The sequence below is a fragment of the Heteronotia binoei genome, chromosome 2 (genome assembly GCF_032191835.1).
Source record: "Heteronotia binoei isolate CCM8104 ecotype False Entrance Well chromosome 2, APGP_CSIRO_Hbin_v1, whole genome shotgun sequence".
Classification (NCBI taxonomy): domain Eukaryota; kingdom Metazoa; phylum Chordata; class Lepidosauria; order Squamata; family Gekkonidae; genus Heteronotia; species Heteronotia binoei.
In genome coordinates, this window is record NC_083224.1 from 200,748,491 (window position 1) to 200,891,161 (window position 142,671).

General features: G+C 49.5%; 2 protein-coding genes and 1 pseudogene across 2 annotated transcripts; all 3 read right to left on the reverse strand.

The window, feature by feature from the left end:
• Positions 1–14,392: 14,392 nt before the first annotated feature.
• On the reverse strand, positions 14,393–14,517 carry LOC132567842 (U2 spliceosomal RNA; annotated as a pseudogene).
• Positions 14,518–20,621: 6,104 nt separating this feature from the next.
• Positions 20,622–113,339, reverse strand: PIP5K1C (phosphatidylinositol-4-phosphate 5-kinase type 1 gamma). The gene is made up of 19 exons (XM_060232845.1): positions 113,198–113,339; positions 86,045–86,076; positions 78,656–78,748; positions 70,800–70,930; positions 69,129–69,246; positions 68,085–68,237; positions 64,793–65,092; positions 59,076–59,281; positions 55,032–55,115; positions 52,567–52,615; positions 51,105–51,189; positions 49,196–49,357; positions 41,402–41,540; positions 39,502–39,534; positions 36,992–37,120; positions 33,758–33,890; positions 26,826–26,900; positions 22,093–22,176; positions 20,622–20,634 (listed from the first exon to the last, which is right to left on the reverse strand). Exons 1-19 carry the CDS (start codon positions 113,301–113,303, stop codon positions 20,632–20,634), a joined length of 2,115 nt encoding a protein of 704 aa, XP_060088828.1. The 5' UTR covers positions 113,304–113,339; the 3' UTR covers positions 20,622–20,631.
• A 15,240-nt stretch (positions 113,340–128,579) lies between these two features.
• Positions 128,580–135,075, reverse strand: C2H19orf25 (chromosome 2 C19orf25 homolog). The gene is made up of 3 exons (XM_060232839.1): positions 134,998–135,075; positions 131,302–131,463; positions 128,580–130,159 (listed from the first exon to the last, which is right to left on the reverse strand). The coding sequence occupies exons 2-3, from the start codon at positions 131,435–131,437 to the stop codon at positions 129,963–129,965; spliced, it is 333 nt and encodes a 110-aa protein (XP_060088822.1). The 5' UTR covers positions 131,438–131,463; positions 134,998–135,075; the 3' UTR covers positions 128,580–129,962.
• Positions 135,076–142,671: the final 7,596 nt, after the last annotated feature.

Sequence of the window (142,671 nt, forward strand, 5' to 3'; positions counted from 1 at the left end):
CTATATCTTCTCCCCCCACAATAGATACCATGTGAGGTGGGTGGGGCTGAGAGGGCTCTCACAGCAGCTGCCCTATCAAGGACAACTCTGCCAGAGCTATGGCTGACCCAAGGCCATTCCAGAAGGTGCAAGTGGAAGAATGGGTAATCAAACCAGGTTCAAACCAATCAAACCAAATAAGAGTCCACACACTTAACCACTACACCAAAGTGGTTCTCTAATTGCTATACCTATTACATGTAATTCTATTAGTACGTCTGTGACCATCAGTGTTTGTTCTGTATTACAATATTACAAAGTAGCACAAATCGTTCCAATTGGTTTAAACAACACAGCATTGTCGTTAATTCTCTACCTGGGCTGTGTCAATTCCCTTGTGTTGATCTTCCTGGAGGCTGGCAATCCTAACTCCCCCCCCCCCCCCCGCCATATAAGCCCTGTCTTCCCCAACTCACTTTGAGCATACGGATGTCGTTTTTCACGGTTACGGAATCAAAGTACGGATGACCAATCGACTCCCGGATGCCCAAGATCTGTTGTGAAGCCTCGTGAGTCGCGAGAGAGTGGGCACCAAGAACAACACGAGCAGAAGCGGATCGCCTGCATGGCAGAGAGAAAGGGTCAAAAACAGATAGTCTTTTTTCTGCCTTGGCAATACGTGGCAAGAGAAGAGAAATGTTTGGGGCTCTTGAGCTTGGAGAAACGTTGACTGAGGGGTGACATGATCGAGGTTTACAAGATTATGCATGGGATAGAGAAGGTAGAGAAAGAAGCACTTTTCTCCTTTTCTCACAATATGAGAACTCGTGGACACTTCATGAAATTGCTGAGCAGTCAGGTTAGAATGGATAAAAGGAAGTCCTTCACCCAAAGGGTGATTAACACGTGGAATTCACTGCCACAGGAAGTGGTGGCGTGACCGGCTACCAGGACCACACAGGAAATGTTGCACAACGAAAAACCTCTCTCCGTGCAAAAATTACAAAGCAACTAGACCAGTATATGTCAACACTCTGCATTCAGTATCAAATTCAAAATGCAATATAAATAACACGTTTATACAAATCATGAGAAACCATACAAAAATTCACCATCCACAAAACAGTAGGAACAAGAGTGTTTTGTGGATGGTGAATTTTTGTATGGTTTCTCATGATCTGTATAGGCATATTATCTATATTGAATTTTGAATTTGATACTGAATACAGGGTGTTGACATAGACTGGTCTAGTTGCTTTGTAATTTTTGCACAGAGAGAGGTTTTTTGTTGTGACAGGAGGTGGTGGCAGCTGCAAGCGTAGACATCTTCAAGAGGGGATTGGATAAACATCTGGAGCAGAAGTCCATCTGTGGCTATTAGCCACAGTGTATTGTTGGAACTCTGTTTGGAGCAAGTGATGCTCTGCATTCTTGGTGCTTGGGGTGGGGCACAGTGGGAGGGCCTCTAGTGTCCTGGCCTCACTGATGGACCTCCTGATGGTGCCTGCGTCTCTCCCAAGTGATCCAGGGAACTGGGTGAAGGAAGTTCTGGCTCTTTCCTTCATTCCCAGGGGACCAGGAGGGGGCGGCAGCCTTAACCCATAGAAGGAAGAGCAGCTTGGCTCAGTAGCTCTGCTGTGTGATTGAGAGAGCCTGGCAAAGCAAGCTCTGCCTTCCCCCTTCCTTCACAAGGGAGGAGCCTCAGCCAACAGAGAAAAGAGAGGTTTTGCTCTGTAGCTGCTGTGCGGCTGAGCAAGCCTTGAAAAGCAAGCTGTGATGCAGAAGGAAGCAAAAGAGTGGGAGAAGGAAGTAGACGACAGCCAGTTGCTTGGGGGCCTGATTCGGCCCCTGGGCCACATATTTGACACCCCTGATCTAATCCAACCCCCTGCACAATGCAGGAAATTCACAAATACCTCCCCCTACGTTCACAGGATCTGCATTGCTGCCAGATGGCCATCTAGTGTTTGTAAAAAAACCTCCAAGGAAGGAGAGCCCACCACCTCCTGAGGAAGCCTGCCTTCACGCAGAACCCGCTAATGGTAGCCAATGGTGAACAATTTTTCTTGGTGGTGTTATAGAAAAAGACAAATATCTAGTCTGGGAATGCAAGAATATCACTCTGTACATTCCCAGGGACTGAGGACACTTCCTTGCTTCCTGAGAGCCAGTTTGGTGTAGTGGTTAAGTGCACGAACTCTTATCTGGGAGAACCGGGTTTGATTCCCCCCTCCTCCACTTGCACCTGCTGGAATGGCCTTGGGTCAGCCATAGCTCTCACAGAGCTCTCTCAGCCTCACCTGCCTCACAGGGTGTCTGTGGGGGGAGGGAGGAAGAGAAAAATTGTAGGCCGCTCTGAGCCTCTGTCCTTGAAAGGGCAACTTCTGGGAGAGCTCTCTCAGCCCCACCAGCCTCATAGGGTGTCTGTTGTGGGGGAGGAAGGGAAAGGAGATGGTAGGCCACTCTGAGACTCTGTCCTTGAAAAGGCAGCTGATGTGAGAGCTCTCTCAGTCCCACCCACCTCACAGGGTGTCTGTTGTGGGGGGAGAAGATAAATAGGTTGCTTACCTGTAACTGATGATCTTTGAGTGGTCACCTGTCCAGTCCCACACTTGGGTTCGATGTCTTGCACGAATCCGACCTCGGTGATTTTTCAAAGCAGCATCAGCGTCTCTTTTCTTTGGCGGCCCTCCCTTCTGGGTCCGGCCAGAAGTGGTCACTGCGCATGACCGGATCCGGAGGGAGGACCATCCTCCCACTCAGTTTCTTCTAGCCACCACTGGCCAGTGCATCTGGATTAATTTGACAAGTGTGCAAGCAGTGGGGAAGGCTGGGTGGGTCATGTGTGACTGCACAGGTGACCACTCGAAGATCATTTACAGGTAAGTAACCTGTTTATCTTCTTCGTGGTCCCTGTGCAGTCCCACACTTGGGTGAATAGCGAGCTATAGTATCGGATGGCGGGTGCCGGCCATAGCGACAGAGGGCTGTAAGAGATAGATGTTAGCACGGGGCCTTATTTCGGATGTGCTCACCTGGTGTCCCAGTCACGGTATCATTGCAGGATGGACTGGAGGATGGAGCGGCCGAAGGATGCATCCTTCCGTGCCCGGATGTCCAGGGAGTAGTGTCTCATGAACGTCAACTGGGATAACCATGTGGCAGCCGCGCAGACATCTTCCATTGGAGTCCCGTGGAGGAACGCTGAGGAGGTGGCGACTGCCCTCGTGGAGTGCACCCGCAGCGCATCAGGTAAGGGTTGCTTACCTGTCCGCCGACGGGAGTTTTGTCCGGCACTTCGAGCACCTTTTAAAGAAGGTGGTGGTCCCTTTCCTGTCTGCCAGGATTGGAGGGTGGGGAAGGGGGGAAACACTCATGAGAAAAAAGGTTGAAACTTCGTTTGTTTTAGGATGACGAAGAAGGAAGAACGATGAAGATGGAGACAAAGAAGAACGACGAGAGGAGGAGGAGAAGGAAGAATCGAAACTTGAAATGCTGAACTAGGTAAATGAGGTCCGTACAGGGCGACGGCAAAAAAAGAAACTGAGTGGGAGGGCGGTCCTCCCCTCTGGATCCGGTCATGTGCAGTGAACACTGCTGGCTGGACCCAGATGGAAGAGGGCCGCCAAAGAAAAGAGGTGCCGGCGCTGCTGTGAAAAATCACCAAGGTCGGATTTGTGCAGGGCATCGAACCCAAGTGTGGGACTGCACAGGGACCACAAAGAACATATAGGAGATTGTAAGCCGCTCTGAGACTCTGTCCTTGAAAGGGCAGCTTCTGGGAGAGCTCTCTCAGACCCACCCACCTCACAGGGTGTCTGTTGTGGGGGAGGAAGGGAAAGGAGATTGTAGGCCTCTCTGAGACTCTCTCCTTGAAAGGGCAGCTTCTGGGAGAGCTCTCTCAGCCCCACCTGCCTCACAGGGTGTCTGTTGTGGGGCAGGAAGGGAAAGGAGATTGTAGGCCGCTCTGAGACTCTGTCCTTGAAAGGGCAGCTTCTGGGAGAGCTCTCTCAGCCCCACCTCCCTCACAGGGTGTCTGTTGTGGGGGAGGAAGGGAAAGGAGATTGTAGGCCGCTCTGAGACTCTGTCCTTGAAAGAGCAACTTCTGGGAGAGCTCTCTCAGCCCCACCCACCTCACAGGGTGTCTGTTGCGGGGCAGGAAGGGAAAGGAGATTGTAGGCCTCTCTCAGACTCTGTCCTTGAAAGGGCAGCTTCTGGGAGAGCTCTCTCAGCCCCACCCGCCTCACAGGGTGTCTGTTGTGGGGGAGGAAGGGAAAGGAGATTGTAGGCCGCTCTGAGACTCTGTCCTTGAAAGAGCAACTTCTGGGAGAGCTCTCTCAGCCCCACCCACCTCACAGGGTGTCTGTTGCGGGGCAGGAAGGGAAAGGAGATTGTAGGCCTCTCTGAGACTCTGTCCTTGAAAGGGCAGCTTCTGGGAGAGCTCTCTCAGCCCCACCTGCCTCACAGGGTGTCTGTTGTGGGGGAGGAAGAGAAAGGAGATTGTGAGCCGCTCTGAGACTCTGACATTCAGAGTGGAGGGCGGAATAGAAATCCAATGTCGTCATCTTCCTTCCTTCCTTCCTCCCTCCCTCCTTCCTGGAGCTCAGGCATGCAGTTCTCCCCTCCCATTTCATGCTCTCAGCCACTCCCCTACCAAGGCTGCTCACTGAAAAGAGAGCGATGGGCCCACTGAGGCAGCATCCTGGCTTTAGAGAGTGTTGAACCTGGGTCTCGCCCAGCCTCCTTTCAACCATGACACCTTTTCTGCTTTCGTTTCCCCTTCCATCCAAGCAGCTCGGGGCTGCGTGCGAGTGTGAGGCAGGCACAGATCTTACATTCACCTGGGGATAAGGCAGTGGGCTGCTGTCATCACCCACTGGCGTCGTACGAGGAACCCGCCGCAGAGATGCTCCCCGTTCAGCTGGATGGAAGCCATGAAGGGCGAAGAATGGGGCTTGGCTTCTTTGCCGCCAATGACCCAGCTCCTGAAACCACCAGCACCAAACCAAAGACCTGCAGGAGGGGCAAAAAGGAGTGAGCCGCCTGGGGCAGAAGTTAGGATGACCAGAGAAGCAACAGTGGAACTGGCAGCAAGTTTCTTTTGGCCTTTCAAATATGGTACAGAATCCTCTCAGGGCTTGTTTTGCAGCAGGACCTCCGTTGCATATTAGGCCACACCCCCTTGATGTAGCCAATCCTCCTGGTTGGCCCTGGAAGCTCTTGGAGGACTGGCTACAAAAGATGGGTGTGGCCTAATATGCAAATGAGTTCCTGGTACAAAAAAAACCCCAAAAAGCCCTACTCCTCTTCACTGGCTATTCTTCTAAGTTGGTCAAGATGATCTATCTCCAGTTGGACAAAAGATCAAGCTCCTTTCTCCCCCCTGGCAGAAAAACCCACAACAGACTTGCAAAGACTAGCAAGATAAATTGGCCCTGTACAGACCTTCTGTTTCTCCCTCTTCGCTCCTTCCCCCTCCTGCCAGCCTCCCTTCCCTCCATTTCCCAGATTTTTTTCTTCTGTCCAGGCCCTGAATTCAGCAGCTCACAGGAACGCATCTCCTGAACCTTTCTGAGGGTTCCCCCTCCCTCCTTCTCCCCACCTGCCTTGTCCATTGAATAGGAGGTGCAGCTGCATAACAATCCCTGGATTAGGAGAGTGGGCAGCCAGCCAACCACCAGGGCCTTTGCCACACCCCCAGAAGCCCTCATTAACCCCTGGAGAAGCCCATGCCACCCTTTCTCCACTTCTTATGTGATTTTGGGTGGTGGGTGGCTTGCTGGCCTTTTGACTGGGGGGGAGGCCAAGGAGAGCCCCAGGTGAGCGAGGCCTGCTTGGGCTGGCTGGATCTCAAGCAGGCCTTGCTCACCCGGGGCTCTCTTTTTTTGCATTGGGTCGATTTGGCTGGGGGGGGGGAGCATATGCTAATGAGATAAGCTAATGAACTCCACCTATTTTTCTACAAAATGACCCCTGCTTCTATCTAATATCCTTTCCTCCTTCTAAATTTGCTTTCCCCTTCTCCTGCCCGTTAGGTTTGACAGTCTGGAATTAGGGGACCTCTCTAGACTAGAGATCTGTTCTCATGAAGAAAATGGCTGCTTTGGAGGGTGGACTCTACGGCGGTCTTTTTGTTAAAAAAAAAAAAAAAAAAAGGTCCAAGAGCTCACTAGCACAACTCATTTGCATATGCCCTGACATCACTTGAAGGTGTACTAAATTATATCAGCTCCAGCATCTACCTTAAAATGCTTCTTGAATTAGAATTGTCGTAAGAAAACCTTACTTCCATCATACTTTTAAAATTTCTTTCCCCTTTGTAGCCGTGAAAACATCGTGATGCAACGTCACCTCAGAGTCAGAAACAACTGGTGCTTGCACAGGGGACAAGTGTTCCCTCTAGGCTGAATTAACGTGAGCTAGCTCACAGATTTTTAGCCTCCGGCTCACACATTTTTGCCTTAGCTCAGGAAGGATGAACCCAGAGTACACTAATTAATGCAGAAGCTCAAAAAGTAGAATTTTTGCTCCCAGGACATTGCAGCTTAGAGGGAACATTGTGGGGGACTACCTTTTATGTGGCCACAGTGGCATGATGAAGATTTCCATCTGTCTGCTTTATATGTTTTGGTTATTTTCTCTTTTTTTGTGTGGGGGGAAATATCAGAACATATATCTTAAGAGTTCAGCAAAATTCTCCCAGAGGGGTTTGAACAATGGAGCCGAGAAGCAAGTATTTTTTTTGGGGGGGGGGGGAGTAAGAAACAAAGAGCACAATAAAATTTAGACGTTCTGGAGCTCTGCTCCTGTGAGCTCCTGCCCAAAATGAGGCCCTATTTTATTTAGCCCCAGGTCCTTCTCTTTCCCAAAGCCCACCCTTCCTAGGGTACACCCCAAAATCTCCTGGAATTTCCAGGTACTGGCAAACTCCACTGTGGTCCCCTGCTTGGTCTTCCCTTCATCTGTTCTTTCCGCCCAACATTTTCCTCCCCCTCTCCATAGTCTCTCCCTCCTTTTCTGCGCCTTTCCACTCCTGCCCAGTGCGGCAAAGGAAGATTAGTGGGGAAGGTAAGCTATAGTCAGCTCTGACCTCCCCTCACACCTGCTTGAGACGATCTTGCTGCCATGTTGGTCTGTGTACCACCTAGGGTTGTTGTGGCAACCCAACACCCCATCCAAACTAATCTCTTTTCCCTACAATGTCCGCAGACACACAAATTGTGTTCAGTTTTGGGCACCACATTTTAAGAAGGATATAGACAAGCTGGAACGGGTCCAGAGGAGGGCGACGAAGGGGGTGAGGGGTCTGGAGACCAAGTTCTATGAAGAAAGGTTGAAGGAACTGGGCGTGTTTAGCCTGGAGAGGAGGCAGCTAAGAGGTGATCTGATCACCATCTTCAAGTACTTGAAGGGCTGCCGTATAGAGGATGGTGTGGAATTGTTTTCTGTGGCCCCGGAAGGTAGGACCAGAACCAATGGGTTGAAATTATATCAAGAGTTTCCAGCTCAACCGTTAGAGCAGTTCCTCAGTGGAACAGGCTTCCTCGGGAGGTGGTGAGCTCATATATGAACATATATGAAGCTGCCTTATACTGAATCAGACCCCTGGTCCATTGAAGTCAATATTGTCTACTCAGACTGGCAGCGGCTTTTCAGGGTCTCAAGCTGAGGTTTTTCATGCCTATTTGCCTGGACTCTTTTTAGTTGGAGCTGCTGGGGATTGAACCTGGGACCTTCTGCTTGCCAAGCAGATGCTCTACCACTGAGCTACTGTCCTGGATGGATTCTTTGAACCACATAGTGGGGCCGCCTGCAGCTGTTAGAGATATAATTTTAGGCAAGGGAGAAATTCTAGCAGGAGCTCCTTTGCATATTAGGCTGCACCCCCTGATGTAGCCAATCCTCCAAGAGCTTACAAAAAAGATCCTTGTAAGCTCTTGGAGGATTGGCTACATCAGGGGCGCGTGGCCTAATATGCAAAGGAGCTCCTGCTAGAATTCCACCCCTGATTTTAGGTAGCTTGGACTGCAAAAAATAAAATCACATTCAGAAACAAAAATCACGTAACGCCCCATCTCAGCCTTATGTGCTTCTTTGAGTCAAATGAACTGGCAGATTTTATATTCTCACATGGAGATTTCATCGAATATTTCGCTTCTGCAGCATCCAGTGCAACTGGCACCCACCTCAGTACTCTGCACCACCTAATTCCCGGCTGAGCTGGCCACACATTCCCTGTTCAAATGACACTTTCTGGTCTCTCCCGTTGCCTGAGATTTTTGAGAACCAGTTTGGTGTAATGGTTAAGTGTGCGGACTCTTATCTGGGAGAACCAGGTTTGATTCCCCACTCCTCCACTTGCACCTGCTGGCATGGCCTTGGCTCAGCCATAGCTCTCTTATCTGGGAGAACCGGGTTTGATTCCCCACTCCTCCACTTGCAGCTGCTGGAATGGCCTTGGGTCCGCCAGAGCTCTCTTATCTGGGAGAACCAGGTTTGATTCCCCACTCCTCCACTTGCGGCTGCTGGAATGGCCTTGGGTCAGCCAGAGCTCTCTTATCTGGGAGAACCAGGTTTGATTCCCCACTCCTCCACTTGCAGCTGCTGGAATGGCCTTGGGTCAGCCATAGCTCTTGCAGGAGTTGTTCTTGTAAGGGCAGCTGCTGTCAGAGCTCTCTCAGCCCCACCCGCCTCACAGGGGAAGAAGATAAAGGAGACTGTAAGCCGCTGAGACTCTGATTCAGAGAGAAAGGCGGGGTATAAATCTGCAGTCGTCTTCTTCCTCTTCCCCTTTCCCCACCACTAATTGTTTATACCTATACTAAAATCCATCTTGATGAATGCTGGTGCTATTGAAAGCTTGCCCTCCCAAATTTCTGATAGTTTTGTTGATCCCCAGTTCAAAATCTCATGAGACGTCTGGTGGAAATAAATACAAGAGAAGAAACATTCGCTTTACCTGAATGGAGGCAGGCCAGCAGCAGAAACAGCGAAGAGGCCATGGGGGCAGAGCCGAAGCTGAGTCAGAGGATGTGAGGAAGGAGAAGAGAGGCTTTACCCAGAGGCAGAATGGGAACGGAACTGGGGACTTCAGGATCCTTCCATCCAGCATAGAGACTTTGAGCAAGGCATTTCTTAAACAGGCCTCAGCCAATGTGGTTTTACTGGCTGGTGCTCATGTAATTTGTTCCTCAAACCGTCCTGGCCAAAGAGGAAGGACCAACGGCCTGCTAGTTTTGACCTGTCTGGGGAAGGGCGGAGGTGTAGGTGAGGGGGAACACAGCTATCATCGGTTTAAACCATTTCTATGCTTCCTATCAGGGCTTTTTTTGAGCAGGGATGCAGAGGAGCGCAGTTCCGGCTGGCTTGGTGTTAGGGGGTGTGGCCTAATATGCAAATGAGTCGGTGCTGGGATTTTTCGACAAAAAGCCCTGCTCCCTATCAAAAAGGTATCCGAAGGGGAAAACTAAAAAGTCAATAGCAGCATAAAATAGCTTCAGAAGGGAAGTTGTGTTATTCTGCAAGTTCCAGGGTTGCCAATCCCCAGGCGGCGGCAGGGGATTCCCCTGGTTTGGAGGCCCTCATCGGAAAGTGGGGGGGGGGGAATGTCTGCTGGGCACTCCATTATGCCCTATCTGCAGGTATCTGGGGCCCTGGGGGGGGCTGTTTTTTTTTAGATAGAAGCACCAGATTTTCAGCATAGCATCCAGTAACTCTCCCTGAAATACCCTCCAACTTTCAAAAGGATCGGACCGGGGGGTCCAATCCTTTGAGCCCCCAAAGAAAGTACCCCTATCCTTCATCATTTCCAATGGAGGGAAGGCATTTAAAAGGTGTGCGGTCCCTTTAAATGTGATGGCCAGAACTCCCTTTGGAGTTCATTTATGCTTGTCACACCCTTGCTCCTGGCTCCACCCCCAATGTCTCCTGGCTCCACCCCCAAAGTCCCCAGATAAAGGGCAGGAAGAGCCAGCAACAGAGAACCAAAGCCCCCTCCCTCCCTCCGACACAGCAGGGCAGAAGTGGAGATCTCAGCCCTTGTATCCCCACTAGAAGGCACCAGAGGGGTGAAGAATACTTGCCAAGGAAGCAAAATGTAACCAGCTTGATTAGAGCCAAGGGGAAATGCTTGGGAGGTGGGGGGGGGGGGAGGCAGTGGCAGAAAACTAGCATCTGTATCATGAAAAGAATCCCATGTCCCTATCCAGACAGGGCTTTTTTGAGCAGGAATGCACAGGAACACAGTTCCTGCCGGCTTGGTGTCAGGTAAAAGGCAAAGGTAGTCCCCTGTGCAAGCACCAGTCGTTTCCGACTCTGGGGTGATGTCGCATTGCAATGTTTTCACGGCAGACTTTTTACGGGGTGGTTTGCCATTGCCTTCCTTCCCCAGTCCTCTACATTTTTCCCTCAGCAAGCTGGGGACTCTTTACCAACCTTGGAAGGATGGAAGGTTGAGTCAACCTTGAGCCGGCTATCTGAACCCAGCTTCCACCGGGATTGAACTCAGGTCGTGAGCTGAGCTTAGGACTGCAGTGTTACCACTCTGCGCCATGGGGTCAGGTGTGGCCTAATATGCAAATGAGTTCTTGCTGGGCTCTTGCTACAAAAAATCCCTGAGCGAAAGAATGGTGCCACCAGGGGGTGTGGCCTAATATGCAAATAAGTTCCTGCTGGGTTTCCCCCCCCCCTTACAAGAAAAAAGCCCTGGGTGTGTGTTTATTGTTCTGAATTTGGGGATGAGCTCCAGTTGTGCAATCTCACACTGTAATTTCCCTTTGAAATTTCTTTGTTTGATCACTGCCACTCTTAGGTCAGCAATCGAATGTCCGGGAAGATAAATACGTTCTCCCGTTGTTGTTTTTTGTGTTGCGGTTTTTAATGCCAGATTTATGTCCACTTGTTCTTTTGTGTAGGGCCTGGCCTCGATGTAGAGAGCAAAAAGGCATTTCTGATATTTGACAGCATAAAATAGAAACAGCAAAAAATGGGGGCGGGGAGGGGGTGGAAAAGAGATCCAGACTTCAAGATGTGGTGAAAGTTCATCAAGGGCAATGAAGCAGAAGGAAAGTACGGCCTGCTGTCAATACTAGAAAAAAGACTGAATTTCATCTGCTTCTCAGTTTGATTAGACTGGCCCCCCTTTTATTTCTCCATTGTGAAAAATCAGCCAGTTGAGTCCTTACCTTGGCTTCCTTTTCTGTTATTTCATTCTTTTTAATCCTGATAGACATGGTGAAGACCGCGTTCTGCAGGTAAAACTGCCCTTGCGCCCCATCCTGAAGGCACAAGAAAGCTGGGTACCAAGCAATGTCCCCTCTAAGCTGGGGAGTCTTGTGAGTAGAAATCCTACTTGGTGAGGCTACCAGCATTAAAATTGTGAGCTGCTGCATAAATTAGTTTGCTCTGGGGCCATTTTTTGGCGAGCCAGAGGCTAAAAAACGGCAAGCTAGCTCACGCTAACTCAGCTTAGAGGGAACACTGGTCCCAAGATGGCTTGGGTTGATGTTGGAGAGGTTACACCACCTGGGCTTTGTCCACCTATTTTAAAAGCGAAGTGTGACACACACACACACCCCTTCCCCAGGGCTCAATGAGGTGGCTTAAAAGCAAAAATTGAAAATACACAATACAAATACGCGATAACCCTTCCATCCCAGGAAAAAAAAGCCTGCTACTCACACCCATAAAAGCTTTGGCAAATGAAAGAGCACACAATGTCTTCTTAAAACCCCCCTAGATATGGCGCCCACCTCACTTCCGAGAGACCATTCCATAGGGCAGGAGTGTCAAATTTGCGGCCTAGGGTTCCCGTGAGGCCCTCGAGCAACTGGCTGCCATCTGCTTCCTTCTCCCTCTCTCTTGCTTCCTTCTGCAATATCAGCTTTCAAGACTTGCACAGGAACTACAGAGCAAAGCCTATATGTTCTCCATTGGCTGAGACTCCTCTCTCGAGGAGGAAGGGGAGGGAGAGCTTGCTTTGCCAGGCTCTCTCAATTACACGGCAGAGCTACTGAGCCAAGCCTCTCTTCCCTCTATTGGCTGAGTTCCCTGGGGAAGAAAGGAAAGAGACAGAGATTCCTTCGCCCAGTTCCCTGGATCCCGTGGGAGAGTTACAAAGAAAGCACTGTTTAAAACCAATGAGTGATAATGTTTTAAGCATGTTTTAAGAGATTTTTTTTAAACCTTTAATTGTCTGGGTCTTTTATGAAGTTTACGACTCTGCTACCTAATCTTAAATAGGTACACACATGGCCCAGCCCAACACGGCCCGGCCGGACAAGGTCTCATTTATGTCAGATCCGGCCCTCATAACAAATGAGTTTGACACCCCAGCCATAGGGTGAGGGAGAAAGTGGAAAAAAGCATTAACTGATGCAGGAAGGGGGACGGCACCCTCAGCTTAGTGTGAGACAAGCCCTAAAAACCTCATTAGGCCTTGAAAGTGGTACCTGGGCTATCTGAGACCCGAGATTGACCATAGAATACCCCCATTCGTTTCCATTCCACATTAGGCCATCTTGTAAAACTTAACCCTTTTTGGACAAAGAAGACGGTTTTGGCCAGGCCTCCTATTGGTCATGGAAATTCAGAGCCAGAAAATATTCTTTTAGAAATTGGCTGGACAGAACAAGTAGCTAAAATCAAGCTGGCTACAATAACAACTTTGTGAGTAATTGCAAGAATAGAGATTGCTAAGTGGAAACATAAGAAAGGGCTTTCAATACACAATTGGTGTGACTCTATTTGGAACTGCTTTATGTTGGGGGAAATGGATTATTCGACAGACGTTCAAAATTTTGAAGTATATTGTAAAAATTTTCAAGCAACCTGGTTTCCTATTGTTAAGTTCTTGCAAGATAAGGAAAATGTTTCTTCTAATATACATTATCAAGAGCTATTGCATTTTTAGACTTAGGGAACTCTAGAAAAAGATATGTCCTGGACTTTTCTCTATGTGTTGTACTTGGTTATGGATATTCACACTGATTTCTGGCTTAGTTTTGTATTGTTTTGTTGTATAGGTATGATCAAATATTTAATAATTTTTAAAAAAAAAAACACCAAGGAAATTCAGAGACATGACTTGATGCTCGAGGGGTGGGACTATAACCTCTCCTTAAATTTCACTTAAGAAGGGTACTTCGTAGGGCCTGCAAGGAGCTATTCCACTGGGCTTACGGCTGAGGCAGCGGCTGTCCTATTCCAGCTATTATTCCATCAGCCGGCCTCCCTTGCGGTGACATTGTGTCTTACTACAGCGCTATCCTGCTATTACTACCATCATTTAATCTGGGCCTATAATTCCTTACCTTGTATGATATGCCCTTCCCGCCTATGGTACACTTTCATTTTTTTATTGTTTCTATTTTTAATTTTAATGTACTGTTTTAACTCTGAACTGTAGGTTTTTATTGTTGCTACTGTATGTTGCGATCCACCCTGAGCCTGTTTATGGGAAAGGGCAGAATATAAGCCTACTAAATAAATAATTAATTAATTTAAAAATACATACCGTAGTGGTCTGGAGCTTAGTTCTCTACAGTTTTCCAATATTAATGTTCCATTTCAGGTTTCCATAGATACCTGCATTTTTAAAAATGCAAAAGCAATTGTGTGCTTTGAGAGTATCCGAACTATGCCTACCTCTCCATTACCCATTTAGTGTTAAGAAAACTTTTCTTTTCTTCAAGACACTTGGAAATCACTTACGAAGGTAGTACTGAAGGGGAGGGGGGAAACTTTAGTATAAATCTTATATTACCAACATACAATTCCAGATATTAGAGGATTTATGAAGCATGCCAGCTTTGATTGTGAATAGGGATGTATTCACTAAGGAATAACCTAATCAAAAATAGCACTGGTAAGTTTGGAAGAGAAAGATATGATCATTTTCAGTTGGGATTAACAGCTTTCAAGATTTGTGCAAGTTTAAATCTTTTTTGTGGGGGGGAGACACACTGCTGCTCCACCATCTGAAAAAGTCTGAACCTGGATCGGAGCTGCACTGCATGAAGGGGACTGTAGTCTTGCTAGAGCATTGTAAATGATTTGTTACCAGGGGTCATTTTGCATATACCACATACCCCCTGATATCACCAGAAAAAGTACTGAATTATATCAGCTCAGCATCTACCTTAAAATGAATTATGATCATCCTAAGAAAACCTTACTCTCATCATACTTTTAAAATTGCTTTCTCTTGTGTGGCCATAGTGGCATGAGGAAGATTTCCGTCTGTCTGCTTGATATGCTTTGGTTATTTTCCCATTTTTTGTGAGGGGAAATATTAGAAAGTTTGTCAAATCTTAAGAATTCAGCAAAATTCTCAAAGGGGGGTTGAATGATGGAGCCCAGAAGCAAGTTTTTTTTTGGGGGGGGGGGGCACAATAAAAAGAGCACAATAAAATTTAGAGGCTCCTGTAAGCTCCTGCCCAAAATGAGGCCTCTTTGTTATGTATTTCATATACAAATCAAATATTAAACTGATCAGAACTGGTGCTACTCTTGATCTTTGCCAAAAGGCCCAGGATCCATGCCCTGCTTTCTCAAAGGCAGGAAGATGACCAAGGGGGTCTAAGGGACATCAGCCTCTTCTCAAAGTGCCCCCCCCTCCAGCAGGAGCAGAATCTCACCTAAGCAGAATGAGAGAAGCAAGTAAGCATGATACTGTGCGGGGGGGAGAGGGGGCATTTTGCATGCCTTGTTCTTTAATTGTGCAATTCAGTTTCCTTGAATTGTTTGTCCACCGAATCATAGAGTTGGAATTTTACTGGCTGTTTTGCTTTGCAATCCACTGAACTGGAACAAGATGATGTGCAGTAAGCCAGAAATTGCTGCATTTCACCAACACACACCTGGAGAACTCACTCCTGCCCAGGGAAAATGCAGAAACACAGTCCCTAGGTTTCTAAAAACTTACCCAACTAAGACTTGAGGAGGTCCAGGTTCAAATCCCCGTTCTTCTATGAAGTCCAGTGAGTATCCTTTGGGCCTGTCGCCTACCTCTCAGGGGTGTTGTAAGGATAAATGGAGGCGGGGACAACAACGTATGTGCTGTAGGTCAATGTCAGGTTGGGACAAAAGAATGAAACAATTTGGAAACACACTAGACTTCTGTGAAAATGTATCTCTGTACTGAGAAGCTGGTGCTGTACAAAGTTTAATCAATAAACCCATTAGCCAACTTGGGGTGGGGGTGGGGAAACAACCTAACAAGAGTTTGTAGAGTCTTTCGGGATCAAGTGCCGTGTTCTACTGGAGAAAGTTTTCCTTCCAGACGTTTCGTTCTCAGCTGCGGAGAACATCCTCAGTGGTGTTGCAGTCGGAGCAGGCGCTCAGACCTTCTTGGCTGCTGTGCATTGAGTGGGGCCAGGGCTGCTGGAGAGCTGCTATTTGTAGGCTGGAGGGGGTGTGATGAAAGGGCAATTGTTTTGTGGATGTGCCCATTGTTTGGTGGGGCATCCTGGAAGGGTAGTGATAAGGAAACTGGCTGTTGAATGTGACCATTGTTCTGTGTTAATTGCTGGGAAGGTTGGAAGGGGTTTGAAGATAAGGAAGATGGTTGTTGACTGTGCTGATTGTTCTGTGGACTTTGCTGGTTGTTCTGAGACTTTCTGCAATTTATAGTCTGTAGGGTGTTTTGCAGAGCTGGGTACCAAGATTGGTGGATGAAAATGCCTTCTTCCTTTCTGTTAAAATTGTGCTGGTGTTTGTAAATCTCAATAGCTGAGGATGTTCTCCGCAGCTGAGAACGAAACGTCTGGAAGGAAAACTTTCTCCAGTAGAACACGGCACTTGATCCCGAAAGATTCTACAAACCCTAATGATGTTACCAGCCGTGAAAACCTGAATTCTTTGATAATAAACCCATTAGCCAACTCGGGGTGGGGGGGGGCGGGAAACAACCTAACAAGAGCTTAACAGTGAACAAAGAAAGAACCCAGAACCAACAATGCTTTATCATCCTATTTTATTAGACATTTCCAAAAATAAAGAAGAGAACAGGATTCCAAAAAGGAAAGAGTTGCATACAAGAATGTTTTGCTTTGTCTGCAAGATTTGATACTGGAAGTAGGAAGCCACACAGCACTGGCTTCTAAGAGTCTCCGTTTCCATCTTTTGGGAAGGGGGGGACCCAAGGTCAGAGGTCACTTACTACCAGGCAAGAGGAGGGAAAAGGGGGAATTCTCTTAAATAAAGCGGGGGGGGGGGGAGAAGGCAGGAGAAGAGGAGCACACTCGAGGCAGTTCAGTCCCAAATGGATCAACAAGGATTTGAGTCGTCCATCTACCGGCGGCTCATTCGACGTAACAGAGGCAGGCTGGAGAACGACACAACGCGGCGAGTGGCGAAGCGAGAAAGCGGGCTTGCCAAGCGGGGTGGCTTCAAGATTCACAGAACAGGAACAAGAGATTCACAGGGAGGCGGGAGAAGAAACGCAATGGGGAGGAAAGGATCGGATGCAAGCTGAGAAAAGAGTCCTTGCTCCCCCCGGAGACTGGAGCATTCTTGGCAAGTCCTCTCTCGAAGAAGCGAATAGTTAAATAAATACAATAAAAATGAATGGTGTGTATGAAGACTGGGGCCTTTTCCTTTTCCAGGAGGCATTCAACAAGGCGGGGGGTGGGGTGGGGATACAAGTCGCCACACATTTCAAAAACGTATTTACAAGAAAGGGGGAAGAGGGGGAAAAGTGAGAAAAAATATTTATCTGGGTCCTTCCAATTAGGGCTTCTTTCCCAGGGTAAGGCAATTAAATTAACTAGGCTTTTTAAATATTTTATATTATATACACACACACACACACATATATACATACATACATATAAATAAGATATATACACACACACTTTAAATTGCTTCTGGTTTCACATCAAAGACTACGTTGTGCTCACACTGCTACATCATTAGCTGCAATTTACACTTTTCTAAGAGGTCGGGGGACCCAAACACAAAAGCATTTCTGACTAAACAAAATGAGGGGAAAGTATGGAAGCTACCAACATCGGAGGGGTTTTCCCCCCCACATTAGGACGGATTACGCCACCATCCCAAACGTCTATACATTCTTTGTACGAGAGCACGCAACATGGAGCATGGATGTTTAAAAAGTGACCTTTTTTTAAAAAAATCAGAAACTGTATCTAATGCAGGTTGGGTCAAACTGAGATGCACTTCTGTTGGCCTGAGTAGGAGAGATGGGGGAGGGGGGTGGGAAACGGCGGTATCCAACGGAAGGTTCTTGAAACGGAGGGGAAGAGATCAAACCCAGCTTAGCAAGGCCGCAGCAGAGACGCTCAGGAAAAACAGACCAAGCTCAGCCCCCTCAGAGAACCTGCCCGCCCGGCCTCCAAAGGGCAACGGACTGGTCTCCTGTCTGAGGTTCCAGTCTCACAGTGGGCATCCAAAAGGGGCAAAGGGGGGGGAGATGTAGCGGCATGACTAGCTGGCCACCGCAAAGGAAGGAGCAGAGGCCCCTGGGGTCATAGTGAAACACGGGCCGGCACCTCTGCAGACGCAGGAAGCGTCGCTCTTGCGACACGAGCCACGGCGGTGAGCAAAACGCGTTTTTTCCTTCTCTCACCACCGAAGCAGGTTCTGCTTTTGGGAGAGCAGCAGAGAACCGCATGATGCAAGGAAGACAACGGGCCTGTTTTCTGGAGTCGCCTCCACTTGGCAGTACCCCTGCGGGCCAGTGCGTGGCCTTAGAAAGCGCCTCATCCCGCAAAGGGAAGAAGTCTGGGTGTGCTGAGCCAACTGGTCTTCATCTCCCCTTTCCCTGTACCACCCTGTCCACCCCCACCCCCTGCCATGGCTTGGTGGACCGATCGGGATCTTCCCTACAGTTCAGGTAGGACAGTGCTTTGAGGAGAAGGAAAGTGAGTGCGCCTTTGAGGGCCTGTGCGGCTGACCGATGGGGGCAGGAGCAGGGAACTGTGACAACTCCGAGGATGAAGTGGCAACCTTCCTGCACCCAGTTCTAAGAGCCTGGCTTCTTTCAGGAGTGAATTCTTGTTTCTTGCACCTGGTGAATGAAAGAGGGGAAAGAGCAAAAGAGGACCTGCTGCTCCAATGTACACGCCGGGGGAGGGGGGGGGAGCTGAACCAGCTATGTGGGTCGATGCTCACTGCTGGCCTTCTGCCCACAAAGGACCACGATGCCCAGCCCCGACTGCTCTCCCCAATCTGTCTCCCCCTGCCAACTCTGAACTGTGCAGAAGGAAACCAGACAGTCCCCATAGCTCTAGCTGAATAAGACTGAGTCGGGGCGGGAGCAGAAGAAGGGGGTGCTGTGGAGACTAGCAGATGCCGAGGCGTTTGAATCTCTCCACTGCCCGCCTTCCCAGGCAAAGTCCGGTTTTCTGCAGGGCGGGGGGGGGGGGGGGCGGCAGCAGCCGTCCAAGCTGGACTATTGGAAAACAAGGTTGTAATGCTGGTTTGAGAAATCTGCAAAGTGGCATTCATGCAGTCCCTTTGCGTCTGATTCCGGAGAGGCCTCAGCTGGACTCGAAAGTCTCAACTCTGGCTCTTAAAGAGAAGCAGTTAAGATGCCGGCTCAGCTGGGGGGGGGGGGGCGGAAAGGGGCTCAAGAGAGGATGACTTCCGTGTTTCTCCTTCCGGAGTTTCAGGGAAGGAATGCTGTGGGGTGAATAGTCCCCCCCCCCGCCCCTGCCACACACACAAACACACACTCTCCTCCCTGGCTATCTCCTGCACCCTTTCTTAAAACACAAGGACAGCTACAAGCAGAAAGACCGGAAAGAAGTTAAGTCTGACCTCCGCTCTATCCGATAGATGGATGCTCGTAAACAGGGCACGACCAAAGGAATCAAGCAATGTCTTTTTTTTCCATGGGAAGTGTTCCCTCTAGGAGAGGCAAACGTTCCAAGAGAGGAGATTCTCCTCCTGCACCCCCCCCCCACATTCTGCAAGGAAGTCCACACGAGCCGGAATCTCAACACCCAAAGGAAGAGAGGGAGGAGGAGAGCCAGGATCCAGCTCACAGGCAACTTTATTTTTGGAGGGGTGGGGGGGACTTAACCATCCAGCCTCTGGCAAGATCAGGTCTAGCTGATGCAGACCTGATAAGGAGGCCTTTTGTTTCTATCCAGCTGTGCTTTGGAGAAGGGCTCCCACCCCCTGAAAGAACACCTGTTCAGGCAAAGACTGTGACTCTTGCTGAACACGTCTTGAACGAGAGGGAAAAGAATGAAGAGCTACAGCTGGGAAGTTACATCCTGGACTGTGACGGCGCCAGTGTTTCTGGGGGCAGGGAGAAGAGAGGAAAAGGGTGTAACTGCGGACCGTTCTGGCCTGCATTTTGCCTTGCTAGGACAGAAGTGGAAACCGATCTGAACCAGACCCTACCGACTTTCAGTGACTGGGACTAAAAACCCTTCCGTTTCCCCATCTGGACAGATCACCAGCCCCCAGGAACGGAAACAGCAGGCTGCTCAGAAAACGTTTTTTTTTAAAGCTGCCAAAGACTCAAAACTGGCCTCCCACTGTGTCTGGCGAAGAGACGCGAGGAGACCATCAGCTCTTTCTGCTGCCAGACGTCCTGTGATTTACAACCCCGAATGCAGGCTTTGTGGCCGAGGGGGAGCTGGCCCGTTGTCTTCCAGAAGAGGCAAATCCACAGCAGCTTCTAAGCCAGTCCGCCCTGCACCACTGCAGTGTGCTCAGAGAGCCCCAGAAAGCAAGACGGCCACAGCAGGCAACGTGGGTCTCAAAGCGGGCCAATGAGTTTTGTGGAAAGTGTTTTTGTGGTTCAGGAATTTGAAGCGGTGACGAAGCTGCGGTACTTTCAACGCCCTCTGCCAGCACGCATACCATCCAAGGCCAGTCCAAGAACAGACAGCTTTTCTTCCTTGCCACCTGATCGCTGAGCGGTCAAGCCAGACAGAATATCTGTGCTTCCCCCCCCCCGCAGAGAGCGCCGCACTTGATTCCTACCCGCCCTCCGGTCTGCTCTGAAGTCCAGTCAACACTCCCAAAGGTCTTAGCGGGGTTGAGCGACGTTGCCTGCTGTTTTCTCTCATGCAGGGAAACAGAGGCGTGGGGCAGCTTATCGATTTGCCCGAGGCGACGTGCCTTTCGACGGTGGGAGCCGCCCCGACAGATGGCCGCCGCTTGCTTCTCCTTCTCCAAGCAAAGGCTGACCCCCGCCCCCCGAGTCTCGTCTGCTTGACCGAGTATACCAACACAAGCCATCCTCCAAAATGTACAGAAACCTAAAGGGCTTCCCCCCCTCTCCTTAAAAACATAAGCATGCTGTGTTTGTCCAAAAATAAGCAAAATACATGACCGAGGGGGAGGGGGGTTCACAGTATCACATACAAATAAGGTAGCTACTGTAGTGCGCTTTGGAAAAGAAATTGGGGAGGGGGAGAATGATTGGTCACTACCCGGAATTCGAGGGCGCTCCCAGATTCGGATGTCCCCGCTGGTTGCGGGTCACTTCTTGGAAGGAGGCGAGAGAAAGGAAGTCTCTTTAAGCGTTTAGGAGACGGAGCTGCTGCCCTCGCTGACGCCACGAGCTCCTTCCCCCCTTTCCGGAACGGCAGCTGCAGGGTCGGCCAAGAGGAGTCCGTCCACCAGCATCAGTGGGAGCTCTCGTCGGGGGCGGGGTTTGGGATTGCATAGAAGTTACTGGAAAGAAAGAAAGAAAGGCTCCTGAGGGGGGCAACGAGGCAGCTCCTTGCCAGCCTTTACCCTCGCGAAAGGGTGCGAACCGGAGGCCGAAAGGATGTGCCAAGAGTCAGCCATGCCAGGAGGGTTCTCTCATGCCAGGACGTGCTCAACTGCAAAGGACCCAGGGGTGGGATTCTAGCGGGAGCTCCTTTGCATATTAGGCCACACACCCCCGATGGAGCCAATCCTCCAAGAGCTAACCAGGCTCTGTTTTGTAAGCTTCTTGGAGGATTGGCTACATCACAGGGGTGTGGCCTAATATGCAAAGGAGATCCTGCTAGAATTCCACCCCTGAAAAGACCTGCTCACCAACCCAGTCCTAGGAGAGTCATGGGGTAACAAATGCAAAGGATGGCATCGTCAGTTCCTAGAGAAAGCCATGCTGGGGCCAAGGTCTGGCAATGCCCCCCTTCCTGATCCCCGTAATTCCTGATGGGTGGGGACACTTGCTCAGAAGCATGTGACCAAGGGCGTGCTGACCGCACCTAAAGTGAAGCGTGGAACCCCCCAGGGGGATGTTAAAAAGCTGCCCAGTGGGGACACGCAGGGTTAGGAAAATCCAGGTTTGCGGGAAAAACACAAATTCTTTAAAACCACCCCAAACAATATAAGGGCTGTATACACAAGCACAGATATTTTGGGATGGGCAGGGGGAAGGGTCTGGGTGGCATACGAGATCAACATAGCGACCCCAGATGCTCTGAGAAAGGAGGATGTTGGCTTTGCCCTGCCGGGCTTTTCCTACTCCCAGCCTGTGCCATGCAGGAAGGCAGCTAGGAAGGGGATCCGGGAAGACCAGGAAGAGCTAGGGGGAAGCAGGCAGTACAGTGTGGAACCGGAGGAGAGGACCGAAGGGGGGGGGGGGGGCGGTGAGGAACAAAGAAAGAAAACTGAGCCGGGACAGACCAGGTGAGCTGGACTTGCATCAGGATGGGAGAAAGCCGGGCCAGTGGGGGAGCGGGACTCTCTTCCCCTACAAGTTTCCCCTCTGGGCTATCCTAGTTCAGGAGCTCCAAGGTACTGGAAAAGATCCCGCAGCCAAGCCTTGGCGCATGGCCAGCCCTGACTGTCACGGACAAGGATGCTTCTTGTAAACGGCAGCGTGTCCCCCACTCGTCCTGTCCGGAATCAAGACCCTCCATGGCAAATTGGCCTCTGCTCCACCCATCAGGAATCACTCGGCACGGAGCTATCCTGAACAGTCAGGATCAGGCCATCTCTGCACATGCTCGGAAGTCCTCCACATACCTTCAAGCTCAGCCCCATCCCCCAAAACATAAAACAAGGAACGCCTCCCATAATCCACTGGGGCTCGCATGCAACGTCACCTGCTGGCCAGGGGAGGAGGGACTGAATTCAACTCATGCTCCCCCCCTCCCGAGACAAACGAGCCATTCAAAAAAAAAAAAAACTTACTGTATCACTCTCCTCATCGGAGACTGAATGGACTTGAGGGCTATAATGGAGAGGAGAATATACCCAGCTCCTCTCATCTGTCGGCTGCAAAGCAGGAAGCGAGAGAAGCAGGGAGGAGAAAAAAAGAAAATGAGAGATGATAGCAGGACACCGATGAGAGGAGAGAGAGAGAAAAGGGGGAGAAGACGACAGGACAGGGTAGAGAAGCCCCCTTGCTCGCTCCTCGGTACATACCTGAGCCGTTCAGAAGGGCCCCAGGGTCGGAATCTGCTGGGCTAAGAGAAAGGCCGCTCCCCTGAGCGCTTTCCCAAAGGAAAGGAGGCCAAGTCGCATGGGTCACCTTTCTTCTGGTTAATGCAATGCCAAAGAAAACTGGGTTGGGCATGCACGGGGGGATTCTCTTTGCTTACTCGACAGGCTCTACGGCAACAACAATCATCTAAGGGGGGGGGGATCTAGCAGAAGCTGGGATTGATGGAGGGCAGAATGGTACATATCCTTCCCCCCCCCCCCCATGGACAGATGCCCTACTGCTAGTTTCATCTCCTGCCTACATAGAGCAGGAATGACCCTTCAAACCACAGAGAAGTCACCGACGTTCTGTGTTTTGCAGACAAGACTGCCTCAGCCACTCACTAACCCTAGGATCCAGCTGACAACATACAAGGCATGGGGCTTTTCCACGTTCTTGTTTTCTGCACTTGTGTGTTCCTCTTGGCTTTGTCCCCACCCACCCCCACTTTATACTGAATCAGACCCTCCATCAAAGTCAGTATTGTCTACTCAGACTGGCAGTGGCTCTCCAGGGTCTCATGCCTATTTGCCTGGGCCCTTTTTAGTTGGAGATGCCGGGGATTGAACCTGGAACCTTCTGCTTACCAAGCAGGTGCTCTACCACTGAGCCACCGTCCCTCCATCTCCATCACCTACTGTCTGGGCCCTTTAGAGTTGGGGATGCCAGGGGTGGAACCTGGGACTTTCTGCTTACCAAGCAGGTGCTCTACCACTGAGCCACCGTTCTCCATCTCCATCACCTACTGTCTGGGCCCTTTTGAGTTGGAGATGCCAGGGATTGAACCTGGAACATTCTGCTTCCCAAGCAGGTGCTCTACCACTGAGCCACCGTCCCTCCATCTCCATCACCTACTGTCTGGGCCCTTTTGAGTTGGAGATGCCACGGATTGAACCTGGAACCTTCTGCTTACCAAGCAGATGCTCTACCACTGAGCCACCGTTCTCCATCTCCATCACCTACTGTCTGGGCCCTTTTGAGTTGGAGATGCCAGGGACTGAACCTGGGACCTTCTGCTTACCAAGCAGGTGCTCTACCACTGAGCCACCGTCCCTCCATCTCCATCACCTACTGCCTGGGCCCTTTTTAGTTGGAGATGCCAGGGGTGGAACCTGGGACCTTCTGCTTCCCAAGCAGATGACCTACCACTGAGCCACCGTCCCTCCATATCCATCACCTACTGCCTGGACCATTTTGAGTTGGAGATGCCAGGGATTGAACCTGGGACCTTTTGCTTACCAAGCAGATGCTCTACCACTGAGCCACCATCCCTCCCCATTGACCCTCCTCCTTCCATGTGTCTGCTCCCTCTGGTGGTCAATCCGATGTTACATCGCTTTATGTCCGGCATAGAAATCTGCAGTTTAAATCTGCAGGGAGATATGCTGAAGGTTAAGCAATTTAATATTAAATCGACCACTAGAGGGAGCAAAACAGCTGTGGAAAGGCGGGGGGGGGGCGGAATGAAGCACCAGGAACAAGTGAGCGAGGAAAATGAGAATACAGAAAAGCCGTAAGTAGAACAGCATCCAGTAGACATGCAGAACCTTACAGGTTCAATCCCTCCAGCTCCAGGCAGGTGACAGGTAGCTGGGACAGGCCCTTCTCTGTTCAAGGCTCTGAAGAACCTCTGGTGCTTGAGAGATGGACAGACAAGTGGTCTTGATGTACAGCTGCTTCACACGTGTGGCATCAGAGTAAAGGCCAATGAAGTTTTATTCCAGGTATAAGCTTTCCAATGTCACCTTTAAGACCAAAAAGGTTTTGTTCCAGGTATAAGTATTTGTGTGGAAGCACACTTCTTAGACCTTGAATAAAACTCGGTTGGCCTTCAATGTGCCGCTGCGCACAACTTTGTTCTGCTGCTTCAGAATGTGGCGGCCCGCCTGGATAACTTCCAAAAAATGTTTTGCTCTTCCAGGCATGAAACAGTAAAAATGACCCGTCGCTCTCTGAGGGAGTTCTTGCCATGTCTGACCATGAGACAAGCTCAGAGCACAAATCACAGAGACGCAACAGGCAGCTTCCTCTAGAAGGCTGAAGCAAAGACAAAGGGAAACTTAGCGTAGTTAACTGCATAGAAGAGCAAGCCAAAAAAGGCACTCTAAGTAATTACCACCACAGAAAATATATCACTGTAAATGCTCTATTGCAGGGTTTCCCAAACTTCTCCCCTCCGTTGCCTGGTTCTCTCCAGGCAGAGGATGATCAGGGAGGGATACAGAGACTGCATGCTGACCAGAAGCTTTCCCCATTCTTTTCTGATGCTTCCGAACATCAGAGAGGGCTTCTGGCCAGCACGCAGTCTCAGTATCGCTCCCTGAGCATCCTCTGGGTGGAGGACGGTCAGAGAGGGATACAGAGACTGTGCGCTGGCCAGGAGCTTTCCCCGCCCTCTCTGATGTTTCCGAATGAGGGAAGGCTTCTGGCCAGCGTGCAGTGTCTGTAGCGCTCTCTGAGTGCTACATGCGGCGGCTTGGGAGGCAGGGGCTGCAGCGCAGCTTGGCATGCAGCGCTGAAGATAAATAGAGAGGAGGGGGGCCGGGGGCTGTCAGGCCGCCCCTGGCGACCCAGTATTGAGGTTTCCATGGTCCAGTACCGGGTCGCAACCCTGCAACTGGGAAACACTGCTCTATTGCAAAGCATACAATGCACTATGTTGGGAGTAGACAACAAAGATTTTTAAATTTATGAATTTATAATGCTCACAGGCACCCTGAAACTGTTTACAAATATGTGAACATATAAGGCAAGTTGAGTCTTGAGCAAAGTAACGCCGAAGTTCTAGTACAAGTCAGATAGTGTCTATCAAGTCACAAAATGCAGTTAAGCAGCAGTAAAACACCCATTCCAGATATTGTGGTGTTTCAATTTCTCTTCATCAGCTGCAAAAGTCATCTAGCAGGCTGCTTCAATGGAACCAGATCTCAGCATCTCAATACTCTGGACATAAAGTTCACAGCTCAACTTGCCTTGTATGTTCACATATTTGAAAACAGTTTCAGGGTGCCTGTGAGCACTATAAACTCATAAATTTAAAAACCTCTGTTGCATACTTTGCAATAGAGCATTTACAGTGATATATTTTCTGTGATGGTAATTACTTAAAAGTAAATGTAGTCCCCTGTGCAAGCACCAGTCGTTTCCGACTCTGGGGTGATGTTGCTTTCACAACATTTTCACGGCAGACTTTTTTACAGTGTGGATTGCCATTGACTTCCCCAGTCATCTGCACTTGCCCCCCAGCAAGCTGGGCACTCATTTTACTGATCTCGGAAGGATGGAAGGCTGAGTCAACCTCGAGCCGGCTACCTGAACCCAGCTTCTGCCAGGATCGAACTCAGGTCGTGAGCAAGGCTTGGGGACTGCAGTACTGCAGCTTTACCACTTTGTGCCATGGGGCTCCTCAGGTAATTACTTAGTGTGCCTTTTTTGGCTGGCTCTCCTCTATGCAAGAGTCCCATGGCGCAGTGTTAAAGCTGCAGTACTGCAGTCCTAAGCTCTGCTCACGACCTGAGTTCGATCCCCGGTGGAAGCTGGGTTCAGGTAGCCGGCTCCAGGTTGACTGCCTTCCATCCTTCCGAGGATGAGTCCCCAGCTTGCTGGGGGAAAAGCGTAGATGACTGGGGAAGGCAATGGCAAACCACCCCGTAAAAAGTCTGCCGTGAAAATGTGAAAGCAATGTCACCCCAGAGTCGGAAATGACTGGTGCTTGCACAGGGGACCTTTCCTTTCCTTTCCTCCTCTAGAAGGCTGTCAATTTTTGTTGCGTCTTGATATGGGCAGTGATGGAATCATCCAGTTCTACATCGCAGAGGGAATTGGCAGGTGACTTGATCTCTGGCAAAGAGGCAGGAGCAGAACAGAACATGCAGCCACCACGTACCACAAGGGCTTTTGTTCTGGCCTAACGGGACCTTAGAGGTATTTTATTATTTCCACAGCTATCTAGAAGTTACTGGTGATAACTGCAAATTATGGAAGCAGACTGTTAACCTATGTAGACATGAAAAGGCCGGCTGAGGAGCTAAAAACGGGAGATTTGCTAAAATTCACATGCACACATCTCCCTGCCTCTAGAAATCTAGCTAGCAGCTCTATGGTTATTTCTTACTTGCCACTTTGAAGCCTCTACAGGTGCTGCTAGGGAAACAACAGAACTCCGAACTGCTGGCGGGGGGTGGGGTGGGAGAATGTGTGTCTTCCAACTCCTCCTCCCACCACCAACATAAAAATTTTAACTCCCCAAACATGCAAACTATTCTATGCCAAAAAAACCCTACACAAAACTCACTCTGCCCCCCCTTGTGAGAAAAGATAAGAATCTCTACACTAAAGCAAGAGAAGAGATGGCTAAGTACAGCAGCTAAGAATCTCGAACAGGGAAGTTCTCTGCTTCAAATCTCGTCGGCTGGCCTTCTCTACTAGTAAGTGCACTTACGCTCCCAGAGGAAAAGGAGGCGGCTCGCAGCCTGCGCAGGCGGGGAGAGTAAATCCAGTACTTGCCATCTGTGAACTGGATGTCACACCAGAATGAGGGAGGGAGGGAGAAAAACAAAGATAAGAGAGGATGAATGGAAAACAAAACATGACGCTGATAAAGCTCTTGAAAAGGATGTCTGAGTACATATGGAAAAGGAAAAAGAAAAAAGGAAAGGAAAGGAAAGGAAAGGAAAGGAAAGGAAAGGAAAGGAAAGGAAAGGAAAGGAAAGGAAAGGAAAGGAAAGGAAAGGAAAGGAAAGGAAAGGAAAGGAAAGGAAAGGAAGAAAAAAGGGAAGGGAGGAGAGGAAAGAGAGGAAAGAGAGGAAAGAAGGGAGGGAGGGACGGAGAAAGAAAGAGAGGGAGAAGAGGGGTTGTGGGAAGAGGAGAACACCTCTACAGTTCAGTTGCACCATGCTTTGTCCCTTCCTTTCTGCAGGGAAGCTGGCACTATAACGCACTATCAAAACATTTTGTAAACTGCATGTGCTCAAGCAGCCACTGCAAAAGCAACCCTTGCAACCTGGAAAGTGTTTGCCAACCTCTGTGTTTACCTCAATGTCTGTGATTCAATTCCCAGTTTGAGTATAGCTGTGAACAGATCCAGAGTGGGGGAGACAAGGCTATCGATGTGTTTAGAATATTTATATATCCACCTTTCTCCTGAGCATCGCAAAACCCAGGACTTGTTGGTGCAACACAAGGAATCCATGATGCAAAGCACTGCCCTCCCCCACACACTCGCATGCATGCAAGCAGGAGCCTGGGAAGCGAATCCTCTTCCTTGCAACAGAAAACATCTGTCAGGTTTCTCTTTTCTGTCTCGGGAAAGCGAAAGGGGCTGGCCTCATCAGCAAAGGCAGCGCTTTTGGGGTAGAAAAAGCCCCACAGGAACTCATTTGCATATCAGGCCACACCCCCTGATGCCCAGCCAGCAGGAACTGTGTTCCTGCTCAAAAAAAGCCCTGGACAAAAGCAGTGGACAATCTTCAGTTCTACCGAAGGGCAGATTCTAGAACTGATGGCAGAAACTCAGCTCTTTCCAAATTACAACTTGCATTTTTTAGAAGAAAAGAAGTTATTAGATTTATATCCCATCCCTCAACTCTGAAACTCAGAGAGACGTACAATCTCTTTTCCCGTCCTCTCCAACAACAGAAAGCCTGTGAGGTGGGTGGGGCGGAGAGAGCTCTCCCAGAAGCTGTCCTTTCAAGGACAAAGGCTCAGGGCGTTTTCGCACTGACCTTAATCAGCAACGACGCCCCTCTTCACCGCGCAGGATCGGCGCGGATTTCGCACTAATTGCCGCGGAGCACCCGGAAGAGCTGGAAAGTCCCGCGGCTTTTGCGGTGCAAATGGAAACTGGTTTTTGGCGGTTTCCGTTTGCGCCGCAAAAGCCGCGGGACTTTCCGGCTCTTCCGGGTGCTCCGCGGCAATTAGTGCGAAATCCGCGCCGATCCTGCGCGGTGAAGAGGGGCGTCGCTGCTGATTAAGGTCAGTGCGAAAACGCCCTCAGAGTGGCCTACAATCTCCTTTCCCTTCCTCCCCCACAACAGACACCCTGTGAGATGGGTGGGGCTGAGAGAGCTCTCCCAGAAGCTGTCCTTTCAAGGACAGAGTCTCAGAGCAGCCTGCAATCTCCTTTCCCTTCCTTCCCCACAACACACACCCTATGACCTGCAGATCAATTCTCCATTATTTCCTATGGGAATCAGTCTCCATATGGAATAATGGAGCACCCAGCACACATCCCCCCGCCCCGCTTTCAGATGACCCTGAAGCGGGAGGAGGGCCTCCAAACCAGGGGATCCCCTGCCCCCACCTGGGGATTGGCAACCCTAATCTCAGAAGACAGAGGAGCTGGCCAAACAAGACTTCCTGTGGTTGCAGGTTACAGCTCCAGAGCCATATGGAGCCTATAGTCCTTTCCTGGGCTGAAGCAGAATGCCTTGTGCAAAGAGAGAATATGTCATTTTTTCCATCTGTTTTCATGTGCATGCTTTACCGATGTTCTAGACTGTGGGACTGCTTTTGTGTTCAAGTGCAGGGCATGCCCAAGTTTGGCTTACAGTCACTCAGACTAATAAACCTGGCTCTTTGAGAGTCAGTTTGGTGTTGAGAGCCAGTTTGGTGTAGTGGTTAAGTGTGGGGACTCTTATCAGGGAGAACCGGGTTTGATTCCCCACTCCTCCACTTGCACCTGCTGGAATGGCCTTGGGTCAGCCATAGCTCTTGCAGAGGTTGTCCTTGAAAGGGCAGCTGATGTGGGAGCTCTCTCAGCCCCACCCACCTCACAGGGTGTCTGTTGTGGGAGGAGAAGATATAAGAGATTGTAAGCCACTCTGAGACTCTGATTCAGAGAGAAGGACGGGGTATAAATCTGCAATTCTTCTTCTTTTTTTATTCCCTTTGCCTAAAGTACGCCCCAAGATCTGTCCAGCACCTAGGGAAAACTGAACTGTGTGCCTCTCACCTCACCCCCACCCCCCAGAAGCACCTGCATGCGTCCCAAGAAGGAAAGCAAAACACACGTCAAGGGGTGGCACTGTCAAAACACCGCAATCACCAACCCATTGCCAGCTGACCACCTGCGACAAGCATTAAAACGAAAGGCGCACGGCACAGCACCCATGCTTAAACACGTGGATTCGCAGCAGGTTTCCCTGAAGTGAGCGCCTGTTGAAAGGGGAACGAGTGTAACAGGGGAGACGGCCGTGAGGGATACTGGCTTTCTGCAAATGCCAGGTCTGTTTTTGCCCGGCCACAGAGGGCGTTCTCTTTGGCAAGGAGTCTTCCACTTCTTTCTGCAGTTCTTTAAGGCAGGTATAGGAAAAATTCCTATTTGGAAAGGCTATGCTCATGTTCTTTAAAGGAAGCGGAGTCACTGGAGCATATGTTTTTCAGTTGCGCATTTTATAACATGCCACAGTCAGAGATTATTACTCCCTTGTTGGACAAGATCCCTGGCCTCATGAGTAAAGCCAGGCTAGGCCACCTCCTATCTGACATAAACCCTAAAATCACCTATCAAGTTGCCAGGTTTTATGTGTTGATTATAGAATCCTAGAATTGGAAGGGGCCTCCGGGGCCATCTAGTCCAACCCCCTGCACAATGCAGGAAACTCACAAATACCTCCCCCCAAATTCACAGGATCTTCAGTGCTACCAGTTGGCCCTCTAGCCTCTGCTTAAAAACCTCCAAAGGAGAGCCCACCACTTCCCGAGGAAGCCTGTTCCACTGAGGAATCGCTCTAATGGTCAGGAAGTTCTTCTTCATAGAATCATAGAGTTGAAAGGGACCTCCAGGGTCATCGAGTCCAACCCCTGCACAATGCAGGAAACTCACAAACACCTCCCCCCAAATTCACAGGATCTTCATTGCTGCCAGATGGCCCTCTAGCCTCTGCTTAAAAACCTCCAAAGGAGAGGACACCACTTCCCGAGGAAGCCTGTTCCACTGAGGAATCACTCTAATGGTCAGGAAGTTCTTCCTCATAGAATCATAGAGTTGAAAGGGACCTCCAGGGTCATCGAGTCCAACCCCTGCACAATGCAGGAAACTCACAAACACCTCCCCCCAAATTCACAGGATCTTCATTGCTGCCAGATGGCCCTCTAGCCTCTGCTTAAAAACCTCCAAAGGAGAGGACACCACTTCCCGAGGAAGCCTGTTCCACTGAGGAATCACTCTAATGGTCAAGAAGTTCTTCCTCACAGAATCATAGAGTTGAAAGGGACCTCCAGGGTCATCGAGTCCAACCCCTGCACAATGCAGGAAACTCACAAACACCTCCCCCCAAATTCACAGGATCTTCATTGCTGCCAGATGGCCCTCTAGCCTCTGCTTAAAAACCTCCAAAGGAGAGGACACCACTTCCCGAGGAAGCCTGTTCCACTGAGGAATCGCTCTAATGGTCAGGAAGTTCTTCCTCATAGAATCATAGAGTTGGAAGGGACCTCCAGGGTCATCAAGTCCAACCCCCTGCACAATGCAGGAAACTCACAAACATCTCCCCCTAAATTCACAGGATTTTCATTGCTGTCAGATGGCCATCTAGCCTCTGTTGAAAAACCCACAAGGAAGGAGAGCCCACCACCTCCCAAGGAAGCCTGTTCCACTGAGGAATCGCTCTAAACGGTCAGGAAGTTCTTCCTGATGTTGAGCCAGAAACTCTTTTGAACCCTTCTAGGTCTAATTCTATGCTACAACTTTTCTGCAGGCCCAGACAGAATCATAGCGTTGGAAGGGACCTCTAGGGTCATCTAGTCCAACCCCCTGCACAATGCAGGAAACTCACAAACGCCTCCCCCTAAATTCACAGGATCTTCATTGCTGTCAGATGGCCTTACCAAACTAGGAGGGCAGGGAGAGGAGAGTCAGCTGGAGACTTGCTGAAATTTGGCATCCCTAGCGCACAGGGGGACTGTTCTACCACATCACAGAGATTTGTTGTGGTTCGCAGGGACTCACGAACCTCACAAAACAAGCCAGTTCAGTAAACAGAAAGGTTTGTGGTTCGTGAGACCCCTAGAACCACAATGAACCTCCATTTTCCTGGTTCGTATCCATCCCGAGAGGCCAATAGACTGCAATTCCACTACCAGAGCCAGTTTGGTGTAGTGGTGAAGTGTGCGGACTCTTATCTGGGAGAACCGGGTTTGATTCCCCACTCCTCCACTTGCACCTGCTGGTATGGCCTTGGGTCAGCCATAGCTCTGGCAGTTTGTCCTTGAAAGGGCAGCTGCTGTGAGAGTCCTCTTAGCCCCACCCGCTTCACAGGGAGGAAGGGGAGGGAGATTGTAGTCTGCTCAGAAACTCTGTCCTCGAAAGGGCAGCTTCTGGGAGAGCTCAGCCCCACCCACCTCACAGGGTGTCTGTTGTGGGGGAGGAAGGGAAAGGAGATTGTGAGCTGCTCCTGAGACTCTCCGGAGTGGAGGGCGGGATATAAATCCAATATCTTCATCTACCTCACAGGGTGTCTGTTGTGGGGGAGGAAGGTAAAGGAGATTGTGAGCCGCTCTGAGACTCTTCGGAGTGGAGGGCGGGATATAAATCCAATACCTTCTTCTACCGTGGTTCAAGTCTTGGGCAGCTAAAAAAGATGGGTTCCATTTCCAGGTGGCAGGCAGTTGGTGAGCTCCAAGCAGCCTGGTTTCCTACCTCTTAAGAGGCTGCACATCTGAAGGGGCTGCTTCTTCACTGTCCCCAACCAGAAGTGGTTGAAGACAATCACCATGCCCCTCTGCGGTTAACGGATTCGGCGCTTCTCCAAGGCCAAGAAAAACATGGTTAGGAGATCGAATGCCCATTTGGGGAGCAATGTGCCCTCTAAGCTGCAGTCTTATGAGCAAAAATTCAACTTTGTGAGCTATGGGCATTAAAGCTGGATCCAAGTGGGCAGCCGTGTTGGTCTGAAGCAATAGAACAAAGCCGTAGACAAATGGCACCTTTAAGACCAACTAAGTTTTATTTGGAATGTAAGCTTTCGTATGCTCTAAGCAGACTAAGTCCGAAAGCTTACATTCCAACTTAGTCTGTTTAGAAGAGAAACACTCTCTTGTTTAGAAGAGAAACACTGAGAAAACTCTCCCAGAAGCTGCCCTTTCAAGGACAGAGTCTCAAAGCAACCTACAATCTCCTTCCCCTTCCTCCCCCACAACAGACACCCTGTGAGGTGGGTGGGACTGAGAGAGCTCTCCCAGAAGCTGCCCTTTCAAGGACAGAGTCTCAGAATGGCCTACAATCTCCTTTCCCTTCCTCCTCCACAAGACACCCTGTGAGGCGGGTGGGGCTGAGAGAGCTCTCCCAGAAGCTGCCCTTTCAAGAACAGAGTCTCAGAGTGGCCTACAATCTCCTTTCCCTTCTTCCCCCACAACAGACACCCTGTGAGGTGGGTAGGGCTGAAAGGGCTCTCCCAGAAGCTGCCCTTTCAAGGACAAAGTCTTAGAGTGGCCTACAATCTCCTTTCCCTTTCTCCCCCACAACAGACACCCTGTGAGGTGGGTGAGACTGGAGAGGCGGGTGGGGCTGAAAGGGCTCTCCCAGAAGCTGCCCTTTCAAGGACAACTCTTACGAGAGCTATGCCTGACCCAAGGCCATTCCAGCAGCTGCAAGTGGAGGAGTGGAGAATCAAACCTGATTCTCCCAGAGAAGAGGCCACACAATTAACTGCTACACCAAACTGGAGAGGGGGGGGGGGGAGAGGGCAGAAATGGTTTTGGGGAAAACAAGAAGCGACGCCACATGTTCACCAAACTTGGGGGGGGGGGGGAGAGGAAATCTCGAAAAAAAGCTCAAAGAAGTTAAAAATCGGGCCAGGGAAGGTGAGGCAGGCCCTTCTCATGTGTTAGGGGGCAGATGAATCCCCTTTGCAAATCGGCCGGGAACTGGCAAATTGGAACTCGGCACATGCCCACTGCACACCAACTCTGGCTCACTTACGCCCCCTGCTCAGCCTCTCTAGGCTTCCTCCTCTGCACCCGTTTCTGCCTGCAGGGAAAGGAAAATACATCAGAGTTTTCTCCATGGAGACAGCAGAGTGACTGCCCCCTGCGTTGAGCGCCTATTTCAGAGGATCCAAGGGTTCTGACTGCCACATGATGGTCGTCGGGGGACCCTGGTTAGAGGACCCCTCCCACAGCCTACCCTGAGCAGAAAGGGAGAAAAAACTTGCAAAGTAACCAACCTGAAACGGGTTCAAGGGACGTCGACCACCTAGCCGGCATTCAGAAGGTTAAAGGCTTTTTGAAAAAAGGAAGGTGGGAGAGAGAAAGCATGAAAGACCACAGGGGCAAAGAGAGGCAGAGGAACGGAGAGAGAAAGAAGCAGAGCGAACCACAGCTAACCGAACACCTTCTCACCATCCCCAAAGAGGTTTTTAAAAACTGACTTACAAAATAGATATCTGGAACTGGGAGGTCCTCCTCATCTGAGGCTTGGCTGGCCGGCTCGGAGGCTTGGCTGGCCGTCTCGACCTCGACAGAAGCTGCCGTCAGCGCTGGGGCACACGCCAGCAGGGCTGCTTGCCTGCGGAGAACCAGAAGACAGAACTGACCAAGGGTCACGACTTCACAGCGGTAGCCCTGGCGGGCTTCCACGACCGCAGCCGCTGCACCCCGAGGGACGGTCTGTCAGCCAGGCACAATGAAAGCGGACTGCTCTCCTCTCTGGGAAGTTCCATGCACTGTCTCAAATGGGATGGATTTTCCCCAGATTTAAGAAGACGATGATACTGGATTTATACCCTGCCCTTCTCTCTGAATCAGAGTCTCAAAGCAGCTCACAATCTCCTTTATCTTCCTCCCCAACAGGCACCCTTTGGGGCAGGTGGGGCTGAGAGAGCTCTCTCAGAAGCTGCCCTTTCAAGGACAGAGTCTCAGAGTGGCCTACAATCTCCTTTCCCTTCCTCCTCCACAACAGACACCCTGTGAGGCGGGTGGGGCTGAGAGAGCTCTCTCAGGAGCTGCCCTTTCAAGGACAGAGGCTCAGAGCAGCTTACGATCTCCTTTCCCTTCCTCCCCCACAACAGACACCCTGTGAGGTGGGTGGGGCTGAGAGAGCTCTCCCAGCAGCGAGAGCTATGGCTGACCTAAAGCCATTCCAGCAGGTGGAAATGGAGGCGCAGTGAATCAAACCCGGTTCTCCCAGATAAGAGTCTGCACACTTCACCACTGCACCAAACTGGCTCTCTCTCTCTTAGACAGGGAGATTTATGCCTTCCCCATTCAGTACGGGGGTTTGGCCCCTGTGCCCAAGTCAATGGCTTTTACATGCTGGGTGACACCTCCACCCCTTGGGCTTGAGACCACTTCAGCTGATGGTGGGGGAGAACAGAGTTCACCTCAAGAAAGAGCATCGCTTCTGCCTGCCAGGCACAAAGGGGTTGGACTATGTGTCCTTTTAGCTCCCCGTTTCAGATCTGATTATGTGATTGCTTCTAGTCCTATTGCCGGGAGGAGGTGGGGGGATGCACTCTGTCCTGTTTAATTCTTTTCCTTTAAAAAAAAAAAAGTTTTTATTCTTAGCTCTTTTGAGCTACGGTCTAGAAAGGTGGCATATCCCGTTTCTAAAGATTTAAAAGTGGCGTTCACTGTGCTTGCCATGCCACAATGAGAACCGAGGGCTGGGTGGAGATGGGGGCATGCCAAAATTAGTTGGGTTTCTGTCACCAGGGCTTTTTTGGGAGCAGGAGCTCCTTTGCATATTAGGCCACACACCCCTGATGTAGCCAATCCTCCAGGAGCTTACAGGGCAGTTAGTACAAAACCAGGACTGGCTACATCAGGGGTGTGTGGCCTAATAGGCAAAGGAGTTCCTGTTACAAAAAAAAAAGCCCTGTCTGCCACTCTGTAGGGGCTGCATTGAAAGACTGGTGGGGGGGGGGGAACCCCGTAAAGCAGAGCCTGGCCTTTAGGTGTAGCCAAGAGCGAAAGTAGAACAGAATGTCTGGCTTCCCAGCGGCAGACGGGAGAGACCATTTTCAATGCCCCCCACAAGCTCCTTAAAAGGAAAACAAGAGAACGGCTCAATCCGAACCACTTCCAAGGGTGCAAATTTTGTACCTGGGACTCAGCCAGAAAGGTGGACTGCAAATGAAGCAAGCAAGCAAATACTTCCAAGTGAGGAGCTTGGTTGAGACTTCACAGGAAACTACGGTTTATTATAAATACGGTTAGCTTTTGAAACCAGGATTCGGCTCGCTAATAATCTCTTGAACCCTGCTTTGCTTTGAACGCCACGGTTCCAGGTGCTTGTTTGATGCATCTCTAATTAACCCGTAAAGTGGCCCAGGATCAGACAAAACTGCAGAAACCACACTTTTGTGATGTTTCAACTGAGCTCAGTTCTTTTTGCAAAATGAGCCCCAGAGAGCACTACAATCAAGTTTGCAAAATCTCTTGACGACCCCTGGGCCAAAGGATGTCCGGCCGTCCACCACCAGGGCGAGAGCCTTTTCGGTGGCAGCCCCTACCCTCTGGAATGCTCTCCCGGAATACATCAGGGCCCTGCGGGACATGCCACAATTCTGCAGGGCCTGCAAGACAGAACTGTTTAAACAGGCTTTTAACATCTAATGGAGGCGACCAGTACTTTACTATCCCACGGCACTGATATCCTATCCCAACCCAAAAATGTAATACGCTAAACAACATCTAATAACATCATAGTAAAGAGGGCTATTCAAGGACTGATAACAACGCCGTCTAGGGATTAGAGCTGTATACGTTTGAGATGTTTTAAGGATTTTATTGTGATTTTGTTGTGATGATTTAATTCTATGTTATTTCAATTACTGTTAGCCGCCCTTAAGCCCGTCGGAGAGGGTGGGATGTAAGTATAATAAAAATAAAAATAAATAAATGGGGTTTTTTTAAAGGCAGGGGTGTCTCCCATCCACAGTCTGAAGTGTCACGGCCCATTGTGGGTACTGAGGTCTTCCCAGTCTTCACTGTATGGCAACCCACTGCATGCTGGGAAGGCTGCCCCTGTCATGGGTGCTGGGGACCCTGCAGAGGAAGACGAGTCTGCCGAGGAAACTGTACCTCTGCCACCTGTACCAGTACCCCTGCCTCCTGCTGAAGAAGATCCCAGCCCCCCTGCCTCGCCCTCTCGGGTGGCTCGTGTGCGTGACCGCCTCCGTCAGGACCTCAGGGATCGGAGGAGGGCGGCACGCTCACAAGCAAGACGCTCCCTGAGTCCTGAGTTTTGAGAGGATTCTGGCCCTCCTAAGAGCAAGGATGCTTGAGTTGTAACAGGATCCTGGCTGCCTCCCAGAGCCAGCAATTAGCCCAAATGGGCAACAGCCAGCAGAGGGCTATATAGCTGTGGGCTTTGGGAGGAGGCTTTGTGGAAGCAACTAGTCATCTCCCTGACGCTCTAGCATCCACTCCGGCTTGACTTTGGTTGACTCCCTGACTTTGGCTTTTGACTTCTGGACTCCCTGACCTCGGCTTCTGGACCTCGGACCTGCGATACTTGCACAGCGATTTGGATTTGGCACCTTGGACACTCCCGCTTGCTGGCTACAGACCTCGGACTGCCTCTGGACTTTGCCTGACCCGGCCCCAGCCGTGACAGCCCCCGCCTCCAAAGGCCCCCGGGTGAGAGCAACCATCAGCAACAACTACCCTGCCGCAGCATCGGCCTCTGACCCCGCATCATCTGCATCAGGGACCACGATCTCGATGTCACACTTGGGCTTGAGTTCCACTGTGATCTGTTGGAGATCATCTTCAACCCGAACCTCTTCACGAGACCTGCGGGTTGGGGGGTGAGGGGAGAACAAGGCGCTTGCATTAGGGGTCATTTGTAGAAAAAGAGGTGCTGGAGCTCCTTAGCACGACCCAAACAGAAATGTAATCATAATAATAATTTTTAATTTATAATAATATAATAACAACTTTTAATTTATATCCCGCCCTCCGCGCCGAAGCAGGCTCAGGGCGGTGTAAGGTGCTTAATAACATTCAATAACATCACAGTAAACAGCGCTCGTTAAGAATTAATAATAACACTATCTAGGGATTAAAGCGGTATACGTTTGGGATGCTTTTATAACTTATTGAGATTTTATTGTAATAACTCAATTTTAGGTTGTTTGAATTGTTGTTAGCTGCCCTGAGCCTGCCAGGGAAGGGTGAGATACAAATATAATAAAAGAAAAAAACAAAATAAGAATAACATTTGTATGACTCATTTGCACACGCCACACACCCGACATCACCCCAGAAGGTGTACTAAATTCTATTAGCTCAGCATCTATCTTAAAATGCTTCTTGAATTAGAATTGTCATCATAAAACCTGACTCCTGTTAAATCACCACAGCAGCACGATGAAGATTTCCACCTGTCTGCTTCATGTTTCAGTTCTTTCCCAATTTTTTGGGAGGGGAAAAATATTAGAAAGTCTTAAAGAGTCCAGCAAATTCTCACAGCGGGTTTGAACAGTGGAGTCCAGAAGCAAGTATTTTTTTTGGAGGGGTGGAGGGTTAAGAAAGAAGCACAATACAACGTTGAGGTTTCAGAGCTCCGCTTCTGCGAGCTCCTACCCCAAAATGAGGCCTGCTGGTGCTCAGTTTTGCATCTGTTCCGTTCCCGTCTCTAGGGCGTTTTTATCCTACCATTCTCCTCTAAGTAGTTGAGGGCAACAAATCAGCACACAAGAATCCGGGACGAAGCTGCCTTCTATTGAATCATGGATCCTTCTAGGACCATCAAAGTCAGTCTTGTCTACTCAAACTGGCAGCGGCTCTCCAAGGGTCTCAAGCGGAGGTTTTTCATGCATACTTGCCTGGACCTTTTAGTTGGATTGAACCTGGGACCTTCTGCTTACCAAGCAGATGCTCTACCACTGAGCCACCATCCCTCCCCACATGGGATTAGCTAATACACACATGAAGCTGCCTTTTACTGAATCAGACCGAGAATCCATCAGGGTCAGTCTTGTCTACTCCGACCGGCAGTGGCTCTCCAGGGTCTCAGGCTGAGGCCTTTTGCTTGATCTTTTTAACGGGTGATGTTGGGGATTGAACCTGGGACCTTCTGCGTGTCAAATGGACACTCTGACATTGAGCCACCCCCTTCCCCATACAACCAGACTGCAGCAGAACACAGAAATGGAGATCATATGGTTTAGCCTTGGCAAAAAATGCAGTGCAAAAAGGAGTGTGGGGGTGGAGGGGGGTGAGGAAGGATGAAAACAGAAACCTAAGGATCATTATTGCAGATAAGTTATAGAGTTTGCAGTTTCTGCTTTACAAAAACCAGCCAAAAATTTGTTTGCAATAAAGATTTTGATGTACCTTTGCATTGTCAACTGTTTGTAAACTATTAAGAAAGGAATAATAGAATCATAGAGTTGGAAGGGACCTCTAGGGTCATCTAGTCCAAACACCTGCGCAATGCAGGAAACTCACAAATACCTCCCCCTAAATTCGCAGGATCTTCATTGCTGTCAGATGGCCATCTAGCCTCTGTTGAAAAACCCACAAGGAAGGAGAGCCCACCACCTCCCGAGGAAGCTTGTTGCACTGAGGAACCGCTCTAACAGTCAGGAAGTTCTTCCTCATGCTGAGCTGGAAACTCTTCTGATTTAATTTCAACCCGCTGGTTCTGGTCCTACCTTCTGGGGCCACAGAAAACAATTCCACCCCATCCTCTATTTGACAGCCCTTCAAGTACTTGAAGATGGTGATCCTATCAGCTCTCAGCCGCCTCCTCTCCAGGCTAAACATGCCCAGCTCCTTCAACCTTTCCTCACAGGACTTGGTCTCCAGACCCCTCACCATCTTCGTCGCCCTCCTCTGGACCCGTTCCAGCTTGTCTAGATCCTTCTTTATTTATTGATTGATTTGATTTATATCCCGCCCCACCCCGCCGAAGAGGGCTCAGGGCGGCTTAAAATGTGCCGCCCTGCCCTAAATCCCTCGCTCAGCTACATCTGCAAGACTGGCTTCCTGGCCCCAAGTCCTTCCTTTTTTTCCTGAATCCTCAGTCTTTGGGCAGCTTCAACCTGCTTTTTCAAAACGACAACAACAACACCCCAAAAGCCCACGCAAAACATTGTGGAGTTCTGCCCTGGGACCTTCCAACGCTAGGAGGGTTTAATGAGGTACATGTGACTTCGGACAAGGCTCACCTTCCATCTTGCCCCGAGGATTGGGTGCGCCGCCTGCGAAAGAAAGAACAGCAGAAGGGTGACTTCCGCACGAGGGCTCATTCACACACAGTCACTACAATTTGCTCAATGGCTGATGCTCCGATAACCATCAAAGCCACATCTGATTGCTTGGCGTTAATTGCTTGATCATGACCTTTAAAGCCCTCTACGGCCTGCGACCTGTCTACCTTCGGGACCGACTTTCCCCGTATGAGCCCCAAAGAGCACTGTATTCAAGTTCCCAAAATCTCTTTAGGATCCCTGGGCCAAAAGAAGCTCGGCCGTCTACCACTAGAACAAGAGCCTTTTCGGTGGCAGCCCCTGCCTTGTGGAACGCCCTCACGAACTCAGGTCGTGAGCAGAGGGCTCCGACTGCAGTACTGCAGCTTTACCACTCTGCGCCACGGGACTCTTCATAGAAGTGTAGAGCACTAAATAACTTCTAGCAATACCGATCTTGGAATTTTGTATGAAATGACTTTTATTGTATATCTGCTTTTAATTTTTATGTTGTTTTGTTAGCTGCCCTGAGCCCATTTGGGGAGGGTGATATAAATACGATAAAATAAATAAAATAAAACAAATCTGCTAATGAGCATTTGAGGCCTAAACCTTTTGGGCCGCGTTTCCAGAGCAAAGAGAGGCAGGCATCTTCAGTGACAAACGTGTTCCCCCCAGCAGGTACCAACCGCCCTGCAAACACGCAAAGTCAACATCCGCCCGCATGTGTGCTTCCTCCGCGGTGGCCCTCGCCTGATGGAGCAGCCTCTCTGATGAGGTTAGGAAGTCTCCTGCTTTCCACAAAGTAGGCAAAATGGAATTATTCCAGAGGGCTTTTTTTGCACAGGTAAACAGCACACTAAGAGCCTCGTGGCACAGAGTGGAAAAGCTGCAGTACTGCAGTCGGAGCCCTCTGCTCACGACCTGAGTTCTATCCCAGCGGAAGCTGGTTCAGGTAGCCAGCTCCAGGTTGACTCAGCCTTCCATCCTTCTGAGGTCGGTCAAATGAGCACCCAGCTTGCTCGGGGGGAAGCGTCGATGACTGGGGAAGGCAATGGCAAACCACCCTGTAAAAAGTCTGCCGTGAAAACGTTGCGAAAGCAACATCACCCCAGAGTCAGAAACGACTGGTGCTTGCACAGGGGACCTTTCCTTTACCTTTTTTTAAGCAGCACACGGCACTATAATGAAATGGCAGAAAGGAGCACTGGCCAAGGGATAGGGACTGTGGCCTGGACTACTGCATCGCTACCTGTCACAGTAAGGATGCTCCAGCCGGTGTTCCCTCTAAGCTGCGGAGTCTTGAGAGCCAAAATTCTATTTTGTGAGCTACTGGCATTAAAACCATGAGCGACGGCATCAATGAGTGCGCTCTGGGGTCATCCTTCCCGAGCTAAGACAAAAATGTGCGAGCTGCAGGCTAGAAATCTGTGAGCTGGCTCACGCTAATGCAGCTTAGAAGGAACACTGCTCCAGAAGAGGGAGTTTCTACACTGCTGAACGTATCATGTTTAGAAATGCAGGCCTTGCTTTGGCTCTGCTGGAGACGTCTGCCTGCTTTCAGATCTCTACAGCCCCCAAACCCCCTCCTGCTGTTTGTTTGATGTCCTGTGCAGCTGCCTGGACCTAACTTGTGAACCATCTCGGGTTTCGCTGAGAAAAGATGACTATAAATCGGGGTGGCCAACGGCAGCTCTCCAGATGTTTTTTGCCTACAACTCCCATCAGCCCCAGCCATTGGCCACGCTGACTGGGGCTGATGGGAGTTGTAGGCAAAAAAAAACATCTGGAGAGCTACCGTTGGCCACGCCTGCTATAAATGAGCAAATAAATAAAGAAAATGTTCTCTGACTTGAGAGACGCAATCCGGTCCTCTTACCTATACCTGGGTTGCTCCGAGGACTCGGAAGGGGACCGCTCGGGGACAGAAAGAGACGTCGACGAGAGCGTCGTGGCGATGGAGGCGGTGGTCGCTTCTTCGAAGGAGGGAGGGGTGCAAGGAAGCAGGTCTGGCCGGCCTGAGTAGCCCACGAGGGGAAAAAGAGAAACCACAGAAGGCTGAGGCTGCCCCGTTCACAGGAATGAGGCGGATAAGCAGCATCAGGGACTCCCTTTTAGGGCTGCTCAGCCGGGCTGGCTCATTTGCGCACTTTCCACGCAGGCGAAAATCACTGCTCTCTTCCATTCAAGGAAGATCGCATCTGCCAAGCCCCAAAGCCAGCCAGTGTGGGATCCCCTGGATTGCCGTGAAACTTGCCGGCTGACCTCGGATCAGCCATCCCCTTTCTGCCCAGCCCACCTCACAGGTCTGTCGTGAAGATAAACCGAAGAAAGAGAAACAAACAGACACCGTAATGAGAACCATCTCCAGGCCCGGCGCTAGACTTTCCTGCGCCCAAGGCCAAACCACACTCTGCCGCCCCTCTTCCACCCCGGTATCCTTTTTGCGTGCACCCCAATGATGTCACTGACACGCCCACCCCACTTCGCCCAGGCTTCCGGAGTTCTAAGAACTTCAAATCCGGACGGCTGCCAGGCCCCCTCACCAACTTCGCCCAGGCTTCCCGACCTTCAGGGAGTCTGGGCGAAATCAGGACCCGGGCGGGCATGCAGAGAGGGGGCGCCTTATGGTGCCCCTAGGCCAAGTGGCGCCCTAGGCTGCCACCTAGTTGGCCGACTCGTCTCACGCCAGCCCTGACCATCTCAACCCCCTCCCTCCTGGGTAGAAGGAGCGGCTCTCAGACCTGGGATATCACACAATGCCAAAAGTCCAAAATAACAAGACCTGAGCTTGCAAAGTCACAGCCACCAAAGGGGGGGAAGTGGAAAACTGACCAAGACAGAGGAGAGTGCATCACTTAAAATCTACTATCTATCCCCGGACCAAGGGAGGTCAGACTGTGTTCTATATGGGCTAGGGTTTTCTCAGTGGCAGCACCAGAAATGTGGAATGCCCTCCCGGAAGCCATAAGAAGATGATATTGGATTTATATCCCCCCCTCCACTCCGAAGAGTCTCAGAGCGGCACACCATCTCCTTTCCCTTCTTCCCCCACAACAGACACCCTGTGAGGTAGATGAAGATATTGGATTTATATCCCGCCCTCCACTCCGAAGAGTCTCAGAGTGGCTCACAATCTCCTTTCCCTTCCTCCCCCCCACAACAGACACCCTGTGAGGTGGGTGGGGCTGAGAGGGCTCTCACAGCAGCTGCCCTTTCAAGGACAACCTCTGCCAGAGCTCTGGCTGACCCAAGTCCATTCCAGCCGCTGCAAGTGGAGGAGTGGGGAATCAAACCCGGTTCTCCCAGATAAGAGTCTGTGCACTTAACCACTACACCAAACTGGCTCTCTGTTGATATATATGTGCTGTAGATTTCTTAATGCTGTTGATATATATGTGCCGTAGATTTCTTAACCTGCAATTCATGCTTCTATAATAGTTTTCAAATGTATATTTAAAAAGGAGAAGAAGAAGAAGAAGAAATTGGATTTATATTTTGCCCTCCAGAGTCTCAGAGCGGCTCACAATCTCCTTTACCTTCCTCCCCCACAACAGACACCCTGCAGGGTGGGTGGGGCTGAGAGGGCTCTCACAGCAGCCGTCCTTTCAAGGACAACTCTGCCAGAGCTCTGGCTGACCCAAGGCCACTCCAGCAGGTGCAAGTGGAGGAGTGGGGAATCAAACCCGGTTCTCCCAGATAAGAGTCTGCACACTTCACCACTACACCAAACTGGCTCTCCTGCGGGATCTTTCCCAATTCCGCAGGGCCTGCAAAACTGAATTATTTCAACAGGCCTTCAACACCTAAACCGGGAAAGGACTACCACCCCCACACTGCTGAGGAACTACGATCATTACAGGATCACTGTTAGTAGAAAGAAAGATCCCGCCTTTATCGAAGTTGCACAGCACCTAAAAATGTATTTTATCGTTTTAAACTCTAACTGTTTTGAACTGGCTGTTAGCCGCCCTGAGTCCACTTGCGGAGAGGGCGGGATAGAAGATAACAACAACAACAACTGGCCTTTGGCCCAAGAGCCCATTCAAACCCAATTCTAAGTTGTCCCAAGGGGCTGGACAGGATATGCTCCATCCACGAACAATGAATGAATGCTCACAGCCAAGTACCTACAAAACCGGGGGGGGGGGCACGGAACAAGCTAGAAAGACACAAACAGTAAACACACATACTGCGTTTGTATCTATTCTCAACAAGAGCAATCAATTACAAATCAATTCTTCTTATTGGGGAAAAAAACTAGTGTGTGTGTGTTTTCAAACTATCTAACAATAATACATCAAAACAATGTTGTAATCCATTTCATAATCGTTAGTGAGACAGAGATCACTGAAAGCAACAAATACAAGGCAAAACTTGACCAGCCGGACACATAAATCAAATGTAGTCGGGAACTTCGCAGCGTGAGGTTCTACTCGTGAGGGGCACCAATAATGTGCCTCGATGAAAAGCTTAGCTCCGTTCCCCGTGGCGCGGAATCTTCTTCGGAGCGTGTCCTCTTCAACAGCACAACCACACCTTAAACTGGGACCCACAATTACGCAACGATTTCTAAATCCCAACCAATTTTGAGCTTCGCTAAGAATAATTTCGATCTTCTGCCTTGATGGCGTCGGCTCAGCAGACACGCACAAAACGTTTTTACACAAAAATCTATTTGCAATTGACCGCTACCAGTTGACAACAGATGCAAACGCAAAAACAGTATATATTCACTAATTTTGCTCTTCGCAGCCAAGTACCGACATCCAGTGAAGGAGGATGCCCTGGGCCTTGACCCACAGTCCAGACCGGATGCTGAAAAACAGAGATTACAGAACTGGAGGGGTGGGTGGGGCAAACTGTGGCTCGGGAGCCACACATGGCTCTTTCACACATATCGTGTGGCTCTCAAAGTCCCCATCACCCCATCAGCCAACTTGGAGAAGGCATTTGTCTCTTTAAATCACTTAATGCATTTGAAGTTAAAGTTGCTTTCTTTCCACCTCTCCCTCCTCATCTACTTACCTAACCTTCCTTCCTTCCTCTCTCCCTTCCTGTCTTGTGGCTCTCAAACATCAGATGTTCATGTCTTGCAGTTCGCAGACATCTGACGTTTATTCTATGTGGCTCTTACATTAAGCAATTTTGGCCAACCCTGTTATAGAACAAAGCTTTTACCCAGAATTCGTTGGTCTTAAAGGTGCCACTGGTCTCAAAGTCTGTTCTATTGTTTCAGACCAACACAGCTACCCACCTGAGTCTATCAACAGAGATTAGATAAGCGTATTCATTTATTTATTATTTTAAAACATTTATATCCCACCTTTCCCCGTGGTTCAAGGTGGTTTACAATGATAGTTGAAAATATTTTCAGTTAAAACCCAATTATAAAACCCAATAAAAACAGCAAGCCCCAAATTTCTCCCCCCTTTAAAAGATGCCTGCCCCCCAAACCCAGGCCGACAGGCAGGTCTTGCAGCACCTCCTGAATATCTCCAAAGAGGGGGCCCTCTTGCTCTCTTCAGGGAGCCCCTCCCACAGAAATGGGGCCACGATGGAAAAGGCCCAGGCTGTGGCTGATGCCACACAGGCCACCTTACATGGTGGGCTAGCCAACAAATGGCACACAGGGACAGATGGAAGGAGGAGTCCTTTAACCTTCTGTGCAACCCCCCTTTCCCAGCCAAACCACACTGGCACCGTGCTGTCTGAACCCCCTTGGCTTGTTAGGTTTGGGATCCCGAGACTTACATGGAGATTTCGAGGAATGACAGGAGTTGTTCAAACCTTTCCACCTTGGAGCAGGAGAGTTCCTGACCGATTTCCCACTCACCTTGCTTCAGTCTCCTTGCTCCTTTTCCCTGCGGGGCCGCTGCTGGATTTCGCAGAAGCTGCCCTGAGCCGGCGAGTTGCCCCGCCCCTTTTCAAGTTCCCTCCGCGGCAGACAGAAACGGGTTTTCAGAGGGTCCTGCCTGCTGCGGAGGGAACTTGAAGAGAGGCGGGGTGAAATCCAGCAGCAGCCCCGCGGAGAAGAGGAGAGGGAGAGCGGCGTACGTTTAGTGGGAAATCGGTCCCTCTGTTTTGGAAGAGAGGGCAAGGCTTTTGCTTTCTCCTGGATCCAAAAACATGGCACGGTGTAAAAGAGAGACAGCCAGGGGTCGTTTTGTAGAATAGGTGGTGGAGCTCATCCAGGGATTGTTATGCAGCTGCACCTACTATTCAATGGACAAGGAGGTGGAACTCCCAGAAGGAGGCGGTGGAACACTCAGAAAGGTTCAAGAGGAGCTGTGCTCCTGTGAGCTCCCACTGAATCTGAGGCCTGCGTAGAAGCTAGGTTGCCTTCAGAGGTGCCATCTACAAGCCACTGCATTAAAGACAAAGACTGACTGTCTCGCCACACGACTGAGAAAATTGTTGCCCAAAGACACCCCTGCAGTTTTCACCCACTCCGTCAGCCCTAATCTCTGCCACAGCCAGCAAGGTGCGGGAAGAACAGGAGAAAAAAGATACACACACGCAAACACACGCACACAGACGGCACTGTACTAAAGTTAAGGCAGGGGTCCCCAACCCTTTTTGAGCCTGCGGGCACCTCTGGACATCTGGCACAATATGGTGGGCAGTGAGGGCACAACCCCAAAAGAGCTGCTGCAGGAGACAGAGCCAGACAGACAATGGCTGCTGCCGCTTACTTTCAGTCACGCGGTGAAGATTGTTGGCCAATCGGGAGCCTGGATTGAGAAAGCCCCGCCTGACCCCTCCCGGTTGTGGAAAACACTCAGCAGGCGCTAGGAAAGGTGCCGCAGGTGGGCACCGCCTCGGGGAGCCCCGAGCGAAGGCACCTGGCATTCTAAGGAGTAGAGCTGAGCCGTTTTGAGCGTGTTGCCTGCGATGTTCCCTCTAAGCTGCTGAGTCTTGCAAGCAAAAATCCTACTTTGTGAGCTGCTGCCATTAAAGTTGTGAGCTGCTGCATAAACGATTGTGCTCTGGGGTCATCCTTCCTGAGCTAAGACAAAAACATATGAGCTGGAGGCTAAAAATCTGTGAGCTAGCTCAAGCTAACTCAGCTTAGAAGGAACACTGGTTGCCTGTACAGAGAAATTTTGTGGAGACCTTGGGTCCTCAGTGAACTTTTACTGTCCTTTAGATTTATGATTAATCCCTTGCCTGAGGAAGGATTCTGGCAGGGCCAGCGCCTGGGAGCTGGAGAGGTAGGCAGCTGTTTTGGGTGCCACCTCGCTTACAGGGTGCCTTCAGGCACCCTCTTCCACTGCTCCGCTGCTCTCAGCTTCCCTGGTTGAAGATCCTGGAAGCTGAGACCTAGGGAACTGCACCCCAGTTTGTGCTCTCCTCCAAGCCCAGTTTCCTAGCCAAGCTCAGAGGAGAGCGGCGTCGCTCTGAAACTGCCTCCCCTGCAAAAGGAGACAGCCTCAGAGCAAGGCAGGCACTCCCACGGCCCTTTAACCCACCCGGCAGGCGGGTGGAAGAAGGAGGAGGTGCAGTGTTGCTCTGAAGCTGCCTTCCCTCAAGGGGAGACAGCCTCAGAGCAAGGCAGGCAGTCCCGCGGCCCTTTAACCCACCCGGCAGGCGGGTGGAAGAAGGAGTAGGTGCAGTGTTGCTCTGAAGCTGCCTTCCCTGCAAGGGGAGACAGCCTCAGAGCAAGGCAGGCAGTCCCACGGCCCTTTAACCCACCCGGCAGGCGGGTGGAAGAAGGAGGAGGCGCATTTCCGCTCTGAAGCTGCCTCCCCTGTAAAGGGAGACAGCCTCAGAGCAATGCAGGCAGCCCCACGGTCCTTTAATCCACCTGGCAGGCAGGTGGAAGGAGGAGGAGGTGCATTTCCGCTCTGAAGCTGCCTCCCCTGTAAAGGGAGACAGCCTCAGAGCAATGCAGGCAGCTCCACGGTCCTTTAATCCACCCAGCAGGCAGGTGGAAGGAGGAGGAGGCACAGTGTTGCTCTGAAGCTGCCTTCCTTGCAAGGGAAGACAGCCTCAGAATGAGGCAGGCAGTCCCACGGCCCTTTCCTCCATCCAGCAGCCAGGCATATGAAAGGAATTGCAGCCTCGCTCAGACCCCCCATGGGGTGGGTGCAGTCATGCAGGCAGCCTGCAGCAGCAAAAACTCCCACGCCGCCCCTGGATTCTGGAAACAGGAGAGAAGTCGGCATCCCTGTTGCAGGGTTATTTCCTGGGAATAAGGAATGAGGATCACGCATCCTTTCTGTGATTGAATTTGAACATTGGGATTGGAGGCTTCATGTAGGAGCCACATGAACACTGAGTTCTCCGATGTTTGTAGCACGATATCCACCTGTTGATTTGTCTGAATAGCGGAACTGCGTACTTGGAATTTTCTATGAATCGCTGCAATCGGCTTTATTATGGGTAAAGTTTGTTGTAATTCCTAATCTAGCTGTTTACAAATTATATGTGGTAATTGTGGTCACAAGGTTTGTCTATTTTATATTAACCTTTTTGCGATGGCTCTTGTATTACAGCAGGGGTGGCCAATGTGGCTCAGGAGTCCCGTGTGGCTCTTTCATACATGTTGTTTCACACCGCCCCATTAGCTGGCTTGAATAAGGCATTTCTCTCTTTAAACCACTTCTTCAAACCAAGCCAACTGGTGGCTTGGGAGAATGCATTTAAAGTTGCTTTTGTTCCACCACCCCATCTATTTGCCTGTCTGCCTTCCCTGTCTTGTGGCTCTCAAACACCCGATGTTTGTTCTACGCGGCTTTTATGTTAAGCAAGTTTGGCCACCCCTGTATTACAGCATCACTAGTCCGGATTACGGCAGACTGACCCCAGTGGTCTCAGGTCACTGCGGTGGTGATGGTGGGGGAGCCTTGCCAAGTGAGAATTCCACTCCAGCAAAGAATTCCACTCCACCTGTTGGACTTTCACCAGGACATCCTGGGCTGAAATTCCTGGTTCAGTTGAGAAGCTCACTGGGGGCGTTTTCGCACTGACCTTAATCGGCAGCGACGTCCCTCTTCACCGCGCAGGATCTGCGCGGATTTCGCACCAATTGCTGCGGAGCACCCGGAAGAGCCGCAAAGTCCCGCGGCTTTTGCGGCGCAAATGGAAACTGGTTTTTGGCGGTTTCCATTTGCGCCGCAAAAGCTGCGGGACTTTGCGGCTCTTCCGGGTGCTCCGCAGCAATTGGTGCAAAATCCGCACAGATCCTGCGCGGTGAAGAGGGACGTCGCTGCCGATTAAGGTCAGTACGAAAACGCCCTGGGTTAAATTTCACCAGAAAGGTGCTCTCGTCTTAACCAACCTCACAGGGCTGTCGTGTAAGATAAAACAGAGTCTGGGTATGCTGCACGGAGGCTCTTTGGAGGAAGGGGTACAAAGAAAGTAAGGGGTGTGGGGGGGTGAAAGCGAGACAGTTGTCACCTTGGGGTAAGGGGAAGCCCCCCCCGCCCCCTTCCAACACAACTGTCCCTTGGCTACTCGAGGGACAACTGGTGCTCTTACCTTCCCCCCTCTTGTGGTTAACTTTAGGACCTGCAAAAGCACAGTGAGAAATTCAAAAAGATTTGTAGGAAATGCCAGAATGTAGAGGCGGGGCAGTCTGCACTGAGGGACAAGGAGCAGCAACGAGAGGCCAAAGGAGCTAAGGGAGAGCCGGGGCCACGCCAGGGAAGCCAGGATCGTGCAGACAAACCTTCGTCCTCCAGCGTCGGGTAACTCCTGGCCCCACGGAGGTCGTACTGGGCCTCGTCCTTCTCCAAGGGGATCTGGCTGGCTGAGAACGCCGACAGAGGGCCAGGGGACTTGATGGCTAGCAAGGCGCCTCGTCCTTTCTTGGAGGGGGAGGATTTCAGAGCTGGAGGGGGGAGGAGAGAAGACACGGAGAGAGCTGCAGTGAACTTAAGTGGAGCCATGTTGGGTCAGGCCAATGGCCCGTCCAGTCCAACACTCTGTGACACACACTGGCCGAAGCCCTGGATGTTTGGAAAAGAGAAGGGGGACAACTTCCCCCTCCCAAGCTAAAAAAACCCAGATGCTTTATCCTGGCCTCACAGGGAAGGCACTTTAATCCCAATGTCATTTTGGTTGCCCTCTCCTGCTCTTTTTTCTCAACGAACGGCCATAGCAAAGGACCAGCCAAGCAGGCAGAACTCCCCAAGGTCTCAAGTGGAGGAACTTTCTACACCCTGAGATCTTTCCCACAAGGGCTGGAGCTGAGGTCCTTCTGTCTGGATGCCTCATTCGTCCTCAGACCAGCCTGTCACTCAGGAAACCTGTTCTATTTTTTTTTTTAAAGGCGAGAGCTTTAACAAGGAGAGGCCCATCTCTGCTAGAGCATCAGATTTCTTCTTCGAGGAAAAATTAATCCTGGGTTGTTTTCCTGCATCTTTCAGGAAAATGGAATTGTTGGCTCCCTTTTTCCATTTTGTTCAAAACTATGAGCTGACGTTCGGCCTTTGAGACGGGGAGAGGGGTGAATTCTAAGCTATCCTTTGCAATCTTTTTGCAGTCTTGACATTCACTCTGGGCAATGACCAAGGCTTCAAAACCAGGGTTTCCCGATCTGTGGGTCAGGCCCCAAAGGCGAGCGTCATCTCTCTCACAAGTGGATCATAACAGCAGGGGAGGGGAGAAGGAAAGGAGAGCGGAGCCCGAGAGGCTTCGTGACGCATCTGGGGCTGCTTCTACATCGTGGGCTGAATGTCCTCAAAATGCAGCCTGTGTGATGATCTACCAACAGGGAAACAATCGGATATTGATATCCTACTAGCAGCTGCAAAACTTACAATCGCTTCTCAATGGAAATCCCCTTCAGCTCCATCAGTTTCGGCTTGGCACTCCAGACTTTGGAAACAATACGTTTTAGCCAAACTTAACCTATTTTAGCCAAACTGGGCCTGCTTCGGCGGGATATAAATCTAATAAATCAAATCAAATCAAACTTTTAATCTTAATTCCTTGCCTTCACCAGCAACAGTTACCAAGAACCTGGTCTCCTATTTTAAATTATTTGGCAAGGAACAGGGAATTTCCAAAGGAACTTTATACCTGTTATCAGGGGTGAAATTCTAGCAAGAGCTCCTTTGCATATTAGGCCACACATGCCTGATGTAGCCAATCCTCCAAGAGCTTACAAGGCTCTTTTTGTACGCTCTTGGAGGACTGGCTACATCAGGTGTGGCCTAATATGCAAAGGAGACCTTGCTAGAATTTCACCCCTGCCTGTTATATTTAATTTAAGCTCCTTTGCTTTTTTATTGGCGTTCCCGCAACACTGTTTTAACTTTTGAGTAAATTTAATTAATTTTTTTTTTAATACAGTCTGTGTATAAACACTAAACGTAGAACACGCAATTAGTGTTAACTGATAATGAGATTCTTGTGTTTCGGGTTGGAGAGCCAGTCGCCAGGGAGAGGAGGCAATGACCCAAGAGAGGAAAGCTAGCCTATGCACCAAACCAATCAACGCTTGTTCCGAGAGATGGAAGTGAAATGTAAAATCTTGGGCGTAACAGAAGATGACTCTGTGTCCTTTTCCCTTCCCACCAGCTCATGCAAAGCTCTCTCCTTCCCACAGCCTCCCGTGGGGCAAGCGTACTCACAAGAACTCTTCCGAAACACCGTGTTCGTCATGAACTTGAAGAACCTCTCGGCGTAGAAACTGGGCCTGTGAACCGACACGGTGTCCTAGGAAACAGGCGGGGGGGGGGGGGAATGTAGCAGGCGAGAGAGAAACCCCTTGGCAAATTCTCAGCCAAGCCTCGCAAACAAACACAATGCAAGAATTGCTCACAGCCACAACAGCTGCAAATATACAAATATATATATAGGAATGTATAAAGAACAATGCACGAAATTGTGACACTGTTACCAATGGGTTATAATTCCATCCCCATATAATAATTCCTTGCAGACTCAATATGAAAAGGGCCTCTGTGCTGCCACCTTGACCGCTCTTCTGCTTCTCTTTCCATTTTAGTTTTGGTATTTATTTATAGCGTACGCTGCTGGCCTCCGACGTGACATCATCCCGGCGAGTAACCACAAAGGGACAGGGAGCATCCAAGTTAGAATTCAACAGAGGGCAGAAAGGAGGAGACGCTGGGGAATAAAACTGAAAACGTGTTCAGTCATACACGTGACAAGGGAGGGGCCCTTGCCCGGAGGTTTTCTTCCAGGATTTCAAAAAATCCTGGAAATTCTACATCTCTAGCCATGCCACGCTCTTTGTGGAAGGCGCAGCAGTTTTGAACAGCAACATCCAACGAGGGAGTTCCAGCCCTAAGGGGCAGTGAGGAAGAAAGAGCCTGTACGACCCAAACGCAATGAAGACAGCATTGGCCAAGGTTTGAGTGATCAAGTGCAAGCTAATAATTAATAATTTTAAAAAAGATAAATGCCCTGTGGAAGAACCAGTCGCTTCTCACTCTGGGGTGACGTTGTTTTCATGGCAGACTTTTTTTTAACAGGGTGGTTTGCCATTGCCTTCCCCAGTCATCTTCACTTTCCCCCCCAGAAAGCTGAGTACTCATTTTACTGAGCTCGGAAAGATGGAAGGCTGTGTCAACCTCGAGCCGGCTACCTGAAAACCCAGCCTCTGCCGGGGTCAAACTCGGGTCATGAGCAGAGCTTGGACTGCAGTACTGCAGCTTTACCACTCTGCGCCACAGGGCTCTTTAATTTTAATTAACAATTACTGTATGGCATTGTGTGTAGTACAGCCAGATACCAAGATCGTCTGGCAGTCTCTCGAAACTGAAGTTTCTAGCCCTTTTTATGCCCTACTAGGTGGCAAGCTAGATCTCTGCAAGATGAATTCCTATTTCACAACCTGCAGATATGGTGGCTTTACATCATGTCTGAAGAGAGGCCTTGAGCAACCAAACCGTAAGGAGGACAGACGATCTTCCAAACTTGAATGCTACCCTCTTGTTTTTAACATTTACATGACTTATGTCACGAGAGATCTCTGTGTGCGGCAGAACCCAATTCCGAGAAATCAAAATGGCCATGAAAAATACAGCCGCCGGCCGTCCTGTCAACAGTAGTTCACCTGCAACTCACCCCGTCATGAACCAGAGCCTTCCAGGTATGTTCCAGCTTCTTGATGAATCTGGATTGCCAGGGAAGTGGGGTGGGGGAGAGAGAGACACACACAGATGAACAAAAGGCAGCCCAGCTCAGACAACACCCCACCGCTCCCCACACACAAAGGAGTGGGGAATCCCAGCAGACAGATGAGTAAAACTTCTCTACAATATATAAAAGAGGAACACATTGGGATTCATTAAAATACTTAAGAACATGAGAACAGCCCTGCTGGATCAGACCAGTGGTCCATCTAGTCCAGCATCCTGTCTCACACAGTGGCCAACCGGTTCCTCTGGAAGGCCAACAACAGGGCAGAGAGGATGAGACCTTCATAAGAACATCAGAACCACCCAGCTGGATCAGACCAGTGGTCCATCTAGTCCAGCATCCTGCCTCACACAGTGGCCAACCAGTTCTTCTGAAGGGCCAACAGCAGGGCATAGAGACCAAGGCCTTCATAAGAACATCAGAAGAGCCCTGCTGGATCAGACCAGGGATCCATCTAGTCCAGCATCCTGTCTCACACAGTGGCCAACCGGTTCCTCTGGAAGGCCAACAACAGGGCAGAGAGGCCGAGGCCTTTCCCTTAGAAGAGCCCTGCTGGATCAGACCAGTGAGGGTCCATCTAGTCCAGCATCCTGTCTCACAGAGTGACCATTGAGCACAATACCAGAGAAACAGGGTGAACCACTGATACTGCATGATTTCAATGGATAAGTACTGAAGGAGCTTGACTCATCCCCGGACTTCCAATTAGCAACACACTCTTGGGTTGAACAAGCTTTGTTTATTGATGTACAGGAGGGGCGCAAGGCAAGATGGCCCTTGTGAAAACTGACAATGGCGGGGTTGCATTCCTTCATATACCTTAGGAAAACCATTACATTTCAAAGCTAAAGGCACCAAGCCGTTTGACCCTCTCCCCAGCGTACCATTCTCATACTCTCTTGCAGGGGGCAGCCTAAATTCCTGAGAACCAGACGACGACCTTGAGCTCCCCAGGAAATAGGCAGAGCGATGCTTGGGCTTGTTACAAAGGAGAGATAGCGTGTAGCCAGCAAAGCAAGGAATGAGGTTACTATAATGCGTACAATAGGCCATCAACCATGGCAAGAGACCCGCTTGACAAGAGGGAGCTAACAGGGTGAGAAATGTTTGGTGGGAAGGGACAGGAAGCAGAGGCTCCTGCAAGGATCCCACGGGGTTCGATGAAATTGCTGAGCAGTCAGGTTAGAACTAATAATAATAAGAAGAACTGTAGATTTATACCCCGCCCATGTCTCTGAATCAGAGACTCAGAGCGGCTTACAATCTCCTATATCTTCTCCCCCCACAACAGACACCCTGTGAGGTGGTTGGGGCTGAGAGGGCTCTCCCAGCAGCTGCCCTTTCAAGGACAACTCCTGCAAGAACTATGGCTAACCAAAGGCCATTCCAGCAGGTGCAAGTGGAGGAGTGGGGAATCAAACCCAGTAAAAGGAAGTATTTCTACCAACGGGTGATTAACACATGGAATTCACTGCTACAGGAGGTGGTGGCGGCTGCAAGCATAGCCAGCTTCAAGAGGGGATTGGATCAACATATGGAGCAGAGGTCCATCAGTGGCTATGAGCCACAAGGTATAGGTGGAACACTTTGTCTGGGACAGTGATGTTCTGTATTTTTGGGGCTTGCGGGGGCACAGTGGGAGGGCTTCTAGTGCTGATGGAGCAGAGGTCCATCAGTGGTTATTAGCCACAGCGTATTGTTGGAACTCTCTGTCTGGGGCAAGTGATGCTCTGTATTCTTGGTGCTTGGGGGGCGGGGGCAACAGTGGGAGGGCTTCTAGTGTCCTGGCCCCACTGATGGACCTCCTGATGGCACCTGGGTTTTTTGGCCCCTGTGTGACACAGAATGTTGGACTGGATGGGCCATTGGCCTGATCCAACATGGCTGCTCTTATGTTCTTCTGGGTTGACAGAGGGGGGGAGGGCAGGCCTCAGCCGGTGCAAGGCTTTATAAGGAAGTTCCTGTCCCTTGAACTTGAGCCCAGAGCCAGTCGGCTGGTGGTTTCAGAACCAGGGACACCAATTTGTGTGACTCAATCTGTGGATATCTAAATCCAAGAACTGGGGCCATAATGACTTAATAACAGATTATTCCACAAGTGTGGGGATTCCCCATGTTTGCAGAAAAGTCTGAAAACTAAAAAAATGTATTGGGGGGGGGGGGTCAAAGCCATTTGGGGCTCTGAGGGGCTCCCAGGCACTGCTGCTCCTGGGGGGGCCTAGGCAGCCTCTGGGGATTCCCTCCCCCCCACCCCGAAGTCCATTGGGCTTCCACTTGTACTCTCATAACAACTCACACTAGTAAGCAAACTAGCAGAAGCTACTGGGCGCTCTTCAAGGGGAGCTCCAAGCAGAGTGTGTCATAGTAGTTTAGCCACAGAGCGAACCTACCTGTAGGACTGCAGAATGTCTATGATGCCCACGTGCAGCAGCAAGCGCTCCCCTTTGCCATTCACAGCTGGAATGCCGCCCATCCTGACAAGAACAGAAGATACAACCATGTCCCGGCATCCAGAAAAGGGAGTTTCTTATCTCTCTCTCTCTCTCTCTTCCCACGCGTATGCTTCCTTCCGCTTAAAAAATTGGCAAATTTCTGTAACGGCTGATTTTCCTAGCACGCTTCCCACCTGGACTTTACTAGGGCTCAAAAATGCCACTTCTAGACCATCGGGGATCTTGCACCACTGGGGCTTACATAGAGTGTGGGTGTCAAGTCACTTCTGACATGGAGACCCTATGAATTCAGGACCTGCAAAACGTTCTGTTATTCACAGTCTTGCTCAGGTCTTGTGACCTGAGGGAAGCGACTGATCCGGAAACTGCAGCTGGTCCAGAATGCAGCGGCAGGTGTCCTTACAGGAACTCCACCGAGAGCACACATGCAGCCAGAGCTACGCCAACTGCACTGGTTCCCAGTTGAATTCTGGAACAAATCCAAGGTTTTGCTCTTAACGTTTTAAGGCTCTCTGTGAAAGCTGCAGGCATCCTTTTCTCACCCTGAGGTATGCAATACGCTCACTTCTTCAAGGTCGCGCTCTCAGAGACTATCACTCGGCTGCAGCTGGTTCTAGCTGGAACGTGAAAGGGGGAGGGGAAGGGGTGCCACTTCATTGCTAGGGGGAAAGGCGCTTTTTACTCAAATAATTACTGTCTGAACCAAGAAGAAGAATTGCAGATTTATACCCCGCCCTTCTCTCTGAATCAGTGTCTCACAGTGGCTTACAATCTCCTCTATCTTCTCCCCCCACAACAGACACCCTGTGAGGAGGGTGGGGCTGAGAGGGTTCTCACAGCAGCTGCCCTTTCAAGGACAACTCCAGCTATAGCTATGGCTGACCCAAGGCCATTCCAGCAGCTGCAAGTGGAGGAGGGGGGAATCAAACCCTGTTCTCCCAGATAAGAGTCCGCACACTACACCAGACTGGCTCTTTCATATATCTAACTGTCTGTACCTGGTTTACTAGTTCTATCAAGATGAGTCTTGCCTGAAACAGCTTTGTTAAAATAAATGAGGGGTCTGGAGACCAAGTCCTATGAGGAAAGCTGGGCATGTCTAGCCTGGAGAGGAGGCGGCTGAGAGGTGATAGGATCACCATCTTCACGTCCTTGAAGGGCTGTCCTATAGAGGATGGTGCGGAACTGTTTTCTGTGGCCCCGGAAGGAAGGACCAGAACCAATGGGTTGAAATTAAACCAAAAGAGCTTCCGGCTCAACATCAGGAAGAACTTCCTGACCGTTAGAGCAGTTCCTCAGTGGAAGAGGCTTCCTCGGGAGGTGGTGGGCTCTCCTTCTTTGGAGGTTTTTAAACAGAGGCTAGATGGCCATCTGTCAGCAATGAAGGCCCTGTGAATTTACGGGGAGGTGTTTGTGAGTTTCCTGCATTGTGCAGGGGGTTGGACTAGATTACCCTGGAGGTCCCTTCCAACTCTAGGATTCTATGAATAAAGTTTTCTATGATTAAATGGACACAGAGCTCATCATTAGTGAGGACTGAGCAGTACCTGAGAAATGTGACCAAAGCGCAATAGCTTCAGTTTAGTCATTTTCGCCTTTAGCAGAAGTTCGGGCTTGATTTGATCTAGAACCCACTTGTTTGTCTTTTTGTCTGTCAACAGTATTCCTCCAACACCGCATTTCAAATGAATCAACTTTTTTTCCTGTCAGCTTTCTTCATTGTTCAGCTTTCATGTACACATGTTGATTATACAACGGCATGGATACTATCGCATGAGTTCTATTGATCTTACTTGCCAGGGACACATCCTGACACTCCGGATCGGTCCGAAAGCGTGCGGCACCCCAGGCAGACTTACTGCCTGTGTGCCCCCAGGCCAACCCCCTCCTGTTTTTTCTCTGCCCCTCCGGCGCACTCAGACGCTAACCTCTTGCTTAACGGCTTCGGCAAGCACCGCAAGAGACCCTTGTTAATATCAAGCGGGAGAAGGCTTCGCTCTCACCCCCGTGTGCTAGACTGCATGGATGCTACCTAGTTCCACAAAGTCTTCTCCAGGCTTTACCAGGGGTGTCAAACTCTTTTGTTATGAGGGCCGGATCAGGCATAAATGAGACCTTGTCAGACAGGCCGTGTTGGGCCAGGTCATGCGGGTACCTATTTAAGATTAAGTAGCAGAGAGATAAACTTTATAAAGGACAAAGACAAACACAAAAATGCTTAAATTATTAGCACTCGTTGGTCTCTATATTTCTCCCTTGGGATCAGGGAACTGGGCAAAGGAAGCTCTGTCCCTTTCCTTTCTTCTCCAGGGGACCAGCAGGGGGAGGAACCTCAGCCAACAGAAGGAAAGGAAGCTTGGCTCAGTAGCTCTGCTGTGCGATTGAGAGAGCTTGGCAAAGCAAGCTCTCTCTCTCCTCTTGCTCTGTAGCTCTCCTCTTGCTCTGTAGCTCCTGTGTGATTGAGCAAGCCTTGCAAAGCAAGCTATTATGCAGAAGGGAGCAAGAGAGAAGAAGGAAGAAGAGGACAGCTGGTTGCCTGGGGACCTGATAGGGGCCTTCTAGGAGCCTGATTTGGCCCCTGGGCTGCATGTTTGACACCCCTGCCTTATACCCAGTTGTCCCTTTTTTTGGTCTAGTACTCAGCTAGAGGGAACCTTTCTTAACAAGCCATGGAAGGAGTCACCAAGGAACCCTTAATCTGAGGGAGCTTCCCAGCAAGGAAAGGCCCCTTTGCCCCTTCCTTTCATTACATGCCCTAACTAATATTGGCTGCAACATTCAGTTACCTGACAGCAGGGCCTTTTTTTGTAGCAGGAACTCCTTTGCATATTAGGCCACACACTCCTGATGTAGCCAATCCTCAAAGAGCTTACAAGGCTCTTAGTACAGGGCTTACTGGAAGCTCTAGGAGGACTGGCTACGTCAGGGGGGTGCGGCCTAATATGCAAACGAGCTCCTGCTATTTAAAAAAGCCCTGCCTGACAGCAAGTATGTGTCAGACATTGGAGAGCATTACTGTGTCATTATGCTGAATGTATTCTGTAACTTGTTCCTTGACATGACTAACTCCATTTTGAACTCCTGTTACTAACCATGAAGCAGAAGACCTTGCATATCTTAGAAATGTTACTAACCCATGCTGTGAATTCCTCTGCATAACACTAACAAATCAACAGCTCTTTGAAGATAGCAAGCCTCAAGGAGAGCCAGCAGGGCTCCTCCGTGAGAAAGGGAGCCGCAAGCGATAAGAAGTGGGGAGAGTGTTACTTGTAACATTAGAGTGTGACAATGTAGGAGTGTTTGGAAATGCTTTGATGTAAGGCCTTAAAACCCATGTATGTTTCAATACTTGCTATCAGTTCCAATAACTGCCTATTCAGAACTTTGAGATGTCAAAGAAACGCTACTACTTTTGCAACAAATGATGGTCCGTTTACTTTGAGCTCCAACGTCTGACAGTATGAGGCTGTGGCTAGAGGAAGACTCAGGTTCAAATCCTCCCTTTGCTCATGATTTCGGGCCAGGCACACACAGATGCGCTCATGCACAGCCTGCCTAACCTACTTTGCAGGGCTGTCGTGAGGATAGCTGTCTGGACCCGCTGTCGTGAGGATAGCTGTCTGGACCCCCTACTTTGCAGGGCTGTCTGGACCCACGCAGGGTCCAGATCTCCTTGAAGGTGGGATAAACAAGGATAAACAGACTTAAGACAGGCCGTGAGCAGTGTTCCCTCTAAGCTGAGTTAGCGTGAGCCAGCTCACAGATTTTTAGCCTCCAGCTCACAGACTTTTGTCTAAGCTCAGAAGGATGACCCCAGAGCACAATAATTGATGCAGTTGCTCACAACTTTAATACCAGTAGCTCACAAAGCAGGATTTCTGCTCACAAGACACTGCAGCTTAGAGGGAACATTGATAGTGATATCTGAACAGCTCACACCAGCACGTGAGCGGCACAGTCCAAGCCAGCGTTTCCACTTACGTGTCGTCTGTCTCGATGGACTCTCCCCGGGCAGCCCCGCCCTGGATAGACTCCATGGCCGTGGAGTACAGCGCTTTCTGGCCCACCGGCCGCTTCTCGTCGGAGACGCTCTGGGCTCCGTCGGCCTGTCGTTCCCGTTCCAGCTGGTCAATGTTATGGACCCCCAGAAGGAGGCTGTAGTCCATGATTTTGAAGCTTTCAAGCACCTAAGCAGCAACCGCCACATTCAGCAAAAGGAAAACAAAGAAAGGGATTAGCCAGGAAAACAGATCCCGGCCTTGGTTCAGGGATGCTGCCGCCACAATAAACTGGCTTGGCTTCATAAAGGTGAATTGGTCCGGCTGCTACTGAAGCGATAAACCTCTGGATCCCAGAGACACAAGGCAACATCAGGGGAAGGCCCTGGCCGTTATGCCCTGTTGGTGGCCACCCAGAGGAACTGGTTGGCCACTGTGTGACATAGGATGTTGAGCTAGATGAACCACTGGTCTGATCCAGCAGGGCTCTTCCTAGGTTCTTATGAAGGGCCTTGGCCTCTGTGCCCTGTTGTTGGCCCTCCAGAGGAACTGGCTGGCCACTGTGTGAGGCGGGATGCTGGACTAGATGGACCCTCCCTGGTCAGATCCAGCAGGGCTCTTCTGCTGTCTTTATGAAGGCCTTGGACTCTCTGCCCTGTTGTTGGCCCTCCAGAGGAACTGACTGGCCACTGTGTGAGACAGGAGGCTGGACTAGATGGACCCTCCCTGGTCTGATCCAGCAGGGCTCTTCTGATGTTCTTCTCAGGGGAAGGCCTCAGCCTCTCTGCCCTGTTGCTGGCTCTCCAGAGGAACTGGTTGGCCCCTGTGTGAGACAGGAGGCTGAACTAGATGAACCCTCCCTGGTCTGAGCCAGCAGGGCTCTTCTGATGTTCTTCTCAGGGGAAGGCCTTGGCCTCTGTGCCATGTTGTTGGCCCTCCAGAGGAACTGACTGGCCACTGTGTGAGACAGGAGGCTGGACTAGATGGACCCTCACTGGGCTGATCCAGCAGGGCTCTTCTGATGTCCTTATGAAAGCCTCGGCCTCTGTGCCCTACTGCTGCCCCTCCAGAGGAACTGGCGGGCCACTGCATGAGACAGGAGGCTGGACAAGACAGCTCTTCTGATGTGCTTGTGCTTTTAAATATATCTTTACGCAACAAGTGATTAAAATGTGGAATTCACTGCCAGAGGATGTTGTGATGGCCCCAGGAATAAACAGCTTTAAAAGGAGCCCAGAGAGATTCATGGGTCTATCAATGTAGACTTGCCCCAGTGACTCAAAGGAACCTTTGCATTCAGAATCCCAGAGCCAGGAGGCAACATCGGGCTGGGGGTGGGCGGGCCCAGGGAGGGATGGTGGCATGTTATAGCCCAGGGGCAGCCAAACCGTGGCTCAGGAGCCACATGTGGCTTTTTCACATATATTGTGTGGCTCTCAAAGCCCTCACCACCCCGTGGGCTGGCTTAGAGAAGGCATTTCTTTCTTTAAATAATTTCTCCAAGCCAGCTGGCAGCTTGGAGAATGCTTTTAAAGTTAAAGTTGCTTTCTTTCCACCTCTCCCTCCCCTCCTCTCCCTGTCTTGTGGCTCTCAAACATCTGACGCTTACTCGATGCGGCTCTTACATTAAGCAAGTTTGGCCACCCCTGTTATAGTCCAATCTCATCAGATTTTGGAAGTTATGGAGGATCGGTACTCGGATTGGAGACCACAAAGATAGACTTTGTAGAGGAAGGCAGCAGCAAATCACCTCTGATTCTTGTTTGCCTTGACAACCTTTTCTTGGGAGGGGCACCACAAGTCAGCTGTGACTTGACTGCACTTTACATGCAGAGTTACCAAAACCAGAGAAAATTACTCTTTACTGCCCTCTTGGGGAGAGCTGCTGGACTGCACAAGAGAAAGACTGAAAGAAAGGGTATTCCCGGTAGGTCACAGCAAATTATCTGCAACGATTGGCACTTAGACCATCGAGATCAGGAGCAGGGCTTCCAAAACAGAAAGCAGACGTCTCCCTCATCTCCCACAAGTGCAAATAAAATTCCAGGTCATTAACCTTTCTCTCGCCTGGACCTGGATAGCCCAGGCAAGCTTCATCTTGTCGGAGCTCAGAAGCTAACTTGGATGGGAAACCTCTCTGGAATACCAGCAGTCAGGAGGACAGGGGCAGGCTGTATTCAGCTGCCTCTCTAAATATCCTCCAGGCCCTCAGTAGGGGTCAATCACCAGAAGATATACATAAACTTCTCTCTTTTGAAGGTCAAGCTCAGGTTTTGATGCCCAAAAGAGAGCCAGTGTGGTGCAGTGGCTAAGTGTGTGGACTCTTATCTGGGAAAACAGGGTTTGATTCCCCACTCCTCCACTTGCAGCTGCTGAGATGGCCTTGGGTTAGCCATAGCTCTTGCAAGAGTTGTCCTTGAAAAGGCAGCTTCTGGGAGAGCTCTCTCAGCCCCACCTACCACACAGGGTGTCTGTTGTGGGGGAGGAAGGTAAAGGAGATTGTAAGCCACTCTGACACTCTGATTCAGAGAGAAGGGAGAGGTGTAAATCTGCATTCTTCTTCTTCAAACAGAGCCACACAGAGTCCCTCCTTCAATGTCCAGCACAAGAGGCAGAGAGGCTCAGCTGCACCTGCAAGACAGGCTCCCTGGACCCAATTCCTTTCTTTTTCCTGAAACCACAGCCTCTGGGAAGAAGTAAGCCCTGTGAACTGGTTATAATAAATACAACCGGAACCGGTGTGAAAGTCAGCTACATAAAGTAACCGCCGGAAGCAATGAAACTTTCATGCAAAGCGTGTAAATATGTGTTTTAGTGAAAATTAAACACAACAAAGCTAAGGAACACTAAACATTCAATACTTGAAATTTTTCCACAAAGTCTCTCAAGTTGGACTTGATGAAGACGTGGGTGAAGTCTTCTTTAATCCCTTAGTGTTCCACTCGTGATTGTACGGAGAGAACAGGGAACCTCTCCCGACGTTACACGGAGCCACAGCTCTACTCTTTACGACATGGATCAACGCGTGCTCTGATCTGCTGATACTGGCTCTCATGTGTTGATCCATGTGGCTCCGTTTAACGTTGGAGAAGGAGGCTGAGGAAGAAAGCGAAACCGTGAGGAGTCCTTTTAAAAGCAGTTCCTTATTCTCCCCGTACAATCACGAGTGGAACACTAAGGGATTAAGGAAGACTTCACCCACATCCTCATCAAGTTCAACTTTCTAAGACTGTTGAGAGACTTTGTGGAAAAATTTCAAGTAGGAATGCTTAGTGTTCCTTAGTTGTGTTGTGTTTAATTTCCACTAAAACGCATATTTACACGCTTTGCATGAAAGTTGCATTGCCTCCTATGACCTGGTTAAGCTGCACAGAGAAAAGCGGGAGGGATCCATGGAGGCAGGCAAAAGGCTAGCTAGGAAGAGGAAGTCGGCAATGTCCCTTCGTCCAGCCACAGCCCTAGCTTTCTTCTACAACAGGCCTGCTTCCTAGTGGGTAGAGCACTGCACGGCCTGGACCACTGAAGGGAGAGAAGGTGGGAGAGCAGGGTTGCCCCTGGCTGGGAAACACCTGGAGATGTGGAGAGAAGAGCCCGGGGAGGGCGGGGTTTGGGGAGGTCAAGGGTCTCAGCAGAGCACAATGCCATACAGGCCACCCTCCAAAGCAGCTGTTTACTCCAGGGGAACCGATCGCTGCCACCTGGACATCAGTTGTCATCCCAGGAGATCTCCAGCCACCATCTTGGCCTTTAGATAAGCAAAAAAAAGTCGCACGGCAAATGGCTTAGCGAACAAGCACAAAGCGCCGTGCGGAATGGCTTCTCCAGCAGCTATAATATTAAAAGGTATACAGTTCAATTAAAAAATTCCAAAACTTATAGCTGTCTCAATTTATTTGTTGCAAAAATCTTGTTCAACAAGACACAAAGTGTGGAAAAATTAATTCCGTGTACACATTCCAAGTTCGCTCTGGTTACTCCTAGAAAGAAGAAAGGTTAGCTGTTGGAAAATGGAGAGTGGATGTAATTACTGGAAATGAATTTTGAATGAAAAAGACAACGCCTTGAGTGAAACAGGAAAACAGACCGGTTTTCCCTGTTGCTTGTTTTGCTGATTTTTTGTTGGTGCTGTTTTATGTTGGAATGTTTCCACAAACAGTTAACCACAGAGAACTTGGAATGAGTATGTGGAATTAATTTTTCCACACTTTGTGTCTTGTCGAACAAGATTTATGAAGCAAATAAATTGAGACATCTGTAAGTTTTGGGATTTTTTTTGATTGAACTGTATACCTTTAAATATTATAGCTGCTGAAGAAGCCATTCCACACGGCGCTTTGTGCTTGTTCGCTAACACCACCTTGGGGTTGGCAACCCTAAATGAACAAATCCAATCTAAAGAGTAAAGGATCCATGGAGAGGGGGGTTAGCAGATTCCCTGTCAATAGCTGACAGATCAGTCAAGCGGAGTAGATGCAAAAGAGGAGGAAAAGGGGAATGCTGTAGACATCATTTATCTTGATTTCAGTAAGGCTTTTGATAAGGTTCCACATACTATCCTTGTGGTTTGGATCCTGTTACCGTTAGGTGGATCTGTAACTGGTTGACAGATCGCACCCACAGAGCGCTTATGAATGGTTCCTCATCCTCTTGGAGAGGAGTGACAAGTGGAGTGTTTCAAGGATCTGTCCTGGGACCTGTTTTGTTCAACACCTTTATCAATTATTTGGATGAAGGAATAGAGGGAATAATTATTAAATTTGCCGATGATACTAAATTGGGTGGGGTTGCAAATACAGTAGAAGACAGAAACAGGATACAGGATGATCTTGATAGGCTGGAAAACTGGGCTAAAACCAATAAAATGAATTTTAACGGGGATAAATGTAAGGTAGGAAAAATCCCATGCATGGTTATAGGATGGGGGAGACTTGTCTTAGCAGTAGTATATGCGAAAAGGATCTCGAGGTCTTAGTGGATCATACACTGAATATGAGTCAACAGTGTGATGCGGTGGCTAAAAAAGCTAATGCAATTTTGGGCTGTATCATCAGAAGTATCGTGTTCAGATCACGTGATGTGATAGTATCGCTTTACTCTGCTCTGGTAAGACCTCACCTGGAGTACTGTGTTCAGTTTTGGGCACCACATTTTAAGAAGGATATAGATAAGCTGGAACGGGTCCAGAGGAGGGCGACGAAGAGGGTGAGGGGTCTGGAGACCAAGTCCTATGAGGAAAGGTTGAAGGAGCTGGGCATGTTTAGCCTGGAGAGGAGGCGGCTGAGAGGTGATATGATCACCATCTTCTGTGGCCCCAGAATGTAGGACCAGAACCAATGGGTTGAAATTAAATCAAAAGAGTTTCTGGCTCAACATTAGGAAGAACTTCCTGACCATTAGAGCGGTTCCTCAGTGGAACAGGCTTCCTCTGGAGGTGGGGGGATCTCCTTCCTTGGAGGTTTCTAAACAGAGGCTAGATGGCCATCTGACAGCGATGAAGATCCTGTGAATTTGGGATAAGTATTTGTGGGTTTCCTGCATTGTGCAGGGAGTTGGACTAGATGATCCTGGAGGTCCCTTCCAACTCTATGATTCTATGATTCCCCACGTCACTACAGAGTTCAAGTGATAGAACTCAGATCTGTGTGAGTCGGGGGTAGTTCTGTGCTGCTGGTTGGCAAACCCCACCCACCGTCTCCTTACCAAACAGTCCCTCTGCAGGGTTTTCACCACAGCGCTGAAGGTGTCCGTATCCAGCATGATGCCCTCTGGCATGTCTTGCATGAAATCCAGGTCCTTGTAGGTGGGGCTGGACTTCTCCTTCTCCTTCTTGGACGCCCGGCGCTTGTAGGTGGAGCCCTTCAGGTCATACTTCAGATGCATCTTCACCACCCGCGGCAGGATGTTGTTCATCACCACGACCCGGATGTTCTTGCCGCCAGACTGGACGCAGTAGAGGCCGTAGAACTTGGGAAGCAGTGTCCGCGGATTCTGGTTCAAGTTCTGTTTTGGTTTTTTTTGGGGGGGGGGGAGGAGGGATGGAGCACACACAAGAGGATCACTGGAAAGGCACAACTCTTGGGTTACGGTAAAAAACCCCAAAAACCATTTGCCTTGGAAGCCCAGAAGCTGTTCAAACAAATTACAAAGATGACCTGACTCCAGGGCGGTTTTTTGTAGCAGGAACTCCTTTGCATATTAGGCCACATCCCTCTTATGTAGCCAATCCTTCAAGAGTTTACAGTAGGCCCCGTAATAACATCCCTGTAAGCTCTTGGAGGATTGGCTACATCAGGGGTGTGTGGCCTAATATGCAAAGGAGTTCCTGCTACAAAAAAAAGCCCTGCCTGACTCCAATGGTAACAGGAGTCCCATCGCGGCTTTGTTTCTGACTCTGATTTGCACCATCCTGTCGCTCTCACATTTCAGAGTTTGGCAACCAAAAGATTTGTACAAGGTGCGTACAATGGGGCCACGCAAAAACAGAACACCCACAAGACCCAAGAAGTGTGTGAAGCTTATGTCACAGAACAGAGATCACAGTATCAATGGAAATATCATACATCATATAAAATGATCGATTCCCCACTTGCTTTATGCTGCTCTCGCTCTCCTCTTCTCTGTGGGGCTTGTCAGATTTCACACTATCTGCCCTGGGGCTGCAATTAGTTCCGCCTCTTTCGCGCAGCAAACAAGATCCTCTAAAAATCGGTTTCTGTTTGCCGCCTGAAAGAGGCAAAGCGAGTTGCAGCCCCCAGGCAGATTGTGTGCAATCCGATGGAAGGCCAGCAGATAAGAGGGGAGTGGCATAAGGCTAATGGGGAATCGATCAATGAGTCATAAAAACAGAGAGAGACAGGAGTTTATGAAGTATGCTGGATAATATCGCCTGCATATAAGGAATGCACCGCGAGCCAATAACGATTGTAACACTGAGTAAAAGCAAGCTTTTGCAGGTACTTTACTGATTTCTCTCCTTCTGCATTATGTACATAAAAGCTAAAGAGAGAAAGAAAGGCTACAGATTCTCAGCATGGGGTTTGCTGACAACGGGAGAGGCATGCTTGAAGCTAGACAAGCAACACGTAAGGAAACCTCAAAAGCAAAAGACATCCTCCTACGAGGCGAGGTTACAGCACAGAAGACCCCTCTGCTGTCTCCCTGCCCCACAAGGGAGCAGAGGAACTATGCAGTACCAGAAAGCGATGTTCCCTCTACGCTGTGGAGTCTTCTGAGCAGAAATTCTACTTGGTGAGCTACTAGCAATAAAGTGGTGAGCTACTGCATAAATAAAATGTGCTCCGAGGTCATCCTTCCTGAGTTAAGGCAAAAATCTGTGAGCTGGAGGCTAAAAAACTGGGAGCTAGCTCACACGAACTCAGCTTAGAGGCAACACTGCAAGCACGGTAAATATTACAGAAGACAGGTACGGCCTTAATGTCACAGCTTGGCAGGAAGACATCTTTTAATGGATTATCCTCTTCACAGTTTTTGTTTTTAATTGCTGTATTTCGCCACCTAGATGAACTAGGACGGGCTAACTTTATTGGGATGCAAATCGACGCCTGAAGTGCTATTGTGAGGGACAGCTTAATGTGAAGGGTTGCGCTGGAACGCAACAGCTGGAATGACAGCACTGCGGCTATAATAACCATGAGGTGGAGGCAGAAGCTCCTGGTTCAAATCTCACCTAGGCATGGAAGAACAAAGTGCCCTGTCACTTTCACAGAGGCTTAATGGGATATGCTTTACCAGGCATTAGTAAATCCCCTGGTTTGGAGACCCTCCCCCCACTTCAGGGTCGTCAGAAAGCGGGGGGAGGGGAGGGAAATGACTGCTGGGAACTCTGTTATTCCCTATGGAGATTTATTCCCATAGAAAATCATGGAGAATTGATCCACGGGTACCTGGGGCTCTGGGGGGGGGGCTATTTTTTGGGGTAGAGGCACCAAATTTTCAGTATTGCATCTAGTGCCTCTCCCCAAAATACCCTCCAGGTTTCAAAAAGATTGGACCAGGGGGTCCAATTCTATGAGCCCCAAAAGAAGGTGCCCCTATCCTTCATTACTTCCTATGGAAGGAAGTAATTGAAAAGGTGTGCCATCCCTTTAAATGTGATGGCCAGAACTCCCTTTGGAGTTCAATTATGCTTGTCACAGCCTTGATCTTGGCTCCACCCCTAACGTCTCCTGGCTCCACCCCTAACGTCTCCTGGCTCTACCCCCAAAGTCCCCAGCTATTTCTTGAATTGGACTTGGCAACCCTAGTGTCAAACTCATTTGTTATGAAGGCCAGGGTAAATGAGACCTTGTCGGGCCGGGTCATGTCAGGCCGGGCCATGTGTGTACCTATTTAAGATTAGGTAGTAGAGATATAAATGTTATAAGGAACACAGACAAACACAAATAATATTTTTTGTAAAAAAACTTAAATCATGTTTAAAATGTTAGTACTCATTAGTCTTAAAGATGTGTTCTTTGTATTTCTCTCATAGGATCCAGGAAACTGGGCAAAGGGAGCTCTGGCTCTTTCCTTCCTTCCCCAGGGAACCAGGAGGGGGAGGAGCCTCAGCCAGTAGAAGGAAGAGAGGATTGGCTCAGTAGTTCTGCTGTGTAATTGAGAGAGCCTAGCAAAGCAAGCTATTCCTCCCCCAAGCCTCAGCCAATGGAGAAAATAGAGGTTTTGCTCTGTAGCTCCTGTGCGATAGAGGAGCAAAGCAAGCTGAAATGCAGAAGGAAGCAAGACAGAGGGAGAAGGAAGCAGATGACAGCCAGTTGCTCAGGGGCCTGATAGGAGCCCTCCGGGGGCCTGATCTGGCTCCTAAACTACACGTTTGACACCCCTGTTTTAGATCATTTCTGAAACTGTGAACCCAGTTCTATGCTCCTTGAGATACGCTCTTCATTCCAACTTCAGCCCTAATTGGGTGGGGCAAGAGAAGGGACCCTTCATGCTTCAGACTGACAGCCACCAGGAAGCGGGTTCTGCCACGTACCATGTAGTATCCCGGGAGGAGTTTCTGGAGGAACTCAGCCTCTTTATGCATCACCGTTTTGATGATGAACTCGTCGTCACTCGTGACGTAGAAGAGGGAGCCGCTGGCCCCGGGGTTGGACAGCTCAATCAGGGGTTCGTTGCACAAGGAATACTGAAGAGAATGAACAAAAGAAAGGCAGACCATGGGGGGGCATATACAGGCAGCAGGCAATGCCAGCAAGAATGCGAGCTCTCCCCCCCGCCACCCACGTGGCTGGCCCTTGCGATCCACTGGTCTCCCCGGGTACATGACCTGCGACAGATATCAATTAGGGAAAGGCCAAGGAGAAAGAAGAAGACTGCAGATTTATACCCCACCCTTCTCTTTGAATCAGAGTCAATCGGCTTACAATCTCTTTTCCCTTCCTTCCCCACAACAGACACCCTATGAGGCACGTGGGGTTGAAAGAGCTCTCCCAGAAGCTGCCCTTTCAAGGTCAGAGGCTCAGAGCGGCCTACAATCTCCTTTCCCTTCCTCCCCCACAATAGACATCCTGTGAGGCGGGTGGGGCTGAGAGAGCTCTCCCAGAAGCTGCCCTTTCAAGGGCAGAGGCTCAGAGCGGCCTACAATCTCCTTTCCCTTCCTCCCCCACAACAGACATCCTGTGAGGCAGGTGGGGCTGAGAGAGCTCTCCAGAAGCTGCCCTTTCAAGGACAGAGCCTCAGAGCGGCCTACAATCTCCTTTCCCTTCCTCCCCCACAACAGACACTCTGTGAGGCAGGTGGGACTGAGAGAACTTTCACAGCAGCTGCCCTTTCAAGGAGAGAGACTCAGAGCAACCTACAATCTCCTATCCCTTCCTCCCTCACAACAGACGCTCTGTGAGGCAGGTGGGGCTGAGAGGGCTCTCACAGCAGCTGCCCTTTCAAGGACAGCTCTGCAAGAGCCATGGCTGACCCAAGCCCATTCCAGCAGGTGCAAGTGGAGGAGTGGGGAATCAAACCCGGTTCCCCCAGGTAAGAGTCCGTGCACTTAACCACTACACCAAACTGGCTCACTTACCAAATAATCATCTGGGCGAATGCCGAATAGCTCTCGGAAATATCGAAAAGCCACGGGTGCATAGGTTTTGAACCGGAAGTCAGGATAGTGATGGGCAGGCGTGAGATTGCTGCCTTCGCTGAACAGGGGACAGGACAAGAGAAAGAGACGCACGCCTATAGCAGTTACATGTACTTCTACGTGACCCTTGCCCTGCGTGGCCCAGAGTAGCCTGACACCCAGCTCTATCTGCTAATGGATGGCCGGCCTGACTGCGTCCCAAAGAATTTAGACCTGGCACTGCAGGCCATGGCAACTTGGCTAAGGCTGAGTGGGTTGAAGCTAAATCCGACGAAGACAGAGGTCCTTTGCCTGGGTCGGGGCGCTCTGGGGAGGGAAATACCTCTCCCGGTTTTTGATGGGGTGCCGCTGAAAGCGGTGCACCGGGTCAGGAGCTTGGGAGTTCTACTGGAGCCTTCACTATCAATGGAGGCCCAGATAGCAGCCACTGCTAAGTCAGCCTTTTTCCATCTAAGGTGGGCAAGGCAGTTGGCCCCCTTCCTAGAGCGTCAGGACCTAGCAACAGTGATTCATGCAACGGTCACCTCGAGATTGGATTACTGTAATGCCCTCTACATGGGGCTGCCTCTGTGCCGAACCCGGAAGCTGCAGTTGGTGCAGAATGCGGCGGCTAGGCTGATATTAGGGCTCCTGAAATGGGAGCACATACAGCCAGGGCTGCGCAAACTGCACTGGTTGCCAGTTATATACCGGATTCGTTACAAAGTGCTGGTTATTACCTTTAAAGCCTTATATGGCAGAGGACCTGCCTACCTGAGGGACCATCTCTCCCCATATGAACCCCAGAGGGCACTGAGGTCAGCAGGGAAGAACCAACTGACCATCCCCGGGCCGAAGGAAGCAAAACTACAGAGCACTCGCATGCAGGCCTTCTCTATTGTAGCCCCACACCTATGGAACCAGCTCCCGGAAGAAGTGTGGGCCCTGCGGGACTTTGAACAGTTTCGCAGGGCCTGCAAGACCATCCTTTTTGGGATGGCCTTTACTGATTAAAATGACAGAGGGACTCGCCTAAATGACTTTCACCATCATGCTGAAATAGCACCAGAATGTTAATTTTAGAATTTTAAATTAAAATGTTTAAATTAGTTACTGTTTTTAAATACTTATTGTATAATTTACTGTATTTGATGCTGTTAGCCTCCCTGAGCCTGCTTCGGCAGGGAGGGCGGGATAGAAATAAAATGTTGTTGTTGTTGTTGATATTAGGCCACACCCCCTGACATCACCATTGTTTCACAAAGGGCTTTTTTGTAGAAAAGCTCAGCAGGAACTTATTTGCATTAAGCCACACCCCCTGATGCCATGCCGGCCGGAACTGCATTCCTGTCTCTTCCTGCTAAAAAATAGCCCTGCTTGACACCCAGCCCCTAAGAACCTCGTAGATGGACATCATATCGATAATGCCAGAGCTAGCAGCAATGCATGCACCCACTGGAGAGTGCCCTCGCTCTCCTGGATCCCTTCAGAGAGGGACAACGATATCAGCACTCCAGACTGGGGGCCACATGAGACCAGAGGGTTTACACCACATATGGAGACTTCTCTTCCCCCACTCTCCCCTGCCAACTCTTCTTCCCGCAAACTCCCACCACCATCCATGGGCATTACCTGGGAAAGAAAATGCTCTCCACCACGTAAAAATCCTGCATCAAGACATCTCTCTCGGGCTTGGAGCTCAAGTTCCCCACGGTGTAGCCGATGCCGAGCTGGATGGCGCCTTTGAGTGTGGATGAAGTGGTCTAGAGAAGCCAAGAAGGGGACAACACGGTCAACAGGGGCTGTTTGGGAGGACTTCTGTGAAGTTGAGGTGAGAATGCAGATACGAGAAGAGTTGGGGAGGAAGGGATCCTTGCACTGCAAGGCAGAGCCGTGGGCCCCAGAACAGATGGAGCCGCATCTGTTGCCTTCCCCAGCTGGCGGAGTAGCCCACTCCGAGGAGGGGGGAAGACCAGAGGACCAGAAGAGCTGGTCCTGAAAGGACCCAGAGCAAGACAGGATGTGATCTTTCTACCCTGTTTCTCTTCTGGAGTACCATCTCTCTTCTGTTCGAGCATGCTGACAGGTGAGCATCACCTTTAAAGGAGGAGGTTCTAACTAACTGTATGGGGGGGAGTATTGGAAATCTTCATGTAGTCTTCTGCAAAAGCAGAAAGTGTCAAATGCAAGATGCATTTTTCAAGTATGTATCAGAAGCCACTCCTCAATGTATTCGTTTTATTTATTTATTTACTAGGCTTATATTCCACCCTTTCCTATAACAGGCTCACGGTGGATTACAACATAAATTGAACAATAAAAACCTACCATTTAAATTTAAAAGGAAGGACAGGTCCCCTGTGCAAGCATTCAGGAGTCTACCGGGAGGGATTAGAAGAGGCTGCGGTTGTACCACTCTTAAAGAGACCAACCTTAGATCCTACGGCTCCTTCCAACGACTGCCAAGTCTCAAATCTTTTGTTTCTGGGTCAGGTAATTGAGATAGTGGTGGCAGAACAGAATTTCTGGACGACCCATCAGCACTGGACCCATCCCAGTCCAGCTTCTGCGCCAGTCGTGGGACGAAGGCAGCACTGCTCGCCCTCACAGATGACCTCTGCAAACAGCTGGATTAAGGTGGGTCGGCGTCGCTTCCACTGCTTGATCCGACACGGTCGACCACAGTCTTTTGACCCGCCTCCTTGCCGGCACAGCAGCTTGTGGGATAGCCTTGAAGTGGCTTACTTTATTGATCCAAGGTCGGGGGCAGGGGGTGATGATTTTATTTATTTATTTATTTATTTATTTATTTATTTATTTATTTATTTACGTTCAATTTATATCCCGTCCTCTCTGCAAGCGGACTCACTGCCACAGGAGGTGGCGGCGGCTACAAGCATAGCCAGCTTCAAGAGAGGATTGGATAAAAATATGGAGCAGAGGTCCATCAGTGGCTGTTAGCCACAGTGTGTGTGTATATATATATAAATATTTTGGCCACTGTGTGACACACAGTGTTGGACTGGATGGGCCATTGGCCTGATCCAACATGGCTTCTCTTATGTTCTTATGTGACACAGAGTGTTGGACTGGATGGGCCATTGGCCTGATCCAACATGGCTTCTCTTATGTGACACAGAGTGTTGGACTGGATGGGCCATTGGCCTGATCCAACATGGCTTCTCTTATGTTCTTATGTGACACAGAGTGTTGGACTGGATGGGCCATTGGCCTGATCCAACAGGGCTTCTCTTATGTTCTTATGTGACAGAGTATTGGACTGGATGGGCCATTGGCCTGATCCAACATGGCTTCTCTTATGTGACACAGAGTGTTGGACTGGATGGGCCATTGGCCTGATCCAACAGGGCTTCTCTTATGTTCTTATGTCACAGAGTGTTGGACTGGATGGGCCATTGGCCTGATCCAACATGGCTTCTCTTATGTGACACAGAGTGTTGGACTGGATGGGCCATTGGCCTGATCCAACAGGGCTTCTCTTATGTTCTTATGTGACAGAGTATTGGACTGGATGGGCCATTGGCCTGATCCAACATGGCTTCTCTTATGTGACACAGAGTGTTGGACTGGATGGGCCATTGGCCTGATCCAACAGGGCTTCTCTTATGTTCTTATGTGACACAGAGTGTTGGACTGGATGGGCCATTGGCCTGATCCAACATGGCTTCTCTTATGTTCTTATGTGACACAGAGTGTTGGACTGGATGGGCCATTGGCCTGATCCAACATGGCTTCTCTTATGTGACACAGAGTGTTGGACTGGATGGGCCATTGGCCTGATCTAACATGGCTTCTCTTATGTGACACAGAGTGTTGGACTGGATGGGCCATTGGCCTGATCCAACATGGCTTCTCTTATGTTCTTATGTGACAGAGTGTTGGACTGGATGGGCCATTGGCCTGATCCAACATGGCTTCTCTTATGTGACACAGAGTGTTGGACTGGATGGGCCATTGGCCTGTTCCAACATGGCTTCTCTTATGTTCTTATGTGACACAGAGTGTTGGACTGGATGGGCCATTGGCCTGATCCAACATGGCTTCTCTTATGTTCTTATGATTATATTGGATTTATATCCTGCCCTCCACTCCAAATCTCACTATCTCCTTTATCTTCCTCCCCCACAACAAACACCCTGTGAGGTGGGTGGGGCTGAGAGGGCTCTCACAGCAGCTGCCCTTTCAAGGACAACCTCTGCCAGAGCTCTGGCTGACCCAAGGCCATTCCAGCAGGTGCAAGTGGAGGAGTGGGAAATCAAACCCGGTTCTCCCAGATAAGACTCCGTGCACTTAACCACTACACCAAACTGGTGCTGGGAGAGAGGGTGTCAACTAAAAAGGCAAAGGTAGCCCCCTGTGCAAGCACCAGTCGTTTTCGACTCTGGGGCAACGTTGCATCACGTTTTAGCAGACTTTTTTTATGGGGTGGTTTGCCATTGCCTTCCCCAGTCATCTACACTTTCCCCACAGCAAGCTGGGGACTCATTTTACTGACCTCGGAAGGATGGAAGGCAAAGTCAACCTTGAGCCGGCTACCTGAACCCAGCTTCCTCTGGGATTGAACTCAGGTCATGAGCAGAGAGCTTGGACTGCAGTACTGCAGCTTTACCACTCTGCGCCACAGGGCTGCTGGGTGTCAACTAGGCGCCCATTAATTAGTATGTGGGGTTTCTCAGGGGGCAATCCTCTCCCTGACGTTGTTTAGCATCTACTTGTGCCCCCTTGCCCAATTGGTACGGAGCTTTGGGCTGAGGTGTCACCAGTACGCTGATGACACCCAGCTATGTCTGCTGAAGGGCGGGCGGCTGGATGCTTCCCTAGCAAATTTGGCTGAAGGGCTAGAGGCCACGGTGGGATGGTTAAAAGAAAGCTGGCTGAGACTGACTCCTGCTAAGATGGAGGTTCTGGGGCTGCGTGGTGGGAGCGGGACTCAAGTTCGGGGGGTGGTTCTGGATGCCTCCCTATCAACGGAGGCCCAGATCACAAAAGTTGCCAGGCTTTCCAGCTATGCCAGGTCAGGCAACTGGCTCCCAAGCTGTCCTCGCCCTGACCTAACCACAGTTATCCTCACAATGGTCACCTTCCTGCACCTCTTCATAGCGCTACCTTTGAGACTGACCTGGAAACACCAGCTGGTCCAGAATGTGGCAGCGCTGGTCCTTATGGGGACCCCACGAACGGCACATAGAATCATAGAGTTGGAAGAGACCTCCAGGGTCATTTAGTCCAGCCCGCTGCACAATGCAGGAAACTCACAAACGCCTCCCCCTTAAATTCACAGGATACTTATGGCTGTCAGATGGCCATCTAGCCTCTGTTGAAAAACCTCCAAGGAAGGAGAGCCCACCATCTCTTGAGGAAGCCTCTTCCACTGAGGAATCACTCTGACTGTCAGGAAGTTCTTCCTAATGTTGAGCCAGAAACTCTTTCGATTTAATTTCAACCCCTTGGTTCTGGTCCTACCTTCCGGGGCCACAGAAAACAATTCCACACTATTGTCTCCATGACAGCCCTTCAAGTCCTTGAAGATGGTGATCAGATCACCTCTCAGCCGCCTCCTCTCCAGGCTAAACATGCCCGGCTCCTTCAACCTTTCCTCATAGGACTTGGTCTCCAAGTCCTTGAAGATGGTGATCAGATCACCTCTCAGCCGCCTCCTCTCCAGGCTAAACAGGCCCGGCTCCTTCAACCTTTCCTCATAGGACTTGGTCTCCAAGTACTTGAAGATGGTGATCAGATCACCCCTCAGCCGCCTCCTCTCCAGGCTAAACATGCCCGGCTCCTTCAACCTTTCCTCATAGGACTTGGTCTCCAAGTACTTGAAGATGGTGATCAGATCACCTCTCAGCCGCCTCCTCTCCAGGCTCAACATGCCCGGCTCCTTCAGCCTTTCCTCACAGGACTTGGTCTCCAGACCCCTCACCCTCTTCGTCGCCTTCCTCCTCCTGTGCTATTCAACGTGTGCTGCACAAGGGGTGCTGCATGACTGCTGGCTCTGGGTGGAGTACTCCATCAGGTTCAAGGTTCTGGTGTTAATTTTCAAGGCCCTTAACAGTTGGGGACCTACATAGCTTCGGGACCGCCTCTCTTGGGATAACCCCTGAAGAGCACTGTGCTCGGCAGATGAGAGCTTGTTGGTGGTCCCTGGCCTGAGCGGTATCTGGCTGGTCTCGACCAGAGTCAGGGTGTTTTGTGCCATAGCCCCAACCGGGTGGAACTCTCTGCCAAGCAGGGGTGGAATTCTAGCAAGAGCTCCTTTGCATATTAGGACACACTGCCTGATGTAGCCAGTCCTGCAAAAGCTTAGAAGATGATGATGATATTGGATTTATATCCTGCCCTCCACTCCGAATCTCAGAGTGGCTCACAATCTCCTTTATCTTCCTCCCCCACAACAGACACCCTGTGAGGTGGGTGGGGCTGAGAGGGCTTTCACAGCAGCTGCCCTTTCAAGGACAGCTCTGTCAGAGCTATGGCTGACCCAGGCCATTGCAACAGGTGCAAGTGGAGGATTGGGGAAGGGAATCAAACCTGGTTCTCCCAGATAAGAGTCAGCACACTTAACCACTACACCAAACTGGCTCTTACAAAAAAGAGCCTTGTAAGCTCTTGGAGGATTGGCTACATCAGGGGTGTGTGGCCTAATATGCAAAGGAGCTCCCTGGTGCCAAGTAACATCTGGGCCCTGTGGGGTTTAATTCAGGGCCAGGCGTTTGGTTGAGGACAGCAACAGTTTCCATCTGTCTGGAGCTCCTGTCTCCTGCCTCCCGCCCCCACAAGCCAGTAGCATAACCAGTCATCTTCGCATCATTTGGGGAGGGACGGTGGCTCAGTGGTGGAGCATCTGCTTGGGAAGCAGGAGGTCCCAGGTACAATCCCCGGCATCTCCAACTAAAAATGGTCCAGGCAGTAGGTGATGGAGATGGAGGGACGGTGGCTCAGTGGTAGAGCATCTGCTTGGTAAGCAGAAGGTCCCAGGTTCAATCCCCGGCATCTCCAGCTAAAAAGGGTCCAGGCAAGTAGGCACGAAAAACCTCAGCTTGAGACCCTGAAGAGCCGCTGCCAGTCAGAGTAGACAACTGACTTTGATGGACTGAGGGTCTGATGCAGTAAAAGGCAGCTTTATATGTATATGTCCATAGGTTCATCATCTTATCAGGCTGCTTATTGTATTTTTAACACATTTCTATTGTTTTAATTCTTAAATTTATATATGAACGTTGTTATCGGTGTACACCACCGTGAGCCCTGTTTTACAGGGAAAGGTAGTCTAGAAATCTAATTATTAATCTAATTAATCTAACTAATCTAACTATCTAATCTAATTAATCTAACTATCTAATCTAATTAATCTAACTATCTAATTAATCTAATTAATCTAACTGATTAATTGTTAAAAGAATAAAAAAATTAAATAAAAAAAATTAATTGATTGATTAGAAAACACAGTGTTAACGGAAACAGTTTTAAGCAGAGAAGTGACAGCTAGGTAGAGGGCGGAAGGAGACAGTTTGTTACAAGGTGGAGATTAGCCTGGGCCAATAAAGACAATTAGGGGATTGAAACCGACAGTGCAAACCGTTGAGCAAAAATATTACTGCGTGTATTTTTTTATAAAACCCTCTCCGGCCTAAAAGGGAAAAAAAAAAGTTTGACAAAGACTGAGCATGCTCATTACCTTGGGAATATTTAAAGCCCATCAGAGTCTATTAAAAGAATATAAAGAGAGAGACGGAGAACCCGGCTGAGTCAGGGCCCTTAGGGCTCCAAGTATCCTGGAGGGGAGGCATCCGCCAATCAATCCCCCCATCCCCAATTTCTTTCCAGCTCTCAGCTTCTACATTCAAGACAAAAATACTTATAGCTAGGAGGTGGAAGAGTAAAAAAAATAAAAGGCCCCTGGCAAAAGAAGAGCTCTTCCAAAACGTCAGCAGGCGACACTTATATGCAAAAATTACAGCAAGAACTCCAAAATATGCTGCTTGTGAAAGGATGGTAGATCGACTGGAAATGGGGGGGAGAGACTTTGGATGGTCTTTTGTCTCAAGACCACCTGCAGCTGGAGCCCCCCACTCTGACTTATTACGTGAGCATGTGCGAGAGAGACAGAGAGGGAAAAGACAGAGGTATCTTTGGCTTCCCACTCTGTCCTCAACCTCTGAGACTCAGGTGGGGGGGGTGGCAGGGCCAGATTAAACCCTGTGGAGGCCCTAGGCAGTCAAAATCATGGGGGCCCCTTCACAAATTATCTCAAAGTTGGAACAGCCGCCCCACTGCCTGCGGCCTCTGCTGAAGCCTGCAGGCACCTTCTCAAAAGCCCCTTTGACAAAGCTGCAGGGGATAAGCAGAGAGAGGCAAACTTGGTGATGACGCCAGCATCAGATGCACCAGGCAAGTTGGGCAAAGAGTGGTTCAGTTGCTGGCTGCATGTGCAGGCTGGGAGGGCTGCAAGCAGGGGGGAAACCAGGGGGAGAAGCCAGCCCGGGGCCCCTAAAGGCATGGGGGCCCATAGGCCAGTGCCTACTTGGCTGAATTGTTAATCCGGCCCTGGTGGGGGGGAGGGAGGGAGAGGAGAGGAAAGGAGAGGAGGGAGGAAGGGGAGAGAAGGAGGAAGGGAGAGGAGAGAAGAGAAGGAGGGAGGGAGGGGAGGAAGGAACGGAGGGAGGGAGGGAGAGAAGAGAGGGAGGGTGGAAGAGAGGGAGGGAGAGGAGAGGAGGAGGGAGGGGAGAGGAGGAAGGGAGAGGAGAGAAGGAGGGAGGGAGGAAGAGAGGGAGGGAGGGAGAGAAGAGAAGAGAAGGAGGGAGGAAGAGAGGGAGGGAGAGAGGGAGGGAGAGGGGGAGAGAAGGAGGGAGGGAGGAAGGGAGGGAGAGAAGAGAAAGAGGGAGGGAGGGAGAGAGGGGAGAGAAGGAGGGAGGGAGGAAGGGAGAGAAGAGAAGGAGGGAGGGAGGGAGGAAGGGAGAGAGGAGAGAGAAGGAGGGAGGGAGGAAGGGAGAGAAGAGAAGGAGGGAGAGAGGGGAGAGAAGGAGGGAGGGAGGAAGGGAGAGAAGAGAAGGAGGGAGAGAGGGAGGGAGAGAGGGGAGAGAAGGAGGAAGGGAGAGGAGAGAAGGAGGGAGGGGAGGAAGGGAGGGAGGGAGAGAAGAGAAGGAGGGAGGAAGAGAGGGAGGGAGAGAGGGAGGGAGAGGGGGAGAGAAGGAGGAAGGGGAGGAAGGGAGGGAGAGAAGAGAAGGAGGGAGGGAGGAAGGGAGAGAGGGGAGAGAAGGAGGGAGGGAGGGAGGAAGGGAGAGAAGAGAAGGAGGGAGAGAGGGAGGGAGAGAAGAGAGGGAGGGGAGAGAGGGAGGAAGAGAGGGGAGAGAAGGAGGGAGGGAGGAAGAGAGGGAGGGAGAGAAGAGAAGGAGGGAAGGAGGGAGAGAGGGGAGAGAGGGAGGGAGAGAGGGGAGGGAGGGAGGGAGGAAGGAAGGAAGGCATACCTTCTTGTAGGTGGTCTCCCCAGAGGCGTCGACTCCCCTGTGGCCAATCTTCTTCCCTTGGCCACCCCCCGGCTGCCCTGTCAAGGACGGTGCCTAGAAAGGAAAGGTTCTGAGATGAGCGGAAGCAAGGAAGTGAGGCCCAGACCCTGGGGCAGGAGACAGGGGACCCGTGCCAGGCACCAGTGCTGGGGCGAGAGCGGTGGCTGGCCATCGTCTCCCCCGGGGCACACTCAGCAGTCAGAAGCACCATGGATGCTGTCGGCACATGCCTCCGAAGAGGGAGTGCTTCAGTCAGCCTGCTGTACTTTTCTCTTGCTCTCAAGTCCACGTGGCTCCTTCAAGGCAGCTAAAAATCTATTAAAATCATCACAAACACAGTATGCAATAATATAGATAGAACAGTGGAAATCTGACGAGAAGAAACCCTGCTTTGCCATGGCTGCCTGCTGGATGACCTTGGGCCAGTCACACTTTTCTCAGCCTCTCTGCCTCACAGTTATTGTGAAGATAAAAAGGAGGTGAAATTCTAGCTGGAGCTCCTTTGCATATTAGGCCCCACCCCTCTGACGTAGCCAAGAGCTTACAAGGCTCTTTTTTTGTAACTTCTTGGAGGACTGGCTACATCAGAGGGTATGGCCTAATATGCAGAGGAGTCCCTGCTAGAATTCCACCCCTGGATATAAGAATGATGTAAGTCACTTTGAGTCCCCACTGGGTAGAAAGGCAGGGTATAAATAAAACAAACAAGTAACTTCTTAAAAAACAGCCAAACAGCCTACAAAAACCATCCTCCGATCTCCAGCCAATTAGAAACATTTTCTTAAAGGAGGGCTGGATGTCTTGTTGTCACTATTAAGAGCGTTGAACGAGAGAGTTGGCAAGGAAAGAGACGGAGCAAGAGACCTGCGGCCAGACCTCAGGAGACCACAATCTCTCACCCAGGTGAAACAGGGAAGTCTACAGAGCCCATTTGGTCACTTCGGAGACTTCCTGATCTTCAAGTCAGCCACGCGGGGTTACTAATTAGTCACAACACACACACAGAGGTCCTAAATATGAGTGAATTTCTGGTGTCATCACGACTAATTTCAAGCCCTGGTTGCAAAACCTACCCTGCCTGGTTTGAGTCTTTTCACACGGAATGGTCAGTGAACTGGCAGATGCCGAGATGGATCATCATATCAGCATTCAAAGGTCACTGGGGCACAGCCAGAGTTGTACAGGTCAAAGCTGAGCAGAAAATACTATCATAAGAATGCAAGAACAGACCAGACCCATGGTCCATCTAGTCCAGCATCCTGTCTCACACAGTAGCCAGCCATTTCCTCTGGATGGCCAACAACAGGGCAGAGAGGCTGAGGCCTTCATAAGAACATCAGAAGAGCCCTCCTGGATTAGACCAGTGGTCCATCTAGTCCAGCATCCTGTCTCACACAGTGGCCAACCAGTTCCTCTGGAGGGCCAACAGGAGGAGCAGAGAGGCTGAGGCCTTCATAAGAACATCAGAAGAGCCCTCCTGGATTAGACCAGTGGTCCATCTAGTCCAGCATCCTGTCTCACACAGTGGCCAACCAGTTCCTCTGGAGGGCCAACAGGAGGAGCAGAGAGGCTGAGGCCTTCATAAGGACATCAGAAGAGCCCTGCTGGATCAGACCAATGGTCCAACTAGTCCAGCATCCTGTCTCACACAGTGGCCAACCAGTTCCTCTGGATGGCCAACAACAGGGCAGAGAGGCTGAGGCCTTCATAAGGACATCAGAAGAGCCCTCCTGGATTAGACCAGTGGTCCAACTAGTCCAGCATCCTGTCTCACACAGTGGCCAACCAGTTCCTCTGGAGGGCCAACAGGAGGGGCAGAGAAGCTGAGGCCTTCATAAGAACATCAGAAGAGCCCTCCTGGATTCATCTAGTTCAACATCCTGTCTCACACAGTAGCCAGCCATTTCCTCTGGAGGGCCAACAACAGGGCATAGAGGGCCAAAGCTCTATGTTGCGTTCTGGCTCTGGAAGTCAGAGGATTAGTGCCTCTGAAAGTGGAGGTTCCCGTCCATCACCACAGCTAGTAGCCACTGATACGTCTCCATGAATCTGTCTAATCCCCCTTTAAAGCTGTTTATTCCTGTGGCCATCACTACATCCTCTGGAAGCACATTCCACTTCCATCCCATGCCAAAGTCTTCTTCCACCTGCAAGCAGGCTCTGTGCTCTAGCAGGCAGACTGCAGGAGAAGTAACCTCAGCTGAGATCAGGCCAGTCGCACTGGTTGCAAAGTCAGACGAGGAGTCTGGGACTACCAGGTGCGAATCTCTAGTCGCCCACTGATGCCTGCCAGGTGGCCCTGAGCGTCAAGATCCCTTGCCATTTCAATGTTTTACTGTCTTGGTGTTCTGTGCTGAAACACCTGCTACGCTATTGGGCAAAAAAAAGTACCTAGGCCCTTTAACAGTCTGCCTTTCAAGATCAGCACTTGAAGAGAGAGAGCCAGTTTGGTGTAGTGGGTTAAGTGCGCCGACTCTTATCTGAGAGAACCGGGTTTGATTCCCCACTCCTCCACTTGCACCTGCTGGAATGGCCTTGGGTCAGCCATACCTATTGCAGGACTTGTCCTTGAAAGGGCAGCTGCTGTGAGAGCCCTCTCCAGCCCCACTCACCTCACAGGGTGTCTGTTGTGGGGGAGGAAGGTAAAGGAGATTGTAGGCCTCTCTGAGACTCTGTCCTTGAAAGGGCAGCTGCTGTGAGAGCCCTCTCCAGCCCCACCCACCTCACAGGGTGTCTGTTGTGGGGGAGGAAGGTAAAGGAGATTGTAGGCCGCTCTGAGACTCTGTCCTTGGAAGGGCAGCTGCTGTGAGAGCCCTCTCCAGCCCCACTCACCTCACAGGGTGTCTCTTGTGGGGGAGGAAGGTAAAGGAGATTGTAGGCCGCTCTGAGACTCTGTCCTTGGAAGGGCAGCTGCTGTGAGAGCCCTCTCCAGCCCCACTCACCTCACAGGGTGTCTCTTGTGGGGGAGGAAGGTAAAGGAGATTGTAGGCCGCTCTGAGACTCTGTCCTTGGAAGGGCAGCTGCTGTGAGAGCCCTCTCCAGCCCCATCCACCTCACAGGGTGTCTGTTGTGGGGGAGGAAGGGAAAGGAGATTGTAGGCCGCTCTGAGACTCTGTCCTTGGAAGGGCAGCTGCTGTGAGAGCCCTCTCCAGCCCCACTCACCTCACAGGGTGTCTCTTGTGGGGGAGGAAGGTAAAGGAGATTGTAGGCCGCTCTGAGACTCTGTCCTTGAAAGGGCAGCTGCTGTGAGAGCCCTCTCCAGCCCCACCCACCTCACAGGGTGTCTGTTGTGGGGGAGGAAGGTAAAGGAGATTGTGAGCCGCTCTGAGACTCTTTGGAGTGGAGGGCGGGATATAAATCCAATATCTTCTTTTTCTTCTTCTTCATCTGTCGGACTGTTTTGCTAACAAATATTGTGAGAAGGTCTGCCTTGTAACTTTGTAGTGTTTTGAACTCATCTCATGCCAGAAAATCTGGCGCTCACGTAACGGCTAACTGCTTCTATATATCAAAGCAGTAGACAAGTGCACCTTTAAGACCAACTAAGTTTTATTCCGAATGTCAGCTTTCGTATTTATTTATTTATTTATTTGGGATTTATATCCCGCCCTTCCCACAAGTGGCTTTCGTATGCTCTTAAGCAGACTTCATCAGACAAAATGGGAATGGCAAGCAGCAATTCTTAATATAAGTGGGCAGTGTAGAATCATGGGAATGTCTTTAGCAGATTAAAAGAATCACAAATAGGGATCTGTGTTTGTTAGTGTTAGGACAAAGCAGGGCTGAAAAAAACACTGGAGCGTGATAAAAAGCAGACAGCTGTTGTAGCTGCTAAGTACCATAAATCTAGGTAACATTCTGGCTTTGTTAGTCTAAATAGAGGGCATGGCTTCTCATGCTTCTATATATATTCATTAACCTGCATCCCGCCTTAATTTCACCACTGGCCTGTCTTACAATAAACACTAATCCTGATGAAATGGAGAGTTATTACTGAAGATAGTCATAGACCTGACGCTGAGCCCTTTGCGATCTCTCCACCTAACCCACCTCACAAGTGTGTTGGTGTGGTGAGGATAGTGGAGGAGGGGAGACAGATGTGGGTCCCAGTTAGAGAAAAGAGTGGGATATAAAATAAATAAAAGAGTTCGTATCAGCCACACCCCACCTCACCCCCAACAAAAAAAGTCTAATTAAAACCCCATAACCTTTAAAATGTGCCTGTGTGCACTTTGATTTATTTTTCTGCAGACTGTCTGAATTCATTTTAGTGCAGACAGTTTAGAAAAAGAGGTTATGTCTAAGGGCCTACGTGCACTTTAAAGGTACCTGTGTGCACTTTGATTTATTTTTCTGCAGACTGTCTGAATTCATTTTAGTGCAGACTGTTTGGGGAAAGAGGTTATGTCTAAGGGCCTGCGTGCACTCTTGTGTTTCATATTGCAGTCTGTTTAAAGGTAGAAGCTTTGGGATACTGAAGTGCCTGTGTGCACACATTATTTCGAAGTAGAGTCTACTCAGAAGTAGAGGCCAAAAGGTTTTTTCCTAATACATATAAATGTTTTGATAGTATAGTTCTCCCCCGTCGTTTCTTCTATTATAGTTTTGCTTCAACTCAGGCAGCCCCCTTTCTTTCTATGGAGGTCAGCTGCGGCAGCCATTTTCCGCCTAGCTTCAGCTCCTGCGACAGCCATTTCACGGAAGCCATTTTGTGGCTCCTCCTACCATGCGATGTCAGGATTCCAGAAGGGCCTCGGGCTCAAAAGGGATGGGGACCCCTGCGCTATGTGTCTGGAGGAGGAAAGTTTTCTTTTTAGTTCCCTTTGCGGGTTGGAGAGAAGTTCTTTAAAGTACGACCAGACACCACACGGAGACATAAGGAAGTTTCGAAGGGTAGTTTAGTGTTCCTCTTTTTTAGAAAAAAAACAGCGATCTCCCACTCGGCTGGGTGATGAAATGTGTACTTGCTTAATTTTTTGCAACTGGGTAGCTTCAAGCACTCCCAAGCCTATTTCTGGAATCTCTCTGTCTCGCTCCCTCTCATACAAACACACACACACACACACCAGCATCTCTCTGCAGCAGCAAGCCACAGAACTCTCCCCCTGCCATCACTATAATGAAAACTGAAATTCTTTTGCTCCCAGGAACCCAGTTGGTTTGCACCCTCATATGCCGGATTCCACACTGAATCCACGGTTTCGCTGCAACCCTCTAGGGCTCTCCTGTCCTGGCTTTGGCTTCCTTCCCGAAATGCCTCCCCTGGTCAGGGCTGTCTGGATTGAAAAACAGCCTATCAGCCTCCAGCTCTGCTGTACTTCTGGGCAGGAACAATGAGAGCGTTCGGCAACAGGGGATAACCTGTGCTTGGCACATGACTCTTTGGGAACAGACCAGTTTCCCAGGGCTTTGTAACCTCCAACACTGAGCTCATGTTCCAGAGATTGCAGCGTACCGTGTTTTTCTCTCTCCTAATCAGTCAATCTCAGTCGACCATTAAAACGAACAAGTTTTTTTTTTACAAATCCAGCATCATGTGGTCAACTGGACAGCTTTCAAAATTTTTGATACCAGAAAACGGAAGATACAAAACGAAAACACAAGCTTTCCATAACCAGGGCAAGTTCACAGAAAGCGTCCACGTTTTCAAAGGCCAAAGCAAACAGATGGTACTATTCAGAAGTGTGAGAAGAAGTACCTTTGCTTTAAATGGTACCAGGGCTTTTTTTGTAGCAGGAACTCCTTTGCATATTAGGCCACACACCCCTGATGTAGTCGATCCTACTGGAGCTTACGGTAGGCCCTGTATGAAGAGCCCTGTAAGCTCTTGGAGGATTGGCTACATCAGAGGTGTATGGCCTAATATGCAAAGGAGTTCCTGCTACAAAAAAAAGCCCTGGTACCATTTAAAGCAAAGGTACTTCTTCTCACACTAATGCATTTCCTCAATATGTTTATCCCCATTTGTGGGGATAAAGTTGTGGGAAGACTCCTGTCGTTTCCAGAGCACATAGGTAACGGTTGCCTGGAGCAGTTTTTATTTATTTGATTTGATTTATATCCCGCGCCCTCCCCGCGGAAGCAGGCTCAGGGCGGCTCAAAACCAGCCGTTGGTCAGATGTTAATGCTCAGCGCTACAAAGGCGAAAACTGGTGGGCAGCCGTTGTTGATGCTGCGCCAGCCTGGAAAAGAAACAATGGAGTCTGCAGGTGGCTGTTTAAAAAACACAAGAGAACCCTAAAGGGCCAAATCCCAACGTCAAGGCTCGGCTAGTGGGGCCTGAACTTGCTGAGACTGAGAGGGGGAAAGATCTTGGGGTCGTAGTGGATAACTCAATGAAAGTGTCAGACCAGTGTGCTGTAGTGGTGAAAAGGGCAACCTCTAAGTTAGGGTTTATTATTAAGAAAGGGATGAAAATGTGGAATTTGCTGCCAGAGGATATAAATGCTTCAAACGTAAGACGATGGATCGTCACCTTGATCAGTAGAAAGGTGAGTTGTTTGATCTACGGAAAACGTTCCTCAAAGTCTTTTCCGCCCCCCTGTTCTTGTTATGAATCATATTTTGACTGATAACACATTTTACCTGATGCTCAGTTGTTAAGTGCGCAAAAATGAAGCGACCAAGGCAATACTACACTGACTCAAGCGTGCCTGGCAGGAATGCCCTGATGACTGCAGGTACTGAGATGTTTTCTTGGGTTGCACCTCTGCTACAGAAACAGGAAGCGACTCCTTGATTGGGTCTGACATCTTTACAACCCAGTGCTATGTCGCATCTCTGCCATTACGAAGACCACCTTGCATGCACACTTCCTCTCTGCCATTACGAAGACCACCTTGCATGCACACTTCCTCTCTGCCATTACGAAGACCACCTTGCATGCACACTTCCTCTCTGCCATTACGAAGACCACCTTGCATGCACACTTCCTCTCTGCCATTACGAAGACCACCTTGCATGCACACTTCCTCTCTGCCATTACGAAGACCACCTTGCATGCACACTTCCTCTCTGCCATTACGAAGACCACCTTGCATGCACACTTCCTCTCTGCCATTACGAAGACCACCTTGCATGCACACTTCCTCTCTGCCATTACGAAGACCACCTTGCATGCACACTTCCTCTCTGCCATTACGAAGACCACCTTGCATGCACACTTCCTCTCTGCCATTACGAAGACCACCTTGCATGCACACTTCCTCTCTGCCATTACGAAGACCACATTGCATGCACACTTCCTCTCTGCCATTACGAAGACCACCTTGCATGCACACTTCCTCTCTGCCATTACGAAGACCACCTTGCATGCACACTTCCTCCTGACCAAAGGATACCAGCACTCACCTCTGTTAGAACCATCTTCTTAGGTCCCAGTCCTAAGGAGAGAAGGAAAACAACAGGGTAAAGGGGTTGAAAGCCCATTCCGTCAGAAAACTGCATCTTGCCAAGAGAATTTCACTGCCCCAAGTGCTGGCAGGGTGACTGACAGGCTGTGGGGAGATCGCCTCCGCTTCCCTCCCTCCTTGAGAACTCCCTTCTGTCAATCAATCAATTTATTTCTTACACTCTATGACCAGCACAGATCATTATGCACATTGCTCAGAGATTTAAAAATGGTCCATCAATTAAATTGGGCATAAAAACAAATTAAAATAGACAATTAAGAAACTAAGTATTACATAAAATATCCTTACGGACTTTACAGGCAGCAGCAAAAAACCTTGCACAGGAAGCTGCAGTCTGAAAGAGTTGGAACAGTCTGGGAACTTCCTGACTAGAGGGAGAATGAACTTGGCATGTATTTCCTGGTAAAACTGACAAGAGAATCCCTTCTGTCAAAATGCTTTCATGAAAAATTCACCTCCCCAACCCAAAATGATCCCCCTCTCCCGTGCCTTCTCCCAACCCCTCCTCCCAAGTACATTTACTTAGACATAAGCCCCACTAACTTCAAGGGAACCTCAGCCCTAGCAAGTATCCCTTGCCATTTACTAAAACATGCTTAAGGGGAGAAGGAAAGTATTTAGGCCCACCAAGGTCATCACTATCTGTTAACAGTGTTTTGCTAACGACTACTGTAGCGTGAGAATGCCTGCCTCGTAGCAAATTTAAGATTTTGAACTTTTCGCGGAAGAAAGTTAGGTGCGCGTGTAACGGCTAACTGCTTCTATATATATTCAGCCACCCGTGAACCGTCTTAATTTTGTCTTACAAATTTGTCTTACAATAAATAAATTGTCTTCCAATTTTGTCTTACAATAAATGCTAATCCTGATGAAATGGAGAGTTGCTGCTACTGAAAACAGTCACAGACCTGACATAGACTTCGGATCGCAGCAGTAGCTCTTCGAGAGCTATTCTGCATGACACTCAAAAGCAGGCAATCTATGTGCGGTCCGTCTTGTTGCAGGTTGCAAGCAGGGCTTGTGTGACTGAAAGCACACACAAAAAAGCCCCATCCATGTAAAAACAACACACGAGGGATAAGCGGGGTGAGAATTCTTCCCTTTGATAAGCTCGCTCTTGATGTACTAGGAACGTTATTTTTTGGTACATAAGGAAACTTTTCACGAGGATGCCACGCTCCTAGTCCCAAGGGCCAAGGGTCGTTTTGAAGAAAAACAGGTGGCAGAGCTCATTAGCATAACTCATTAGCATATGCCACCACCCCACACTAGCCAAAAGCAACCTGACACGAGAAAGGAGAGCCCAGAGTGAGCGAGGCCTGCTTGGGCTAGCTAGAAATCCAGCCAGACCAAGCAGGCCTCGCTCTCCTGGGGCTCTCCTGCCCCCCCCCCGGTCAAAAGGCCAGCAAGCCACCTGCTGCCCGAAATCACATCAGAAGTGGAGAAAGGGTGGTGCGGGCTTCTCCAGCGGTTAATGAGGGCTGCTAGAGGCGTGGCAAAGCTCCTGGTGGCTGGCTGGCTGCCCGCTCTCCTAATCCATTGATTGTTATGCAGCTGCACCTCCTATTCAATGGACAAGGCAGGGAGGTTGCAGAGCTGTGCTGCTGGGAGCTCCTGCTGAATCTGAGGCCTGCCAAGGCAAGAGTTTGACCAAAGCAGGGTTGTCAGCAAGGTCTCAGAACCTGGCACTGCACCAGATGTGGTGGGCTCCTCAACCCAATATAAGGAAGCAGCCCAGAGAAAACCTGAGCGTCGGCCTGATGTGCTGGTTTCAGCACCCCAAAATCAGGCTCTGCACAGTAAGCGAATTTACAGAATGTCTTTTAGTTTACATGATCTATCAAGCTGCTAGTCACAGATCTGAGTGGCCATGCAGGGTTGTTAAGAGTTAGAAAAAGAAGAACAATTGTTTTTTATACCTCACTTTTCTCTACGGGAAGGCGTCTCAAAGCGGACGTTCCCATCCTCTCCCCACAACAGGCACCTGGTGAGGCAGGTGGGGCTGAGAGAGTTCTGGGAGAACAGTGATTGGCCCAAGGTCACCCAACAGGCTTCATGTGGAGGAAGAGGGGGGGGGGAATCAAACTCAGTTCTCCACGTTCTCTTGTCTACTCTGACTGACAGCAGCTCTCCAGGGTCTCAGGCAGAGGTCTTTCACATCGCCTACTGCCTTATCCTTTTCAGTTTGAGATGCCAGGGATTGAACTTGGGACCGCTTCACTCTGCTCTGGTAAGACCTCACCTGGAGTCTTGTGTTCAGTTTTGGGCACCACATTTTAAGAAGGATATAGACAAGCTGGAACAGGTCCAGAGGAGGGCAACGAAGATGGTGAGGGGTCTGGAGACCAAGTCCTATGAAGAAAGGTTGAAGGAGCTGGGCGTGTTTAGCCTGGAGAGGAGGCGGCTGAGAGGTGACATGATCACCATCTTCAAGCACTTGAAGGGCTGTCATATACAGAAGGGGTGGCCAACGGCAGCTCTCCAGATGTTTTTTGCCTACAACTCCCATCAGCCCCAGCCATTGCCCATGCTGGCTGGAGCTGATGGGAGTTGTAGGCAAAAAACATCTGGAGAGCTAACGTTGGTCACCCCTGATATACAGGATGGGGTGGAATTGTTTCCTGTGGCCCCAGAAGGAAGGACAAGAACCAACGGGTTGAAATTAAACCAAAAGAGTTTCCGGCTCAACATTAGGAAGAACTTCCTGACCGTTAGAGCGGTTCCTTAGTGGAGCGGGCTTACTTGGGAGGTGGTGGGCTCTCCTTCCTTGGAGGTTTCTAAACAAAGGCTAGATGGCCATCTGACAGCAATGAAGATCCTGTGAATTTAGGGGGAGGTGTTTGTGAGTTTCCTGCATTGTGCAGGGGGTTGGACTAGATGACCCTGGAAGTCCCTTCCAACTCTCTGATTCTATGACCTTCTTCGTGTCAAGATGTCTTCCCACTGAGCCATGGCCCCTGCTCAATACATGAAACACACCACCACTGCCCTAAAATTTAAAGACAATTCCATGGGAGCTGGATTAGGCATACTGAGTGCTTGCACAGAACTCCCCTGCACACAGAACTCTGCATTCCAGGCGAAGTGCCGAGATTACAAAACCCCTCCGTTAAACCTAAGCGCGATGCCCTCCGTCTTCCGCTACAAAGCCTGAACAACATGAACGCTCCTCTCCCCATTGCTGCAGGGAGACTGCGGGGAAAGAACTGGCTAATTGTTGTTCTGCACGGTGTCAGCATCCCAGAGCAGGAGCTTTGCAGTAATTATCGCAAGCAGCTTGACTTAGTGGCCTGTAAGTATCTAATAGGTTCTGTTCTAAGCACAGCCCAGGTCAGGAGAGGGCACAGCCGGCCACTCTGGGGGGAAGGACTGAGGAAGGAGCTTTGCACACGTACGCCCCCCCCATCCCCCACTTACCTATTTTATTTTTATTCTGCTATTCATCCCAAAAACTGGACCCCAAAACAACTAACAAAACACCGTACAGAGACGTTAGACACATGATAGTCATATCCTATGTGTCATATCACCGTGGCCAAAGGGGGGGGGGGAGGGGTAGCTCTACTGGCTGCTCAGAGGGACCATTGAGAGCATACTTAGCTCGTAAGCAAGCTGACAGATGGCCTCATGGGGAAAAACTAATTTAACTCCAGCTTCAGGGCAAGTAACCAGCAGGGGTCCATTCACACATGCAAGCCCTGCTCCCCTAGTCCAGGGGTCCCCAACTTTTTGGGCACCAGGGACCAGTTTTGTGGAAGACAATTTTTCCAGGGACCGGGGTGGTGGTGGTGGTTTTGGGATGATACAATTGTGCACTTTATTTCTATCAGTTTGGCATGGTGGTTAAGTGGGCAGACTCTTATCTGGGAGAAGTGGGTCTGATTTCCTACTTGCAGCTGCCGGGTCAGCCATTGCTCTCGCAGAGTTGACCTCGAAAGGGCAGCTTCTCTGAGAGCTCTCTCGGCCCCACCCACCTCACAGGGTGTCTGTTGTGGGAGAGGAAGGGAAAGGAGATTGTGAGCCGCTCTGAGACTCTGAAATTTGGAGTGGAGGGCAGGACATAAACCCAATGTCTTCTTCTTAGTATTAGTATTACTAAATTGTAATATATAATGGAATAATTATACAACTCATGACCCGGTTGCTAACAGGCCACGGCCCGGTACCAGTCCACGGCCCGGGGGTTGGGGACCCCTGCTCTAGCCCCATACATTCAGGCCCATGGCTGAGTGGAAAAAGGAACAACAGAGTGGGCAGTAAGCCCTGCACTTTTGGGGGTCGAGGGAACCCTGCTACAATGACAGAACCCGTTTTGGGGTATGCTTGTGTTTAGGTAGATTCACGTGGTCAGGAGAGCCAGATCCCGGGACAGACAAGCCATGCCCAGTGCATGCACTCTCCAACCCAGTCAAACGTGCAGGCTCCTTGCACCTTTGTACACCTGTACAGTCCTAGATAGCTTCGTCTTAGTACATTATGTCCAAGGCCAGGAGAAGGCTGGTCCAAGTCCGAGGTCCCTGGATGAAGCCCCGAAGTCGGCACTTGTGCCAAGCCAAAGGAAAGCATAAGACCTCCCCCTCTACGCCCTGCTTCTCCCCCGTTTGTTACTTCTAAAATTTTTGGTCTTGATCAAATTTTTGAATTTTAGGTGTTGATCTATAAATGCACACTGAACTGTGTTATGAACAATAATATGCTTACTCAAATTTTCCAGTAATTTACTCTTCATCAAACTCAATATGTTGCGACCATTTTGCATTGCCCTTTGCACAGTTTTTTTTTTTAACTCTTTGCAGAATATCTAGGATATTTTGTTTAGTAATATTATATCAGTTGCGCTTTCTCTACTTCTTTAAAAACAAAGGTTATTTGTTGATTGATAGTTATATTGAGTCTTTGGAGAGTTTTGTTTTTTTTAAAATTTACAGTGATGTCGAGCTCCGTGGTGCAGAATGTTAAAGCTGCAGTCCTAAGCTCTGCTCACGACCTGAGTTCGATCCCTGGCGGAAGCTGGGTTTTCAGGTAGCTGGCTCGAGGTTGACTCAACCTTCCATCCTTCCGAGGTCGGTAAAATGAGTGGCCAGCTTGCTGGGGGGGAAAGTGTAGATGACCGGGGAAGGCAATGGCAAACCACCCAGTAAAAAGTCTGCCATGAAAATGTTGTGAAACCTACGTCACCCTAGAGTTGGAAACGACTGGTGCTTGCACAGGGACCTTTCCTTCCTAGCTATTCTGTATTTCAGCTCAAATGATATTTTTTTGTACTTGTATTGACTTCGGGGTAATGATTCTTACTGTTATATTTTTGATATTTTAATAAAATCAATTTATTAAGGGGGAAAAAAGAACTGGAAGCTTCACCTTGTCCCTCTCTCCTGTTGATAGAGAAGGTAGAGAAAGAAGTCCTTTTCTCCCTTTCTCACAATACGAGAACTCGTGGACATTCAATGAAATTGCTGAGCAGTCGAGTTAGAACGGATAAAAGGAAGTCCTTCTTCAGCCAAAGGGTGACTAACATGTGGAATTCACTGCCACAGGAGGTGGTGGCGGCTACAAACATAGCCAGCTTCAAAAGGGGATTGGATAAGCATATGAAGCAGAGGTCCATCAGTGGCTATTAGCCACAGCGTATTGTTGAAACTCTCTGTATGGGGAAGTGTTGCTCTGTATTCTTGGTGCTTGGGGGAGGGGCACAGTGGGAGGACTTCTAGCCCCACTGGTGGACCTCCTGATGGCACTTGGGCCACTGTGTGACACAGAGTGACACAGAGTGTTGGACTGGATGGGCCATTGGCCTGATCCAACATGGCTTCTCTTATGTTCTTATGTGACACAGAGTGTTGGACTGGATGGGCCATTGGCCTGATCCAACATGGCTTCTCTTATGTTCTTATGTGACACAGAGTGTTGGATTGGATTGGCCACTGGCCTGATCCAACATGGCTTCTCTTATGTTCTTATGTGACACAGAGTGTTGGACTGGATGGGCCATTGGCCTGATCCAACATGGCTTCTCTTATGTTCTTATGTGACACAGAGTGTTGGACTGGATTGGCCACTGGCCTGATCCAACATGGCTTCTCTTATGTTCTTATGTGACACAGAGTGTTGGACTGGATGGGCCACTGGCCTGATCCAACATGGCTTCTCTTATGTTCTTATGTGACACAGAGTGTTGGACTGGATGGGCCATTGGCCTGATCCAACATGGCTTCTCTTATGTTCTTATGTGGCACAGAGTGTTGGACTGGATGGGCCATTGGCCTGATCCAACAGGGCTTCTCTTATGTTCTTATGTGACACAGAGTGTTGGACTGGATGGGCCACTGGCCTGATCCAACATGGCTTCTCTTATGTTCTTCTGTGACACAGAGTGTTGGACTGGATGGGCCACTGGCCTGATGCAACATGGCTTCTCTTATGTTCTTCTGTGACACAGAGTGTTGGACTGGATGGGCCATTGGCCTGATCCAACAGGGCTTCTCTTATGTTCTTATGTGACACAGAGTGTTGGACTGGATGGGCCATTGGCCTGATCCAACAGGGCTTCTCTTATGTTCTTATGTGACACAGAGTGTTGGACTGGATGGGCCATTGGCCTGATCCAACAGGGCTTCTCTTATGTTCTTATGTGACACAGAGTGTTGGACTGGAGGGGCCATTGGCCTGATCCAACATGGCTTCTCTTATGTTCTTATGTTCACTTCTTACAGCCTTGGGATGAGCCTCCTTCTCTTCCTCCTTGGCCATCATCGGGAACCTCCTTTTAAAGCCCTTGATGTCTCCACCCATCCCCCACAGACACCCCATCCAAGGCCACCTTCTGCCCCTGCCAGTCAACCCCTGGCCTAAGAGGTTACTGGCCCTCATTACTTCTTTCTTTTCGTGCAGACCTGGCCTTCCCCCCAACCTCCTCTGACTCCGGTCTCCTCCTCACGCTCAAAGAAGGACAAAACAACTGCGCACACAGACTGCAAAGAAACCTGTTTGCAAACTTATGAACGTCAATTTCATTATTCCATAGAGCCATACAAAACATATCAATCGTTTCAGCAATTCATGAATGCGCTCCCAGTCACAAAGGAAACAGCTTCAAGATGCTGAACGATCACAGGTTTGGCAATTTCACACAAGTTTTCTATTGTTTACAAAGTCACTCAAAGTCATATGAACATATGAAGCTGCCTTATACTGATTCAGACCATTGGTCCATCAAAGTCAGTATTGTCTTCTCAGACTGGCAGCAGCTCTCCAGGGTCTCAAGCTGAGGTTTTTCACACCTGGACCCTTCTTTGGAGATGCCAGGGATTGATCCTGGGACCTTCTGCTTCCCAAGCAGATGCTCTACCACTGAGCCACCGTCCCTCCCCTAAAAGTCCATATAAAAGTTTCCAATATGTGAAATTCCAACCTGAACTGATCAAGCTTACTTCAGGAACGATAATTTCTACAACCAAAGGATTGCTCACTCAACACTTCCGCCAGCTCAGGACAGCGTTTCACAGATGAGTTTCCTCAGGAATCATTCCTTAGCAAACTTCATAAATTTCCAAAATCCATATTCCAATGCACACCATAGAATTCTCAACTAAATCCTTCTCCGGCACAAGGTATGAATTCCTGTCAATTCTGTCCTCCTCATACTCAGGCAGGGTAGGGCTTTGCAACAAGCCCACTTCCTCCTCCGCCCCCCAGAGCCTCTGACAAGCTCAGACTCGGGGCTGGGATGTCTACTGCTGGAGTCCATAATAATGTATGAAGTAGCTCATAACTTTAATGCCAGTAGCTCACAATTGTAATACCAGTAGCTCACAGTACGGTTGTGAGAACTGGACCATAAGGAAGGCCGAGCGCAGAAGAATAGATGCTTTTGAGCTGTGGTGCTGGAGAAGAATCTTGAGAGTCCCTCGGACTGCAAGAAGATCCAATCAGTCAGTCCTAAGGGAAATCAACCCTGACGGTTCCCTGGAAGGTCAGATGCTGAAGCTCAAATATTTTGGCCACCAAATGAGAAGGGAGCACTCACTGGAGAAGACCCTGATGCTGGGAAAGACAGAAGGCAAAAGAAGAAGGGGATGGCAAAAGATGAGATGGCTGGACAGCTTTACCGATGTAACAAACACGAATTTGAGCAGACTTCGGAGGATGGTGGAAGACAGGAGGGCCTGGTGTGACTTTGTCCATGGAGTCGCAAAGAGTCAGACTCAACTGTGCGACTGAACAGCAACAACAACAACAAAAAGCTCACAAAGTAGAATTTTTGCTCACAAGGCTCAAACTTAAAGGGAACATTGCTCCAGACAAAGGGAAATTTCAAGAAAAGCACCATCAGAACCAAAAAAGAGAGAGTCCCCTTCAGCAATTTCTGGAGAGGGGGAACATAGGGGGAAGGGATGTTAGATTCTAGAAATATCACCACTTGGTTAGACTCATCCACACGTGCAGGACATGAAGCATCACTCTTTGGGCAGGGCTTTTGCACCCTTTTGTGCATCACCAATTCAGTCAGCTATAGAGAGAGCCATATCATCATTGCATCCACTACTTGACCCAAACCACCCACCCCTTCCCCTCCCCCCACCCCCGGCTCACGGAGCAAAAGAAGAAATCGGCTGGCGGAGGGCAAAGCCAGCAGTCAGACTTCGGAACAGTCACAAAAGGGAGGTTGGCTTGAGGGCTTCCAACCTGCCAGACATCACGGCCTTGGGAGGCAGGGAAACTGAGGAACGTATCGCTTGGCATTATCTGACCCTGCCTGTGGTGAGCAGAAATCGGCCAGCCGCGATGGGCGCTTCACCCATTCAATTCTTTAGGGATGTGTCTAAATGAGAAAGTCCAGTATGGGTGCCACACACCCTACCTATATACTAGCCAGGATTGGCCGTAACTAAACGCTCAGAAGCAAGTCTGATTTTGACACTCAGCAATGTGTGAAATGGCTCTCAGTGTGTAGCTGGTTATATGTATACCAATAAGTAGCTAGATTAAAACTCATCCTGTTTAGGTCTTGCCATTGGCAACCTGTCATTTTTAACCCAGTCTTTACTCTGGGTGCCTTATGTGGCTCACTTCTTCTCCACTTTCTCTTCAAAATAACCCCCCAGGTAAGGCTGAAGGGGACTAAGTGAAGAAGAAGATATTGGATTTATATCTCACCCTATACTCTGAATCTCAGAGTCTGAGAGCGGTCACAATCTCCTTTACCTCCCCCCCCCCCGCCAACAACGGACATCCTGTGAGGTGGGTGGGGCTGAGAGGGCTCTCACAGCAGCTGCCCTTTCAAGGACAACTCCTACAAGAGCTATGGCTGACCCAAGGCCACTCCAGCAGGTACAAGTGGAGGAATGGGGAATCAAACCCAGTTCTCCCAGATAAGAGTCCACACACTTAACCACTACACCAAACTGGCTACGCCAAAGTGGCCCAAGGTAACCAAATGACATTCTGCATTTGAACCCAGGTCTCCGAACTCCTGGCCCAACGTTCCAACCATCACATCAGCTGTCCCTTAAGCAAACAACCAAGGATTTCTTCAGTGCTGCATTAGCAAGTCACACTCTGGCTGCCAGAATGAGCAAAGGGCTGCTGCAATGACTCTTCCAGACTGCAAAAATAGAGCCAACTGGATTGGCGGCAGGCACACATTATAAATGTCAACTGTTAGGCCAGATTACTTCAAACGCCAGAGAAGTCCCTTCAAGGCCCGCAAGGTGGACCTTCGGCTACTCCTTTGGGCAGAGAGGGGGAGTGGGGAACTCCTCCGTTGGACACATGCACTCAAGAGTTCTTGCCCCTTCCCTACTCTATGCAAAGGAACAAAACAAACTGAGGCTGAATCCAGACAAGACAGAGGTAATGTTCGTTGGGAAGGCTGTTAATTCTAGAGCAAGGGTGGCCACACTGCTGCTTGTGGCTCTTTCGCACACATTGTGCGGCTCTCAAAGCCCCCGCTGCCCAATCAGCCAGCTTGTAGAAGGCATTTCTCTCTTCAAATCTCTTCCTCAAGCCAAGCCAAGCCAAGCTGGCAGCTTGGAGAATGTATTTAAAGTTGTTTCTTTCCACCTCTCTCTCCCTCCCTCCCCCAATCTATTTGCCTCCCTGCCTCCCTTTCTGTCCTGGGGCTCTCAAACATCTGATGTTCATGTCTTGTGGCTCTCAAACATCTGCCACTTATTCTATGCGGCTTATGTTAAGCAAGTAGAGCATCTACTTGGTAAGCAGAAGGTCCCAGGTTCAATCCCTGGCATCTCCAACCAAAAAGGGTCCAGGCAAGTAGGCATGAAAAACCTCAGCGTGAGAGCCTGGAGAGCCGCTACCAGTCTGAGTAGACAATACTGACTTTGATGGACCCAGGGTCTGATTCAGTATAAGGCAGCTTCAAATGTACCCCTCTTTTAGAGGAACTGAATCTGCTTGTTCAGAGCGAGTTAAGAGCTGGTGGGTGTTCATGGACCCTACCTTGCTGTTTGAAAAGCAAGATGGTATGAAAAGGTGGCCACATCTGATTAGCTTCTAGTGCCCACATCTGATTCGCTACTTTCCTTGTGACCAAGACAGAAACAATCTAGCCATGCGTCTGTAACCCCATGGCTTGATTACTGCAACAGGGTCTCTGTGGGGCTGCCTTTGAAGACAATCTAGAAACTACAAGAAGCCCGAAATGTGGCAGGCCGACTACCACCAGGGGCTATCTGTCAGGAACACGTTGCCCCTTCTGAAACAGCAACATGGGCTGACAAGTCTGCTTTCAAATTCAAGGTACTGGTTATGACCTTTAAAGCTCTTCATGACCTGGAACCCATGTATTTGAAGGACTGTCTCCTTCCACAGATGTCCCTCTGCACCATTCTTATGAACATATGAAGCCGCCTTCTACTGAATCAGACCCTGGGTCCATCAAAGTCAGTCCTGTCTACTCAGACTGGCAGCGGCTCTCCAGAGTCTCAAGCTGAGGTTTTTCATGCCTACTTGCCTGGACCCTTTTTAGTGGGAGATGCCAGGGATTGAACCTGGGACCTTCTGCTTCCCAAGCAGATGCTCTACCACTGAGCCACCATCCCTCCATCACCTACTGCCTGGACCCTTTTTAGTTGGAGATGCCGGGGATTGAACCTGGGACCTTCTGCTTACCAAGCAGATGCTCTACCACTGAGCCACCATCCCTCCCTCTACAGCTGTCAGGCAGCCATCTGTTGGCTAACCTGCCATTTAAGGTGGCTGGTCTGGCACTGGCCAGAGCTCCGGGTCTTTTCCATCATGACTCCGGCATCCTGAAGAGGTGAGAGGGGGCCCCCTCCTTGAAGATCTTCTGGGGGTGCTTCAAGACCTGCCTGTTCGCCGGGGGGGGGGGTGTCTGAATTGGCAGGCATTTTTAAGGGGGAATGGGAGAGTCGTTTGGGGTTTGCTGTTTTGTTCTGAGTTATAGCTGGGGATGCTTTAAAAGGATTATTATAAGTCACCTTGAACCACGAGGGAAGGCAGGATATCTTTTTCGATAGATAAAAAAAAGGAACAGGGGTTGGTGCTGGGGAGGGTCCAGGAAGCTGAGGAGACAGGAAGGTGTCCTCAGAGTGCTGCTGAGCAGAGGCAAGGATCATGGCCCTCTTCCTTCGTAACACGCAAAAGAGGGGAAGGTGGATTAGCCTGACCCTTTTGCACGGGGTCAAGGAACAGAAAGTATACAGCTGCCATCAGGTGACCTGCGGAAAAGGAATCCTGCAGGGCGCATTCTTCATCCTGCCCCAAGCCAGAAAAGGCAACACGGAGCAGGGCAGAACAAAGGAAGCTGCTCTTCATCCAAAGAGTTGTTAACATCTGGAATTCACTGCTGCAGGAAGTGGGGGGGGCTACAAACACAGACAGGGTCAAGGGGGGATTGGATAAACATCTGGAGCAGAGGTTCATCAGCGGCTTTTAGCCAGAAGGTATAGACAGAACACTCTGTCTGGGGCAGGGATGCTCTGCATTTGCAAATTCAGAACACAGTGGGGACTTCAGCCCAGGCCTTTCAGACCCTAAACCAGCACACTAACCACTAGACCACATAACCATAGACTTTTGGTGGGATCCAAGCTCATCGTGTATGCTAATTCCAGCAAGACAGGACAGAAGAGACTGAGTCACTCAAGGCCACCCCCTCATGGCAGAGGTGAAATCTGAGTCAGGACTTCCTCGGCTTACAGAGATAGAAAGAGAAAAAGAGAGACCGACTGGCGGAACTAATTATGTACATTCAGCTAATTACATGCATCTGTCAAGACAGCTAACTGCACCCTTCCAGGTCTGGCACAGCCTGGAACATGGAGCCTTTCCATCCACATCACCATGATGCATTTTGCCCCAAAGAGCTGTTTGGCTTAAGAGGCATCTGAATTTTCCTAAAGCAGACAAGAGAAGCACATAGCCGCTATTGGTTAGAGCTAGTCTGGGCACTGATTAAGTGTGTGGACCCTTATCTGGGAGAACCGTGTTTGATTCCCCACTCCTCCACTTGCAGCTGCTGGAATGGCCTTGGGTTGGCCATAGCTCTCGTACAAGTTGTCTTTGAAGGCAGCTGCCATAAGAGCTCTCTCAGCCCCCCCCCCCCCTCAACCTCACAAGATGTCTGTTGTGGAGGGAGGAGGTAAAGGAGATTGTGTGACCGCTCTGAGATTCAGAGTACAGGGCAGGATATAAATTTCCATAAATTTCCAATTCTTCTTCTTCAGTTTGGTGCAGTGGTTAAGTGTATGGTCTCTTACCTGGGAGAACCAAGTTTCATTCCCCACTCCTCCACTTGCACCTGCTAGCATGGCCTTGGGTCAGCCATAGCTCTGGCAGAGGTTGTCCTTGAAAAGGCAGCTGCTGTGAGAGCCCTCTCAACCCCACCCACCTCACAGGGTGTCTGTTGTGGGGGGAGAAGATATAGGAGATTGTGAGCCACTCTGAGACTCTGATTCAGAGAGAAGGGCAGGGTATAAATCCGCAATTCTTCTTCAATTCTTCTTCTTATGAAAGCCACTTGACTAAATTCCTGACAACCAAGACAAAAAGGGGGGGGGGAGTTGCCGGGGAGCAAATGACATGGCATGAGGTCTCATTATCAGTGGGTACCCGAGAGAGTTTCAACTGACTTAAGGTGACCCCAGCAAAGTGACCCCAGCAAAGATGTGAGAAGCAGAGGTGGTTTGCCATTTCCTTCCTCTGCAGGGCCTTCCTTGGTGCTGCCCCATCTGAGTCCTGACCCTGCTCAGCTTCCCAAATCTAATAAGACGGGGCTGTAGTACCACAAGGCTTCCTCTCCCTCCTCCTCCCTACACTGTCACAAGGAGCTAGTGGCAAGGAAAAGAAGATGCATATACAGCCCTGACCAGCAACACAAGTTGGGAAGGAAGGGGCGACACACTGCAATTTAACCTCAAGAGAAGATTTTAAAGGTGTGGCCTAGTCAGAGAGTCTGGAACAGATTCCCACCCCCCACCCCCCAAGCCACTGGTTTTGCACCACTCTGGTAAACATAATTTTCACGCTTCCAGAAGAAAAGAAAAAAAGCAGATGTTTGTGGGTGCGCGCATGAACATGTGTGGGTTAATTGTCGACCGAAAAAAGGGTGACACCACACAACAGATTATCCTCACAGGACTTGGACCACTTCAAAACATAGGGATGCATTACATTGCATGCCTAAAAGCTGTTTACAGGGCTTTTTCCTGCTGGAACTCTCAAGAGAGAAAGGAAGGAGAAACGCGCGAGCGCCCCCATGAATGTTTAAACATGTCTTGAGAATCCTGTTTCCACAAAGAGGTTCTGGAACTCTGTTCTGCAGTGTTCCCCTAGGAAGAAAAGCCCTGGATGTCCTCAAAATCCCCCTCAGTCACACTCTGTGGACCCCACCATGCCCTTCAGTTTTCTGCAGTAGGAAAAACAGTGATCTGCTGGGTTGTCCCAATGGTAGAGAGAGCGGCAAGGCAGGAATATATCTTACAAACACAGGTGCTCCAATGGAGTGGGACAACACATGCAGACAGAAGGGCCAAGGAAGGAAGAGGACAGTCTAGGAAAGCATGAAATACTACTGTCTTAGCAGTAGTATGCGCAAAAAGGATCTAGGGGTCTCAGTGGACCATAAGCTGAACATGAGTCAACACTGTGATGAGGTGGCTAAAAAGGCAAAAGCAATTTTGGGCTGTATCAACAGAAGGCTAGTGTCCAGATCACGTGATGTGATGGTATCGCTTTTCTCTGCGCTGGTAAGACCTCACCTGGAGTACTGTGTTCAGTTTTGGACACCACATTTTAAGAAGGATCTAGACAAGCTGGAACGGGTTCAGAGGAGGGAGACGAAGATGGGGAGGGGTGGAGACCAAGCCCTATGAAGAAAGATTGAAGGAGCTGGGCATGTTTAGCTTGCAGAGGAGGCGGCTGAGAGGTGATACGATCACCATCTTCAAGGACCTGAAGGGCTGTCATCTAGAGAGGATGGTGTGGAATTGTTTTCTGTGGCCCCAGAAGGTAGGACCAGAACCAATGAGTTGAAATTAAATCAAGAGTTTCCGGCTCAACATTAGGAAGAACTTCCTGACTGTTAGAAGGGTTTCTCAGTGGAACAGGCTTCCTCGGGAGGTGGTGGGCTCTCCTTCCTTGGGGGTTTTTTAAATAGAAGCTGGATGGCCATCTGACAGCAATGAGGATCCTGTGAATTTAGGGGTAGGTATTTGTGAGTGTCCTGCATTGTGCAGGGGGTTGGACTAGATGACCCTGGAGGTGCCTTCCAACTCTATGATTCTATGAAATATCAGTTTGAAGGACACATATGTGCCTGCCCTGGAATTAGAATCAAAGGGAGAGGCCTCAAAGCAGCTCATTTGGTGGGTACCCGAGAGAGGGCCTTTTCAGTGCCAGTCCCACAATTATGGAACAGCCTCCCCACAGTGGGCCTGGCCTTCTCACTTTTGCGCTTTAGGAAACAGCTGGAGACAGTTTTACTGAGGACTGCATTAGACTGGGTTCCTAGCAGTCTTAAACTGCCATTCTAAATTTTGGGTTTTATGTATTTTATTGGCATTGTAAGCCGCTTTTGAGCTCCCTAGGGAAGAAAGGTGGCTGATAAATGTTTTAAATAAATGGAGAAAGTGCATTAACACATAAAGATGCCTTGAGCTGAATCAGATCACTGGTCTATCAGGGTCAGTCTCATCTCCCCTGTCTGGCCCTCCCCCACAAAAGACACCCTGTGAGGTGGGTGGGGCTGAGAGAGCTCTCCCAGAAGCTGCACCTTCAAGGACAGAGTCTCAGAGCGGCCTACAATCTCCTTTCCCTTCCTCCTCCACAACAGACACCCCATGAGGTGAGTGGGGCTGAGAGAGCTCTCCCAGAAGCTGCCCCTTCAAGGACGGAGTCTCAAAGCGGCTACAATCTCCTGTATCTTCTCCCCCCACAACAGACACCCCGTGAGGTGGATGAGGCTGAGAGAGCTCTCCCAGAAGACGCCCTTTCAAGGACAACTTCTGCAAGAGCTAGGGCTGACCCAAGGCCATTCCAAACTGGCTCTGACGGGTTGGCAGGAGAAGGCGCCTAGGCAGAGCCGGAGCCTGGGAGAGACAAGTTGGCAAAGCGAGAGCTGCAAGAGTTGAGAAACCGACTATTGATCTGAAACCAGGAGCGAAGCCTCTGGCTCCCAGCCTGGAGCCAAGGAGTGACCAAGCCACTTGCGTTAATTGACTCCTCCTCGGGTTGGATGAAGAGCCAGCAACCCACTTGTCAGGCCAAAGGGGGGGGGGGGGCAGCAGCTGACAATTGCTCCATCTGTGTTCTTGCTGCCTGCCTACCGGGCCGCCTCATCCGTGGGCCTTAATTACACTCTCTGCAGCTGGCACGTAGGGGGGGCAAGCGGCAGCCAATGGATGACACCAAGCAACACACAACAAAAAGGCTCGAGCTCACAGAAATGATAGTTTGCAGAAGTCGCCCAGGTGATAAGCCAACAGGCCGCGTCTTCTTCCTCCAGTCCTACACGTGCCATAAAGGGCAAGGAGAGATCTCTGTTGGTAGCCCACCCTCATCTCCCTCTACCACCTCGCAAAGGTTAAAAAGGTAAAGGTAGCCCCCAGCGCAAGCACCAGTCGTTTCCGACTCTGAGATAACGTCGCATCACGACGTTTTCACTGTAGACTTTTTACGGGGTGGTTTGCCATTGCCTTCCTCAGTCATCTTCACTTTCCCCTCAGCAAGCTGGGTACTCATTTTACCGACCTCGGAAGGATGGAAGGCTGAGCCAATCTTGAGCCAGCTACCTGAACCCAGCTTCCACTGGGATTGAACTCAGGTCAAGAGCAGAGAGCTTGGACTGCAGTACTGTAGCTTTTCCACTCTGCCCCATGGGGCCCAAAGTTTAGGGTTCTCTTAACTTCCCTCCCTAGACACACAATCAGTCCTTCCCTACCCATCCCTAAACTGCTGAGCACATTTTCTGGAAAGAACAAAAGAAAAAACTCAGCAAACCAGAAAGACAACAGTCAGTGGTTCTGTTATTTCTATGAACTGAGGCAATGGGAGATGAAACACACAAGGTGGCTAGAGGCAAATATGGATTTGGGGTCTCAGTTTTGAGGCTCCAGGCCTCAAGGAAGTTGAAGACTATCCCTCCCCCTGACACCCTGGGTTTGGCTACTGCGTGACAGACTGGTCTGGATATGAGCCACGGGCCTGATCCAACATGGCTTCTCTTAGGTTCTTGCCTATGTGATCTGGATGGTTATTCATCCTCCAGAGACACCATCCCCAGAAGAATAACAGGAACCGCTTCAAATGCTTTGTAACCCTTTAACCCTGCCCCCTCCCAAATCAACCAGATACAATGCCGATCAAGACTACAGCTGGGTGTGTGTGTGTGTGTATATATATATATATATATATATATATATATATATATATATATATATATATATATATATATATATATATATATATATATATATATATATTTTTTTTTTTTTTTTTTACACACACAACAAGAATTCAGATTAGAAGCAAGAGAACCGTTTCCCCCAACCATCCCAGCCAAAGTGACTGCTTAGCGTAAGGGTTAGAGATGTAAAATTTCCAGAAATTTTGAAGCTCGGAAAAAAACCCAGGTTTTTTTTCTGGGGGTTTTCCCGGAAAAAAACAGAAATTTTTGAAAAAATTGAAAAAAAAATTCTACTTCTTTTTTCTTTTCCAGATTGAAAGTTATTCTGTTACTTTAGGAACATAAAATATGACTATGGACAATTTTACTTGGCATGCAATGATCACAACTAGCATATTAAAAATATAGTGTATCCAAACAATTATTACAAACAGAATTTACTTTTTAAATAATATTTATTTGTAATTGTAACAAATGGAGCAACAATCTCCTGAACTATTTACTAGTTTCTGTGGAACAGACAGAAAAACCTCCACAAAACAATTTTTTAAAAATCCAGAAGCAACCATTATATATATTTCCTCTCCACAGTATTAAATAAAAATGAAAAACTCATTCTCATCAAAAGAACTGAAGGGGGGGGGGAAGTGTCTAGAAGGGAGTGTAGGACTCAGTTTCAATGAATGGGCATGACCTAGGGCTTGCTTGTTCTCAGGGCACAGAAATTAGAATTATCTGATACCATACATATTTTTTAGAAATGATTTGGAAAATATCTGAACACCTTATCTTAAAATACTTTATTCATCATGTTCAAATAAAATGTCCCATAATCAATTTCTTTTCTTTTTTGCAATTTTTCCATTTTTTCAGGAAAAAAAAAAACCAAAAAAAGGCTTCAGGAAAAAAATGGGAAAAACCATTTTTTCCCAAATTTTTCTGGTTTTTTTCCGGGCCTTCACATCTCTAGTAAGGATGTTGGATCATGCCCACATATGATGCATTATTATGTTGGAAGAACCCTCATATCAAGCATAATATTTTTGAGTATTAATTTAGTATGCATTCCATGCTCATACTTCCCCCCTCCTTTCTGTTACCCCTCCTTTCTGAATAAAGATCTCTCTTCAAAGTTCCCCCCCACCTGTTGACTCTCAAGGATGCAGGATATGCAAGTAATCTTCCTATTGTAAAGCAGAAGTGCCTCTCCCACAAGTTCCCATACATATCAGCAAGTCAGGAATGTGTGGGAACCAAGAGATGTTATAGTATTCAAATGAGTAGTTGAGAGTATGCTTTGAACCTTCTATGCAATTCACATCTGCATATTATGTTTTGAAGTTATCTGAGCTTTGCCTTTGAAGTAGCCTTTAAGATGCCATGCTATGTAACATTCTGTATCACTTCCAAGGCATTGTTCCTTGGAGCAAGTATTGGATTATCAATAAAACGAGTCTTTGATTTAAACAATATCTCGATTATCCGAAATGCCGATGCTTGACACCTCAGTCCAACTTCCTTACACTTAAACAAAGTTGTCTCCCCCCCTTCAACCCATAGGCATGCACCTACCCTGTTTTGAAGCTTTTCTCTAAGCAGGAAACTGAGGAGGGCATGTGTTAAAAATGTCTTTGGTAAAGGGCTATCTACTTGGATGGCATTGTGTAAAATCAGTAGTAGGAGAATCGAAAAAGACATCCAGTGGTGAACTCATTTAGACAGGGCTCTTTTTGTGGAAAGAGCTCAGCAGGAACTCATTTTCATATTAGGTCACACCCCTGACATCACCATTGATTCAGCAGGAGCTCATTTGCATTTTAGGCCACACCCTCTGATGCCAAGCCAGTCAGGACTGCATTCCTGCTAAAAAAAAAAAGTCCTACATTCAGAACAAATCAGAGGCACCGTCCATTCTTTAGGAAGACAGCCTCCTACAGCTGTCCCCCCCTACCTCCAACCCTTTCACATTCCTTCCATTTCAACATAATCTGCTCAGGTTGTGGAACCATCTCTCCGCATGCCCTCTTAAGCCTTTTAGCACCCTTGAGCAATGCCGGGAACAAAAACGGCAGGTAGGGTTCAGAAGTCAAGATGGTGGCACAGCCGTCTCTATGCCCTGCAACTTCTCAAGTGCCTCCTAGTCCGCGTTAGCCCATATCTGCGGAAAAGAAATGCGACAGGCGTGCTGTCAGGAGTCCAGCAGAAGATGCCAAAGGCAAATCTGCAGGGCAGTGGCCACAGCCAGGTCTGTCAAGATGGATGTGGGATTAGAGGGACAAATTCTAAAGGCTCCGGGACTCAACACCGAGAGGTGTACAGTTAAGAGAGAGGCACCCTTCTGCTGGGAGAAGGGATGGCTTTCAACAGTCCTGGTGGTAACAGTCACTTGAAAAGCATGTGCATATATTACAAGACAGTAAAAAAGAGAAAAATCTGTATGCAGATCATCCAAAAGTACACCAGTGTCCCCAAGCTAAATTCCAGTTATGCAAACAAGCAACCTGCGCTGTTTCTGTGTGCTTAATTTATTTCTACAATGTTTACTATTTCTCAGAACTTCTTGTCAGCCGTGGGGGAGGAATAGCCAGCTAAACAGGACACAGAAGTCCAGGCCCCCGGCTTTTGCAAATCTACCCTTCCAGCACATCGTGTCTTCCTAAAAGGTTTTCTCCAGGTGTGCCAACGCAAAAATGTGACAAGCTGAGGCCTTTTGTATACAAAGCAGATGTTCTGCCAATGAGCCATTGCCCTCCCCAACAGAAGCATCAGGAAATGCCCACACGACAGAGTAATTAAAACTGCAACACACTGCAAACAAGAACTCAAGCGTCAGAAGTGCAGTTTTGTGACTCACAACATGGCAAGCAAGGCAAAGACCAAAAGACTGTAATGGAGGAAACTTTAACCTAACAAGGTACAGTTGAGATGCTCGTTTGCTGCATCATTTTGGCCAAAGACTGATGTACTTCTCCAGGATTAAAAGAGAATGTTTGCATACATGTCCTAACTACTATTCTGCTTGAACGTCACTGAAGAATGCAGGAGAATCCAAACAAACCGTTCCTGAAGATGTACAATGGAATTCAGCAAGAGATTTGTTTTGAACCATTTATTAAGAACCCACCTACCCTCACGTAGATCTCTGAAGAAAATTGCAAAGAACCAATGGGAACTCTCTCCTTCAAAGTCTCCACCACTTAATTCAAGTGAAATATAAATAAGTCTTTCTGAAGTTTGTCTAAAGCTACGGATATGGGCTTCAGTATGTATTGGGTGCGGCCAAACTCGCTTAATGTAAGAGCCACATAGAATAAACATCAGATGTCTGAAAGCTGCAAGACCTGAACATCAGAGGGAGGAAGGGAGGGAGAGAGAGAGAGAGAGAGAGAGAGAGAGAGAGAGAGAGAGAGAGAGAGAGAGATGGGCTTGGCGAAGTTATTTAAAGAGATAAATGCCTTCTCCAAGTCAGCCAATGGGGCGGTGGGGGCTTCAAGAGCCACAGAATAAGAACATAAGAGAAACCATGCTGGATCAGGCCAATGGCCCATCCAGTCCAACACTCTGTGTCATACAGTGGCCAAAAAACCCAGGCGTCATCAAGAGGTCCATCAGAGGGGCCAGGACACTAGAAATCCTCCCACTGCCCCCTCCCCAAGCACCAAGAATATAGAGCATCATTGCCCCAGACAGAGTTCGAACGATAAGCTGTGGCTAATAGCCACTGATGGACCTCTGCTCCAGATGCTTATCCAATCCCCTCTTTGTGGCAGTGAATTCCACGTGTTAATCACCCTTTGGGTGAAGAAGTACTTCCTTTTATTCATTCTAACTTGACTGCTCAGCAATTTCATTGAATGTCCATGAGTTCTCGTATTGAGGGAAAGGGAGAAAACTACTTCTTTTTCTACCTTCTCCATCCCATGCATAATCTTGTAAACCTCTATCATGTCACCCCTCAGTCAATGTTTCTCCAAGCTAAAGAGCCCCAAGGATTTTAACCTTGCTTCATAGGGGAAGTGTTCCAACCTTTTAATCATTCTAGTTGCCCTTTTCTGCACTTTTCCCAATGCTATAATATCTTTTTTGAGGTGCGGTGACTAGAATTGTATGCAATATTCCAAATGAAGCCGTGCCATCGATTTATACAGGGGCATTATGATACTGGCTGATTTGTTTTCAATTCCCTTCCTAATTCCTAGCATAGCGTTGGCCTTTTTTATTGCAGCCGCACACTGTCTCGACATTTTCAGTGAGTTATCTACCACAACCCCAAGATTTCTCTCTTGGTCAGTCTCCGCCAGTTCACACCCCATCAACTTGTGTTTATAGTTAGGATTTTTGGTCCCAATGTGCATTACTTTGCACTTGGCCACGTTGAACCTCATTTGCCAAGTTGATGCCCCCTCGCTCTTGCCTGTATTTCACAATATATTATATTTCGCAATATATTATATTTCACAACATGTGAAAAAGCCACATGTGGTTCCTAAACTGCAATTTGGCCACCCCTGGTATATATCCATAATCCTGGACAAACTTCAGAAAGATTGTTGCTGCAGTGCTGACGCTGTTGAAATCTGGAAGGCATTTCAAGAGACAATGAGGAAAGATACAGCTGCTGACAAAATTAAACTGCAGGCAACAAGGAAGGGCTCAAGTCCTACATCCGCCTAATTTCCCTGCCAGCATCCTCCACCCCAGATATAGCTATGCAAAAATGAATTATTCAAGAGGGCTTTTCTACACAGGTAATAGGGTTACACTGTACAAAACAGTTTACAAAGCTACTTAGACAAATTATTAGGGACTGTGACCTATACTACTATACGTTGCTACCCTATAGGTTGCCACAGAATCCTACTATGCAATTTTTGCATTTTTTAATGTGTCATATTAATACTTATCTCTGTTTCCATTATATTTTTTAGATTATATTTTTCCATTATATTTTTTAGATTCTATTTTTTATATTCTCCCTTTCCCACAATACAAGAACTTATGGGCATTCAGTGAAATTGCTGAGCAGACAGGTTAAAACGGATAAAAGGAAGTCCTTCTTCACCCAAAGGGTGATTAACATGTGGAATTCACTGCCACAGGAGGTGGTGGCAGCTACAAGCATAGCCAGCTTCAAGAGGGGATTGGATAAAAATATGGAGCAGAAGTCCATTAGTGGCTATTAGCCACAGTATATATATGTATGTGTGTGTGTGCGTGTATATGCATGTGTGTGTGTGTATACGCACACATATATTGGCCACTGTGTGACACAGAGTGTTGGACTGGATGGGCCATTGGCCTGATCCAACATGGCTTCTCTTATGTTCTTATATTCTTATTTCTGGTTGGTTCCAGATTTCTACAATATTACTATGGAACTGCTGCATCATTTAATCAGTAAAAATTATATAAAGGTAGAGGTAGCCCCCTGTGCAAGCACCAGTCGTTTCCGACTCTGGGGTGACGTCGCATCATGAGGTTTTCACAGCAGACTTTTCACAGGGTGGTTTGCCATTGCCTTCCTCAGTCAGCTACATTTTCTTTAAAAATTATATAGTAGGCTCTTATTCCTATAGGTTGCTATAGGATCTTCCTATGTAAGCTTTCATGTTCATGAATACGAAAGCTTACACCCAGAATTAAACTCCATTGGTCTTAAAGGTATTACTTGACTCAAACTTTATTCTAGTTTGCGCACAGTTTACTTCTAGATGACCTTCTTAAAGTATTGCAGCTTCACACAGGTAATAAGCAAAACAATCCATTTACCAAATTATGTACTTTTTAAAAAATAGTTCAGGATGGCCCAGGCTGGGGAGGGATGGTGGCTCAGTGGTAGAGCATCTGCTTGGGAAGCAGAAGGTCCCAGGTTCAATCCCCGGCATCTCCAAAAAAGGGTCCAGGCAAATAGGTGTGAAAAACCTCAGCTTGAGACCCTGGAGAGCCGCTGCCAGTCTGAGAAGACAATACTGACTTTGATGGACCAAGGGTCTGATTCAGTATAAGGCAGCTTCATATGTTCATATGATCTCAGAAACTAAAAAGGGTTGACTCTGGTTAGTCCTTGGATAGGAGACTAAGGTTCTAAGGTTGCTACACAGAGGTAGGCAATTGTAAATCTTAAAAACCCTGCAGGGTGGCCACGACTTGACACCATTTCCCAGCACCACCCCCATGCCGCTTTGAACATAATGTGGAAGAGGGGCAGTAAAAAAAAAACTTCCAACAAAAAACCCAAATGGATAATCATACCTAGGGCATCAGCACAAAAATTAGTGCCCTATGGTTGACCCAAAGCCACTTCCCTCCACCTCCCTTACCCAGAGTTCCACCACCACTCCAAATGATGCCACAAATCCCTCCATTACTCCCCCCACAACTGGAAGCCCATGGCAAGACCTTAACCAATGGGTCTCATGTGGAGGCCTTTGAGACCACTGCTCTGCCATGAGTTTCAAGACTGAAGAATGGTAGGACTGGATATACAATAAACAACAAGTTATCACAACTGTTCTTAGCAATAAAAGCACACGACAATCCTTTTTAACACCTGCGATATTAACACAGCCGTTTATAATAATAGCAATACGAATGCCATTCACATCGTCTTAAAACATTCTTATCAGGGGTGTCAATCATGCATCCTGGGGGGCTCCTATCAGGCCCCCCAGCAACTGACTGTCATCTGCTTCTTTCTCCCTTTCTCTTGCTTCCTTCTGCATAACAGCGTGCTTTGCAAGGCTTGCTCAAAGACATAGGAGCTACAGAGCAAAACTTCTATTTTCCTCATTGGCTGAGGCTCCTCCTTTGGGAAGGAAGGGGAGGAGGGATAGTTTGCTTTGCCAGGCTCTCTCAATTGCACAGTAGAGCTACTGAGCCAAGCCTCTCTTCCTTTTATTGGCTGAGGCTCCTCTCCTTCCTCATCCCCTGGCGAAGGAAGGAAAGAGTCAGAGCTTCCTTTCCTCAGTTCCCTGGATCCCATGGGAGAGCTACAAAGAAAGTACCTTTAAGACCAATGAGTGCTAATGCTTTAAGCATGTTTTAAGTTTTTTAAAAAAATGGTTTAATTATGGTTGTTTGTGTCCTTTATAAAGTTTATGTTTCTGCTACTGAATCTTAAATAGGTACACACATGACCCAGTCTGACATGACCCAGCCCAGCCCAACAAAGACTAATTTATGTCAGATATGGCCCTCATAACAGATGAGTTTGACACCCCTGTTCTACATAATCTACTGAAAATAACCTGTTGTAGGAGACAGTATTTAGGACAGCGCTTAGTCATCTGAACGGCCTGGAGAGATGCAGCATATACCTTCCCTAAATAGAAATAATTAGGGTCAGCGTAGTGGTCAGAATGTCAAGATTAAGGCTGGGATGTCCCCAGGTTCAAATCCCCTGTGCGCCGTGATGCTTCCTGCTTGACCCTGCGCCAGTCACAATTTCAGCCCAACCAACCTCATAGAATCATAGAGTTGGAAGGGACCTCCAGGATCATCTAGTCCAACCGCCTGCACAGTGCAGAAAACTCACAAACACCTCCCCCTAAATTCACACAATCTTCATTGCTGTCAGGTGGCCATTAGCCTCTGTTTAGAAACCTCCAGGGAAGGAGAGTCCACCACCTCCCGAGGAAGCCTGTCCCGCTGAGGAACCGCTCTAAGTCAGGAAGTTCTTCCTAATGTTGAACTACTAAACTCGACTCATATTTAATTATAATTTAGCTAATGTTGAACTGGAACCTCTTTTGATTTAATTTCAACCCTTTGGTTCTGGTCCTACCTTCTGGGGCCACAGAAAACAATTCCACACCCTCCTCTATATGGCAGACCTTCAAGTCCTTGAAGATAGTGATCAGATCACCATCACAGAGCTGTTGTGAAAATAGGGGGGAGAACCATGAGCTCCTTGGAGAAAGGGCAGAAGAGAAACGTATGGCATTAAAAAGGCACTACTTCAATCCCCTTCCCTATTAAAACCCATAAATGAGCACAGCTGCAGCTTTGCACTAACAATACTGCAGAAAAGGCGTATTTTCAAAACAGGGTTGGGGGGAGGAGTAAAGAAAGATGAGGCCCAGCAACTGGAGAGCAGTGTTCCCTCCAAGCCATGCGTGTGAAGAGCCCCTCACGAACGCAGGAAACCCCACTCAGCCCCAGCCTAGCTACGCAGGGTCTTGTGCTGCCCATTTCCCATTATAAGATTACAGCATTCTGCTCAGGATGTGAACTGCTCTGCTCAGTGAGTGGGTGGGGGGACTTAGCTAGAGGGCAGGATGTGTTGGGCAGTGCAGTTGGAAGGGAAGACAGAACATAAGAGCATAAGAGAAGCCATGTTGGATCAGGCCAGTGGCCCATCCAGTTCCACACTCTGTGTCACACAGTGGCCAAAAAAAACAGACCCCGCCAGGAGGTTCACCAGTGGGGCCAGGACACTAGAAGCCCTCCCACTGATGCCCCTCTCAAGCTTCAAGAATACAGAGCATCCCTTCTCTCCCTCCCTCCCTCCCTCCTTCTCTCCTCTCCCTTCCTCCTCTCCCCTCTCTCCTCCTCTCCAGACAGAGAGTTCCAGCAATACCCTGTAAGTCATAGCCACTGATGGACCTCTTTTTCCAGATGTTGATCCAATCCCTTCTTGAAGCTGGCTATGCTTGCAAAACTGAGCATCCTCTTTGGTTCAATGCTCCAAGAAGCCCCCGGACCAAAAGCAAGAGGTAGATCTCAGGAACAGAGAAAAGGAAGTTCGATGGATGGGAGGGGGGGTGGAAGAGGGGACCACCTGCATATTTCTGCCACGAACAATCAATCCCCACCCCAGGGCTATAAAAGTAGAGACAGCAGGATGAGTAGGATAACACTGATTAGGAATAGGAGGGTCCAGGCCTGTAGCTGCAGTGGGACCCGGGGGAGCCAGGCCACTCCATTCAAACCCCCCTTCCATCTGTATGGCCACCACACGGGAGGGCCTCCAATCTCCCCCCTTTGCTCACAGCCACTCACCTCTGCTCTGAACAAGCGCAGCATTGCCTCAGAGGGAGATGAGCTCTGCCATTTCTTTTGCAAGTTACTCCCCCTGCAATTTGGGCACCTTCCCGGTTCATGATCTAGGCCAGGGGTGGCCAAATTGTAGTTCGGGAGCCACATGTGGCTCTTTGACATATATTGTGTGGCTCTCGAAGCCCCCACTGCCCTGTTGGCCTGCTGGGAGAAGGCATTTCTCTCTTTAAATGACTTCACCAAGCCAGTTGGTGGTTTGGAGAATGCATTTAAAGTTGCTTTCTTTCCACCTCTCCCTCCTTCCATTTATTTGCCTTCCTGTCTTGTGGCTCTCCAACATCTGATGTTCATATCTCGCGGCTCTCAAACATCTGAAATTCATATCTTGAGGCTCTCAAACATCTGATGTTTATTCTATGTGGCTCTTACATTAAGCAAGTTTGGCCACCGCTGATCTAGGCAGTGAGCACCACCAAGTCCTGCTTGTAACCCTTGAAGTCAGATGTCATTTTGGCTCCTGCAGCTCCCCCCCTAAAATTTTCTCCCCTGGGCCCCTCCACCACCTAAAATTTTCTCCCTTCCCCCCCCCACCTAAAATGTTCTGGCTATGGGTCTGGGAGGGTCATGAGGAGAAGGTGAGCCATGCTATGGATGGGGAGGGATGCAGGGCGCAGGTGGGATGCTGCCCAGGGAGGGGATGTGGGTAGGGTTGCCAATCCCAGGTGGGAGCAGGGGATCCCCCGGTTCGGAGATCCTCCCCCCGCTTCAGGGTCATCAGAAAGTGGGGAGGGGGAAGGGAAATGTCTGCTGGGCACTCCAGACCGATTCCCCTAGGGAATAATGGAGAATTGATTGGCGGGTATCTGGGGCTCTGGGAGGGCTGTTTTTTGGGGGGAAGAGGCACCAAATCTGCAGCGCAGCCTCTCTCAAAAGATTCTCCGAGTTCCAAAAAGATTGCACCAGGGGGTCCCAATTCTGCGGGCCCCCAAAGAAGGTGCCCCTGTCCTTCATGATTTCCAGTGGAGAGAAGGCATTGAAAAGCTGTGCGGTCCTCCCTCCTAAACGTGACGGCCAGCACGCCCTTTGGAGTTCAACGGCGCTTGTCTCAACCTTGCTCTCGGCTCCGCCCCCAAAGTCTCCCGGCTCCGCCCCCAAAGCCTCCCGGCTCCACCCCCAAAGCCCCAGCTATTTCTTGAGCGGGCTCCTCACCTGCAGCCGGGTCGAGGCCCCCCCATCCCGCCTCCGGGGTGACGGCTCCAGCTCCCGCCTCGGCACCGCCGGCGCTGCCCGCTTCGTCGGGCGCCTCCAGCTCCATGGCCCGCCGGCGGAGGGAGGGAGGCCGCGGGCGCCGCGGAGGAGGAGGAGGAGGGTGCTGAGCGCGTCCGGCGGGCGGCGGGCTGAGGCGAAGGCAGGCGCGCGCGCCCCCGGAGGCCCCATCACCGAGCGCGGCGGCTAGAGAGGCGCGCGGCGGGGGGCGGGAAGCGGAAGCGCCGCCTGGTCTCTATGGCCCGGCGAGGGCAGAGCGGCCGCCTGGCCAGCCCCGGAAACAACCAACGAGTTTCTACCCTGGAGCCGCTGGAAAGGAGAACCGGTGGGTGGGTCAGCCGGTGGCACGGATGGATGGATGCAGGGCGTTTTTGGCACGACATGCCCAGCAGGAATTCACTTGCATATTAGGCCACACCCCTGGCGGCGCCAGTGTTTCACACGGGGCTTTGGGGTACAGAAAGCGCCGCAGGAGCTCATTTGCATATTAGGCCACACCCCCTGGCACCAAGACAGCCAGAGCTGTATTCCTGGGAATGCCTGCTAAAAAAACAGCCGCGGGTGGGTGGAAGATAGATAGATAGATAGATAGACAGACAGACAGACAGATAGCCAATCCTGATGTAGCCATCCTCCAAGAGCTTCTATGGCTCTTTTTACAAGGCTTGCTGTAAACTCTATGGGGATTGGCTACATCAGGGGGTGTGGCCTAATATGCAAAGGAGTTCCTGCTACCAAAAAAGCCCTGGGATAATCATGTATCACAGGAGTGGCCAAATTGTGGCTCTGGAGCCACATGTGGCTCTTTCACACACATGGCCTTTTTTTGTAGAAAAAGCCAGCAGGAACTCATTTGCATATTAGACCACACCCCCTTGCACCAAGCCAGCCAGAGCTGTGATCCTGCTCAGAAAAGCACTGTTCACACATATTGTGTAACTCTCGAAGCCTCCACTGCCCCATCCGCTCAATTGGAGAAGGCATTTCTCCTTTAAATCACTTCTCCAAGCCAGCCAGTGGCTTGGAGAATGCATAAAATTAAAACTGCTTTCTTTCCTCCTCTCCCTTCCCACATCTATTTGCCTTCCCCCTTTGCTGCTCTCAAACATCTGACATGCCTTGCAACTCTCAGAGATTTGATGTTTTTTCTGTGTGGGTCTTACATTAAGCAAGTTTGGCAACCCCTGATATATAACATTAGACATATATGTGTGCATGTGCGTGTTACATATTATAATATATATCCTCCTGTTTTGGTGCCCCTTCTCTTGGGCTCTTTTATCAACACTGATGAAAAGGTCCTCTTTTGGGGTTGGAAGGTGAGGGATATTCCTAGCCAGCAGCAATGTTCACAGTTTAAATAGTGTATTTAAAATGAGGTTGGTCATAGTGATCACTCGGTTGAACTATTCAGTCTGGAAAGATGTCCTCTTTTTGCTTTTCAAAATACAGTAATCTATATAGTCAGTGGTCGTTTTGTAGGGGAAAAGGTGCAGGAGCTCAGCATATCTCAATTGCGTACGCCCAAAAGATCAGTGTACAGCAGGGAGAGAACTCCCCTCCGCATGCACACCCTGGTTGGAGGTTCAGGAGCTGTGCTCCTGTGAGCTCCCGCTGAATTCATGCCCAGTATATAGTATGCATTATTATTGTATTATTATATCATAATATAGATGTAGTATTTATTTGTCTCCTGCACTAAAAAAAAAGACTCTTGAGAGTCCCTTGGACTGCAAGAAGATCAAATCGGTCAGTCTTAAGGGAAATCAACCCTGACTGTTCCCTGGAAGGCCAGATGCTGAAGCTGAAGCTCAAATCCTTTGGCCACCCAATGAGAAGGGAGCACTCCCTGGAGAAGACCCTGATGCTGGGAAAGACAGAAGGCCAAAGAAGAAGGGGACGGCAAAAGAGGAGATGGCTGGGCAGCGTTACTGATGTAACAAACACGAATTGGGTCAGACTTCAGAGGATGGTGGAAGACAGGAGGGCCTGGCGTGACTTGGTCCATGGGGCTGCAAAGAGTCGGACTGATCAACAACAAATTATTGTATTGTTATATAATAATATAGATGTGGTATTTATTTTATTTACTGTATTTACCTTTCTCCCCAAAGTGACCTACAGTGTTTGCTCTTCTCCATTTCATCTTTTGTATTTTGGAATCTCTCTGCTTAGGAATCCACTGGAATACTGCAGTTCACAATACTGCTGTAAGGTAGCTTAGGCACAAGTGTGTGACTGGCCCAAAGTCACCCAAAGAGCTTTCATGGCATGACTGGAGAGCAGTGTCCCCTCTAAGCTGTGCAGGTGAGCAGCCGCTCGTGAAACACAGGAAGCCCCGCTCAGCAGCAGCGTTTCCCAGATTCTTTGCATTGCATTGGATTGCATTTCATAGAATCATAGAGTTGGAAGGGACCTCCAGGGTCATCTAGTCCAACCACCTGCACAATGCAGGAAACTCACAAACACCTCCCCCCTAAATTCACAGGATCCTTGCTGTCAGATGGCCACCTAGCCTCTGTTTGAAAATCTCCAAGGAAGGAGAGCCCACCACCTCCCGAGGAAGTCTGTTCCACTGAGGAAGCCTGTTCCACTGAGGGGGGGGGGGGAGGGAAATGTCTGCTGGGCACTCTATTCCCTAGGGAGATGGATTCCTATAGGGGATAATGGAGAATTGATGTGCAGGAATCTGGGGCTCGGGGGGGGGGGGGCTGTTTTCTGAGGTAGAAGCACCAAATTTGCAGCATAGCATCCAGTGCCTCTCCCCAAAATACCCTCCAAGTCTCAGAAGGATTGGACCAGGGGGTCCAATTCTATCAGCCCCCAAAGAAGGTGCCCTATTCATTATTTCCAATGGAGGGAAGGCATTGAAAAGGTGTGTGGTCCCTTTAAATGCGATGGGCAGAAGTCCCTTTGGAGTTCAGTTGTGTTTGTCACAACCTTACAATATTTACAACAGTTCTAATATTGTCTCTTATTTGCCTTTTGGGGAGAAACCCCACTTGATCTTCCTTTATAAAATTTGTCAAATGTTGTTTAAGCCGTTCTGCCAAGATTCTTGTATATATTTTAGAGTCATTATTTAATAGTGAGATTGGTGTATAATTTTTTACATTCGTGACATTTCTATCTTCATTTGGAATCAACGAAATAACAGCTTCCTTCCATGTATTTGGTATTTTCCCTTTTATTCTTATCATGTTCATCAATTTCTGAAGTTTTGGTATTAACTCCTCTTTGAAGGTTTTAAAAAATTTCGCTGTATATCCATCTGGCCCAGGTGCAATTCCATTTTTCATTGCATTAATTGCTGCTTCAATTTCTATTTTTTCAATTGGGTCTTTCAAAACTTTTCCCATATTTTCCGTTAAGGGTGCTATTTTAATCTTTTATAAATACTCTTCCATCTTTTCTTTCTTTATTTTAACACTCTTAAATAATTTGGCATAATAAAGAATTCTCTTTTTATTCCTTCTTGATCTACCACCTTTTTTCCATCCACCACAATTTTATTAATAATTTTACTTTCTCTCTTTTTCTTCAGTTGCCAGGCCAAATATTTTCCAGGTTTATTTGCTCCCTCGAAAGATTTCTGCTGCAATCTTTTCAGATTCCATTCCAGTTCTTTATTTAACAAATGTCTCATTTGTGTTTGTAATATTGTAATCTCCCTCATAATTTTCTTTAGCTGCCCTGAGACACTTCGGTGAGAAGGGCGGGATATAAGTCCACTAAATGAATAAATAAATAAATAAATTTTTTCTTGGCCTTTTTCTCAGTTCCCCTTTTTTTTTCTTTATTTCATTTTGAATGTCCAGCATCTGTTTTTCTTTTGCCCTCTTGTCTTTAATATTCAATGTAATCAATATTCCTCTCATTACTGCTTTATAAGCATCCCACACTGTCTGAAATTCGATATCTTCTTTATCATTTATTTGGAAGAAAGCTTTAGTTTCATTTTCTAGAGATGTCACTACTTCTTTATTCTGTAGTAAATCTTCATTCAATCTCCATCTTCTCAACTTTTTGGACAATTTTGTAATCCACATTATTGGGTTATGATCAGCCCCTATTTTAGGTAAAATCTCTATTTTCTTTGTTATAAGGCCTAAATCTTTAGTACCCCACAACATGTCAATTCTGGAAAAAGTTTTATGTCTTGCCGAAAAAAAGGTATAGTCTCGCACTTCAGGATTAAATTTCCTCCATATCTCCAAGTTTTCTTGTTTGACCAATTCAAAAAAAGACTTTGGCAATTTTCCTTCCTTATTATTCCCCCCCCCCCAGACCTATCCAGTGTGTTCTTAATTGTTCCATTAAAGTCCCCCATTATCAAAATTTGATCATATGTCACTTCATCAAATAGTTGTATAATGTCTTTTTAAAAAGCATCCTTTGCTTCGTTTGGTGCATACAGTCCCAGTAACAACGGGGGGGGGGGGGGGTTGCATTTAATATTATTTCTACCGCTACAGATCTTCCATCAAATCTCCAGGAATTTCCCAACCTGGGATTGGCAACCCTATCTCCTTCCAGTAGTAGCAAGCAGCCGGGTGCAGGACAGCCTACCTCCATGTGGAGCCTGAAGATCTCCTGGTATCACAACTGAACTCCAGACAACAGATCTCTCTCCCCATCCTGGAGAAAATAACTGCTTTGCAGGTCGGGCTCTATATGTATTAAACTGTGGCCTATCTCTTTACTGATAGAAGCAGCCTTGGTTGCCTAGCAACAGCCTCTGGCTAGCAGCAGTAGCCCAATCCTTGTATCTTGGAGCAAAGCTAAGGAGAGGATACAGGACAGCAGGAGCCATTTGGGAGGCCTTCTGAGGGAGAGTGGCCACTGAAGTGTTGGAGATGTGTGTCCATCAGAGGTAAGAGTGTATGTGAGAGTTTTGGCAGTTCTTTCCAACATTCCAAGGCTGAAGTAGGCAGGTTACGGGAGTGAGCCAACAGGAGTGCAGAGGTGCAGAATGACAAGCAATGGGTCAATGGGGTTTGTAGAGTCTTTCGGGATCAAGTGCCGTGTTCTACTGAAGAAAGTTTTCCTTCCAGACGTTTCGTTCTCAGCTGCGGAGAACATCCTCAGTGGCATTGCAGCCGGAGCAGGCGCTCAGACCTTCTTGGCTGCTGTGCATTGAGTGGGCAACTCATCCGGGTGGGCAACTCAATGCACAGCAGCCAAGAAGGTCTGAGCGCCTGCTCCGGCTGCAACGCCACTGAGGATGTTCTCCGCAGCTGAGAACAAAACGTCTGGAAGGAAAACTTTCTCCAGTAGGACACGGCACTTGATCCCGAAAGACTCTACAAACCCTAATGATGTTACCAGCCGTGAAAACCTGAAATCTTTGATAATGGGTCAATGGTTTGTGGAGCATGGATGTAAACCAATGGGAGAGCTCAATTTGGCCAATACCACAATGCTTTTATTATTATAGAGACACCCTTGTACATCGCCCAGAGCCCGGCACAAGCTGGGATGGGACAATTAATAAATCGAATTAGTAATAAATAATAATAGATGACCAAGACCAATTCCCCTAGAGAAAATGGCTGCTTTGGAGAGTGGATTCTGCAGCATTGTATCTCACCCAAACCAGACCATCCCCAGGCTCCAACCCGCAAAATCTCCAGGTATTTGCCAACTCAGGGTTCGCAGCCTTACACCTTTGGAATTCTGATATGGCAGGGTGGGAATGGCTTGCTTTGGAGGGCTTCAGGTTCTCGGCCATGGGTATATCAGTGTTTACTAGCCCTGGGGGCTACCAGTGAGAACAGACTTTCCCTCCCAGTGTGAGACTTCAAGCTTTTGAAAGGAACCCGACAAACCAGGGTGGTCCTCTGCTGATGGAGAGGAAGAGGGTTGAGATGTAGCTCTTTAGTGGTGGCGTCCCCAGATTTCATGAATGTGCTTGGATGGAGACCATGGATTCGTTCCAGCAGCGGTGGTGCTTTCCACTGGCACAGGCAAAGCACGGCTGCTGCAAGCCTCTTGTCAGGCTGAAAGTGCGCATCGCTCAATGGTACTCAGCCTTTTGCAGCCTGAGGGCACTTCCCGTATTTTGACAGGCAGTGTCGAGTGCCACCCCAAGATGGCTGCCACAGGAAGCGGAGTGAAACCCAAAATGGCTGCCACAGGAGGCAGGATCAAATGGAATACCTTGTACTTCCTGGGAAGGAGAGCCTGAAGGGAGAACAGAACCATACATGGACCAAGGAAACCCCAAGTGCTTACCAGTTAGAGCCAGTGTGATGTAGTGGCTAGAAGTGAGTCTAGTCCAGGGGTGGCCAAACTGTGGCTCAGGAGTCACAGGTGGCTCTTTCACACATACTATGTGGCTCTCAAAGCCCTCTACCTGCCCTGTCAGCCAGATTGGATAAGGCATTTAAATCACTTCTCTGAGTCGAGCCAACCAGCAGCTTGGAGAACGCATTTAAAGTTGCTTTCTTTCCACTTCTCCCTCCCCTCTCCCTCCACCCATCTATTTGCCTTCCTGCTTGCTCTCAAACATCTGATGTTCATGTCTTGCGGCTCTCAAACCTCTGACGTTTATTCTGTGTGGCTCTTATGTTAAGCAAGTTTGGCCACCTCTGGTCGTCTCTGGAAGACCTGGTTTCGAATCCCCACTCATACTGTGGAAGCCCACTTGGGCCAGTCACACTATCTCAGCTTAACGTACCTCACAGGGTTGTTGCGAGGTTAAAATGGAGGGAGAACAATGCAGTAAAGCTACTCTGGGTCCCCATTCGAGAGAAAAGCAGAGTAGCAATGAATTTACTAGTCGTCCTGCTTTCCCAGTTGTCACAGACATGGAAACCCCCTTCATTTGAATGAAGACAACCAATAAAAAGCCCCACCTTACAATGGCCTGTGCCTGTGAATTACTGTGGTTTGTCTGTCCTATTCTGAAGTTTCTTTGGATCTTGTATTTCTTTTCTGTTATGCCAATAAACGGTTATGTCTCTCTGTCTGTCACAATGGCCCCACCCACTTTCTGAAAAGCTGATCAGCTACCAAGAGAAATGCTGGTGGGCGCCATAACCCCCCATGGGGGCTCTTTTTCTAGCAGGAGCTCCTTTGCATATTAGGCCACGCCCCCCCCCAATGTAGCCAATCATCCTGGAGCTTACAGTAGGCCCCAGCTCTAGACAGAACGGCAGGCATCTTTTCTCTCACCCCCAAAACTAACAAATTAGGTAGATCCGGGTGGGCAGCCATATTGGTCTGAAGCAATAGAACCAAGTTAGAAGCCAGTGGCACCTTTACGACCACTGAGTATGAGTTTCCATGCGCACGTATGCATCTGAAGAAGTGGGCTTGCACACGGGAGCTCATACCTAGGGTTGCCAATCCCCAGGTGGGGGCAGGGGATCCCCTGGTTTGGAGGCCCTCCCCCCGCTTCAGGGTCATCAGAAAGCGGAGGGAAGGGAGAGAAATTTCTGCTCGGAACTCTATTATTCCCTATGGAGACTTATTCTCATAGAAAATAATGGAGAATTGATCCACGGGTACCTGAGGCTCTGGGGGGTGCTGTTTTTTGGGGTAGAGGCACCAAATTTTCAGTATAGCATCTAGTGCCTCTCCCCAAAATACCCCCCAAGTTACAAAAAGGTTGGACCAGGGGGTCCAATTCTATGAGCCCCAAAAGAAGGCGCCCCTATCCTTCATTATTTCCTATGGAAGGAAGGCATTGAAAAGGTGTGCCGTCCCTTTAAATGTGATGGCCAGAACTCCCTGTGGAGTTCAATTATGCTTGTCACAGCCTTGATCTTGGCTCCACCCCTAATGTCTCCTGGCTCCACTCCCAAAGTCTCCTGGCTCCACCCCCAAAGTCCCCAGATCTTTCTTGAATTGGACTTGGCAACCCTACTTATACCTGGAATAAAACTTTATTGGTCTTAAAGCTGCCACTGGACTCGGACTCTGCAAAATTAGAAGTATTAACCTTTAAAACTGTCCTTGCATCAGCTAACATCCTATAAAATGGATAAAGAAACAAACCTATATGAAGTCCTGCTTTTAACTAGATGGTTTTGAACTAGATGGGAGAGCCAGTTTGGTGTAGTGGTTAAGTGTGCGGACTCTTATCTGGGAGAAGAGTTTGATTCCCCACTCCTCCGCTTGCACCTGCTGGAATGGCCTTGAGTTAGCCATAGCTATCGCAGGACTTGTCCTTGAAAGGGCAGCTGCTGTGAGACCTCTCAGCCCCACCCACCTCACAGGGTGTCTCTTGTGGGGGAGGGAGGGAAAGGAGATTGTAGGCTGCTCTGAGACTCTGGCCTTGAAAGGGCAGCTGCTGTGAGAGCCCTCTCAGCCCCACCCACCTCACAGGGTGTCTGTTGTGGGGGAGGGAGGGAAAGGAGATTGTGAGCTGCTCTGAGACTCTGTCCTTGAAAGGGCAGTTTCTGGGAGAGTTCTCTCAGCCCCACCCGCCTCACAGGGTGTCTGTTGTGGGGGAGGGAGGGAAAGGAGATTGTGAGCTGCTCTGAGACTCTGTCCTTGAAAGGGCAGCTGCTGTGAGAGCCCTCTCAGCCCCACCCACCTCACAGGGTGTCTCTTGTGGGGGAGGGAGGGGAAGGAGATTGTAGGTCGCTCTGAGACTCTGTCCTTGAAAGGGCAGCTGCTGTGACAGCCCTCTCAGCCTCACCCACCTCACAGGGTGAGGGAAAGGTAAAGGAGATTGTGACTACTCTGAGATGCAGAGTATAGGGTGGGATATAAATCCAATATCATCATCTTCTTCTTCTTTGCAGCCAAGTATCTGATTTGCACACAGAGGGCCCCGAGTTCAAACCCTGCCATCTCCAATTTGAAAAAAAATCTTAGTATGTGTTAAGGCAGGGGTGGCCAACAGTAGCTCTCCCCATGTTTTTTTGCCTACAACTCCCATCAGCCCCAGCCAGCATGGCCAATGGCTGGGACTGATGGGAGTTGTAGGCAAAAAAACATCTGAAGAGTTACCATTGGCCACCCCTGTGTTAAGGAAAGACCTTTGCAGAACTCCTGAGGAGACTGTACTGTGCCGGGCAGAAAAAAAAACCAGGTCTAAGACTGCTTCAGGTGTTGTTTCAATGCTTCCAAAGTCTCGAGTTCTCTCAAGTCCATGAAAATTAAGAAAAACTCCCTTTGTGTTTGCCCAGTGTTGACACAGTTCTTTTAGTGCTTCCTGTTCCCCCAGGCCCAGCACAAAGTTATGTACAGAGACTATCTCCGAGCATCGAGTACATTCGCAAAGTTCGTTTGATTAACAGGGCAGAATAGCAGCTTTAAATTTGTATAACTTTCCCAAGCTGTATTTTGCTTTATACAAAAAAAAAAATGTGTTGCGTAATCTTGAAAGCAGAAATACAAGTTTAGATCTGACCGGAGAACATTGCACCCATTTCATATTTGAGCCCCAATTCTTTTTTTGTGTTGCGGGTGGAAGTGCAAGAACATTCAAGCATGCCCGCCCCTCCCCCCACCTGAAGTCTGAAATGGAAAATCCTAAATGCCCCTCCTGCCGCTCACTGCAGGGAAGCAGGCAGTTTCACATAGGTCGAGTTCATGTAGTGGTTAGGAGTTGTGGAATAGGAACCTGGGAGATCCAGGTTCGAATCCCCACTCTGCTGTGAAAATTATTTGGGGGAAACTGGACCCAATCCCTGTCCCACCTCAGCTCAACCAACCTCACAGGGCTATTATGGAGGCAAAACGGAGGAGCAGAGAACCACGTCTACCCAAACTCCTCAAAGCTGGGGTCATTTGGTAGAAAAAGAAGTGCCGGAACCCATTACAGCACGCTTCATTTGCATATGCCACACACCTAACATTACCAGAAGGTGTACTAAATGATATCGGCTCAGCATCCACCTTAAAATGCTCCTTGGATTATAATTGTTATAACAAAACCTTACTCCCATCATACTTTTTAAATTACTTTATCCTGCGTGGCCGCAGTGGCATGAGGAAGATTTCCATCTGTCTGCTTTATACGCTAGGGTTATTTCCCCATTTTGTGTGCGCGTGTGTGTGGGGGGGAAATATTAGAAAGTTCGTCAACGTTAGGAAGAACTTCCTGACCGAGAGCGTTTCCTCAGTGGAACAGGTTCTCATTGTGAAGAATATTCACAATGTGGGGTGCTGCAGGGCTCAGTACTGGGTCCCATGCTCTTTTAACTTGTTCATTAATGATTTGGAGTTGGGAGTAAACAGTGAAGTGGCCAAGTTTGCAAATGACACTAAATTGTTCAGGGTGGTGAGAACCAGAGAGGATTGTGAGGCACTCCAAAGGGATCTGTTGAGACTGGGTGAGTGGGCGTCAACATGGCAGATGAGGTTCAATGTGGCCAAGTACAAAGTAATGCACATTGGGGCCAAGAATCCCAGCTACAAATACAAGTTGATGGGTTGTGAACTGGCAGAGACTGGGGTCATTGTAGATAATTCACTGAAAATGTCAAGACAGTGTGTGATTGCAATAAAACGGCCAACGCCATGCTGGGAATTAATAGGAAGGAAATTGAAAACAAATCAGCCAGTATCATAATGCCCCTGTATAAATCGATGGTGCGGGCTCATTTGGAGTACTGTGTGCAATTCTGGTCACTGCACCTCAAAAAGGATATTATAGCATTGGAAAAAGTCCAGAAAAGGGCAACTAGAATGATTAAAGGTTTGGAACACTTTCCCTATGAAGAAAGGTTAAAATGCTTGGGGCTCTTTAGCTTGGAGAAACATCGACTGCGGGGTGACATGATAGAGGTTTACAAGATTATGCATGGAATGGAGAAAGTAGAGAAAAGTCCTTTTCTCCCTTTCTCACAATACAAGAACTCGTGGGCATTCGATGAAATTGCTGAGCAGTCAGGTTAAAACGGATAAAAGGAAGTACTTATTCACCCAAAGGGTGATTTAACATGTGGAATTCACTGCCATAAGAGGCGGTGGCAGCTACAAGAATAGCCACCTTCAAGAGGGGATTGGATAAAAATATGGCGCACAGGTCCATCAGTAGCTATTAGCCACTCTGTGTGTGCTCGCACACATGTGTGTATATATATTGGCCACTGTGTGATACAGAGTGTTGGACTGGATGGGCCATTGGCCTGATCCAAAATGGCTTCTCTGCTGTTCTTAACAGGCTTCCTCGGGAGGTGGAGGGCTCTCCTTCCTTGGAGGTTTTTCAACAGAGGCTAGATGGCCATCTGACAGCAATGAAGATCTTGTGAATTTAGAGGGAGGTGTTTGTGAGTTTACTGCGTTGTGCAGGGGGTTGGACTAGATGACCCTGGAGGTCCCTTCCAACTCTAGGATTCTATGAAATCTTAGTTCAGCAAAATTGTTACAGGGGGTTTGAACAATGGAGCCCAGAAGCAAGTATTCAGGGGTGGGGGGTAAGAAAGAGAGAGCACAATAAAAATTTAGAAGTTCCAGAGCTCCACCCCTGTGAGCTCCTGGCCAAAATGAGGCCTGCCTCAAAACGAAAGATGGAGATACAGATGACAGATAAAAGCCACAGTATCCCAGGCATACAACCTTATTCTGGGTGCGCGGAAAGTGCCGTCAACTTACAGTGACTCCATAAGGTTTTCAAGGCAAGAGACAAACAAAGGTGGCTTGCCATTAGAATCAAAGAGTTGGAAGAGACCTCCAAGGTCATCTAATCCAACCCCCTGCACAATGCAGGAAGCTCACAAATTTGTTGTTGTTGTTCAGTTGCGCAGTCGAGTCCGACTCTTTGTGACCCCATGGACAAAGTCACGCCAGGCCCTCCTGTCTTCCACCATCCTCCGAAGTCTGCTCAAATTCGTTTTTGTTACATCAGTAATGCTGTCCAGCCATCTCACCTTTTGCCATCCCCATACCTCCCCCTAAATTCACACGATCTTCATTGCTGTCAGATGGCCATCTAGCTTCTGTTGAAAAACTTCCAAAGGAGGAGAGCCCACCACCTCCCGAGGAAGCCTGTTCCACTGAGGAACCGCTCTGACGGTCAGGAAGTTCTTCCTAATGTTGAGCCGGAAACTCTTCTGATTTAATTTCAACCTGCTGGTTCTGGTCCTACCTTCTGGGGCCACAGAAAACGATTCCACACCATCCATTACCTGCTTCTGCGCAGCACCCCTGGACTTCCTTGGTTTTCTCCCATCCAAGCACTTAACAGGGCCCCCAACTCTGCTCAGTTCCTGAGAGTTGGTAAGATTGGGCTCGCCGGGGCCATCTAGGTTAGGGCAAGAGCCTACCCTCAGACTAGGCCTAATCAACTTAGAAACTGCTACCTTTGCACCAAATGGTCCAGATTTTTGATAGCTGTGGCTAATGTTAATAATTTTTTCAGGGAAGACAAGATGGCAATTAGGATAATACATGGATAATAAACTGCAGGAGACAACCCCTCTTGCCACCCTCCTCCAAGAAGAAAATGGAAAAGCCAACCTAAAGCCTTCTTCCCACCCACCCCTGCCCTACAAACCCAGTCTGGCTGTCATCCACTCCAACTTCCTCTAGGTTCAAGCTTTCTGCTGTTACATAAAAGCACTGCTAATTTCTATCCAATGGGTTAGTGTTGATTAAAAGAAAGAAATGGAAGAGCCCCGTGGTGCAGAGTGGTAAAGCTGCAGTACCACAGTCGGAGCCCTCTGCTCATGACCCGAGTTCAATCCCGGCGGAAGCTGGGTTCAGGTAGCCGGCTCCAGGTTGACTCAGCCTTCCATCCTTCCGAGGTCGGTCAAATGAGTCCCCAGCTTGCTGGGGGGAAGTGTAGATGACCGGGGAAGGCAATGGAAAACCACCCCATAAAAAGTCTGCCACGAAAACATTGTGAAAGCAACATCACCCCAGAGTCAGAAACGACTGGTGCTTGCACAGGGGACTACCTTTTACTTTAATTTCTATCCATCGCCTCCCACCTTGCAGCTTCCACTTTGCTCTCATAAGAAGGTTGAGATTTCCTCCTAACCCATTACCGGAGAGACAGCAAGGGGGACAGCAGAGCTGCAAAGGCATGGGTTCAAGACCCCACATGAGCCCCTGATGAAGCTCTCTGGGTCACTTTGGGCCAGGCATCCTTGGATACTCTGACCCAAGGGTGGAATTCTAGCAGGAGCTCCTTTGCACATTAAGCCACACACCCCTGATGTAGCCAATCCTTTAAGAGCTTACAAAGCTCTTTTTTGTAAGCTCTTGGAGGATTGGCTACATCAGGGGGTGGGGCTTAATATGCAAAGGAACTCCTGCGAGAATTCCACCCATGCTCTGACCTAATCAACAGGGCTGTTGTGCGAGGAGGAACATGACCCTGGATACATTGCCCAGAGTTCCTTAAGAGAACATCGTTAAACACATCTAATCCCATCCCAGTACCCTTCAGATCCCACCAATGGGTTAGTGTTGATTAAAAGAAAAAAATGGAAGAGGAAGCTGGGTTCAGATCTCTGTTCTGTAGTCATGCTTTTCGGCTGACCGGGGGTCTACAAACCGGGGCTAGGCTCAGTGGCCAACTATCATTTCCACTCAGGGGTTTTTTTTGTAGCAGAAACTCCTTTGCATGTTAGGCCACAAACATCTGATGTAGCCAGGGCTCTTCTTACAGGGCCTACTGTAAGCTCTTGGAGGATTGGCTACATCAGGGGCGTGTGGCCTAATATGCAAAAGAGTTCCTGCTACAACAAAAAGCCCTGTTTCCACTAGCCAAATTATAATCCTGAAGGTGAAAATGGCCATCAAGAGCAGCAAAGTTATGGGGACTTGTAGGCAAGAGAGGTTCAGTGGTGGTTTGCCATTGCCTGCCTCCATGTAGCGTCCCTGGACTCCTTCAGTGGTTTCTCATCCAAATATTAAACAGGCTGTGCTTAGTTTCTGAGATGTGTTGAGATCGGGCTACCCTGGGCCACAGGCCAGTAACAAGAAGACAATTCCTGGAGAAATCTGATCTTATACTAACTGGAAATTCTTCAATGTTCTGGGGGGGGGGGGGGTTGGTAACCATTCATTTGGATTCATCATACGTGCATCATCTAGACCTGGGGCAGCCAAACTTGCTTCATGTAAGTCAGAATTAAGTCAGTTGTTTGAGCCACAAGACATGAATGTCAGATGTTTGGAAGAGAGGGAGGGAGGAAAGGGAGGGAGAGATGGAAGGGAGGGAGGAAGGGAAGGAAGAAAGGAAGGAAGGAAGGAAGGAAGGAAGGAAGGAAGGAAGGAAGGAAGGAAGGAAGGAAGGAAGGGAGGGAGGGATGGAAGGGAGGGAGGAAGGGAAGGAAGGGAGGGAGGGAAGGAAGGAAGGAAGGGAGGGAGGGAGGGAAGGAAGGGAGGGATGGAAGGGAGGAAGAAGGGAAGGTGGAAAGCAAGCAAATGGGGGAGGGGAAAGGAAGGGAGAGGTGGAAAAAAACAACTTTAAATGCCTTCTCCAAGCCACTCAGCAGTGGGGGCTTTGAGAGCCACACAATAAGTGTGAAAGAGCCACATGCGGCTCCTGAGCCACAGTTTGGCCACCCCTGATCTGAACCCCTAGGATTTACTTACCAGGAGTTCCACCTTCCTTATTGCTGGCCTGCTGGCAAGTGCGTCTAATGAAGACTGTGCTGGCCATCGCTCTCTTAGCTTAACCTACCTCACAGGGGTGTTGTGAGAGCACTGCAGAACAGGAGAGAACCAGGTACATCAGCGTGAGATCTTTAGAAGAGGAGGAGCATAAAGCTGTCACAAAAGCCCACCTCGATCTTGGATGGCTAGTGCATTCCACAATGGCAGCTACGACACCGTTCTCCCCATTTCGATGGCTCATCCTACTGCTGAGGCTTCATTACAGCCCAAGCACAGCTTGAATGAATCATAGAATCCTAGAGTTGGAAGGGATCTCCAGGGTCATCTAGTCCAACCCCCTGCACAATGCAGGAAACTCACAGATACCTCCCCCTAAATTCATAGGCTCTTCATTGCTGTCAGATGGCTATCAAGCCTGTTTCAAAACCTCCAAGGAAGGAGAGCCCACCACCTCCTGAGGAAGCCTGTTTCACGGAGGAACTGCTCTAACCATCAGGAAGTTCTTCCTAATGTTGAGCTGGAAACTCATTTGATTTAATTTCAACCCACTGGTTCTGGTCCTACCTTCCGGGCCACAGAAAACAATTCCACACCATCCTCTAGATGACAGCCCTTCAAGACAGCGATCATATCACCTCTCAGCCGCCTCCTCTCCAGGCTAAACAGGCCCAGCTCCTTCAACCTTTCTTCGTAGGACTTGGTCGCCAGACCCCTCACCGTTTTTGAATGGCACCCTCACGAATAGCCCTCTCTGAAAATGGCCCCCGAGCACATTCAAAAGGAGACAGCAACGCTCACATTGTCCGAAAACTGCTTTTTAATAAGATTCTCCCTTAAATGAACCGTATGATTATCAGCAGCCTCCGGACCTGGATTTTCTCTTGATGCTAAACTCCCACTAACCAGATAACACATGATGAACCCTCCTTTTCCTTGTCCCGACACACCCCACCAACCACCCTTGGGTTTGTTTCTGTCAAACCTTCTTATGGATTCAGTTCTAGGCACAAATCTACTGGGATCTGTTCACAGTTACCGACCAATGTCACAATGGAGACCTACGTCAAAAACACCAAACAAATCCAACACAAACCGCTTCCGATCGGGCCCGGGCCCGAAATGAAACCGCCCTGCTCACACCCGCCCCACGCCTCCTGCCATGCAGCTACCCAGCGGGGTCAGAAGCGGACTCTGCTCTTAGCGTTAGTGGCGGCAGCGGGACACGGGGCCCTCCTCCATGGCCTGGCCTTCCGCACGCTCTGCACCAGCCTCTCCCGGAAGAAGCCGCTGCCGTAGTCGAGTCCGTTCAGGTGTCTTAAAGCTAAGGGCACGTCGTCGCGGCTGACGTCCACGTACACCGGGATGACTTTGGTTCCCTCCTGCTCTATCGTGCGAAGGAGGTTCCACTCTGCCACACGCTGGCACCACGGGTCGGCCACCGAGCGGGCCGTCAGGAGCACGATGGCCACCCGGCTGGTTTCCACCACCTCGGCCGCCGAAGCGACGACAGACCTCCCCGCCACTTGATCCTGGTGCTCGATATAACCCCGGAAACCTTGCTGGGTGAGGGTCTCGCCGATGGAGGTGGCGATGTGGTCGTCTTCCACGCAGTACCAGAGGGAGAAATCGAAGAGGAATCTGCAGGAGGCGGGGGACGTCACGGCCATCGCAGCCGCTGCCGGAGCCTTTGGCCAAACCGGGAAGCTGCCCCCCCTCCCCCCGCCGAGTTCACTTGTCTGAGTCCGGAGGGCGAGAAACTTTGGGAAACGTCAGCTTTTCTTTTGTCAACTGAGGCATTTCGTTTGAAGTCTATGCAAAAAGGGGAGAAGGGGTGCACAGCCCCCAAGGACCTGTGCGGCACGGAGAGCAAACGCCACGAAGGTGAAAACCGGAGCAGCCTCTCTGCGCAACCCAGCATCTCGGGGGGGGGGGAGACAGGGCTAGGACCTTTCGGCTTTTGCGAGGCTCACGGCAGCGGCTGGGTTGGGGCACATTGTCACAAAATGGGGGGGGGAAAGAAACATACACAGCGTCGAGATGTGTAGCTTACGCATGCGTGAGGTTCGGAAGAAACGTACAAGTGTCACACAAGTCCGTAGCTCAAGCACATGACAGCCAAGAGGCACTGCTCTCCGGACGCCAGCCTCCCACCTGCTCTCCCACCTGGAGGGCTCCGGGGGTCTCACAAGGCCCTCTGCTTCATCTCCAATATGCCCTGCTCCAGGGTGGCTCCGGCCAGCTTGAGCTCCTCGCACTTCTCCTTGAGCAGGCTGCAGGCTTTCTGCAAGCGGTGGTTCATCTCCACGTAGGACTGGGTCAGCCGGTAGAGGCGCTCCCTCTTGGCCTCAGGGTCTTCGTTCTTGGCCGGGGCGGGCAAGTCTGAGGGGGGCGGCACAAGGGGGCGGGGGAAAGGAGAGAGGACTCAGTGGAGACACCCGCAGGTTCAGCCACGCGTGACAGAGATTTACAAAATTATGCTTAGGGTAGAGAAGGTAGAAAGAAGTCCTTTCCTCCCTTTCTCACCATGCACTCAATGAAATTAACGAGCAATAGGCTCAGAGCCAGTTTGGTGTAGTGGTTAAGTGGACAGAGTCTTATCTGGGAGAACTGGGTTTGATTCCCCACTCCTCCACTTGCAGCTGCTAGAATGGCCTTGGGTCAGCCAGAGCTCTGGCAGAGGTTGTCCTTGAAAGGGCAGCTTCTGGGAGAGCTCTCTCAGCCCCACCTGCCTCACAGGGTGTCTGTTGTGGGGAAGGGAAAGGAGATTGCAGGCTGCTCTGAGACTCTGTCCTTGAAAGGGCAGCTTCTGGGAGAGCTCTCTCAGCCCCACCTGCCTCACAGGGTTTCTGTTGTGGGGGAGGAAGGGAAAGGAGATTGTAGGCCGCTCTGAGACTCTGTCCTTGAAAGTGCAGCTTCAGGGAGAGCTCTCTCAGCCCCACCTGCGTCACAGGGTGTCTGTTGTAGGGGAGGAAGGGAAAGGAGATTGTAGGCCGTTCTGAGACTCTGTCCTTGAAAATGCAGCTTCTGGGAGAGCTCTCTCAGCCCCACCTGCCTCACAGGGTGTCTGTTGTGGGGGAGGAAGGGAAAGGAGATTGTAGGCCGCTCTGAGACTCTGTCCTTGAAAGTGCAGCTTCTGGGAGAGCTCTCTCAGCCCCACCTGCCTCACAGGGTGGTCTGTTGTTGGGTAGGAAGATAGAGGAGATCGTGAGCCACTCTGCGACTTGGAGATTCAGAGGAGGGTGGGATATAAATCCAATATCATCATCATCATAACAGATAGAGGACACAAAGGGTCATTAACTCATGGAATTCACTGCTGCAGGAAATGGTGGGGGCTACAACTGCAGACAGCTTCAAGAAGGGATTGGTGAGACATCTGGAGCAGAGGTCCATCTAGCTGACTACAGAGATGGAAATCGGTAGAAGCCCCTGTGCTATGGAAACTGGTGATCTCAGAACCCCCAATCCCTCCCGGTATTTGCTCAGCAAAGACGAACGAAAAGGGGCCCGTCTTCTCTTACCTTCACTGGGTTCCGCCAGGAGGACAAAGACTGGATCGTTGGGTTGGGCCCGCCGGACATCCTCCAGGATCTGGTCGGTGTTGGGAGGCTCCGGGCGTGTGGGAAGCACCACCCGCTTCTTTGCCTTGGAGGACATTGCTCAGAAACAGGTGCCGGGGGGCACTGGAAGGAGGAGGAGAAGGGGCAACAGGGAGGGGGGAGCAGGTGAAAGAGGCGTTCAGGACCTCCTTCCAGCAGCTTTAACTCCTGGCGCCAAGAACCAGGACGAGGGAGATTTCAGGACACCTCTGAACCTTCATCTTCTCCAACTTTACCAAGTCTCCAGGGAAAGGATATTCTAGAGCAGGAGTGGCCAAACTTGCTTAACGCAGGAGCCACATAGAATAAATGGAAGGAGGGAAAGGGGAGGGAGAGAGGAAGGAAGGAGGAAGGGAGGGAGGAAAGGAAGGAAGGAGGGAGGGAGGGAAGGAGGAAAGGTGGGAGGGAAGGAAGGAGGGAGGGAGGGAGTGTGGGAGGGAAGGAAGGAAGGAGGGAGGGAGGAAAGGAAGGAAGGGAGGAAAGGAAGGAAGGAAGGAAGGAGGGAAGGAAGGAGGGAGGGAGGTAAGGAAAGAGGGAAGGAAGGAGAGAAGAAAGGAAGGAGGGAGGGAGGAAAGGAAGGAAGGGAGGAAAGGAAGGGAGGAAAGGAAGGAAGGAAGGAAGGAAGGAAGGAAGGAGGGAAGGAAGGTAGGAGGGAGGGAGGGAGGGAAGGAAGAAGGGAGGGAGGGAGGGAAGGAAAGAGGGAGGGAAGGAAGGTAGGAGGGAGGGAAGGAGAGAGGGAAGGAAGGTGGTAAGGAGGGAAGGAAGGTAGGAGGGAGGGAGGGAGGGTGGTAAGGAGGGAAGGAAGGGTTTAATTTTAAATGTCTTCTCCAAGCTGGCCAATGGGGTGGTGGGGGCTTCAGGAGCCACACAGTATGTGTGAAAGAGTCAGTCTGGCCACCCCTATTCCAGAGTGTAGAGAGAATACAGACAGGTCAACCCGGCTGGGATACCATGTTGGGGTTCAAGCACCTTCCCTGTGAGGAAAGACTGATGAGTCTGGGCATTTTCAGTTCAGAAAAGAGACGACTAAGGGAGGGGGACATGAGAGGTTTATAAAATTACGTATGGGGTGGAGAGAAAAATTTCTCTCTCCCAAAATATTAGAATTCCAGGGCATCCAATGAAGCTGACGGGCAGTAGATTCAGGATGGACAAAAGGAAAGACTACTTTACACAGGCAGTTATAAAAATGTTGAATCCGCTGGCCAGAGGATGTAGTGATGGCCACAGAAACAAACAAGTTTAAAAAGATTCATGGCTCCTAGCCCTGGTGACTTAGGGGAACCTCCACTTTTAGAGGCACTAAGGACTCTGAATCCCAGAGTCAGAAGCAACATGAGGGGAAGACCTCTATATATCCAGAGGAACTGGCTGTCCACTGTGTGAGAGGATCCTGAAGTAAATGAACTATTGATGATCCAGCAGGGCTCCTATATTCTTAAGAGAGGGAGGAAGTGGGGAGGAAGAGCTTGCTTTGCCAGGCTCTCTCAGTCTCACAGCAGAACTATTGAGCCAAGCCTCTCTTCCTTCTATTGGCTGAGACCCCAGAAGGTTCCCGAGCGTCCTTTGCCCAGTTCCCTGGATCCCATGAGATACAAAGAAAGCACCTTTAAGACCAACGAATGCTAATGTTTTAAGCATGTTTTAAAGTTTTTAAAAAATCTTTAATTGTGTTTGTGTCCTTTATAAAGTCTATATCTCCGCCACCTGGCGTAACATTGTATGACACACGTGGTCCGACCCGACAAGGTCTCGTTTATGTCAGATCCGGCCCTCATAACAAATTTGAGTTCAACACCACTGAACCAGATTACGTTGAACGCAATCTATTTTAGTGTGCAAATCCATTTTAAGAACTTTGTGAGAAGAGCCAATTCCACAGCTTGCATAAATTATGCAAAACCCAACACATTCTGATCTCCTTGCATTGTTTATTCCGCACTCGCTGGGCCTTGGGACTGAAGCCTGAGCACCGAAATTCTCCCCTCCCTCTTCAACACCTGAATCGTTCACTTGGCATTACCCACAAGCCTTCAGAGCCCCTCCATGAAGCCTCACAGGCTACAAGCCGGATTTTTGTATATTTTATCAAAAATAAAAGGCAGCAGCTGAATTTGTCCTGCAAAGATGACACCCACGTCTGCTTGCAATTCACAACACTAGAATAAACGGGAAACCTCGTGTCCCTCAAATCCCCTGCAATCTGAAATCCTGATGATTACAGCATAATACACATCTGTAATGGCGATTTTAAGAAGGGGGGGGGGGTTTGCCAGATTGGCCCCTAAAAACCCTAAGCGGTACCCAACCTCTTGTGCAAATGAAGTAGCTTTGCTCTAGATGGCAAATGGCCTCCACTAATCCCCAGTTTCTCACGGTTTAGCCAATGTCACCTTTCTTTCGTTCAATTCCCCCCCACCCCGCTTCCAAAAAATCCATTTGCAGTGGGGAGGGGGCTTGAAAACACAGCTGAAAATGCCCCCACTTGTCTCTGTAGCAATCTTACTGCAGAAGGAGTGGGGAAGGCAATGAGTTGTTAATGAACGGGGAGGGGGCTATCCTCGGGGTGCATCCCATGCGGAGCGTTCGCATCTTCCCAATCAATCCCTGATTTCAGCTTTAAATTCAAGCCCTCCGAGGACCTGCACTGTAGGTGGTTTACTATAAATGAGAAGGGGGGTGGGGGAGGATCCGTTTGGATCTTTGGATCCCCCCCTTCCCAGGCTGGACAGCCCTGCTCGCCTCTGCAAAGGATTCCAGAATGTTCAGGGCCCGTTCTGCAGTCCTTCCAGCAACGGATGGCGATGCAACACGCATGCAGAAAAGAGGACGGGGGGGGGGGGGGGTTGCATACAGCCGCACATTTCTGGGTCCTGCGGATAACACACCCACTGGAGACCCCCCCCCCCCTCCACACCCCAAAGCCCTTCCTCAAAGGCTCCCCTGGCAACATCCCACCCCCAAGACCACCCCCCCCCCGGCCAAACCGGAGTTCCTCCTTTTGCAGCTGCACTATCGAGCCAACCCCCCCCCCCCCGCTCCAGCAGTTACGTGCCGGGCTCCCGCTCCACAAGGCGCCCCCCCCTCCCAACACACGCGTCCCTTGGCGTCCGTGCAGGGGTCTCTCCACGCCCGGATTCTCCCCCAGACCTCTCCCTCGGCCAGCCCTCCCCCGCCCCCCGCCGGCTGGTGCCTGCAGCCAGATCTCCCCTCCCCGGCTTCAGTCCCGGGCCAACCCCCCCCCACCCCCCCCAGGCAGAATTGGCTCCCCTCCTTTAGCACCACCGGCTTTGTATTGGGGGGGGGCAGGTTTTTGCAAAGGAGGGGTGGGGTGGGGGGCACACTCACTTGTATGGGAGGGGGCAGGTTTTTGCAATGGACACTCACCAGCCCCCCCCCCCCCACTCCTTCTCCCCCTCTTATCTGGACCCCCTCCCCTAGTCCCCCCCCCATGGACCACCCTTCCAACCTGAGCCTCCCCCCCCCCCTTTCCCAGGACCTCTTGCAGCCCCTCCCAGGCCAACAGGGGTCCCCCCCCTCGGCTGCCCCCTCAAACCTCTTGCGGGGGGGGGGGTCCTGGGGTTCCCCCCAATCTGGCGCCCTCCCTCCTCGCCTCACCTGCTCTTCCGCCCTCCTCCTCCTCCTCGCCGCCACGTGGCTCCTCCTCCTCCTCCAAGCCCCGCCCCTGCCTTGGCCCCGCCCCTGCCCCGCTTCCCCGCACAAGAGGAAAGGGGAAAGCCCTGCCACCAAGAGCGGCGCACTTCCGGCTCCCGTGCAGCGCCTCCAACCCGCGGGGCAGAAGCCCCAGAACCGGGGGCGGGGAGGGGGGGGGCGCTATCTGGACGCGACTGCCCCTCCCTTCGTCCGTCGGGGCGGGCGTCACTTTGGTGGGTGTGCTTTTTCAAGTTTGGGGTTCCTTCCTTCGCGCTGTTGCCCTGCGGGGCTTTGGCCCCCTCGCACGACTCTGGCCCCGCGGCTGTCTCCGCCGGCTGCTGGAAGGAAGCCGCTGACGCCGCGCGACAAGCAGCAGAGCGTGACCAAGGGGCACCCGCCCGAAGAGGAACGCGAAGCCAGCAGCCTGGCCGCGAGGGGCGCGCGCAACTGCACACTCAACATCTTGCGGAGGGAGGGAGGGAGGGATGAAATGGATGGATGGATGGATGGGATGGATGGATGGATGGAGGGAGGGATGGATTGGATGGGATGGAAGGATGGATGGAGGGATGGATGGCTGAGATGGATGGATGGAGGGATGGATGGCTGAGATGGATGGATGGAGGGATGGATGGGATGGATGGATGGATGGAGGGATGGATGGGATGGAAGGATGGATGGAGGGAGGGATGGATGGCTGAGATGGATGGATGGAGGGATGGAAGGATGGATGAAGGGATGGATGGATGGAGGGATGGATGGAGGGATGGAAGGAGGGAGGGATGGAGGGAGGGATGGATGGCTGAGATGGATGGATGGAGGGATGGATTGGATGGGATGGAAGGATGGATGGAGGGATGGATGGATGGAGGGATGGATGGCTGAGATGGATGGATGGAGGGATGGATGGCTGAGATGGATGGATGGAGGGATGGATGGGATGGATGGATGGAAGGATGGATGGAGGGATGGATGGGATGGAAGGATGGATGGAGGGAGGGATGGATGGAGGGATGGAAGGATGGATGAAGGGATGGATGGATGGAGGGATGGATGGAGGGATGGAAGGAGGGAGGGATGGAGGGAGGGAGGGATGGCTGAGATGGATGGATGGAGGGATGGATTGGATGGGATGGAAGGATGGATGGATGGAGGGATGGAAGGATGGAGGGAGGGATGGATGGATGGATGAGATGGATGGATGGATGGATGGCTGAGATGGATGGAGGGATGGATGGAGGGAGGGAGGGATGGATGGGATGGAGGGATGAGATGGATGGAGGGATGGGATGGATGGAGGGATGGATTGGATGGATGGATGAGATGGATGGATGGATGGCTGAGATGGATGGATGGCTGGGATGGATGGATGGCTGAGATGGATGGATGGATAGATGGATGGATGGATAGATATTATTATTATTAATTTCATTTATATCCCACCCTCCCCCACCTTGGCAGGCTCAGGGCGGCTAACAACATTCCATAAAAACATACAGTAATAAATAAAACCTTAGATTTACAATATAGAACAATAAGACATTAAAACATTAAATTAAAACCAGTCCAGTAAATACAGTTATACTGCGGTATAGATCTTTAGGCCGCATTGGCGGATCCTTGATTGCCGTTTTTCTTAGCAGTCCTAATATGCTAATTTAAAAAAAGTGGTCTTGCAGGCCCTGCAGAACTGTTCAAGGTTCCGCAGGGCCCGCACCTCCTCGGGGAGTCGGTTCCATAGGGTAGGGACCGCGATCGAAAAGGCCCGTGCTCTGGTACTCTGATATTTAATTTCCTTCGGCCCAGGGATAGTCATTAGGTTTTTCCCCGTTGACCTCAGTGCTCTCTGGGGTTCATATGGGGAAAGACGGTCCCTCAGGTAGACAGGTCCTCGGCCATATAAGGCTTTAAAGGTAACGGCCAACAGTTTGTACTGGACCCGGTATATAATCGGCAGCCAGTGCAGTTCACGTAGCCCCGGCCGTATATGTTCCCATTTCGGGAGTCCCAACAACAGCCTGGCCACCGCGTTCTGCACTAGCTGCAATCTCCAGGTCCGGCACAGAGGTAGCCCCAAGTAGAGGACATTACAGTAGTCTAGTCTTGAGGTGACCGTTGCATGGATCACTGTTGCGAGGTCCCGGCGCTCAAGGAAAGGGGCCAACTGCCTTGCCCACTTCAGATGGAAGAATGCTGACTTGGCAGTGGCTGCTATCTGGGCCTCCATCGATAGTGAAGGCTCCAGTAAAACACCCAGACTCTTTACCTGGTGCGCTGCTTTCAATGGCGCACCATCAAAGGCCGGGAGAGCTATTTCCCTTCCCAGAGCGCCGCGACCCACGCATAGGACCTCTGTCTTCACTGGGTTCAACTTCAGCCCATTCAGCCTGAGCCATGTCGCAACAGCCTGTAATGCCCGGTCGAGGTTCCCTGGAGCGGGGTCGGGCCAGCCATCCATTAGTAGATAGAGCTGGGTGTCATCTGCATATTGATGGCAACCCAGCCCAAACCGCCGGGCAATCTGGGCAAGGGGGCGCATATAAATGTTAAACAACATCGGGGAGAGAACTGCTCCCTGGGGCACCCCACAATCCAGTGTGCGCCTCCGGGACCGCTCGCTCCCGATAGCCACCCTCTGTCCCCGACCTAGGAGAAAGGAGGAAAGCCACTGCAAGGCCGACCCCTCAACCCCAATGTCGGCGAGGCGGCGCGTCAGTAGCCAATGGTCGACTGTATCAAATGCAGCCGACAGATCTAACAGCATCAGTACCGCAACGCCGCCCCGATCCAGTTGCCGTTGGAGGTCATCCACTAAGGCGACCAGCACCGTCTCCGTCCCATGGCCCGGCCGGAAGCCAGACTGACATGGGTCTAGGACAGAAGCGTCATCCAGAAACCCCTGTAGCTGCAACGCCACGGCCCTCTCAATAATTATAGATAGATAGATGATAGATAGATAGATGATAGATGATAGATAGATAGATAGATAGATAGATAGATAGATAGATAGATAGATAGATAGATAGATAGATAGATAGATAGATAGATAGATAGATAGATAGATAGATAGATAGATAGATAGATAGAAAAGGAAGGGTCCCCTGTGCAAGCACCAGTCATTTTTGACTCTGGGGTGACGTTGCTTTCACATTTTCACACGGGGTGGGTTTGCCATTGCTTCCCAGTCAACTACACCAGGGGTGGGCAACGGTAGCTCTCCAGATGTATTTTGCCTACAGCTCCCATCAGCCCCAGCCAGCATGGCCAATGGCTGGGGCTGATGTGAGTTGTAGGCAAAAAAACATCTGGAGAGCTACTGTTGGCCACCCCTGATCTATACTTTGCCCCCAGCAAGCTAGGGGACTCGTTTTACTGACCTCGGAAGGACGGAAGGCTGAGTCAACATTGAGCCGGCTATCTGAAAACCTAGCTTCCGCTGGGGATCGAACTCAGGTCATGAGCAGAGCTTAGGACTGCAGTACTGCAGCTCTAACACTCTGCGCCACAGGGCTCTTTTTAATATATATACCAGTATATATATATATATATATATATATATATATATATATATATATATATATATATATATATAATATATATATATATATTAATAACAGATACCCACAGATCAATTCTTCATTATACCCTATGGGAATCAATCTCCATAGGGAATAATGGAGTGCCCAGTAGCCATTTCCCTCCTCCCTCCTGCTTTCTGATGACCCTGAAGTGGGGGGGGGGAGGGTCTCCAAAGCGGAGGTTCCCCTGCCCACATCTGGGGATTGGCAACCCTAATCTGAGATCTAACAATACATATATATATTAATAACAAACGGGGCTGGCCAGCTGCCTCGTTGTTTTAGTTTTAGATGGTGCAAAGGCAGGGCTTTTTGATAGAAAGAGCCCAGCAGGAACTCATTAGCATATTAGGCCACACCTCCTGATGCCACCATCGTTTCACATAGGGCTTTGGGTAGAAAAAGCCCAGCAGGGATTTATTTGCATATTAAACCATGCCCCCGACACCCAAGCCAGCCTGCTATTAAAAAAACACCCTATGCAAAGGTGTCCTCAATACTGCATCTGCCCCATTGCATGTGTGTTTATCTGGGAACTGCAGACCCCTGCTGCTCGTCGGATGGAGAGCTCGGTCAAAGAGGAACTCAAAGTCTCTGGTTTTCCGTTTCCTGCTCCCCGCCCTGCCTGCCAGGCCAGAAGAGACCCACCCGGACAGACCCACCTCTCTTGAAAAGGCCCACCACCCCCACGAGTTGATGGCTCTCACCTGAGTCAGGGTTGGCATCGCTGGGCCAGGAAGTTGCTGGCGAGGCTGGAGGTGGAGCTCTGAGAGGGCAGAGGTTGGCAAGAGGAAGGAGGGAGCTGAGGGTGGCACAACCTGCCCTAGAGTGCCCTCCAGAGCAGACATTTTTCGCCAGGGGAACTGAGCTCCCGCCTGGAGGTTGGCAACCTGGCCTGATAGCCCCATCTCAGAACAGGGTTGCCAATCCCCAGGTGGGAACAACCACCACCACCAAGTGAAATCCACAGGAAGGGGAAAAGACCAAAAGGCCCCATGTAATGTCCCACAAACTCCACACGCTCTGGAAACTAGAACAGTTTATCTAATCTCACAAACCACTACAAAAATATTTTCCTTTTAAACAGCAAAACTTCTTATGAAAACAGAACAGGCAAACACAGGCAGGATAAACTCTCCCATACCAATCCAGACTCTCTTAAAGGACCAGTCCTTTTCTTTAAATTCTTGTCTTGGTGTTTATTCCTGCTTGGCTATATACAGTATGACGAAGACAGACCTCCTTCAATAGCTTCAAACGTGCTGGAGCTAGTCCAAGGATTCTTTGATGTGCAATTAGTTCTTATCAAATTTCATAAGTGCGTGCAAACGGGCTTCTCCAGAGACCTTAAGCCTCATTTTCACCTTTGTAGGCTTTTTCAAAGCTTTGTCACGTAATTAAATCTCCCTTCTAATCTGTAACTGATTTCTTCTCATTGTTCCCAAAGGGCTCCCAGTCACCAGCAACTTGCAATTTAAATGCCAATGTAGACAAAGAAAACACATTAAGCATTAAAAAATCTTGCAGGCTCTTACTAAAGTCCGCTTCAGAGGACTGTGTGTCCCAGTTGAAATTATAACAGGTAATGCTGTGCATTTTGTAAGTATGGGTTCTTGATGATAGTGTGAAAGGGTATGCAATTTTGGTTATTTGGGTTACAGAGCGTCTGCCTGGAACAAAATCTAAGCCACAACAAAAAGAAAGAACTCTCCATGTAAATGTCAGCGAAGGGGCATTGAAGTTTCAATAAGGAACAGGCTCGTCTTTGTTCAAAACTAAGTTTCCATTTATTGATTACAGCAATGCTATTCTCTACGCAGGTTCATTGATACTAATAGCGAAATAGGTACAAGCATAGGCATTTATGGACGCACATCAAAGCATAGGGGTTTTAAATCACTTCTCATAATAAAGGTGAAAGTAACCAGTTCACATATCTGTTATCTCCCACATACACAGCCTGTCTCTCCTCCCCTGCTGTGGCCTTGCTCGGCTCCGGCAGGCGCCTGAGAACTAGCTAGATGTTTTGCACTTCAAAGACCTTTGGCACCTTGCTCACCCCCCCGCCCATCTTTCACATTCTCTTGTGGCACTGGTGTTAGTAAAGCAAGGAGTTGTAGGGTTAGTTAGCAGTAAATAAACATTTCAAATAATAAAGCAAACTTCAAGGCATACAAGCTGACAGTAAAATGCAGTTTTAACCTGTTATGAATAATAAGTATCAAAATACAAAACAAATATCAGTACATATCACCAAATTAAAACCTCATAAGTTACTCAGTGCTCCTACTGCCCTGATGTTACATTCAGTCCAGTATTAAAAATAGGTGGTCCAATGGAGAACCGGTCTGCTTTGGAAGCCATTTCAAATCTCAAATCCATTCTTATGAGTATTGTACAGTTTTCCAGGTCCAGTAGTGCCAAATGAATTAGCACACATAAGAGTGGGAGCGTCATAGTAGGAGGCCTGCATTGCTGATAAGGATAGTACTTCCTATGGTGTTATGTGTGCTAATTAGAGCAAGCTAGGAATTCATTTGGCACTACTGGATCTGGAAAACTGTACAATACTCACAAGAATGGTGCGTGGAAGAAGGACCACCTACGGTATTTTTAATGCCGAACTGAATGTAATTCAGGGCCGTAGCCAGGATTTTGAAAGTCAGGGGCCGCCCTTTCCCATCCATTGTGGGGCTTGCCGCTTCTCAGGGTAGGGGCAAAAGCTGGAGGCTGTAAAAGTGGCCACATCGAAGCAGCCAACCCTAAAACTTTGGAGTCAAGAAAGGACTTCAGTTTGCGTGAAAGCACAGGGGGTTTCCTTCCACCTCCCTCTCCCCTACCCGGCACTTTGCAGTCAGCAGCTCCATCTGTCCCCCCTCCCCTGCCCATTCCACATGGCTTCCTCCACCTCTCCCCTCTTCAAGTGTTGTTAGCCGCCCTGAGCCTGCTTCGGCGGGGGAGGGCGGGATATAAATAAAATTTTACATTACATTACATTCACCTGCTGCCGCTGTTGCTGCAGTGCACTGTGTTCTGCTCAGCTTCCCCAGCTCCAGCTGCCGCTACTGACACTTTAGCAGCTCAGCCATGGCGAGAGAGAGACAGACAGAGAGAGCAAGAGAAAAGCAGGGTGCTCCCTGGAGGTCAGGGTGCCCTGTCTGGAAGTTAGGGGGGAGGGTCCCACAGGCCCCCTGTGGCTACAGGCCTGATGTAATTTAGTGGCTTTCAGCCACATAAGGGCAGTAGGAGCACTGAGTAGGTTGCCAAGTCCAATTCAAGAAATATCTGGGGACTTTGGGGGTGGAGCCAGGAGACTTTGGGGGTGGAGCCAAGATCAAGGCTGAGACAAGCATAATTGAACTCCAAAGGGAGTTCTGGCCATCACATTTAAAGGGACGGCACAATTTTTCAATGCCTTCCTTCCATAGGAAATAATGAAGGATAGGGGCACCTTCTTTTGGGGCTCATAGAATTGGACCCCCTGGTCCAATTGTTTTGAAACTTGGGGGGTATTTTGTGGAGAGGCACTAGATGCTAATACTGAAAATTTGGTGCCTCTACCCCAAAAAACAGCCCCCAGAGCCCCAGATACCGCAGATCAATTCTCCATGATTTTCTATGGGAATAAATCTCCATAGGGAATAATAGAGGTTTCCAGCAGACATTTCCCTCCCCTCCCCCCCGCTTTCTGACGACCTTGAAGGCGGGGGCAGGCCTCCAAACCGGGGGATCCCCCTGCCCCCACCTGGGATTGGCAACCCTAGCACTGAGTAACTTATGAGGTTTTAACTCGGTGATTTGTACTGATAATATTCATTTTGTATTTTGGACACTTATTATTCACAGAAGTTTGAAACTGCATTTTACACAGAGAGTTCTTTCTCTTTGAGGTGGCTTAGTCTCTCCTCCGTGGTCCCGTTTACATTGTGGAACAAAATCTAATCAGATGTTCTTTGAGAAAGCACACGAGAAACGTGTTTGGAATAAGCTAGCATTCATGTCAGAGAAAGAAAGATCTGTACAGTGAAGAGATTTTTGTGGAAGAGGAGGAGGACGACAA

Coding starts and splice junctions, on each gene's coding strand:
- PIP5K1C (XM_060232845.1), bottom strand. CDS start 113,303: ATGGAGCTGGAGGCGCCCGACGAAGCGGGCAGCGCCGGCGGTGCCGAG. Junction 37,121..39,501: donor TCCTCGGGGCAAGATGGAAG/GTGAGCCTTGTC, acceptor CCCAACCCGCAG/GTCTCGTGAAGAGGTTCGGG. Junction 33,891..36,991: donor GAGGCCGATGCTGCGGCAGG/GTAGTTGTTGCT, acceptor GGTTCTCCGCAG/GCAAGCAGCCCTGCTGGCGT.
- C2H19orf25 (XM_060232839.1), bottom strand. CDS start 131,437: ATGTCCTCCAAGGCAAAGAAGCGGGTGGTGCTTCCCACACGCCCGGAG. Junction 130,160..131,301: donor CCTGGCGGAACCCAGTGAAG/GTAAGAGAAGAC, acceptor CGCCCCCCTCAG/ACTTGCCCGCCCCGGCCAAG.